This window comes from Cupressus sempervirens, chromosome 9 (genome assembly GCF_028749045.1).
Source record: "Cupressus sempervirens isolate cs-2001-9-10 chromosome 9, ASM2874904v1, whole genome shotgun sequence".
NCBI classification, from domain to species: Eukaryota; Viridiplantae; Streptophyta; class Pinopsida; order Cupressales; family Cupressaceae; genus Cupressus; species Cupressus sempervirens.
Window position 1 is genome coordinate 295,319,697 of NC_143126.1, and position 144,179 is coordinate 295,463,875.

The following is a 144,179-nucleotide window of genomic DNA, read 5'->3' on the forward strand; positions in this document are numbered from 1 at the left end:
CATCTTTGATGAATCTTCCAAGACTCCTAGCCATGATGATAAATAGATAAGGAGATAGCAAATCCCCTTGATGAAGACCCTTAGAAGCCCTAAACACTGCCAAAGGATCTTCGTTGACTAGAACTAACAAGGAAGTGGAAGACACAACTCATGACCCAATCTACCTAGTTCCCATTGGATCCAAAGACCCAAAGAATGTTTGTAAGGAGGAACATTTAACTTTATCATAAGCTTTTGCCATGTCTAGGTTGATAAAAAATGTCTTTTCTTTGGACGACATCATAGAGTGAATTTTTTCAACCACAAACACTATCCCATCAAGAATGTGTCTCTCATAACAAAACCGCTTGCTCATTAGAAATCACATCTTTGAGTCACAACTTGAGTCTCCCAATAATAAGTTTAGTAACGATCTTATAAGCCAAATTACATAGTGCAATGAATTTAAATTGATCAAGTCTCATGTTTGCATTCTCTTTTTTAGGAATAAAAACAATAAATGTAGTAGTCACAACTCTTAATATTTTTTTGTTCCTACACAACTCCTAATCAATTGTTAAAATGCCAATTTTAATAATTTCTCATTTTTTTTGAAAAATATTAACTAGGAAGTCATTAGGGCATGTAGCTTTACCTTTTATATATGGAACACAACGTCTTTCACTTCTTACAATGAGATAGGATGAGTTGAAGCTATATTCATTTCATTGGAAATCATTGAAGGAACACAATTGAGAATAAAGGATTCACCCTTCCTAGCTCAAAGGAATCATTTGTAGACATAGAAGATGGATTTTGAAAAGCTTTTCATCCAATGAAGAAAGCCAAGTCTCTTTTGAAGAAATCAAAGAAGTAATGAATTTGTCATTTCTTCCAACTTTGATCGAATTATAAAAGAAAATAAAGTTCTTATCTCCTTCCTCTAGTCAATCAATTTTAGACTTTGACATTATTTAACTATATCATTAATATTAATTTCATTATTACAATTAACTTTTTTTTAAAAACATAATGATTGACCACCATGTCCTCTTGTTGTATGAATGACAAAAGTTTAACAACATTATGATTGGCCACCATGTCCTCTTATTGTATGAATGACAATCTAGTTGAAATAGATAGAAACATAAGACAAAGGGACATTTGTATGAACACTCCATAGTTTTCAAGAACATGTGACGCATTTACATTTTAGTAAATTTTTTCCAAAAGATTTTTTTAATTATGAAAATTTCACCTTAGAAGATGAAAATCCATTGGAATTTTTTTTTCAAGCTAAAAACAAACTAAACGCAAAGCATACTTAGCCTTTTCAGACGGTCATGTAGGATAAATTTTCTGTTGGAGGGTGGAGGAGTCTGACAATGAAAGGCGCGGTAGCAGAATCTAGCTGGAAGACCAATTTGAATCGCCAACTAGCAGAGGTTCTTCAAATCAACAAATCTTAATTTTTACTCGTTCATTTATATATGGCATTATTTTATGGCAGAAAGCTATAATTCGAAACTAAACAGAACAGGGATGGATAACATAATGCAAATAGAATTAGTACTATCCGAATTTGTGTCATAAATTTCGCTTTGTACAAATTGAAACATTATCGAAACTAAACAGAACAGGCATGGATAACATAATGCAAATAGAATTAGTACTATCCGAATTTGTGTCATAAATTTCGCTTTGTACAAATTGAAACATTATCAATTTAACAGTGTCCAAAAGTATCGGGTGGTTATATGTTATTGCAGATGAATTCCCTTTGATACCCTTATCACTCAGAGATCGGTACAAGCTGATCCCATTCGGTAGGGCAATCCTTTTGTCCAGTTGAAAAAATGCGCGACTGTTGGAATTTTACGTTTTTTAGGTTTAGGGCGGTTTCTCTTGCAGATAAGGGGAATCGCCTGGCATATAGAAGTTACCTTTGTCTTCTGGCGTAGTTTTCGTAGGATGGAGCTTTGGAGTTGGCATCCTAATAAATATGGGTTGAGCGTTAAGCTTTACACCTCACCGGCTCAATATTAAATAATCTCCTTATAGCGAACTACAGGCTTAGCAGACTTTAATAAAATTTTAACTTCTTAAGAGCACTTAATGATGAATTACAGAATATTATTGGTTTGACTTTTTGTTAGTATAATACATTGTCTTGCTAAATGTTTGTGTACGCTAATAAATATTTTAAACTTTTGGTCTGGCATTGAACAGCGTAGTGCTTTTGTGGCATACAAACGTCTTATGGTTTCTATGAATGAAACCAGAACAAAACAAGTTGTTTGAAAATTCTTAAAATTGAATTTCTACACTGCACACTTTATCTCAAACAGTAATTTTATTTTGTTCTAATTCTTTTAAAGAAAGTGCAAACTTAATAGGATATTTACTTGTCCAAATCTTAAATATTTTATGCGAAAGGCTAGATGGATTTTGATTTTTAATGCTTTGTAATCCCATTACCAATAATAACTAATATTTGAACTTCAAATCAGATCTACAATAGAATAAAAGAAACACATAAATATTAGTACATGGAAGGACACCAGATTTACGTTGAACTTCCAGCAAGAGAAAAACCATGGTGAGCAACCTGCTTGGAGCTATTGTCCAAATCCAGTCCAGCCTCACAAATGAAACAAGAGTACATTACATTGTAAGGGCTACAACCCAAAGGAAGCTGCAGTTCCCTTAAGATAAAATGTCTTACAAAGATTCTCAATTGATTTTTACAAAAGCAGTATCTACTACATGCCGATGCTTCAGTCTTCTTTTTACACTTATATTTATATTCTTTGCAACCTTTTAATGCATCAACTAGTTTAGCTCCAAGATAATATATAAGTAAACGCATGTGATGCTTTACCAGTCAGCCACAAATACACATACTGAAACAAACGACATGTTGCGACTCCACCCAAGCTTATGTTGATCTAAAGATGTATTGTACGAATCCTCCAAAGCTGGTGCAAGCACTCAGGTTTGTCGCAAAATGAAGAGAACATGCTTTGTTGGTCTAATAACAACAAATCACCGAAACTAACAATTTCTATCACCTTTTGGTACTGGAAAGAGGCAAATTTCGTCATGCAGATCAAGATGTGTACATTGTTACCCTTGCCAGGTGTCCATGTAAATCTCTTTTATAATACCTAGTTATTACATCATGGCACACCCATAAGAACACTGTTACCGGTCAGTCCATCCAGTTCCTGGACTCCAGAAAGCAAACAGTTACCGGTAGGATCACTAACAATGAATTAGATTACACAGAACTGATATCTAAACGAGTGTAGATCCACAACTGTAAAGGAAAATGATGTGATGTGGAGGAATGCAAAGACATATTATCCTTTCTTTGGCTCCCATTCACAGAGACTTAACTCGTTCTTTTGTTGTCAACACTGGATGGTTCTGTAGTAGCCTTGAAGCTTTGAAACTTGGAACATACATTGTTTAGTAACCAAAGTCCACACCTCACAACTGGGGGGTGGGTGGGGGGAAATTAGTTGTGAGCAATAACTATGAAATTCAAACTTCTTAAACTGATCACCAATCAACAATATAACAATGCAGAATAACAGGAAAGCCAACACCATAACATAATGATTTTTGTTCTCGAGGAAAACCCTAGTTAAGGGAAAAACCCCGGTGCAGATGGTACCCACAATATCATGTACTAATATATAAATATCGCTTTTAGAGGATATGGCCCTGTTAGGAGCCGCCGATACAAAGCACTTAGTACATCTGTCCCTGTTAAAGAACAAGTCCCTGTTAAAGGATTGAACCCTGTTAAAAGGTTCCCAATCCTGGTAGGAGTTGATGAGAACAGAAGGCTCACTGCCTGAGCACACTGCCTGAATAGAGAAGGTTAAAGCCACCTTCAAGGGACTCACCGTCTGGTAGAGTAAACATTAAAGCCACCTTTATTGAATTGACTGATCAACAACTCAATTGCCTTTACAGTTCAATTGAAGTATACGAGGCATGATAATAGATTCCACTCATATCTCTTCTCAAAGTATGTGACAATTCTTCAACTCTTCTATGATATCTAGCATGAAGGCTCACACAAATGCAAATGCAAATCATTCCACACATTCCATACATAACAAATGATGAAATTGCTTTCCTTTATACAAGTTTTATACAACCAAGCAATTAGGTCAGCCTGTTAGGACTTCCCCGATGCACAAATAAATGAATAAACACATGCTTGTTAGTGTTTTGGTCCAGAAATATAGATAAACAGCAATAAAAGAGCATAAACAATACACAAAAGACACAAACATTTATCCTGGGAAAACACTTCCATTTGAAGGGAAAAACCCAGCCACACCAGCAAAATATCTCTTTTATTGATCAAGAAATGTTTGTAGTACAAGGCTTTTCACTTGATATTTTTACAATATACCAAGCATTCACATAAATAGATTGCATAAGACTCTTCATCGTACACACCAAGGTCTCATATTTCCACATATTCAACATTTCACATTTATATATGCATGCCTCATTGCATGACGTATGACACATGCCTTTCTGCATAATATTAACTTAAATTTAATCACAAATATCTCTTTCTGCTGAAGGTGACCATAATGGTCATAACAAATATGTTTTTGATTAGGAAAACAGGTTTTACAAGGATCCTGAAACTCAAAGTTTTACAGCAGAAAACAACTTAAAACTGAAAAGACAGAAAAAAAGCTGCCTCAAAAGGCCAGAAACAAAAAGGCCCGAAGCCTGAGAAAGGTCATAACAAACATGTTTCCAGTACATAAGAGCAGAGATTAAGATCTCTATGCAGCTACAAACTTCAACATTACCTCTTTGCAATGGAGAGATCTCTAATGAGGCAGGCACACATAGCTGCAACCAAAGATGTCAATGATATAGTCTCATCCTATAACATAATTCGCCATAATTAGTTATAAGCACCTAAAATTAGAGTCATGGAATCACATGTATGACTTTCACCAGGCATACTCGCGGAGGGTGTTCCATCATATCTACTTGTAGAGGTTAGAACAAGGGCTTTTATCTCAAAACTTCTCCTAGAAAAGGATACATTTCCACCATACCTACTCGCAGAGGGTGGAATGAGGGGGCCTGCAACCCAGACTTCTCCCAGAGAAGAATGGATTTCCACCATGCCTACTCGCAGAGGGTGGTCCACTATACCTACTCAGAGAGGGTAGAACGAGGGCTTGCACCTTAGACTTCTCCCGTAGAAGAATGCATTGATAACTGGGATTTTTATTCAACAGAGACTCCCTCTCAGCAGGGACAACTTTTAATTATTGTGATTTTTTCTCTTAATAGAGACTCCCTCTCTATAATGACAACTTTAATAACATAAACTCTCTCTCAACAGGGACAACTTTAATCACTACAATAAGATCGCTGACTATTGCATAAACTTGCAAAGGTTTGGACATCTCCCTCTGCCACGTAATCTCCCTTTGAAGCTGGATGGTCTCCCTATGAATATGTATCATCAAAGCAACATTCATCAATGCTTATTTGTTGCTCCTTGCAACCATACGCGATATTAAAAAAGTCATAATTATCAATGCTAAAAGCAATCACTATTATAAATACTGATCTCTTTGTAATCTAATCTCAACATTCACACAAATATAATCTCAACATTTACACAAGTATACAAACAAAAGAGATTCTGTCTTGTGCTCCTGAAGGAACACCACAGGCCACTAATGCTGTGGTTAATCTCTGTAACACCAAGGTATGATTAGAAACACATTGTTCTTCAAAACAGAGTTTGTAACTTCTGTGTGTGCTAGCACCTCCGACCATTTCCAAACACTTGCACAAATCTAGACCTTGGCTACTTCTCTTTCACAGTTTAGAGTCTTTAGACAATAATCAACCATAACAACAAAACATTGACATCATAAATAAGAATGGTAGGGATATTATAATGACTCCCTCTTAATCAAAGTCACCATGAAACCTCCTTCTGAAGCTCAACATCCCTCTAAGTATATAATCCTTATCTTATGGCTTTGTTGTATTCTTTATCCAGGGGAGATTAATAAAATCAATCTATCATAGAAGTAAATACTGAAAAAACATTATTGCCAATAAAAATTCATGGTTGATACATGGAATATTTATCTCTATGCAGACTAATCTTCTTCAAGAAGAATCTCAGCACACACAGATACATAGTTATCACTTTTAACAATGCAAACCAACACCTAATATCCAAGCAAAGGGTTTCTTAGTTACTTACCATTGTCACAAAGTTCAATTCACCTCTGATTAGCAATGACTGTATTCACAGAAATATAACCCAGCAGAATCAATTAACATTGACAACTTTCCCTCAACAATAGTCTCAGAATTAACAACTTTAGATGATACTATATTCTGCAACCAAAGAATAATTAATATCTAATGAAGGACATGACATAAGCTCATCAGAGTCTAGAGACCCAAAATATTAGCACCCACAAGTGATATCTACTAATCACACACAATTCTCAACAGTATATCATCAGCCAAATCTCTTCTGTAAAATTAAAAAAATATAATCTCTACTCACATGGTAAGATAAGAATGTCACACAGACTCAAAACAGTTAGATGAAAACTCAATATTAAGACAACTTACCTACTGCAGAGCCGACCTTTGTGTGTGCAAAGCAACTTCTTCCTGAACTTTCTTTGCTGCATGATCCTCCTCAACCTTTTCCTTGTCTTCCTAAGATCATCCATTATTTTCAATGAGCTTCACAATATTTCAATGAGCTTCACGCACAAGAATACTGCATGGGCTCATTCTAGTAGCGACTCAGGGGACATCCAGGCACAATTCATTTCTAGAAAATTTGGACAAAAGATTGAATTTCCCCACCTCAGAATCTCCAATCAGGACCACTTTAAACAAATAATCATAGTTGACATCTGTTATGTCCCTTCCTCTGATTTTATATGATATTTCAAGCCTCTAATCAGATTTTTAAAATCAAACAACCAATATTTCAAAGATCCACCAATTTCTTAATAAACCCCAAATCGGGTATGCCCGAAATAGTGCCAAAAACTTCACAGCTTCACATATTATTAATAGATCTGAAAGTGGACATTTTTACAGAAATTTCAGCAGCATAACAGCCTACAAAATGACATTTCCAAATTTGTATAACATTTACACAACAGCTCCCAAATGGAGGGCAAAAACAATGCTCATCGGGCTCTCGAAAATAACACAAAATAGCCCAGAAACACCACAAAACACTAATAATGTATCACAGAAGTTTAACCACGACCCAATACATATATTCAGCTCTATTTTAACATCTAAAAGTCTGAAATATAGCAACAACCCAAACTGATATGAAATACTCAACCAGAAACACCAAACTCTTACAAAAAACACACCCGAAAACCCACAAATTTGCACTGTTCAGCACAAGGGCAAACTCTGCATGAGCTTGCACATGGAATGGCTTCAAACTCCCGTCCTTAGCCTTCCTGGAAACCTGCAAACTCCCGTCCTTGGGTCTCCTTCTCCACGGGTTTGGCTGCCTCTGAAGAACAATAAAGCAATAAGCGAAAATCAAGTTCTGGAATAAGCCCAAAATGCCTCCAAATCCCTTAAAAGAGGGCATAACCCTAACTCACGTCCAAGAGGGGTTAATAAAACATATTTTAATAATGATTTTCATTTATTAGTCCATTGGTTTCCAAAGATTAGCCCCTTTTGCCGAAACTTCACCTTTTTGAGCCTGCCTGCTTTAGCAAAGATTATTATTTTTAATTATTTGAAAAGGGGACATGACAACATCTGCCTTATAGGCCATCTTCTGACCACAGAAACATTTTGGGTGTCAAAAGTCCAGGACCTAGATATCTCACCAAACAATTATAGCATTGGTTGGAAGGATACACTGCGAATATATCCAGCACATGGGACACATAGATTTAGAAGATGGGTGTTAGACAGTGCAAAAATTTTCAGAAGTGTGGTTGCCCCAGCATATAATCCCTAGGTCGCAGTAATCATTCTCTAGCAGAGGTAGCGACAAGAGGCTTCCAACAAACACTCTGTCAGGGAATCTAGTCTTGGGACTTAGGATTCTCATAAAAAATGATAGGAATTTTCAATAACTCTCATGCTCCTTTTGACATTCTAGATCTTGTCTTATGTCAACAATCATGCTCTGTACAGTGGCCCGACAAAAAAAACAAAAAACTTAAATACACCCAATAAGAATACAAAGAGGCCATACAACTCAACATGACTTCCACGATAAGAAACGGGTGATGCCATTTCATCAAAGATTCAGCAGTTAAAAAAGAAACCATGGTAGAGAATGAAGGATAGAACTCCACTCTTGAATTTATATGTAAAAACAGGGTAATGTGACAATGCCCAATTGTATGTTAAGTTCCCATGTTCCATGACTTCAACCCTATAAAATCATTAGTGGGTTGTGTTATTTCATGATGCCTTTATCAATGGAAGACTCTCTGCAAGTTCACACAGTGATGGATAAGAGGCTATTGGCTTCTTCTACTTCCAGACAACCTGCATAAGCTCCAAGACCAATCCTAGATTCATGTGAAAGCTGCTACATGCTCTACCCAGACTTCATCATAAAAATTGATCAAGTAATAAGGAGATAAACGATGGCCGACTGATTGTTGGCTTCAAACTTTGGGAAATCAATAAGGTAGTTCAAATGAGCTAGTATACAACGACCACTGGAAAAATCCTTAGCAAAAATGAGCCAGTATACAGCCCAATCCAGATCTTGTGATTATATACAAGCTCTTCCCGCCCATGGATAACAAAATCATGATCCTTGTAGCTCTTGCAAGGGGGCTCAAAGACCATGTTAGTGAACATAGTATCATTGGCTATCCACCAGATGAACTCCACTTCGGGATGCAACAACATCAATATCTGTATCAGGGGCAACTTTGCCCAAAAAATTGACATTTCTGAGTCCAGATGCGTCATGTTGTAGAAAATCTCAATATCGAGAAGCCTGTAGTAATAGATGAGATGTTTCATAGATTTCGGCAAGATCTTGGCCTATTTCTCAAACTTCCCTACTCCAATGGTGCTCTTCAACATCATTACAAACAAGCACAATAACACCACTTTGGCATTATGAAATGCCTTCTGCAACTGGCTCACCCCTACGCCCTACAAAAACCTTGTGAAAAAAAAACTTCCTTATATGCGGTTATCTAAACCTGACTCTGATACGATGTTAATGTTTTGACCCATAAATGTAGACAAACAACAATAAAAGAGCATAAACAATACACAAAATACACAAACATTTATCTTGGGAAAACCCTTCCACTTGAAGGGAAAAACCCAGCCGCACTAGCAAAATATCTCTTTTATTGATTAAAAAAATGTTCATAGTACAAGGCTTTTCACTTGATATTTTTACAATATACCAAGCAATCATATAAGTAGATTGCATAAGACTCTTCATCTTACACACGAAGGTCTCTTTGAGTCCCAAAAGTAAGAACCTTCATATTTCCACATATTCAACATTTCACATTTCTATATGCATGCCTCTTCGCGTGATGTATGACACATGTCTTTCTGCATAATATTAACTTAAATTTAATCATAATATCTCTTTCAACTGAAGTTGACCATAACGGTCATAACAAACATATTTCCATTTTATAAGAGTAGAGATAAAGATCTCTGTCGCATCTACAAACTTCAATAATGCTAAGGCATATATGCCTTTCTTAGCAAATATACAACAATTACAATACATAAGATACATGCGACGATCCATAATTAATGCTTGCCAAATTGATTAATATGCTACACCATCTTATTGACTACTAGAATGATATTCCACATGGCACACACTGGCAATTAATCCAGCATGAACCAAATGACCAACAAATTCAAAGATGTGCAGCCAATCGAAGTCTTCTACCATCCTCTATTCTCATAAACCTTAAGTCCAACTTGCAATCAAGTTATACCCAAAATAATTTAACTGCCTTTGACATGGTTCCCTGACACTGGCTTACAACCAGTCTTCACCAAATCAACTGTAACTCACTCAAATTAACACCTACAAAGCTGCGACTGTAGACATAAGGTCTACACTAATCCTGCAACACAAATACATGCTTGCATACACAGGATTGCTGTACACTGTTTGTACTGTATTTATCAATAGCCTGCAACATACAAAATCTGAGTCTGTCTTACTGCTACAGAACATCTGTTGACACGAATGACAAAACCTGTGATCAAACCACCATGTCAACAACAGTTCCAACTAAACAACCATCAACAATCTCCCCCATACTTAACAATCTCCTAATATCCAACGTACACATCATAGAATGGGAGTGACTTATCCCTCCAACCACAAGACAATATTTGTATAAGTGGACAAATGCAGAGCAATCTATTCGTCCTCTATAATGCTAAACATTTTGCCTTTGTTATTCAGAGGACTCATGCATTTTCGTTAATGATACAATGAAGATTGGGACATAAATACTTGAATTCTTCTAACTCCTTGCAACATTCAAGAGCCAAACTATATGGTTGCATGACTCAAGACACTCATAGCATATTGACGAACTTAAGAAGATAAGGTGCAACACGGAACATATTATACTTTTGGATTTCTTTACTGTCTTTAACATCAATGATAACCATATTTGTACCAATCCCCATTTGTCATACACGTGTATTGTGGCTTGACTTCAATGACAACATATTGTTCCCATATCTGTAACAATCTCCTCCTTTGTCATTGATTACAACACTATTTACAAGTAACTTTCTCTTCCCCATTGACATCAAGGGAAAAAGGCTGGTGGAAGTGTAATTATTGCAACACAGTAGGTCCCCCTATCTGTTCAAACTTTGAAAATTCACTCCCCTTAAGAAAGTAATATTGATCACCTCAAACCGATGCAGCAAAAGTGTTCTTCAAATGCCTTAAGATATACATTGGTAACATGTACATAGTGCTTTGACAATTCAAAAAGTACTACTTAATATCTTCTTATTCTCCACATATTGCATTCAGCTGGGTAAGAGTAGTCTCCCAGTGCTTCTTTTGAGAACACAAGATATGTACTTGATGTTAAACCTGAACATGCAAATGCAAGTCTTTTAACCTCTTCCACTGTATTTGGCACCTTAGTATTTTGATTTTCTTTGCTTCAAACAAAATACTTGTCGAAGATACAAGTCTCAAGTTCACCACTTCCTTTAGTTGACCAATTTGCCTTTTGATTTGTTTGCTTTGATCTTGAAGCAAAGATACTTGAGAGTGAAGGCTCTCTATTTGTGCTCTGGTAGCACCATCTTTGTCTATCACCGGATCATAAGAGCTGGCCATTTGAACAATTTGTGACTCAATAGAGTCAGTATGATCCTTTATGGCCTTTGTGGTTATTGGCTATTTCAAACAGAACTAGTATAATACAGTGACCACCTCTAAACATTTCTGAATGATCTTCGGTTGACTGATAGCCTTCTACTATGCTTGCATCTCTAGATGTGATGAATGGTTTTTGAAAGACTGCATATAAGCTTTATTTGCTTTGTGGGAATCAGAATGGGATCTCTATTTGTCTCAGGCAATTATCTATATTGCTTCATTCAATAGTCCAGAACTTTCAACATGTTGTTGGAGAATGTCCTCTTTGTCAGAAGAATGATGAATATCTCCCAGTTGTATTTGTGATAGGGAAATATGCTAGATAAACTAACATGTCCATTAAATGTAGGCAGTTGTAACAGTTTTGGAGTAACCACCGGTTGAGCTTGCATTTTCTGTGCCAAGATATCTTTGATTGAATCAACAAACGAGGAAGAGGTTTCCCAGACTTTTCTCAGAGCATTCTTTAGTGTTATTGTTCACTTGCTTCTCAACTGATATCTTCGTAGTTTCCTGACCTTTCACATGGTTCTTCTTGGTGCTACCATCCACTTGCTTGTCATGGTCAACTGGTCACTCTGTATTTACCAGAGGAACATTATTCTCTTCTTGTTGTGCTTCATTTACTGGTGGGGTAACATTGTTTTGTGCATTGTGATTACTGTAATTTATGGAGGAGGAATATTAAGAGATGTAATCTCTGTGTGTTTTGAACATCATAAGGGATCTGCTGATCAAAGACATCTGGAAGAGACATTTGTGATTGCTCCTCATCCTCTATATTTTTCACCACTTTTAAGAATTTTATAAGTTATCTCTATTGTTTCCTGTGAATCTTATCCCTATAATCTTTCTCCATGCTCATAAGGATATTCACTCTATGCTTTGTCCAGATTTCCAGAGTATGTCTTTCAGATATTTTCTCTTTCCTTTCGAGTGACATAGAGGATCTGGCTTCTCAAGAGCTTGCTATCTTAGCTCTTCATCCATTTCTATGGCATTTTCTTTCTTCATTTGAGGGCATCAGCAAGACTACCAAAATTGTTATATAATGTCACTTAAAGTCACATTGTATTTCATCATATATAAAAACCATTGCATTCTAAATAGTTTTTTGATCCACATGAGGCACCTTTATATGAATTCCTGTTGTTTATTTTAGGAGCCAGTAATGCACAATGCCATTAAAAATTGCATCTAGTTGAAGAGGCTCACATGGGGGTGTCATTGGAGGAGTTTGCTCTGACTTCTTTTCTCTCCTTTTCTGTTTTATGAGAACTTCCTCTTCTTCATCATTGACATTTACTAGTTTAACCTTTTCCTTTCGTGTAAACTGTTTGGGTCTTGGATGTTTCTTCTCTGCACTATTGTCTGAGATGGAGCTTCAGAAGCAACCCAGCTTTTGATAAGTAGGAGATGATTTCCACAGCTAGTCAAATTGTGATGTGAATATCAGGATTTAACTGTGTGATTTTTGAGTCAAACTCGATGACCCATGTTTCATGAGTAGTGATTCAACATGAATCCATCTCTCATGATAATAAATGGTACACTTAGCACTCATTGGATCTAGGTGATGCTCACAGGGGTGAAGCACCGGGACTTCCCGGGAGGTCACCCATCCCAGTACTACTCCAGCCTGAGCGCGCTTAACTACGGAGTTTCCTCCACAGTTAAACCCAAAGCTTGCAACCCCATTTGCAAAACCTTCACCAAGTGTTGTACCTTATGAACCATTCATTAGAAAGCCCCTTAAGCTCATCAATTGATAAGTAGGAGATGATTTCCACAGCTAGTCAAATTGTGATGTGAATATCAGGATTTAACTGTGTGATTTTTGAGTCAAACTCGATGACCCATGTTTCATGAGTAGTGATTCAACATGAATCCATCTCTCATGATAATAAATGGTACACTTAGCACTCATTGGATCTAGGTGATGCTCACAGGGGTGAAGCACCGGGACTTCCCGGGAGGTCACCCATCCCAGTACTACTCCAGCCTGAGCGCGCTTAACTACGGAGTTTCCTCCACAGTTAAACCCAAAGCTTGCAACCCCATTTGCAAAACCTTCACCAAGTGTTGTACCTTATGAACCATTCATTAGAAAGCCCCTTAAGCTCATCAATTGATAAGTAGGAGATGATTTCCACAGCTAGTCAAATTGTGATGTGAATATCAGGATTTAACTGTGTGATTTTTGAGTCAAACTCGATGACCCATGTTTCATGAGTAGTGATTCAACATGAATCCATCTCTCATGATAATAAATGGTACACTTAGCACTCATTGGATCTAGGTGATGCTCACAGGGGTGAAGCACCGGGACTTCCCGGGAGGTCACCCATCCCAGTACTACTCCAGCCTGAGCACGCTTAACTACGGAGTTTCCTCCACAGTTAAACCCAAAGCTTGCAACCCCATTTGCAAAACCTTCACCAAGTGTTGTACCTTATGAACCATTCATTAGAAAGCCCCTTAAGCTCATCAATTGATAAGTAGGAGATGATTTCCACAGCTAGTCAAATTGTGATGTGAATATCAGGATTTAACTGTGTGATTTTTGAGTCAAACTCGATGACCCATGTTTCATGAGTAGTGATTCAACATGAATCCATCTCTCATGATAATAAATGGTACACTTAGCACTCATTGGATCTAGGTGATGCTCACAGGGGTGAAGCACCGGGACTTCCCGGGAGGTCACCCATCCCAGTACTACTCCAGCTTGATATTCACACACAACCCAGTTAAATCACACATCACACAGTTAAATCACACAGTTAAATCCTGATATTCACATCACAACCCAGCTTTTGGTAAAAGGAGCTTGATTGGATCCGGAGGGTTGTGTAGCAGTAGTGCTGGAAAATGTGGACCTGCTAGTTGTTGTGACCTAATCAGACATCGCTCATCAAAGATGGGACCTCTATCTTTTTGGTTCATTTGGCCCTTTTTAAGTTGCTTTGTCTCAGTAGCTTTAGTTTCAATCTCCTTTGTCTTTCCTAATCTTAAGTTTTCTTCCCTATCCCTTGAGGTTCCTATTTTGAAATATTGCTTGTCTTAAGTTGTAAGGTTGCATAGAATTTCAAATTTTGCCCTTTGAAAGTTAGGGTTTTGAGCCAACTAGATAAACACTTTTAGAAGACACTCTTGACAAAGCATCCAATTCCATTTCTCCTCACCAGAATACACATTGAAGGGCTAAGCATTGGCAACAGTATCAGATTCATCTATGTGAGAGATGTAAATTTTGTGAAGGTGTGGAATTATGTTGAGAATTTGACATTTTCCAACAAACTACAAAGAAATTGTAACTTAGCAACCTGAGGCACAAGTTGAATTTGAAAATGGGACCCTTACATATACTCCTAAGCAACAATAGAAAAATGAGTAAAAATGACTAAATGACGGGAGGTCTGCTTGCTTGAACATAGGGTATATCTGTTAGAGAATTCATCCAAGCATTCAAAGTTCTCCCCTGTGCTAGATGTGCATCTGGGATATTGAATCACCATTTACAAAAGAATATTCCACAAGATTGGAATTAGCAAAATTTTGAGAATTTGACACTAAGTTTGATCAGTGCCGTTGAAAGGAATTTGACAAATGTTGATGAGCAATTCCTCTAAAGCTTCCATGTGCACTTGGGGTATGAGGAAAAACACGAAGGATTCAGTTGCACATAGATCTTTGTAGCAACAACGTGAAATATTTATGGCATCAAAGGCCACTACTGAGTGTTATTTGTAGTCAAAATTAAGGATTTTAATGGATTGTATACAGAAGAAAATCCTCTGAAGTGTCATAGGCCTCAACAATACTACCTAGAAGCTTTGGGCATGGTTCTAAATATGTGACCAATGCAAGGAAAAGGAGGAAAATCATCTGCAGAGGCTTGCCCCATAAAAACTCCCCCCAACCTTTAGATACGTGCTATGAGCATTAAATTCATGGGTGTAGAGGAGTCTTGTCCCAAGCAAGAAGATCCATGGAAGATATCAAACTGCATCTTGCGAGGGAGGAAATGAAAGAAATAATCTAACAATGTTTTCTAGGGAAGGAGAGTGTATATTTGTAATGTTCCTTGCATATTGTGAAGGAGAAAAGTTCCACTCAAAGCCACATATGCACTTAATACATTTTACACCATGTTGGGGAAAATACCAAGTTGAAGGATGTCCACAGAGGAAGAGAAATCATGTCCAACAATGTCGTCAATTGAGGGTCATGAAATTTGTAGGACACAAGATTCCTCTCTTGAAAAGGTCTTCTCCTCCATTGCTATTTTTAAAAAAACATCTTCCTTGAAGCTCTAAATATGCCTAGGGTGCATTTCAGAATTTTCCGAAAACATCCAAGCCCATTGTAGAAGCATATGAAGGATATCTTGATGAAGTCAATGTGAGAATTGTTCTAGAAATTGAAAGATCCGTCGTTTTGCCCTAAACGTGTTGAGTACGATTACCGGGCAGTTTGGAAACATGAGCTTCACTATCCTTTTGTCACAGGCCTCAAAGTGCACACTACGAAGTATAAAGAAATTGGGAATAAGAAAGGGACGTCTAGACCCATTCACGGTGAGCTTTTGTGACAACTCTTCATCTGGAAAGCGTAGGTTGTACGTTGGACATCAGCAATGAATAATCTTGATTGTATCCACTACAACACATGTGCAGCCTAGTAAGTGCTCGATTCATAGAGCCAAAATGTTTGTTTGAAATGGTGGAGATCCTATGATATTAAGGAATGCATCTCATACCAAAGCATGATGTTTGAAGGTGTGCTTGTAGAAGAATCCAAGCCAAGAATCCAATCCGCAGGAGGTCTTGATAGGAAAGAGTCCCTTTAGGATTCAAAGTACTCTCAGAGCACCAAAAGCCACTTCTTGGAGAAATAAATTACGGAGACTGACAAATAAGCCCAATGGAAAACTGTGTGGATGAGGGATTACAAATAGGGTGGTCCTCCGTAGACCCAAGAAAGTGCCCTTAGCACAGCTTAAACATAAGTGAAAGATTATTTCCAAATTAAAAGAATCAACCAAAAGGCCTAAATCTTGTTGCATGCATGAATGACTACAATGCTAACTTAAATACAAGTAGAGTACGAAACATAGTTAATGGAGGAGCTCTGTAAAGGAAAAGGGTCTGCAGAGGATAACAAAGATGCACTTGACACATTTTAATGCAAATCAAATAACATTTCAAAAATACTTATCTGTGAGACCTAGAAATGTGCTCTGATGTGATTTTAGTAAGATGGGGGAAAGTTGAATAGAGAAAGGAAGTACGCATGCAAGTCTAAAATGCACTTGAGCACAAAAGACATAAAGTGAAGGAAACTTTGCATTTAAGAAAATTCTGCCATGGACCCAAAATTGGGCTGCAACGTGTTTTCCCCTTGGTCTTGGAATGACGAGTTGTCCGCCTTCAAGTTGAGAAGGTGCCCCTACGCTAAATGCACTAATTGATGGAATTCTCTAGGTTTTAAGAAGGTCAGCTTTGATGGAGCCTAAATTTTTGCAAATTAGGGCCTTCATTTGTGAGATAATATTGGATACTTGATGATATTATTTGCTGACAAACAGGTCTGAGGTGTCACACTTTATACATAAGCAGATCTGCAAAGCAAAACAAAATAATCGATTACTAAAAAAGCTTTGGGTAACCTCATTGTTCCAATGAATCATTGCAAAACCTGTGGGTCAAGATTATTGCTCTAAATGCTGAGATGCATAAAATATCCACTAATCTTTCTTGGTTTACCAACACGGAGGTTTATGGATCAATCAACCTTGACTTAACCAGAAAATGTTGGTATACTAGTCCAACTTTGTGATCGGCATTAGCTTCGTCTAAGAAGAGGCTTCTCAACATATGTACCAGAAACATTCAGCATAGGTTTGAAAATGCTTGCAAAAATAGTTGTACTTACAAATGTTTGGGAATATGATAGTGACAAGTTCCATTGGATATCTAATGAGAGGATGTGTTGGAAGGCAAGGACTTGATAAACATGGCATTTGCATTTTTATGATTGATAAGAAACTGGAAGCATTTACAGCAAAATTGGTGGTTAAAAGTAGTGTTGATCCTTTGAATAATTCGTTACATTTGAGCTACAACCTGCCTTTGAATCCAATACGTTGTGAAGACAGTGATCCAGAGGTTTTATTAAGACAGTCATTCTATTAGTTATTAATCTGATCGTGCACTTCCTAATCTCCAGAAATGCATAAAAGATCTGGAATAAGAAAGAAACTCTATTGTGATTGAGGAAGAAGATAAATTAAAAGATTATTACTCTCTTCTGGAATAGTTCAGGAAGAAACAGGGGTTTATATTAAATTTGTACAAGTGGTCAGGTTCTATACATTATGCTCTTCATGTCTTTGTTTTACAAGATACTGAAAGTCTCAGCAGTGAGAAAGCCACATGAAATCATATGTCAGAATATCAGGATTATCATGGTTGTGTCAACATCAATACTTTTTACATGGATGCTGTTAGGGCTTGAACAAAGATCCACGAAATTCATATAGAAGTCACGATAAGAATCATTGATCAAGGAAATATACACCGAGAGCATATTAAGACTGTGTGGCAACTATCAAACTAGGCACGAGAATAATTGAAAGAGTCATTCCCCAAATTCGGTCAGGAAACATATTTGTGACTCCTTGATAAGTTTATATCTGACGTTGCTTTGTATTTGTTGTAGAGGTGACAGATTGTTGTCTTCAGGCACCCGAGCGAAGGAGGAAGAATGTGAACATACCATTGTGCAAGATACATCGACACAAAATTTGTAGTGCAAGTGATAGGACATGTGTGAGTGCAAATTTTTGAGGCCCGAGTGAGTGACGGGATGTGTGAGGAGTTTCAGTAGGGAGTCTTTGTTGGGGAATCATCATTGAAAAATAGGAGGAAACAATCTTAGTGAATGAGGAAGACATATAACGGAATTGAGCATATGACTGGATATCTGCCATGACAGACATGGAGATAATGGAGAATCACCGTGGAAGCAGTTGAGAGCAGATATTCTTCAAGACACACATAGCCTCTAGGAGATCACCTGCCATGAAGAAATACAAGAGTAAACCGATATTTGCATGCTTGATGCCGTATGGAGGCTTGCTCAATCCAGGAGCGTTTGTTCAAGCTTATTTCATGTATTTAGCAAGGCTGAATGAATTATTTCGGGCTCTTTAGAATAATCCAATAAGATAGTCAAAACTCACAACTTTATTAGCAAGTAGTTGAGATTAGGTGCCATGAAGGGATGTATCCATTCCTTACGCACCTTTTCGTATTTTATAAATATATGATACAAATCATGCATAGGGACAGACATTGCATATTTATATAAAAATTTCTAAAAACTTTCATATATTTGACATAAATGCACTTTGATATATTACATTCTTTCATTGGCAAATGAATGAATTCTTGAACTAAGCCCGTGGATTGTGGATTACTGAATAAATTTTTATGTGATTCTGGAGTCAAGCTGCATTGGATGGATCATCTGTAAGGAGTGTCTCTAGTGCAATTTTTATTTCTGGCACAATCTATAAGTGTATCTATTTTATGTATTTGCCTTAGAGTTTAAAATATTATTAAGTTGTGTCCTTTATAATTATTTTTAATTTCTATAAATATTTTAATATTCGGGTAAGTGGATTGGATTGTTATTGTGTTTTAAACTTGATAAACATATATATTGTGAAATATTCAATTGTTTCCATATCTGTGTCTAGTTTGTCTCTCCACGAGTTAAAGTGCATTCTAGACTAATTTAAAATTGCATTTATATAATTGATCTGTCGTGTCTGGATTATTAATCTGTTTATAGTTTAAGTATTTTGAACTTTATAAAGTTGCATGTATTATATTGACTTTGTTTGCCAAATTAATTAAGCACTGGTCTTTACATTACTCTTGATTCATAATCCATATGTTGGCAATTGTTTCATTTCTTTCCTTTGAAGAATTAATATATTCATTTGTTGCATTAATCTATATTCATTTTTATTTTAAAAACATTCATACATTCATTTATTATTATGAATTCATAATTTGCAAGTTAAAAGCTTTCTATAATTCTTGCCATTTTGGAAGCTTTCATTACATTCATATCCTAACAAATCTGCTATAAAGTTCTTGGATCTAAGTTGTCCAGGGTTAGGTGCACTCGCCTTGGCCTTGCAGAGTCAGAAGCGCAAGAGATTTGGATCGCATCGATCAATCGTGTCATGTTGGCCATAACTGGTTGGATATCCCAACATTGAGTTGTCAAGACTCGTAGGATTGCAATCTGCAGTTTTGGGAACCAACATGCTCTTTGATGAAAGTGCGCCCATGGGACAAGATTCTAGTAAGACAAATCCACTTCTAGTTTTAAACATATTTCCAATTGTTAAATGAGGAGGATTGCTGCCAATGTAATAGCATTGCCAGTTTAGTATATGATTTTCAAAGGCAGCAATCTCTCTAATAGTTATATTGAGAATGAGGCATGGAGAGACATGTCCCTACACGAGACAAGTCTCTTCATTAGCCCATACTCATTTGATATAGATATATATTTGTGTGTGTATTCTCATAGGTTTATTCGACTCAAGCTACCAAACATCAACACTCTCTCTTCGCTAGGGAGGATAAACATGATATGATATTACCTCAATGGAAAATTAGGAATGACAAATTTTTAAGGATATCTTTGATTATAAGATATCCACCATTTAGATATCATTTCATAATATCAAGAGTAATGGCCTCAGAATATCAAGTCACATGATATTCACCAAGTACTCAAAAAAGTCCATAGATAATGTATTCTCAATAATACTTACCATAGAAACATTCATAGTTTGTTTAAGAAACATAATCCACCATGCAAGATATAATATATCATGATTTGTCTCAGATATCATAAGATGTCCATCACAATAGAAAGCCATGGTCTATTTAAGGAACTTAATCCACCATGCAAGTTATCATCTATCATGATCTGCTTAGATGTCCATCACAATAGAAGGTTATGGTCTGTTCAAGGAACTTAATCCACCGTGCAAGTTATCATCTATCATGATTTTCTTAGACATCATAATAGAAGGTTAAGTTATTGAAAGATCGTCACCTTTCATTAACTTCTATAGATACAAGTGATAATCATTTGGAATCATCCCTTTCTCATGATGTACATGAGGGATAGGTCCATCAAAACCATGCAGTCACACACATGGATTTTGAGACTCCCTCTAAACATCAATCTTTTGAGTTCCTCATCCAATGTTGCCTCTGATGAAATTTCAGATTCCTTTGATTTTGATATCAGTCTTCCTTTTCTTGCAAAAACACACTCGAGAGTGTAATGTTCCCACTATAAAATAAATCATTTATCAAACTATTGTTATTGGGCCGATTGATTTAATTTATCTCGGACGCATTTTTATTTTTGCTTCTATAGTTTGTGTTGCCGTCGGCTATCTTTGTATACCCTCGGAAAGTTTCCCGACGGCTATCTTTGTATACCCTTAGAAAGTATCCCGACGGCTATTTAAGCATGACTTGTAGGTAGTCTTTAGATATACAATTTGGATTATTTCTTGGTACTGCGAATTCTAGTTGGGATTCTTTGTCGTTTTCCATTTCAGAAGTGAAAGATCTTCCCTACTTGGCTATTCTGGTTTCGGTGGGATTCAACCCTCACCCTATTCCGTCTGTGTATTGTTTGGCTCGGATTTGGCAAATCGGAGCAACATTTGTATGTGGAATATTATTATCATCTGGCACAAGTGTGTATCTATTTGGCCTCTGATTATCTGCAAGTTGTTGTATTCAATGTATTACATTGTATCTTGAATAGCATTGCCGAACAGCTTTGCATCTGTCCTCGCCATATACCTTCCTATCCATACCATATGGCCACCTCTTACCACTGTACTGCTTGGCTGCTCTTTTGTACAACCACCATATTGCCGTCTATTCCATCGTACAACCTTCTCAAGACCACCGTACGACCTTCCCAAGACACACCATACGACCCTTTGTATTGACCATACGGCCTCCTTGCATACACTGTACGACCTTCCTGTATACATCGTACGACTGTTCTCCCATCACCGTACATACAACCTTGAGGCCCTCAGCTAGTCGTACTTTCCCTGTGCCTATTGTACGGCCTACCAGGGCTAGTATACGCATTATTTTGGTTGTCTGGCGTCCATCAAATTCAAATACGAGCAATCTAATTGGTAAATTCAAACCTTGGAACATTATAGTGGTATCAGAGCTTTGATCCTGCTAACTTGTGGCTAGTGAATGAGAGTTTATAGCCGGAAAAGAAAAAGAACACATTCCGTTGATAAAATGGTTGCCGAACTAGAACCCACAGCTGCCAAATTTGTGGCACTTTTGAGAGAACTTGCCAGGAATTAGGCACAGATCAATGATACTTAGCGACTCATGGAAGAGACTCTCAAGAAGTTGGCAGACAATAAAATATCCGGATAACAAAATGGTCACAGCATAGACTCGGTGTCGGGTAAAACAAACCCTCATCCAGCATGCTCTCGACCTTCCATGTCGTCTTTTGCCCCTCAGACGGAGGTACCACAGGGAGGGAAACAACCAACCTTTGAAGAGATGCAAGAACAATTGAGAGAAGACTGGAAGAATGCGAATTTTGAGGAAGATATATCCTACAAAGATTACACAGATCTGAGAATGAGATATTGAGGAGGCGAAAACCGAGGATAGTTTAGTGATGATTTAGAAGAAAGTTGAGTAAAGTAAATCTATCTCTATTTGATGGATCTGGCTCCATATCTGTGCAAGCGTGGGTAATGAAGTTTGATACTTACTTCCAACTAAATCCTATGTCAAAAGAAGAAGCAATTAAATTCACAGCATTACACTTGGAAGAAGTTGTGCATGAATGGTGGCATCACGACACCATTACACTGGGTCAAGATCAAATAAATACTTACGCAAAATTCACTGAGAGATTGATAGATCGATTTGATGGTAAAGATCTGAAACTCAATTTCAAAGATTTGGCACAGTTGAGGCAAACTGGATCGGTTGACCAGTACATTGCGAAATTTCAAAAACTCTTTGTTTTGGTCACGGACATTTCTGAAAGAAGATGGATAGTGCTCTTCATGGATGGACTGATAGAACTACTGAAAGGTTGGGTAAAGGGGTTCAATCCTGCCACCCTGTCAGAAGCTATTAAGAAGGCACAGAGCATAGCATCATCATCGATGGCATCCTCTCAAAGTTACTCAAACCACAAACTGCCAACGTTTCTGAGGGACAAAGATAATAAACCTTCGCCTAGGAAGCCATCATTGGACGAAGTTACCAGACAGGAACTCCGAAGGAAGAAATTATGTTTCAATTGCAAGGGACCTTGGGAACTTGGCTACAGATGCCTCGGAAAAGGGAAAGTACACTAGATTGAGGTCATGTCCGATGATGAGGATGAACCAGAGGAAATACTTGCCGAAGACAACCAACATCACGATGACACCAACATGGTTAGTTTGAACCGTACAGAAAGAATTGCAGCGTTGGCATGATGCGGAGGAACTATCACCCTAGTCAGTAGCCCGAGGTGCACAGTGTTTCGTGTACGGGGAACCCTTCAAGGACAAAAGGTTATGGTGATGCTCGATAGTGGAGCTACGCTAAACTTCATAAACTCCTCTCTGGTGAAACGAAGAGGTCTACTTACAGATATACACACAGGATTTCAGGTTAAGGTTGCCGAGGAACTCTCCTACCCTGCACACACCTCGTTCCTTGGCTAAGTATCACAATGGCGAATCACACAGTGACTAAAGATTTCTTCATAGTGGATCTTGATGATATGGAAGTTATCCTAGGCATATAGTGGATGGAGACACTTGATAAATACACTCAGAGTTTCAAACGAATGGACTTCACTTTTGTTGTCAATGGAAAGAAGGTTGTTTTTTGCAGAATGGCAAATGAAGGTCCGAAGGAAGTTTCTGCACATTGGATGGTGGCAATTTTTCAGCTTGATGACGTTGTGTAGGCTCCACAATTTTTTGTCTCAGCGAAACCTATAAAAGGGCAACAGACACCTCCCCAGAATGATGATCTCCAGAATATTTTGAATAAATATGATAAAATTTTCATTGACATTCCTCTTGGCATACTGCCTCATCGAGGGTTTGAGCATACTATCGAGTTGGAAGATGGAGCCAAGCCGGTCATAACCACACGCTATCGTTATCCCAAGAAATTCAAAGATGAGATTGAAAAGATTATTCAGGAATTGTTGGAGAAAGGATGGATCCGTCCCAGTTCTAGCCCCTTTGTGTCATCAGTAGTATTGGTCAAGGAGGATGGGACGATGTGCATGTGTGTGGACTACTATGCGTTGAACAAAAAAACAATAAAGAATAGGTATCCCATTCCAATGATAGATGGTTTGCTGGATGAATTACATGGCGCAATCTATTTTTCAAAAATAGATCTCCATTTTGGTACCATCAGATCCGCATGAGGGAGGAAGACTTAGAAAAGATGGCCTTTCGTTGTCACTACGGGCATTAAGAGTTTTTGGTCATGCCTTTCAGATTGACAAATGCACCTGCTACATTTCAATCATGCATGAATCACATCTTCAACAAACAATTGCCTAAGTATTTATTGGTATTTTTTGATCTTATTTATAGCAGAACATGGGAGGAGCACTTGAAGCATCTAGATGAAGTCCTAAGGATCATGGAGGGGCATTGTTCGCCAAGCAATCCCAATGTGAATTCGGTATGATAGAAATATTGCACCTGGGACATGTCTAGTAAATATGGAGTTCAAGTTCATTAGGAGAAGATTTAGGCTATCCTTGATTGGCCTCTTTTAAAATCACTCAAGGATATGTGAGGGTTTTTCAGACTGTGTAGTTATTATCGGAGGTTTGTTAAAGGATTCTCTCAGCTCATCAAACCCTTAATGGATCTGACAAAGAAAGGGTCTTTCTAGTCGAATGAAGAGGCACAACTCACTTTTGATAAGCGGAAAGAGGCAATGAGCACTTGTCCTCTACTTGCATTACCTGATTTCACTTGACCGTTCATTTTGGAGTGCGACGTATCCGGAGAGGGCTTGGCGTGGTACTGATGCAAGATAGACACCCCATAGTTTATGAGAGTAGGAAGCTTACACAAATGAAACACTTATATTCCATCTACGACAAAGAAATGTTGGCCATCGTACATGCATTGACCAAGTTTCGGTAGTATTTGGTGGGCGCCAAGTTTGTCGTCCGTACGGATCACAATAGTTTGAGATATTTTCTGGAGCAACAGGACTTGAACGAAAGGCAACAAAAATGGGTAAGTAAGGTTCAGACTTTTGATTTTGACATTGAATATGTGAAAGGAAATAACAATGTGGTTGTAGATGCCTTGTCCAGGAAACTCGCCATCTGCTCACTAAATCAGATTTCAGCTGACTAGAAGGCACATTTGTTGGTAGAATATTTCAAAAACACATTTTCCTATGAGCTAATAGATGGCAACACCCAGGACGATTGGTACAAAGTTATCTACTATAAGAAATGGATATTTTTAGTGCCGGAATCCAAATTGAAGCAGAAAATCTTGAAGGAAGTACACAACTCACACTTGGCAGGACACTCGGGTTTCCTCAAAACTTACAGAAGTCTTCGGGATAGGTTTTCGTGGAAAGGACTTAAAGGAGACATGTTGCAATATGTAAGAAAGTGTGCGGTCTGCCAGCAGAACAAATCCGAACATACTCTACCTGCCAGGTTACTACAACCTCTGCCAATTCCAGAATATAAGTGGGAAAGTATCTCGATGGATTTTGTAACGGGGCTTCCCAAGGTGAACGAAAAAGATTGTATTTTCATGGTGGTTGATAGATTGGCAAAGTACGCACATTTCTTTGTCATCCCCTCAAATTTTTAGGCCGCACAAGTTGACGACCTTTTTTTTAGAGAAGCCTTTCATCTGCATGGGTTACCCTGAAACATTATCAGTGATCAGGATGGGTGATTCATCATTATCTTCTGGACAAAACTGTTTCGATTGGTAGGGACAGAATTGTCACCAAGTACTAGTTACCATTCTCATATAAACGGACAAACGGAGATTGTGAACAAGTGGCTTGAAGGTTACCTTCGAAACTATGTTTTGGCACAACAACGGGTGTGGGTCAAGTGGATACACATAGGAGAATAATGTTACAATACCATGTATCACATGTCCATCGGAATGGCACCATTCAAAGCTCTGTAGGGGTACAAACCCCTCTCCTTTATCGACATAGTGCTGGGAGATAGTTGCGCACCAAGGGCGAGGGACTGGCTTCAGGAGGGACAGGAGATCCTACGATACTTGAAGGAAAACTTACAATGGGCACAAAATTAACAAAAGATGTACGTTGATAGACACCAAATGGAAAGAAGTTTCGAAGTAGGGGTTTTGGTTTATCTCAGATTCCTGCCATATCAACAATCCTCATTGAAGAGAAAGGGAAAAGAAAAATTGAAGCCGCGATTTTATGGCCCCTATCGCATAGTCCGTCGCATTGGTGAATTTGCTTACGAGCTGGGACTTTCGGAGGGAAGTTGTATTCATAATGTCTTTCATATTTCATGCTTGAAGAATGCCGTGGGGCAGAACGTCATGGTAGCCACAGACCTTACACCACTCAATGAAGAAGGAAAGCTCATATTGAAACCAGTCAAGATCATCGAAGTACGTGAGAAGACCTTGTAGAACTGCATGGTGAAGGAATATTTGGTGTATTAGAAACACTTAACATTGGACGATGTGACATGGGAGGACGAGCACATTCTCTAGCACCCGACACTGCATTTTCTTGAGGACAAGCAAAATTTGGGACTTGAGGACTATAATATTCCCATTATAAATTAAATCATTTATCAAACTATTGTTATTGGGCCAATTGATTTAATATATCTCGGACCCATTTTTATTTTTGTTTTTGTAGTTTGTCGCTGTCGGCTATCTTTGTACACCCTCGAAAAGTTTCTCGATGGGTATTTAAGCACGACTTGTAGGTAGTCTTTAGATATGCAATTTGGATTATTTCTTGGTACTGTGAGTTCTAGTTGGGATTCTTCGTTATTTGCCATTTTGAAAGTGAAAGATATTCCCTACTTGGCTATTCCGATTTCGGTGGGATTCAACCCTCACCCTATTCCGTCTGTGTATCATTTGTATGTGGAATATTATTATCATCTGGCACAAGTGTGTATCTATTTGGCCTCTGATTATCTGCAAGTTGTCGTATTCAATGCATTACATTGTATCTTGAATAGCATTGCTGAACATCTTTGCATCCGTCCTTGCCATACACCTTCCTATCCATATTGTACGGCCACCTCTTACCACCGCACTACTTGGCTAATCTTCCGTACGACCACCATATTACCAACTATTCCACCGTACAACCTGCTCAAGACCACCGTACGACCTTCCCAAGACACACCGTACGACCCTTTGCATTGACCGTACGAGCTCCCTGCATACACCATACGACCTTCCTATATACACTGTAGGGCTGCTCTTCCACCACCGTACATACAACTTTCAGGCCCTCAGCTAGCCGTACTTCCCTTGTGCCTACTGTACGACCTACCATGGCTAGTATACACATTATTCTGGTTGTTTGGCATCCATCAGGTTCAAACACGAGCAATCTAATTGGTAAAATCAGACCTTGGAACATTACAGAGAGAAAGGAAAAGATCAAGGCAAAAAGCTCGTATAATACATATACAAATAAGAGATTAGCTACAAAAATATAAATAAAGGTAGTTCTCAAGATATAATAATCAAAAAATACTTATGTCTTTTTGATGGATCTCATTCCTTTGTTTGTTCATGCCTCCATCTATTGCGTAATGCTGCAATGGATCTTCATATTTCATATAATGGCAGGACCTTCAAGACCATATACTCTTTTAATTCTATGACCAACAAATTATTGAATGTGGATGTCTTTCTCTATGTGAAAAACTCAATTTGTCTCTCATTTGTAATCATTTGTTTTTCATATCTCAGTTTTGTTATCTGCAATATTCTCCAACTTCATGTCTGACACTTCCTCAATTTTCTAAGTAGGTTTTTTATTCACGATTCTGTATACTTTGTCATTAACAGTGTTGGACAAGTTTTATGAAGCCTTTTATTAGTTCAATGATATGTTGATGTTTCTATCCACATGTTTGAACACCCACATGTTTGAAATGGTGGTGGCAATGTTTATTTTAAACTTATTGTTCAACCATTAAGAACTTGTTGGCATTTAAAAAAAAAATAAAATTATGGAATGATTGTAAATAATGTAGATAGTCCTCAATGTTGACTGTAGCCGACTGAATGTGTAACAGACCATTTTTACTAAGCTGAAAGTAAAGAATGCATTCTAGGATTATAATTGAATATCATAACAGAATGACATGACGTAATTTAGAAACAATACATCATGCAAAAATGAAAAATAGCAAGTCAAATTGTGATATTGCTATCAATATTTAACTGTGTGATTTTAAGTCAAACTCATTGACCCATGTTTCATGAGTAGTGATTCAATATGAATCCATCTCTCATGAGATTAAATGGAACACTCAGCACTCATTGGATCTAGGTGATGCTCACAAGGGTGAAGCACCGGGACTTCTCGGGAGGTCACCCATCCCAGTACTACTCCAGCCTAAGCACGCTTAACTACGAAGTTTCCTCCATGGTTAAACCCAAAGCTTGCAACCCCATTTGCAAAACCTTCACCAACTGTTGTGCCTTATGAACCATTCATTAGAAAGCCCCTTAAGCTCATCAATTAATAAGTAGGAGATAATTTCCACAACAAGTCAAATTGTGATATTGCTATCAGAATTTAACTGTGTGATTTTGAGTCAAACTCATTGACCCATGTTTGATGATTAGTGATTCAACATGAATCTATCTCTCATGAGAATAAATGGAACACTTAGCACTCATTGGATCTAGGTGATGCTCACAGGGGTGAAGCATTGGGACTTCCTAGGAGGTCACCAATACTTATCAATTGATGAGCTTAAGGGGCTTTCTAATGAATGGTTCATAAGGCACAACACTTGGTGAAGGTTTTGCAAATGGGGTTGCAAGCTTTGGGTTTAACCATGGAGGAAACTTTGTAGTTAAGCGTGCTCAGGCTGGAGTAGTACTGGGATGGGTGACCTCCCGAGAAGTCCCAGTGCTTCACCCCTTTGAACATCACCTAGATCCAATGAGTGATAAGTGTTCCATTTATTCTCATGAGAGATGGATTCATGTAGAATCACTACTCATGAAACATGTGTCATGAGCCATGATTAATGTATTCTTTCTTTATAAAACATATGCTTATATTTGTTTTATTATTTTAGTAATATCTTAAAAACATCATTGTAATAACACTATTGTTAAATTATATCAATCAATAGCATAAAAATTATAATTAATAGTATTAATGTTAAACTAATAGTTACCGAGCAAAAGGTGTTAATCATTCATCTCTCATAATTATATTACAAGTATATTACTAATCTAAAATACACTAACCAATTAAATACTATCACTCTTATATATTATATAACAAATATCCTTTACCATAAACTATAAATACTTTCAAATAAATATAATATAACTTTTAAACTATACTAAAAACAATAAAAGAACATGAATCTACTTAACAACATGACTTCGATAAACAATGATAAACATCATATATTGGGGCACGATTGCTCACTCACATCCGCTCCAAGCGATATTTATTAGGGTTAGGTTAATTGCGAAAGAAAAGGAATGTACAGAGAGAGCAAGAAACAAAGGTTATAAAAAATTTCTATGTATACGTGAAAGTCCCGTGCTAAAGTATTGATAATCTCCGTGCCAAAGTACAGACAGCTCTGCGCCAAAATTTAGTCAGCCTCTGCGTCAAAAAGTGCAGTCGGGTTCGTGCAATCAGGTACTCACGTTCCCCTGCGCAAAGGACTGACGTCAGGTACAGAACACAGGCTAATACATTTTAGGTATGAATAAATACTCACCCAATTTAATACTCGAGAATATAGATATAGTTAAATTAAACGCGATTAATGAAATTAAATTAAAGCGATTGATATTAATTTCTTACATAGAGGAATAATCATTGAATTATGTATATATATATATATATATATATACAAGTATAGATGGAATATATGGAATATAAATAAATATGGAATTAAGGAATACGCGTATTATAGATTAAGATAAATTCTTAAGGAATTATGATAACATTAAGAACACATTTCAATTATAGTACATAGGGATCTGTTTCTCGTCCACATTATGATATCTTAAGGTAGGGAGTTTGTGGAGGGAGAGGCGGAGTAATTTCAGGCACATGACGAATGTCCTCCAGGGAACCGCTTGTAGTCTGTTTTATGCGCCCTTTGGCACTGTAAGTCTTCCATCTTATGATGACAATAATAAGGAGAGAGCAAGATTCTTGTATCCTATATGAAGAAATCTTCCAAATAATCATGTTCATTAGATTAAACACTCATCTCCTCAAACACCTTAATAATAATGATGGTCATAGGTTTGCTAAATTTTGGATGATTCCCTAACTTAATGCCTACATTTTGAATTTTAGGTCAAGGGGTTAAAAAGGGATCATCACAAGTGGTATCAGAGCATGATCTTGGCATCCTGAAAAAAAAAAATAGTAAATGAGAAAGGGAGCAAAAATGAGCGAACAATTATCTAATGAACTTAGAAATATTATGGAACAAACAAACCAAACTCTAGTAGAGCAAAGAGAGATCAAACCAAGCACTTCTCCAAGCATTGCAAAACATGGGAAATTCCATAAACAATCTAAAAAACAATAATTCTGGTGGGAGAGACATAAGTTCAAATCACTCAAAAAATAATGGAGCTTCATCATCTCGGGTGCCCAAACCCCCCTTCTTACCTAGCGAGGACTTGCTGGAAGGGGAAGGAAGGACAAGCAACCAATAATGCTATTGAAAACGCAAGAGCTTATGCCAGCCTTGAACCAGAAATCAGAGAGATAGTAACATTAGAGAATTTTGTGAAGCCAATAGACAAGAAACTTCTAGGAGGGGAAGAAGACCCCAAAATCAAGATTTTAAAAGCAAAGTAAATAAAGTAACACTTCCAAATTTTGATGGATCAGAAAAATTCACAGCACATGCTTGGCTACAAAAATTGAACACTTATTTTACCCTTAGCCTATGACGGAAGAAGACGCACTTCAATTCGTGATTCTTCACTTGGAGGGAACGACACACGATTGGTGGCACCATGGCCTTGTTACTCAAGGGCACCAAAATATCACTTCTTACGAAAAATTCTCTCAAAAACTCATTAAGAGATTTGATAGAAGGCATCCCCAAGAGAATTTTACGAAATTGACTCAAATAAGGCAGCAAGGAACAGTGGAGGATTATATTAAAGAATTCCAAAAGATTTCAGTCCAAGTCACGGGAGTAGATGACGACCACTCCACCTACTTGTTCATAGAAGGATTAAAAGACTCATTAAAGGTTCTAGTAAGTGCCCTAAAGGCTTCATCCTTAGACGATGCTTTTGAAATAGCACTAAGACTGGAGGTCTCAACCACGAATAATAAGTCATGGAATAAGCCCAATACAAAATCTCACAAAAAAGATAAGTTATACAAAAAGTTTGTGCCTACAAAAGAACGAGAGGAGTTAAAGAAAAAGAATTTATGCTTCAAATGCCAAGAATCATGGGGGCCAGGCCATAGTTGCAACCAGAAGAAAAACCCTTGTCGCAATTGCAGTGAAGATTGGGTACCAGGACATAAATGTAAAAAGAGGGGCCGCCTCCAAAGAATGGAAGAAGATCTTTAGGAAGAAAATACCCAAAAGAAGGAAAAATATGAAAAAAACGATGAAGAAGAAGGAGAAGAATATGGAGTGATAGCCACTATTACTCAACCTTCTAAGCATTGAGTCTTAAGAATTAGGAGCACTCTTAATGGATAGAAAGTCATGGCACTAGTTGATAGTGGAGCATCCCATTACTACATTGATGAAAAACTAGTTAATAAAATGAAGTTAAAAACTGAAAAGTTCAAGGGATTTACCGCTGTTCAAGCCACAAGATCATTGGTACGATGTACAAAGGTGATTCCACAACAAGAAATCACATTGAGAAGAAAACACACCATTAGAGAGGGACTTGCATGTGGTTCCACTAGATTTAGATATAATTTTGGGGGCTCCATGGATATTTTCTTTGGGATGTTTTAAGTTTGACCTTCCAAATTTGAAGATCCATTTTGAGCACAAAGGGGAAGAAATAACATTGGAAGGAATACTTGATAGTTCGGCGAAACTAGTTTCATGCAAAAGAATAGAAAGAATATTACGGCATGGTCAAGGAGAGTGGGTTGCACAATGCTTAGTACTAAACAAATCTACTCCACAAGAATCAGCCATCCATATAGATATTGAACCCATTATTAAGAAACATCGAAGGGTGTTTGAAGAAATTCCACCAGGATTACCTCCCAAAAGAGGATTTGAACACATTATAGAATTGGAAAAAGATGCTAAACCAATGATTACCACCCCTTATCGACATCCTCAAAATATAAAGATGAAATTGAAAAAGCCATTCAAGAACTCCTAGCAATGGGACATATTCAACCTAGTTCAAGTCCTTTTGCATCACCGGTGGTACTTGTGAAAAAGAAGGATGGGACAATGAGGATGTGTATAGATTATCGAGCACTAAATAAGAAAACTATTAAAAATCGCTATCCCATTACTAGGGTGGATGAACTCATAGACGAACTTCATGGAGCAATGTATTTTTCTAAGATTGATTTACGATCGGGATACCACCAAATCATAATGAGGAAAGAGGATGTTCCCAAGACGGCATTTAGATGTCATTATGGACATTTCGAGTTTCTAGTTCTACCCTTTGGCCTCACTAATGCTCCGACCACTTTCCAATCATGCATGAATCGTATCTTTCGGAAACAACTCAGGAAATTTCTACTTATTTTCTTTGACGACCTTCTTATCTATAGTAGGTCATGGTTGGAGCACCTCCAACACATTGAAGAAGTCCTAAACATATTAGAATCTAAATCCTTATTTGCAAAAGCATCAAAGTGTGAATTTGGGTTAGAAGAAATTCTCTACCTGGGTCATAAAATCAGTGCCAAGGGTGTAAGCATGAATGAAGAAAAAGTTAAAGCAATAAGGGAATGGCCAAAACCCAAGACCCTAACTCAACTTAGGGGATTTTTGGGCTTGTGTAGCTACTATAGCCGATTTGTGAAGAATTTTTCCAAGATAGCATCCCCTTTGACAAACTTAACAAAAAGGGGAAATTTTGGATGGAATGGGGCAGCACAGGACGCTTTTGAAGAGTTAAAGGAAAAAATGAGCTCTTGCCCAGTCTTAGCTATTCTAGATTTTACACTACCTTTTGAATTACAGTGTGATGCTTCTGGTGAAGGAATTGGGGCAGTGCTAATGCAAAGCAAACACCCTATTGCTTTCGAGAGCCAGAAACTTTCAAAGACAGAAAGGCACTACTCAATCTATGATATGGAAATGTTGGCTATCATGCACGCATTGGCAAAATTTAGACAATACCTAGTATGTGGAAGGTTCAATATTAAGATAGACCATAACAGCTTAAGGTTATTCATGAATTAGAAAGACCTTAATGATCGCCAATAGAAATGGGTAAGCAAGATCCAAGCCTATAATTTTGATATTGAGTACGTCAAAGGAACCAATAATGTGGTAGTAGATGCTTTATCTCAGCAAGGCCAATTGAACACTCTTACTAGTATCACAGGTGATTGGAAAAATGATATTGTTGCAGAATATGCTAAGGACCCAAGAACTAATGAGATCATGGAGGGAAATATACCCAATGATGAATTCAAAATAATTGAAGAACTCATACTATACAGGGGAAGAATACTGCTTGCAGCAAATTCCAAGGTTAAAGGAAAAATTATGAAGGAATACCACGACAACCCTCTATCTAGACACATTGGGTTCTACAAGACTTACAAGAAGATAAGAGAGAGGTACTCTTGGAAAGGCCAAAAGAAGGACATTATGAAATATGTCCAAGAATTTATCACATGCCAAAAGAATAAGTCTGAACAGAACCACCGAGCTAGTTTATTACAATCATTACCCATTCCAAACCAAAAGTGGGAAAGCGTTTCCATGGATTTCATAACAGGGTTACCAAAAGTGCAAGAAAGAGATTCCATCTTTGTAGTGGTAGATAGGTTGACCAAATATGCACATTTATTTCCAATATCGATACATTATAAGGCACCACAGATAGCAGAGTTATTCTTCAAAGAAATTTTTAGGCTACACAAGTTACAAAAGAATATTATTAGTGACAAGGATAGCAAGTTTCTCAACCTATTTTGGAAAGAACTTTTCCGGTTAGCAGGAACTGAGTTGACTCCCAACACTAGTTATCATCACCAGATGGACGGACAAACCGAAATTATTAATAAATGGATAAAAGGTTATCTCAGAAACTATGTGACAGGATTGCAAAATGCATGGATCAAATGGTTATACTTAGGAGAATACCGCTATAATAACACCCATCACATGTCAATTGGGATGAGTCTGTTTAAAGCATTATATGGATATGAGGCCACTACATTCGGAGATCTGATTATTCATGAAAGCAAGGTACTAGGAGCCAAGGATTTCATCCAACAAAATATTGATATTATGAAAACTCTAAAGGATAATCTTCACCATGCTCAAGCCAACAAAAGATATATGTTGATCGAAAGCGAGTGGAAAGGACGTTTGAAGTTGCAGATTTGGTATTCTTAAGACTACAACCCTACAAACAATCTTCACTCAAAGTCAGTGGAGCAGAGAAATTAAAGCCACGTTTCTACGGACCATATCGGATCTTAAGAAGGGTAGGTGAAGTAGCCTACGAGATAGAATTACCCGAGAACAGTAGGATTCACAATGTCTTTCACGTATCCAGACTAAAGAAAGTCCTCAGGAAACATATAAGCCCTTGTGTTGATTTGCCGCCACTAGATAATGAAGGAAAACTCATCATAGACTCTGAGGTTATTCTTGAAAGGCGTGACAGGAAACTGAGGAACAAGACTATTTTAGAATACTTAGTGAAATGGAAAAATCTTACCCACTGAAGATGCTACATGGGTGGGAGAAGAAGTCATTTCTCACTCAACATTGCTTGAGGAGAAGCAAATTCAGGAAGGGCGGACTGTCATGAGCCATGATTAATGTATTCTTTCTTTATAAAACGTATGCTTATATTTGTTTTATTATTTGAGTAATATCTTAAAAACATCATTGTAATAATAGTATTGTTAAATTATATCAATCAATAGCATAAAAATTATAATTAATGGTATTTATGTTAAACTAATAGTCACCGAGCAAAAGGTGTTAATCATTCATCTCTCATAATTATATTACAAGTATATTACTAATCTAAAATACACTAACCAATTAAATACTATCACTCTTATATATTATATAACAAATATCCTTTACCATAAACTATAAATACTTTCAAATAAATATAATATAACTTTTAAACTATACTAAAAACAAGAAAAGAACAGGAATTTACTTAACAACATGACATTCGATAAACAATGATAAACATCATATATTGGGGCATGATTGCTCACTCACGTCTGCTCCAAGCGATATTTATTAGGGTTAGGTTAATTGCAAAAGAAAAGGAATGTACAGAGAGAAAGTAGGAAACAAAGGTTATAAAAATATTCCACGTATACGTGAAAGTCCCGTGCCAAAGTACCGATAATCTCCGTGCCAAAGTATAGACAGCTCTGTGCCAAAATTCAATCAGCCTCTGTGTCAAAAAGTGCAGTTGGGTTCGTGCAGTCAGGTACTCACGTTCCCCTACGCAAAGGACTAACGTCGGGTATAGAACACAGGCTAATACATTTTAGGTATGAATAAATACTCGCCCAATTCAATACTTGAGAATATAAATATAGTTAAATTAAATGTGATTAATGAAATTAAATTAAAGCAATTGATATTAATTTCTTACATAGAGGAATAATCATTGAATTATATTGGAAATTTCATTAAGAGTAGATACATGATACAAGTCATCTAATATATATATATATATATATATATATATATATATATATATATATATATATATATATATATATATATATATACAAGTATAAATGGAATATAAATAAATATGGAATTAAGGAATACATGTATAATATATTAAGATATATTCTTAAGGAATTATGATAGCATTAGAAACACATTTCAATTATAGTACATAGGGATCTGTTTCTCGTCCACATTATGATATCTTAAGTTAGGGAGTTTGTGGAGGGAGAGGCAGAGTAATTTCGGGCACATGACGGATGTCCTCTAGGGAATCGCTTGTAGTCTTTTTCACGTGCACTTTGGCACTGTAAGTCTTCCATCTTATGATGATCATAATAAGGAGAGAGGAAGATTCCTGTGTCCTATATGAAGAAATCTTCCAAATAATCATGTTCATTAGATTAAACGCTCATCTCCTCAAACACCTTAATAATAATGATGGTCATAGGTTTGCTAAATTTTGGATGATTCCCTAACTTATGCCTAAATTTTGAATACTAGGTCAAGGGGTTAAAAAGGGATTATCACAACATGGGTCAATGAGTTTGACTCAAAATCACACAGTTAAATTTTGATAGCAATATGACAAAAATGAAAGTACTTCTGAATTATACAACTATAAATCCAAAATTAAATAACGACTATATCCATTTCATATGAAAGATAATTAAATTAACTTGCATAATTGACTTATACAATTAAATTTAAAAAGAAACAAATCAGTTTAACCATATCTACTACTATACATTTCAAAGTGATATAAAGGTAGGTACAAGTAAAAGCTCAGTTACCGGATTCTTCTATTTAGGCCTAGGTCCTGGTACTAGTACAATTTTAGTACTAGTCCTTCCGGAGTACTTCACGGGTTCTCTATGGGTCCTTCTGTGAAAGACCTATAGTGAACCAGGGCATCTAGGAAGTACCCTAGGGCGGTAGGTCAGTTTATGTATGTATTTCTGATTTGTTCATCAAAATGTTTTTTCTATCAACATTAGATATTGTCTTGCAGCAACTTGGTAATATTATTCAAGTTAAAACTGTTCCATGTAATGCCCTTGGTTTATGATAGTAGTGAAGAGAAATCTACTTCGATTCATTTGAAGATCAGGGATTGATTTTTTTTATTTGTAGATCTAAGGACATGACTATTGATAGATTTGTAAAAGCGAGCCAATAGTTATGTTTGTTGATCATGTTCATGTTGATGTTAATTGCCAATGCATGTAATCTGAAACTATATCATTAATACAATTAATTAATTTATAACTTTATTGGCCATTATGAATTTATGAGTATCACTCTTCTTTTATATTTGTAACTTCGATGTTTTAACATAGGTACATGCATACATATATGGATGGACCCAAACCAGCAAGGAAGGAAAAATTGTCGTACCCATGTACCGGAACCCCGTATCCGTACCCGAATCGGAACCCAAATCGTCAACTTAAAGTAAAAGGTTTAGGATTTCATACATGAATTGAAATAAGTGACAGTGTGTTGTGCAAGCCTCGACATATGGCAAAGAGGAGAAGCATTGACATAGGCTTAACCCCCCAACCACAAACCTTAACATATCCCCACACAATCTCTTACGAGAAAGACCCTCCCTACCCTGGGTTAGGCTTGGGACACCATAGTCCTACCATCTTGAGCATACCAGTGTTAAGAGTGTCGGCTAAGCAACAGACAAAGATGAGGAATTCCTTCGTCAACCTTCTCTTTGTCAGCTAGCACTCCCACCCTCTGGTGATCATTCATGGCAAGCATGCCTCTATTCTACCTTGGCCAAGGATTTAGGTGGGCATTAAACAACCTGATCACCACCGCTCGACTTGACAACCGATTATATCTTGGACAACCATGAGCTGACTTGGACTTAGGCAATTTCTTTCTTTAAATGATCATAAAATTTAGACATTGAATAATAGTTCATTTTTCTTGTAGGAATACCTCTCCTCTTCACCCATTTACACTTGACTCTTCCAGCCTTGGGTGCATCCTAGGAGACTGCTGATAATCATGGGATTCTTATTAATCAGATTTGTTTGTGCGAGCCATTCTGAATTTAACCACAGCTGGTAAATGTCAAGTACCAGAGAAATCAGAAGATACTTCAAGTCAAAGATACAACAGATCTTACACAACATAAAAGTGCTATGCGTTAACATTGGTTGAGCATTCCCTTTCAAAGGAATTATAGCAGTTTTGTCCCTACGGGCATACACTCGATGTATATAGATAGGGACTTGTTATACATAAAGAAGAAGAGACAAGCCGTTGCTTCTTAGATACGAAATTGAGATACGAAATTGAGCTTGTGCTACTACTGCATTTTGGAAAATGATGATTATAAAAAGTTCTTACATTGTAAAGGCATAGCATAAAATGTGGATAACTTGTGAAAAGATACACGGCCTGAGAATAAAAATGAAATAATGCAAATCGCTGATGTGGTAGCAATCACCCTGCACGTTATGGCTTCACCTGTGCAGCCTAGTATTGCAGAAGTAGTATGTTATTATACTCCAGATTTCAGATGTAAAAGTGAGAGAATATTTGGTTCATAGAGGAAATCATATACTGAAATGAGAGAGCACGAGAATGCTCCTTCAGCCGCGGGGAAGGAAAGATATAGCCTCTCGCTTCCGGTTGCAAGAAGGAGCTCAATTATCGGTTACAAGCACTCCATAAAATTCAAATTTAAAACTGATGCCGGTAAAAGGTGGTAACACTCATTGTTTGGAGTCATAACAAAGTATATAGCTTATATTTTCTCCATGGTTCTAAACAATATATATATTTAAATATATACATATAAATATTATGTCATCATGCTATTGAATTCTATCTATAATTGCACCTACATATACATATATCCATACGTGTGTGTAATTTTGATAGTATGTATGATTTCTTTTTATCATTATATTCTCTCGTATTTATATGTACATATAAGTGCAATTCATAGACATTATCAGAGTATCATGGTGGCATCATATACATATATATATATATGTAAAGTTTTTAATGTTGAGCACATCCACAGTCTCAAAATTGAAAGAGGTAATAGTTCATTTTATGATATTAAAGGTTTAATATTTCTCTTATTATAAAAATTGACCAAGTAGCTTATGACTATCCAAAGTATACTCTGTTGTCTAGTTGTTAAATCCTTCGTCAAGGTAGTTAGAGCCCATACTTGATAGTCTGACAATGGACTAAATTGGTGCCCCATTCCTTGAATCCCGTTTAGCAATGCTTTCCCCCCTTCGTCTGCTTCTGCAAATAAAAAATGCGTATTCCACAATAATAACATATTCCTCCAATTTAAATTGAAATATCAAGAAAACAAAATAACTGATAATTGTCACAACGACTAACCACAACTAACCTTTATCATAAAATATAAGCATTCATTTTTGTCAAAATAATAGTAATCAACTAACAAGTCATTTTCACATGAATCAATTCAGATATTCATAACTTCCATTTCATAAGATCATGATATCTGAGACTTTCTAACTAACCATTACATCGGCTATAATATTGTTTTTAAAGATAAACAATTTGGGATGTAACAGAATGGGCCTAGTTTTTGATGTTGATTTAGGGAAGTGATACATGGGGTCTTGTCCAAGCAAGGCCAAGCCTCAATTGTAAATGTAGCCCCTCTTGATGTAATCGCAGCCCCACAAAGTAGTCATGCTGCCAAGTAGTATGTCTTCTTAGATATGCGTGGATGCTTGGAAGGAATTGTGGCACCTATGTGAACAAAACAAGCCCTTCAAAATTATCACAGACACTAGAAAAAAGGAAACACAACCCTCACCAGTGTATATACGCTGCCTCAAAACTTCCTCAACCATGGCAATCACTAGATGTCTAAAACACAAAATTAAGGTAAGGCTGTGATGAATCCTCAAGCCGTCTAACTCCTTACAAAGTTGAAGATAGTTAATGATGTTACCTGGCACAATATATCTCACCATGTGGTTCAAGCATTATGTCAGATTGAAGCCAAATTGATGCACAATTTGTTGGCCAACTGAACACCAACTCAAAGTGTGAGCACGATTCACAACTCTTTCAGCAGATGAATTCCCAATTCTTTGTATTACTTCACACCACCATTTGCAAATCATAAACTTGCAGGAGATGAATGCCATCCAAACCCCGGCCTCTGTGTATAATGGTTCGTTTCCTTTTAAATTTAAGCATTGAGCTTTAGAATGACTCCATCATCTTTTAACAAGAAAGTCCTGATTTTCAAATTAAGAATCAACATAAATTGATTCTATCTCATTGACTGCTAAACACTATTAATGTTGCCTTGAGACATTAAATAAATCGATATCCTTAACGAGTCATCCATTGATACATGAATCAAGCTTTTCTTCACATCATTACTGCTGTGTTAGAAAACCTTTCCATTGTAATGTCTGAGTGTAACTTGTGTTGTAGACATATTGTCAAGATCCCTAGATTTTGTATGAATAACAGATATTGGTTGTACTGTAATATATATGCATTGAACATTTCAAAATTATACAAGTCGCTACTTTGTTCAGATATGGATAAAATGCCCACTATTTCAATAGCATGTTGATCAATGCCTCTATCCATCTTTTGATCTATTGTTATCTAAACCACAAGGCTCCCCAAGATCGGACTGCACTGATACCATGTTAAAGGAGGAGGATTGCTGCCAATGTAATAGAACTGCCTGTTCGGTCTGTGTTTTTCAAAGGCAGCAATCTCTCTAATATTTATATTGAGGATGAGGTTGGGTGAAAGAAATTTCTGTTCTAATATTTAAGTCCACTGAATTGAAAGAATGAATATGAGCAACTAAAATCTTGACTGAATAATTTGTTGTTTTCGAGTAGAGTTAAGAAGTCAGGTCAAAAAATTCAAGGAACATTGAAGAAATTATGATGAATTTGTGGAGATTTAGAATCCAAAAGAAAATTGAGTTGAGGTTGGAATAAAAAATGGTTTTGAGGATTGATTAAATATTGAATTTAATATTTAGTATTTAATTAATTAAATTGAAAAAGTGACAAATTGCAAGATGAATCAATGTTTGATATTCAAAGTAATGATTTTATTTTTTCGCTCAATAATTTTTTTAATTATCAATCAGTATAATGATTATTGAAGTATTTAATGCAGTATGTCCTGTTTGTTGAAGATTGCAGCTGTGATAGAGATCTTTATCTTTGTTTTTTAGAAATATGATTGTTATTACTGTTATTGTCATCTTCAGCTGAAGAAGACATTTGTGATAATAATTGAAATAATATTAAATATAGAGACGTGTCATCCGTCATGTGTAGAGGCATGCATTTGGAATATGAAGTGACATTTTTTGGGAAATTGAAGAGACCTTCAGTTGTAATGAGAAGAGTCTCTCTATTTGTTATATATTGTATCAAGTGAAAAGCATTGTAGACTTGAACATTTTGTTTATCAATAAAAGCGATATATTGTTGTTTGGCTAGGGTTTTCACTTTAAGTGGAAGGGGTTTCCCAGGATAATCTTGTGTCTCTTGTATCTATTTTTTCTCTTATTGCTGTTTATGTTTATTTCTGGGCTAAATTTAACACTGTCTTCATTGCACCATTCCAAATCCTTCTTCTTATTGATATTGGTAACAACTAGAGTTGGTGGAATTCTGAAAATTCGATCTATGGTCTCAGGATCAAGGCTTATGATGATGTTTTGGTCTTGATCCCTGATAGTTCTGGATGTTTGATCAAAGTTTCTAGAACATGCTAACACAAACTCCGGCTCATGAGCTGCCACTGGAGAAGTAGAGACCAAGTGTATTTGACTTTGCTTGATGTATATCATGTTCTCCGCTGGTACAACATCGAATCTTCTGAAAAGGCTGTCCATATTCATATGAGCAATATCAGTATCTCTAATCTCATCACAATATGAGGTAACCTGTGAAGGTGGGTTTGAGTTATGGTATTGATCATATTGAAACTTCATCTACTTTTTCTCTATTCCCTTGGCTGGTATAGCTTCTCCTGACATTGCAATCTGGTGCATGTGAGTAACTACTTTTGTGAAAAAACAAGAGAAGAGGTCTTCTTAAAATCTCTAAGCAAAATCTGGAATTGATTGAAGAGATGCTTATATGCAATAGTAACAAAAAATGACACCTATGAGGTTAAATACAACTTGTGAATGATAAAAACAAGCTGAAATCACCATTTTTAACCCAAGATGACCTCCTTGATCCAAACTGTAAGTATTGGATGAATTCTTTTTCCTTCTATGAGCCGGTTTTGGCTAAAAAATGCCCTAGACGGGCTGCTTTTTGCAAAAGACAGCTTCTAAGAGCATGCAAATGCTGTGGAAATTGCCACCTATGGATTCTTGAAGCCAAATGCTTCATATAAAGGGAAAGAACATGGTTTTGAATGCAGTTGCAAGTGCAAAAGATGTGCGAATGAGCTCAAAATTACTTTGCCTTTAGCCTCTTGAAGGGAAAATGCTGTATGTAATTGTTAGTACCCTTATAGGCCCCCATTTTAAAATTTCAAAATCAGGAGTTCTATCTCTGATTTTCATGTTTATCTTTGATTTTCATGTCAAATATCGGTAAGTTCAAGAACATGCCTTGAACCATTTTGAACCAGTTCAAATGGTTCAATTGGAACAAGCAGGTTCATCAAGTACAATGATTTCGAGGTTTAGTACATAATTTCAGAGTGGTTCAAAAGGTTCACAGAGGTTTAGTGATTCAGAGTTCAAGCCCGAAGGCCACGTTCAGTGGGTCAAATTGTACAATTGGTGCAGGCAACTTCATAGGTTCAAAACAGTTCATATCATCCTTAGCTCAATTCAGATTGGAATTGCAATAGTCCGGTGTTCATGTTCAGGTACAGGTTCAACACCACACACATAGATTCAAGTTCTAGAATACATTTCAGAGGTTTAACTCAATTTAAGGCACAGTTCACTGATTCAGCAGAGCAGATGCAAGTGAGAGGTTCAAGTTGCTTTAAAGTTCAACATCAAGGTTCAGTTCAAGATTCAAGTCCAAAATGAAGATTCTCAAAGTTCAGTTTCAAATTCGACCTGAGATCTCCAAATTATAAACCCATTGAAGGTACAGGTCCATTAGTTTGAGAATATAGAATTCAAGTTCAATGATACAATTCACATGGTCATACTGAAAGCCAGGATGTAAAACTAAGAGGATGTTTTGCCAAATGTTAAGTAATCATGATAGAATCCAATATATTTTGAATTGATCTACATAGATGTTTGAAGCATCAACGCAGTCTTTGTAACCTCCAAGGGCCTTTAAGACTCAAAATATGAGCAGTGATGAATGATGATGTTGATATCGGAATGTCATAGTAAATACCTCACTTTATACTCAACATATCCAAACTCAATCTGGCACTTGTAGTAGACCTTCACCAAATAATCTTATTTATATCAATGATGTTTTGATGTTAATAAATGTTTACAAAGGGTTCAATAGACAAGCAAGTTTGAGGGTCAATTCTGAAGATCGTGAAAATAGAGGATTGTGTTGGCAAAGTAGCAGTGTTGAGACCACTGACATTAATTAGATCCTATCAAGAGGAAAGCATAAGTAAATTCACACCCTTCGAGTGACACAATGGTTTGCACACTTCATCAATCCAAAGGCCAGTCTATGGATGTTATGTTCAACGATTGATATGCTCCATTGACAACAAATAAATTTATGCAGATATGAGAATGGGACCCGATAGCTATGGATGCTCATCAGATTTGCATTCAAATTTGCAAGCTTCATCATGGAATATGAGATCTTGCATATGCAAGACTCAATTATAGTGACAAAAAATGCCCTCTATGTGGCCGACAACCGTATCATCTAATTTGGACTCATCGAAATATTTGCAAAGAACAACTGCAAAGTGCTTGATATAATGTTTATGACCAAGACCAAGGATATGCAAGTCGTGGTGGCAACATGGAAGATCTGTACAAGCTATGATTACCGAATATCATTTATAGGGGTGACATGGTAGGTGTGTTGGCTTAGACATGGGCACTAAAGATGACTCCAAATTGGGCACATTACAGGTGCCATGGTCCGACCAAGACATCCACCTAACCTATCGATAGGCACTTGGAGCCCTCTCCCAATGACTCGTCCTTCATGTTTGCGGTGTCTTGAGGTATGGGAAGTTATTTTGGGGAAATCGCTAACCATAAAAGAGCATCCATGAGTGTGAACTGTCCGACAAAATGATTGGAGAATAAAAAGCTCGAATCATCAGGTGAAAGGAGGTATCCATTTGCTACAATGTGTAAGAGGCCATCCATTCTCTAATTGTGTGAGTCAAACCAAGCGCCAACCATTTGACAGAATACCTAAGCTCGGAAAGCTTAAGGAGAGGTGACTTTTAAGCCTATTTGGTGGAGAAGACATAATATCGTCCAAGTCGATGAAGAGAATTTTATTGTGAAGGAGTTCGAAAATGTCATTCTCTGCCAATGACAACAAAATTAAGGAGCGGCTTGACTTTAGACAGGGAGCCCCTGCATTCAGACCAAAGATGAAGAGAATAGCAAAGTAATCGACAAAATGTCGATGTAGTTACAAGGTGTTGTCATCACAAGATTCAAGATTCAAATTGAGTGACCTCCCAAATAACTGACAGAGACTTTGATGTACTTATAGGGTCCCAATTATTGTGAAGCTGACTTCATTGTCTTTGCGAAGCATGAAGACTGTGCGCCCACAATTCGTTGGGTTGTATATGGTTGAGCATAATGGAGGCAATTGATAGAGCATCTTGACTGTACATTGTCAAAGTGAATAGGTGCTCGGGCCAATGAAATCAAGTGAAGTTGTCATGTTTGCTATGCTATACAAATGATATATCAGATGTGTAATGGACTCCCATCCACATATCTAAATGATCAAGCCATTAGTTGCAACCCAAATCCCAAGCAAAAAATGCACATTATGAACTATTTGACATAATGTTAGTCTTATGGGCCCGATTTTAGTCTTAGGGGCGATATAAAGGGTTGCTTGACTAATCAGAAACACAGAAAATGAGGTGAGATAGCGGAAGAAAATGCAATTTTGTTAATAAAGATTGATATCGAAATGTTCAAATGGTATACCTTTGGAGATATGCAGTCAATCTTCACAGCTAAAAGACTCCCGAGATTCTTTCCACAATCTCAATGTTTGAGAACGGATGGAATAGAATGGTGGATACAACAAGACATTCAAAAAATGCAACCAAATTGTTTGACAGAATGCCAGACTTCCTCTTTGTTCATTCCCACAAAGCCAATACAAGAAAATGGACACGCAAATGTTGCAGAATGTGTTGATAGACCCGAAGGGAGTAAGATCTGTTTTCGACTCCGACATGTTCTCCATGATATGAAGTCGTCTCCATCACATTAGAAGACCGGGATAATCCCATAAAAATTAGTTTTGAGAATAGAGTGCATACAAAAATAAACCACTAACATCTTGACACATTCATATAAAAACACTTTGTCATCTTTCCCTCAAATCCAGGCGTTGTTTTCAAGAAGAAACTTTGCTTCATGTCTACGTCAATATCATAACTAATGGCATCTGCATGTAATAAGGTTATGGGTAAGGAGTAATAACTTATCTTGAGGCATTTGGAAATTCCCCAAAATGATACCTAGCATCCACTCTTTAGTGGATTGGTTTTATTTCCAATCGGTCTTATAACACTAAGGGAGGAATATAAGATGGAATTATGGTTTTATCGGCCTGATGAAAGGGAAAGAATTAAGTGGGGATGTCAAGAGTCAGTTATTGGAACTGACAAGTATTATCTGGAGAAGAAGATGATAAATATGCGTTTGACAGATGAAGAATGGGTTGGACTTCTTTTCCCTATAGACTTTGGGCTATAGAAAAAAAGGGAGTTTTCATTTGGTTTTTCTTGTAATGGGAGGATATATATTTCTTTTTCAAAGCCATTGGTAAGGGATATTTTGAGCCTGTGAGCTCTTCCTTTGATATTGAATAAACAGAGAAATGTTCTCGAGTCTGTGAATTTTTGGATTGCTTCTTTGGATTACGTTGAGTTGTGCCTCATTGTAATCATCTTTAATATCATTGTCAATGTAGATAGATGGCTGATTCTAGCGTTTTGTTTCCAGGTTTAATCATTCCTTGAAAAGAGATATAAACTCTTCATTCCTTCTTATTTAGTCTTCTTTCATGAATGTAAAGGAGATGATCTGTGTGTCTATTTCCTATGTTCATTTCTTTTATAATCTAGATTCCCCCACATCTACTCCGTGGTTATGGGTAGGTATTAGTGCCTTTCAATGCTTTTTGGTTAAAAGCATATTTAATTGTTCTTCCATTGTTTGCCAATTTGATCGGGGAGCTGTACCTTGTGAAATCTAGAGGAAGGTTATCAATTCAATGATAACCTATCCAACTATTAGCAACAATTACACTTCAATCTAGGCATCGGGAGTTGTTTTGTGTTAATTCTTTCAAAGTGTGAATCTGTTCACTAATAATAATAAATACGGGCCTTTTTGTGAGGATTTCATGCATTTTAAGTCATGCATTTGCATCCAAAATTGCTACCAAGAGAAAACAAATCTATGAGGAGAATAAAGACTTTCTTTATAAAAGCTTTTACGTATGCATTTTGATGTTTAAAACAAATGAAAACTTCCTTAAAGTCACCACCCAAGAGCTTTAAGTATAAAAGCTTTTAATGACACATTTTTCAATTACCCAATGCATATACAATTGAGCTTAAAATTGCCACTTTTATTCATATAGGTTTTAAAAGTAGTAATGACCTCTTTTTAGAAACAATTTACATGTATTTGAACTCAAAACATATGTAAAGTGATTCAATATCATCACCTTGCTCTTAGAGTCACTTAAGATGCTCTTTTCAAATGCATTTGCATGTGTTTCATAAAATAATTATGTAATGGAAATCAAAGTGTTTTTAACGTCCCCATTTTTGGTGAGCTTTCACAGATGATTGAGTTAGCTCATTATAGTGACCTTCATAAGCTGACAAGGTGATTTGGGGGTCTTAGTGGTGGACTTAATATTTTTAGTAAATCTTATTCAAGGCGGTTGCCATATTTGGAAGTGCTGATGGTGGTGTTGGCAGTTGGTCATTGTGTGCAGTGGATTGGGCTATTATTTGTTTGAGCTCATATTTCTTAATAATTTTAAAAAAGTTTCATTGTTATAATAGCACTTTATTATATTTATGTTATAAAACATGTTGTGTTGGTGAAGCTTCTTAAGTGAAATCGCATTTGGGAAACTTTGTGCCAACAAGGGGCTATAAATATGAGCTCATTTTGATGGAAAAACTTTGGATTGGATATTATTTTCTTTTGTTGCTTTGTGGTTTTTTGAATATATTGATTTTCAAATCCTTGTTGAAGTATAAGGGTTTGGTTTGAGATTCTGAGTAGTGCATTCACCCACTGCTGAGGTAAAGGGGAGTTGAATTTGTCTACAGTCTGATTTTAGTAAGCTTCTGTAGGTAGTAGTTACTGTGATCAGAAGTCTTCATTATTGTGGAAGATTCATAGTTTCATATGCAAATTTGAGGTAGTTGATCTTCCCATCTGGAAGTTATTGTGTCTTTCCCTACTATCATTAACTGTTGTTGGGAGACACCAATTGTGGAGATTCATCTGCATACTGGACGGTTTGACTGGAATTTTAAGAGTTTTCTTTGCGGGCTTTGATATTGGCGGGCTTCCAGATGATGATTTTGCTTGATATGGTGTCCCTCTCTTTCAGTGGGCTCCAGCTCGGTTCCATTTGAAGACAACATTATGTGCCTCCAATAGGCGGACAGGCAGATCCCAGGTACGCCTTTTTCCCTTTTTCTTGCATCTGATTTTGCACCCGTTCAGGCTTCCTTTGTTACTTCTCCTGGCATTGGTAAATTTACAACGGTAAAACACCATTAAAAACATATAAACAAGGCACCAGTGGGAATGATATGGTCCTCATGGACAGAACAAACGGGGAAATCACAGATACATCTGCAAAGAGGATACTTGTAAAAGTATCATTGACTGATCAACCTAAGATAAGAGAGGAACAGTCAGAACTTGATGGGTCCACCTTGCATAACACAGGATCTGATAGTAACAGGGTGGCAGAGAATCAGATAGTCAGGGCACCCGTAACAGCAGAACAACAAACTAGTTTGGAAGAAGCTACGAAACACAATGACATCTTTGGCAATAGTGGCTCGGTCCTGACATACGGGGATAGTTTAATGCACAACAACATCATCAAGTGGAATCAAGGGAGCTTCCTCATTCTTCCAGGACCCTCAGCCGGACACACGAGTTCATTCAATCTTGGAGGGACAAATGGTAATTTACCCACAAACACTCTGAGCTTATCACAAGCCAGCGGACCACTCATAGGAGGAAACTACATCTATGTGAATGCCAACCAATATAAAAGAATAATTAGGTGGAGAAAGATACGAAAGTTTAAAAATGCAAAAAGAGGGAAGTTAGCAGCTTTACTTCCGAAACCGATTCCACAAACCCCAGACAGCGCAAGGGAGGGAGAACAAAGTCTGAGGCCGACTGAAATCTCTAAAACAATTAAGCAGTTTGATAATATCAGAGATATTAACGGTAAAGGGAAGCCAGATAATTCTCAGGTGATAGACACAGTGGAGGATGGGCTACCGAATAATTACAGCCCCACAAGGACACCTATGACGTGGTATCCAGACATCTTTGTGAACGATTTAGTAGCTATGAAGGAAAGGGTGTGGGCACTTGAAGAGAGGAGCCAAATAGAAAGTATCACAATGAGAAGAGTTACTGAGGATAACTGGAAGCTGGCAGCGGAGGTCAAGTCACTTAGAGAACAAATTCAAAAATTGCAATTTAATATGGAAAAAGGAGAGTATGAATTAATATTGTTAAAGAAAGAAGTAGGGGAAAAGAGGACAGCAGCAAGTACTACGGGAGAAGGAGAGGCTACGGAAGCAGACAAAAACCCGCAAATGAAAAATATACAAGATGCCATGGCCAATATGGAAATAAAAGAGAATCAACTCAGAGAACAGATCGAAGAAGTTAGATCATGGGCTAACATAGTAAGGGGCCAGCAAACACTCCTATTGACAACATAGAAAAACAAGTTCGGAGACAGATTAGAGAGGAAAAAGAAAGAAATGAGAAAGCAACAAATATCGTTCTCAAAGGGCTACGAGACTATGGAGAACAGGAGAAAACAACGGATTTAGTTAAAGACTTCTTTAAAGACCAATTAGACTGGCATGGAACAACCATACAAGCTCAAAGAATCGGAAAATGGATTAGAGGAGGCAAAGATAGACATGTTAGAGTGACAATGAGGAATATAGGAGATAAAAATAACATTTTCAGCAAGAGGAAGTTTCTTAGAGGCACACACATATATCTTGATGATGACCTCACCGTAGCTCAGCAAGAAGAAAGGAGGAAGGAATGGGAAAAAGTGAAAACAGCAAGAGGAAAAGGCAAGTGGGCGTGGCTACAAAATGGCAAAGCCCAAATCAGCGACAAAATCACACGCAATAAATAGGAACTCGAGCCCACCTAGGAACATTTAACTATAGTTAGCTGGAACTGTAGAGGTTATCCTTGGAGAAGAGGACCTGGGTTAGGGCCGATAGCTAAAGATAATGACATCATTATGCTTACCGAGACTCATGAACATGATGGATGTAGGGTTCCAGATTTTGAAGGGTATAAGAAGGTATCACTGTGGAATGAGAAGATAGATAATGGTAAGGGGCATCGAGGCATCACAGTTCTAATAAAAGAAACTTGGAGCAGATTTGTAAACTTAGAGAAAGAAGATGTAAACAAGCAGTATATTTGGATAAAAATAACAGAGAATCAGATTTCTACAAGGGTGGCTATATGTTACTTCGCTCCAAAAGGCTCAAAAATATATAAAAAACATAGATTGGATCGAGAAGACCCGTTCGTTGCACTAAAAAAGACATAGCAGCCTTTAGCTCTTTAGGGGAAATAATGTTAATAGGGGATTTCAATGCTAGAACAGCAAACAACCAAACTCTCAATCTTAAGGAGAGTTACAATGAAAGCAGAGATCCAGTTTGGCTCGAAGAAGAAGGGACACAAAAATGGGAAAGATCTTCACAAGATAGCATGGGAAAGATTAATCATTTTGGTGTTGAATTACTAGGCTTATGCTGCCTATACAACATGGTTATATGCAATGGTATGGAAAAGTGGCCTAAATTAGGAGGAATCACATGCAAAAGACACAATGGACAAAGTGTTGTTGATTATGTTATATGCTCGCAAGACTATGTCGCAAAGATAATTAACTTTGAGATAGAAGATTGCCCCATAGAGTTAAAATCTGATCATAACCCCATCTTGATAAGGGTGGCCACTCACTTTAACGATCAACATATTGTCCCAAAACCTTTACAGAAGAGGAAGATGATTCCGACTGGCAAAGTTTTAATGACACAAGAAAACCATGATACTTTTCAAGACTCTCTTTTGCGGCTGTCTAGGGTTCCGGGAAACCATCTTGAGTCTGAAAAACAGCATTTCATGGACAAGGATAATCTTGTTTTTACTATCATTAAAGCATTGGAGGAGTGTAAAAGATCTAGGGCCACAAAAGAAGCCAAGAACACTTTTCTGGCCAATCCTTGGTTTGATGAGGAGTGCAAAATGGCAAAAAGGAATTGGAAAAAGAACATGAACAAAGAAAGTAGAAAAGAGTATGATCAACTGATTAAAAAGAAGAAAGAAGAGTATGTGAACAAGAGAAGAATAGAGTTGATTAATCTTGGTAAAAACAACCTCAAAAAATTTTGGAAAGAGCTTCAGCAGAGAAAAATTCAGATAGAGAATAACATAACAGGAACCAAATGGCTGGAATATGCCAAGACTCTCTATGAATGTGATCTAAGAGAGCGTAGTACCATGGAAACAGAGACTATAGGGGAGTTATTTAGCGAAAATGATATTATTCAAGGCATAAGGAGGTTAGCTGCTGATAAAGCGCAAGATATAGATGGGCTACAAGCGGAATACTTAAAATGGGGTGCTGAAATCCTCACACCACACATCACTAAGATTTTCAACAGTGTCAATAGAGAAGGTTTCCTTGTAAAATGGACTACAAGTGTGGTGATCCCACTCCACAAAAGTGGAGATATAAACAATCCTTCTAATTACTGAACCATCATGATCAATCTACTATTTGGCAAGTTATTTGGTAGTTTGGTAGAACAAAAAATTAGCAACTGGGCTGAAACAGAAGGCAAACGTGCAAAAGGGCAAGCATGCTTTAGACCGAAGCACTCTACTATAGATCACGGCATCACTCTCAGGCATTTGATAGAGAAAGTTTGGGACACTCCGAGGAACGAGGCTTTTTGTTGTTTCGTGGACTTTAAAAAAGCTTTCGACACAGTGCCACGTAATAAACTATGGGATAGAATGGTAGAGCTGGAAGTCCCTAAAGAACTTAGGTCAGCGGTTTACAGATTATATGAGCAGGTCAAAGCTAAAATCAGAACGACAGAAGGGATATCAGAAGATTTTGATAGCAACATCGGGGTTAAGCAAGGGTGTCCGCTTTCTCCAACATTATTCGGGCTCTATATTGACAAGTTAGAAGAGTGGATAAACAAGACCAATGGTGAGGGGGTGCAGCTGGCCCACTTCGTGATAAGATTGCTCTTATATGCAGATGATCTCATAATTCTTGCTAGAACAGCTAAAGGTTTGAAAGAGCACTTGAAAGCACTAGAATTTTTTTGTCATGATGTAGGAATGCAAGTTAACACTAGCAAAACCAAAATTATGATCTTCTCACTAAAGAAGAATAGGGGCATACAAGACAAGTTTCTGTTTGAAAATAGCCCCCTTGAGATTGTGGAAGAGTACAAATACTTGGGCATCGATTTTCATAACAAACTCAACTGGGATACCTGCAGATCGAAAAGGATCCAAGGGGGCTGGAAGGCGTTATACTCTTTACAAAACAAGTGCAGGAACGCAGAATTATGGGATTGGACGACCATGAAAACTTTGTTTGGTTTGCTGGTCACTCCGGTTATTCTATACGGATGTGAAGTGTGGGGCAGTAGTATGTCCAAACAGAAATGGCGGCAAGTAGAAAGAATTCAAAAACACTTCATCACATGTAATCTTAAAGTCAAGACCACAGTTCCGTATGAAATCCTTTTGGCGGAGGTGGGTTCCTTTCCATTAGAAGCCGTCACATTGACCCGAATGCTAAGCTATTTAAAGAAAACCCAAGGTCTGCAAACACATCGTTGGCCCAAGTTGGTAATAGAGGAAAAACTTGTGAGGCGGAAAAGCACATGGATGAAATAAAATGACAAATGGATGCAAAAATGGGATATCAACATCCAAACTTGCCCGGATAACATTAAAGAAATAAAGAAGTTTGTCAATGAAAAATTTCGCAATATTCTGTGGACAAGACACATAGGGCGGAAAAAATCTTATTACATTAAAGAATTTAATCCCACTTCTAGTCATGATGAAAAGGCTTATATAAGGGCACCTATTAATTGGAAAGCAAAAATGTTGATGGCACAAATTAGAACTAGTTCACATCAGCTGCGATGTGAAACTGGTAGATGGCAAGTTCCAAAGGAAGAGTGGGTAGACAGAACATGTTTATTCTGCAATATGGGAACAGTTGAGACAGAGCAACACTTTGTCAAGGAATGCCTGGCTTACAACGACATCAGATCTGATTATACAAAAATTCTGCAGAACAAGGACTTCAACTATTTATTCGAGGAAGATCAAGTGAAGAGTACAGCGGATTTGATTATCAAAATTCAGAGAAGAAGAGACAAGTTAACCAAAACTTTGCAACTGACTAGTTTGGCTCCTGACTCGGGAGGGTGATTGCATGGGTCCCATAGACTACTTTAGTCTCGTGGACGTCATTAAAATCTATCATATCATATCATTTGCTGCAAATAAAATCCATTACCTGCATTTGTGATTGAGGAAAATTACTGTGCAATTTTGGCTAACGTCAACCTTCCTATAGCAGTGTTCAGTCATCATTCGCAATCAGACGACATTTCTTAAGGGTGATCCTTCAATTAAGGTCCGTGATCACCTTGAAGGTCCTGTGACATCATTATTAGGGCATGCAAAATTAGTAACAGATCCGTGATCTTCCATTAAGCCTGTTGCTGGGAGCTTGCATTACCATCCAGAGGCCGGGCATTGTTTAGCAGTGAACTGCAAAGTGTGTTGGGGAATTGTGTAGAGGTGCGAATCATCTAAGCAACCCCTGCAATCAGTTTGGGAGAAGAATTCCAGCCTGTGATATAATTCTGGAATCACATGCCAGAGCAGATGCAACTGGAAATCCATATTGTTCAAAGCTACAGGTACTTGTAAGTCTTTTGAAATTTCAAAAATAGTTTATTACAATTATTATCTGGTTTCAATCAATTCAATTTGCCAAAAATTGGAGTTACTCAATTTAGCTTATTTTGCAACTGCTTTATTTGCATATTTATATATCTCCAAAAGACAAAAAAACATATATCTCAAAAAGCACAAAAATTCAGAAAAACATCAAAATACAAAAAAATAATTTCCATTTCATCCAGTGGTAAAGACAGGGTATTTAGAGTGTTTATAGTATGTGCAATCATGTTTAAAAGGCCCACAACAATAATGATGAGCTATTTAAACCCTTTTTGCATGTATTTACAACTTCGATTTTAATACATGCATTTGCATTTAAAAAATCCCCTTTATGACGAGCTCAAAATATTGGTAGTGGAAACAAAGTGATGAGTTCCATGTATGATGACATGCAATGTTAGATAAAAACTCCACTATATTGCATAAAAAGTCTCTCATTTTTTCAATTTACATGCAGTTATAGTTTAAATGAAGAGATAGGTAATCGGATTGGAAAAGTCCACTATTAAATCAAAAAATCATTAAAAAGTTAAAAACTATGTCTAAATCTCATTAGAATGATGTGAAATTTTAAAATGGGGTTCTAAACCTATCTTAACTATAAATGACATTTTTAATATATGCAATTATCAATAAAAAACCCACTTTTGAGAGATTTTTAATTAAAGAATAAGGATATGCAGACAAGCTGAAAACCACCACCTGTAACACGCTTAATTCCTTAATAACTTTAGCTAGAAAACTCTATTTGAGACCTAAGGTAGCTCAAAATGAGTGGAATTCTAAAAGGTACAATCCTAGGGTTAAAAAGGACAAAAAATAAAACACAACTAAGAAAACAAAGAAAAAGGCTTGAAGTTTACCAAAACTCAAGTGCTTCCAGTTAGACAAGCAAAACTCATTCTGACAAGAAATAAGGTGATTAATCTTGATGGAAACTCTAAAAAAAGATGTATGAAAAGTACAAAATAAAGGACAATTCAAGGGTGGTAAATTGCCTTTACAACACATCATTCAAAGCATAGAAAATGTAGAGGATACACCTATGAATCCATGAAAAATTGCCTAGGGTTGTTGACAACAAGTTTTATTTACATGTTTATGACTAAACTTACTAAAGATAACTAGAGTTCAGAAAACAGGATCCTAAGATTCATCAGATTGGCTGTTGCATGTAGGTACGTGTTCCGAACGTCAAGGGGTAACAGATTGGTCACCTTCGCAAATTTTGATTGGGTTGGTTTTGTTGATGAAAATTCCAGCCCAGATTGTGAATTTTATCTTGTTCCATTGGTTCTTGCTTGTTGTTTCTAAAGAGATCTATAATCTCTCTGTGTACCACAGAGGCTTAGTATATTGCAGCAACTTCAGCTGGTTGTGAGGTAGTATGATTTCACAAGATACCTTGGCAATTTGCAGCGGCGGCAGGATGTACCTGTATAGGTCTTGGATGTACCTGTATAGGTCTTGAATGATAACAGGAGCATCATTTATATGACCAGGAACTCACTGCTTTGGAGCAGGACAAAGCATATAAAGATTCATAATCACATCATTCTAGTTTTTGTCGAGCATGACAGATTGAGCTTGTGAATCACCATATAGAGAAGTTACCAAATATTTTCACAAAGCCATTAGCTCATGATTATTTCTTCATATCTTGTTGGAGTCTCTTGGAAGGTTGTTATTGGGAATGTCCTTTTCGGCATGTTATATATTTTGATCACATACATACAAGGAGATAACTATCAGTTATCTATATTTTTGTTTCAGATAGAAGACATAATTAGTTTCTTATTTTAGCGATTGGGATTATGTATCCTTCTTCACTGTAAGGTTATGCATTAGTTTCATAGTTTACTGCTGAGGATCTTGTCTTGTATGCACATGCCTATGCAAATAATTAGTTCTGATAGTTTCATAGCTTAGTTGAGTGTAGTAGTTACATAAGTTCTGTAGAGTTTGTATGGGTATCTTTTCAATTATTAAATATGCATTAATTTTATGAATTCATCCATCTTACCTTTTCTTCTAAAAACAAAAGTTTTTGCTCTTGTTTATTGTGAATATCTCTTTAAAGAGGCCCCTTTCAGGAACCTTTGAAGTATGGTGGCGAATTTTGCTAATCTATAACTTTTTTGAGCTTTAAGTGTAGATCTTTCCTGGGCATGTTCATATTGAGAACTAAATAACATCAAGCAATCATAGACAATAAATATATCTGCCCTGTACATTGCCAAATTTAACAATTTTTATGGTATAAACTTTACTTACATTTACCTGGAAACTAAAAATGTATTTTATTTGATTTTCTATAAGAGCCATTGCATGTTAACTAAATAAATGTTTTGTAGGTAGAGGTTATAAGGTCAATATATGGAGGAGAAGGGGAATTTCAAATGAACAGCTTAGAAGAAGCTTTTCTAGAAGCTCTATCTAGCTTGGTAAGTGGATGTTGTTACAAAGGGTATGCACTTTAAATTTTTATGTACTTGAAAATAATACTTTTAGTTAGTAAAATATGAGTTTTTGAGTATATTTGAATTATGTATACAAGAGCCACTATACTAATATATAATATGGTATTTCTGTGGGTAGATATTTAATATGCCATCTTCAGTTACGATTTTGTTGAATATTTTATCTTTAACAAGAACAAGATTATCTAAATTGTTTTCAACGTTAACTCTGATAGATATCTGCTTTGTTCAAACTTTGCCCAAGATACTTGCAATACTAACAAGGAATACCATGTTCACTGTAGGTAACTCAAGTGAAGGTTTCTTAGGAGCAAGATCAATCCAAGTTTATGTAGTCATAGACACAAGGAATTTGTGACTTACTGCAACTACTACAACTATAAACCCCTATTTGGAGCACAATATTGGTGCATGAATTTTGCAAAATCTAACATAATAGCACATAAAAGTAATATATGAAACAGAAAATGCGATCTCCAAGAAGCATAGTTCCACAAATTTTCTTGATAGGGGGTTATAGGGATAGTTTTCGGGGATGGGGGGATCAAGGGCCCAATTTTGGGGATGGTAGTAGAGTAGTGGATGTGGGACGGGGAACAGTGATATACAAAATGTGGTGAATTGAAATCTTGAAGTCAAAATCTGCAATATAACATCTCCGTGAGTGCCCTATAAAAGGAAAACTAACTTTTTGAAGTTAAAGGTTGCAATTTGTAATTGCATATATCATATAGCAACCAACTTGGCGGCTTTCCCGGTTGCAGTGGTGGTTTTGTGGGTGGATGTTCCCTCAAGTCCCCAATTCTTAAAAACATCCCCTCTACAGGGAATGTGGGATTTCTTTGGGGGTGAGGGACGTGTTTTTGTGCAACATAGTGACAAGTAACTTCAAACTAATCTTTGTGATATGGAAAGTAGTTGCAATGATAACCCTTTTTTGGGGAGGCAATGTACTGTGCAAATTATAGTACCGAGTCTCTACTAAGGCAATCAAGAGTACTGTGCCACATAAAGACTTGTGTAATGAGCAAGTTTCTATTTATAACTCATATTCTTTGATGTATAGTATGGAGCTTGGCCACACATAAAAGGTGAGTGGCATATGAATTATTATTGAAGAATCATGTATCTTCATGGGTTATTTTGAGCCTCAAATTGCATATACTTGGGCTTCACTTAGAATTGGCAACTAAAAATTTCTTAACGTTGAAAAAGATGGGAAACTCTAAATATTGCTTAAATATCTTGAAAAACATAAATTTAATGTAAAATATAGTCATAAAATGAGTTTGTTAAATGTTGAAGAAAATTTTCTATTCTATTTGAATACAAATAGAGATAAATGTCACATCGTTATGTGAATACAAGAGCTAGCTTATGATTCTTGTGAATTTATGATGGTTGTATTTGAAATCATCATTGTAAATTACATATATAGGCAAGTTACGAATTACAGAAGTGAAAAATTGGGAGGAGGTTTAATTCTCACACTTTTTTGTATCTTACAATTCTTTGCTTGGACGAGAAGGTTTCTCTAGTGATTCCATTGTGGTACTAGATATAAGTGAGTTGTGACTATCTATGTTGAGCATCATAAATATTGACGCCATCCGATTTAATCCCTCTTTTTGTTGTATCTCACTATCCATAACTTGCCTTTGTTGGAAACAATGGAATCCGTCACACACTAATGCCATGTTGAATGAGCACTTTGATTTGCAACACTAAGTAACCTCTGTTGTCCTACATTTTGTCACCACAAAATGGAGGCAACACTATGGAACTTTTCCAATAAAGTTTCATAATTCTCTAAGATAACTCACTATGCGATTGGCAAAAATTGATCAATTGATCTTCTGCAATCCATATACCGAGTCTTTTTACTGAAGGTTCTCATCAAGTCATTTTTGTTTTTCAGTTTGACAATCTATACTTGAATTTTGAGGCCTTCAAAGTCCTTTTTTGCATTTAAGCATGTTTGTTTGGATTGCTTTTGTCTTTTTGTTTCCTTCAATCCTTCGAGTGCAATATGTAATGTTTAAAAGGACTAGAAAAATCTGATTCTTCCTCTTTGGCATTAACACTACATTTTAAAAATATGTAAATGCACTTAGAAGGATAAAATGAAATGCGTAGATGATCATGAAATGTGCGATTTGCATGGAAAGACAAAATATGTAATATGCATTATGTTTTGAAAGCCCCGATTTGCATAAAGTCATCCATATCCAACATGGAAATAGGCTGGAAAAGCTCGATTTAAACTAGGAACATTCATCGCAACATAGAAAGTTCACTCCATTTAGGCGTTTAAGTTTATATGTGCTTCCTCATTGCATATACACTATATTTTAAATATGCATTGTGGCTTGCAAACTCTGATTCGCTTGTGCGTTTTAACTTCATGCTTTTGCCATTACATTTAACACATATAAATGCTCATTTAAAACCTGATTTTGGGTGTTTGAAGGTAAAATGTTATATGGTAAGAGGCTGGAAAAGCCCGATTTATGCCAAGGCTCTCATCTCAAACATGAAAAGCACTTGGAAAAGTGTGATTTTCTTAGGCATTTGGAGATAAAAGCTTTTGGTGTTTGCATTTGTCACATTTTTAACACATGTAAATGCCTCCAAAAACCACGATCTGCATTTGAGAAGGCATTTCCAATATGTAAAAAATCCCAAGAAGTGCGATTGGCACATTTAAGACACATTTGCATCATTTCCAATGTGCATTTGCACTTGAAAAGTATGATTAGGGCTGGAGTTTGAGCTTTTCAAAGGCATTTGATCATCATATGCAAACACATTTCTAAAACCAGATTTTGGAGAAGAGAGTTTCCTTCCAATTTCTTTTTGCTCCAAGTTTTGCACTTTGGTCTCCAAGTAAGTGTAAAATTTGGGTTTTGTTTGCATTTCTTGATATTTCGCTTATTCGATGCATTTTTTGCTCTTTTCTTTCCATTTATTTAGTTGCAGCCTGAGTTTTTTGTTCTAAGTTAATAAATAAGTTCAAAACTTTCATTCTTTGTGATGCAAAAAAGGGTTCTTCCAAAAATGAATTTGCATACAAGAGTAAAGTATTGAAAGTTATCAAAGTTGAGCCAAAGCAAGAGGTGTGTTCTTCATTTTCATTTCTTAGTTTTGTATATACTTTGTGTGCTTGTTTTAGTTAGTTTGTGAAGAGGAAATTTAGAATTTTCCCCAAAGAATGCATGTGTCTTTCCATATTTCCATCTTTCATATGCAACTCATTTCTAAATTTGCCCAACTCCACATTTTCCAAATGTGTAACCGGATTCATAAAACCCAATTGTAGATTTAGACAAGTAAAAAATAGTGAGTTTTTCACCGCATGTAAATAGATCTTAAAACCCCGATTTTGGGAAAAGCTCATATTTTAAAAAACACAAAACTCTTCTCCACATACATCCATATGCTCCCAACTTGCATTCTTAGCCATTCAAAGCAAAGCCATATTTTTGCCTACTTGTAGTCCACTCTCAAAAATCCAATTTTGGCCATGCTTGCCTAAAGGCTAAAATACAAGCTGTTCGAACCTTTTCCAGCCCTCCAAAGTTTTCAAGTATCTAAATTATACTTTGAACACTTGTCCCTCATAGATCAGTCATTGTGAGTCAAATCCCAAAGACCTTCGTGGATCCAATCCTATTAGATGATGTTTTCACCCTTGTTGCAGCTCATGACATGTCCGAAGAATCCACACATTCAAAAGGAAAAGGAAAGACGAAATACCAATAAGAACTGGTGCTTAGTGTGCCATCTTAGGTTTCATCCTCATTTGATGGTTTCACAGACATAGAAATTGGTCATGTTGACATGACATATTTCTTGCAAAGGATTTAGACATCTTGCCAAGAAGACATACTACAAATCAAGATAAGTAATATCCACTTGGTCTCTACTTTCCCTATGGCAGACCTAGAGCCTGAATTTGTATGGAAATGTGCATATCATTTTGATGCCAAAACAACGTCAGTCAAAGATGCAGATGAGAAAGTAGTCATCAGCCTACACCTAGATGTGATAGAAAAGGTTTTCAAAATTCCAGATAGTTTGGAGTGTGTGGATCTAACCAAGGAGAAGTCTTTGCAGCCATGGAACGAAAAAGAACATGATTACAGCAAGTACTCTAACAAGAAGTGGTTAATCAACAAGAGGGTAAACTTCTCTAAATGGCCAAAGGTAATGCACAAGACTTATTTCTCTCAAGAAGTCAATGACTTGATAACTCTTCTCAACCGAGTTTGTGGCCTTAAAGAATCCAATTATTATACAAGTTTATTTACCAAATCCTTGTGAGAAGAGAGCACATCTATTGGGGGTAAATCATAAGTACCACCATATGTGAGCAATTGGTTCATGTAAAGAGCTTCTTTTTCCACATGAATTCCTATCTTGTTTACATTGTTGCAACCATGGGGACATTCTCAGGACTCTCTACTAAGCGAGATAGGGCCTCAGTTCCAATTTGGAACTACTACGAACAACTCACTCACACAAAACTAATTTTATGGGACTTGGACTCGCCTTTGACTCAGAAAGTCAAAATTGGGCTCGGACTCAGACTCGGCAACTAGACTTGGCCAGGATTTAGAAAATAAAAAAAACCTATGAAACTTAAAGATATTTAAGGATTTAAAATTTTTTTATGCATCTTTTGTCAATTAACATCAAGCACACAATAATTGAGATAAATAGAAGCTACTTAAAACATGCACAATTTTGCATAGATCAAACAAGAATAAAAGCAAATTTCTCAAGGGAAAAAGCTGGATAACATAATATAAAGTCAAACATAGTGTCATTGTCATTGTCTACAATATTCATGGATTATGAAATCCATGGAATCAAAAGTTCAAAACTTATATCAAAATAACAACTAGAGTGTAGAAGACTAAGGTTCATAGTAGCCTATGTCCTCCTACGAATACACCTAAGATAAGTCATGGAAGACTCTAGAGCCATCCTCCCTCCCTATGTTTGAGGTTGAACCTTAAGGGCATGCTCATCCTCATCCTCACCCACATAATCTTCATCATTAGACTCGGATCTGTCACTCCTAGACTCAGGTTCTTGCAGTCTTTCTCCTCGCGCTATAGCCTCCTCAATTGCCATCGCTACTGCCTCTGACTCCCAATCCACCTAATCAACCCACTCCACGTCTTCATCATTGAAGGAAGGATCAACAATCTCTGTGCTCCACTCTACATGTGGATCAACAGTCTCTAATACAATTGGTGATATATTAGTGTTTTGGATTTGTCTACGGCAAAGGCAAAGCCTGTAGTAAACAAAGACAAGGTCATTCAATCTTTGCACAAACAATGGAAATGCAAGTAAGTTTGTAGAAGCCTCCTCCAAATGCTTCCTTTAGTTCCTCTCAATGCTGAAGTGCAAGCTACAAAGTTGCTCAAACAATCAACAATTGATATGGGAGAGTCACCTGGTTTGCTAATTTCTCTCTCAAAACCCCAATACTCTTCTCTAACTCTTTTCTCTCTATCAAAAGCATTAGCAAAGGATGAAATGATCTTTTTAGGTCAAATAGATGTTATACAAAGCACAAACAATTCACTTAACCCTTCTATTTTATTATTTTTTGCACTTTATGAGTCTTGCTGCTAGAGAGAGTCTAGAGCTCGAGACTTTGTGAATTAGGAGAGTTGACGAAGGGCCACACCACCCTTACAGATTCACAACCAAGAACACAACAATATGGAGACAGAGAAGATAAAATGTTTCGCAAAGCATGCTTTTATTATATACCTGAAAATCCTTACAATATTCTCCAAATGAGAGAACTCCAAACTCTTACAATATAAGAGAGCTTCCACACTAAGTGTTTCCAACTAGCTTGCACACCAAGGGCTTCTACAAAAAGAGATCACACCTTGAAAACTTCACTACAAGAGCTTGCACTTGAAGAGCTTATACTTGAACAACTTATACTTGAAGAGCTTGATTACAAATGATCAAAAGCCTTGCTTAAATAGGCACTTCCAATCCAAGATATTACAAACACAACCAATGTGGGATAAAAGGTAAATACATTACCTTAAAACAAATATTAAATTCTCACCCAAATACAACTAAGCACCACCATATGGCCCAGTTAGAAAATTACATTTCCTTTGTGGATCACAACAAATATTAAATGCATGATTTAAGGAACTTTCCACAAACTTCTAAGATGCCACCTACACACCTCAATAAATGGAATGACAAGTATTTTTTTTTTTCCTATTTACACCACCTATGCACCTTGAAAATAGAAATTTCTCTTTTCTCCTTTTTTTTTATGTTTTATTTATTATTTATTTTTCCTTTAATTTTCGTCACTCTCTCCAATTTTTTTTTTTTAAATTTATAATTTTGATCACACCTTTTTCATGATGCAAGATGCTCTTGCATCAAGAGTCCTTGGACTCGATGAGTTTGCCAGGACGTTGTCGAGTTTGAGGCTAGAGGTAATGTGCCTCATTTTGATGACTTTGGTTCGGACTTAGCGAGTCCTACTCTAATTCGCAGAGTCCTGAAACTCGCACAAAACAAGTACCACTACAAAAGGGTATAAGATGCCTTCTATGGGCATTTTGAGTGCTTCTTTGACAAAGAATTGGCAAAGAAGAGAGTGTTTTTGGAGGCATGGAAGAAAGTAAACTAGTATGGGTGCTTGTTCCTACAATTTCCGACTTTGACATACATGAGAGTTGTCTGCTTTGAAGGAGAACCCTATACTCTATCGAGGTATCCTACTGACAGGATTATCCTCATGGAATTGGCAAGGCAGCTAATTGCCATACATGCATATTAAACCACCCAACACAGACAAGGATTCAAGATCTCTTCATAGAACCCTCTATAGGTTGGCAATTATGCATTGACCACTGTGCGCAAGGCCAAGTCTATGGAATTTGAGCCTCAATTAATCACATTGAAAAAATTCAAATCAAGGGCAAATTTTGACTGAGGGATGAACTCTAAAATGAAGAGAACATTTACCCATATTCACCGCATGGAGGATGTTTGGATAGATCTTTGGAGTGAAATAGATGTGACCAGAATGGACTATTGTCGGCTTACATTATAGGAGATCATTGATCTTAACTTAGTCCCTTCTCCATAAGGGGTTGAGGATGATGACATGATCTTGGACCTAATGGAAACGTTGTCATTGATGTCAAAGGTATGAAAATATAAGAAATTCAAGCTATGCCCACAAGAGACAAAGGGTCAAAGGTCAGTTGAATATCATTAAACAACTATAAAATAGATAATATAGAAGATCACATTGAAATATCCCCATTAGATATTTACCCGGTTGCTTCCTCAAAATAATATTCAGAACTCAAACATACGAAGTTGCATTATAAGCCAATAATACTAAACCGGTAGATTCTCATAGAATTTCTTGAAACATGTTATTGCATCACATAACAACAATACAATAATACATAGTCCAAATTGCATACCAACGACTACCTACAAGCCATGCTTAAATTCCCGTCGGGGAAACCTTTCCAGGGGTGTACAAAGATAGTTGACGGCTACACTTACCTATAGAAACTAAAACAAAAATGGGTCCAAGATATATTAAATCAATTGACCCATTGACAAAAGTTTAATTAATAATATATTTTATGATGGGAACATTATAGTCCCTCTGTCCCAAATTTTGCTTGTCCTCAAGCAAATGAAATGCCGGATGTTGTAGAGTGTGCTTGCCTTCCCACGTCGTGTCATCCAATAACAAGTGTCTCTAGCATACCAAATATTCCTTCACTGTGCGGTTCCGCAGGGTCTTCTTTTGCTTGTCCTCAAGCAAATGAAATGCCGGATCTTGTAGAGTGTGCTTGCCTTCCCACGTCGTGTCGTCCAATAACAAGTGTCTCTAGCATACCAAATATTCCTTCACTGTGCAGTTCCGCAGGGTCTTCTTGTGAATTTTAATGCTCTCGGCTAGTTTTGATATGAGCTTCCCTTCTTCATTGAGCGACAAAAGGTTTGCAGCTACCTTGATGCTCTGTCCCATAGCTTTCTTAAAGCGTGGGGTCATGAAAAACGTTATGAACGCGGCTCCCCTCTAGAAGTTCTAGCGCATAAGCAACTTCACCGATGCGGCGAACTACACGATAAGGACTATAAAATCGTGATTTCAGTTTTTCTTTCCTTGTTACCTTCAATGAGGATTGCCTGTATGGCTGAAGTCTGAGATAGACCAAATCTCCCACTTTGAAACTTCTCTTGATTCGGTGTCTGTTGGCGTACATCTTTTGTTAATTCTATGCCCCTTGTAAGTTTTCCTTCAAGCATTTCAGAATGTCCTGTCCCTCCTGCAGTCAATCCTTCGCCCATGGTGCGCGATTTTCACCCAGTACAATATTGATGAATGAAAGGGGTTCATACTTGTATAGTGCTTTGAAGGGTGCCATTGAGATGGACATGTGGTAGGTGGTATTGTAACAATATTCACCGAGGTGCATCCATTTGACCCATGCCCATTGTTGTGTTGAAACATAGTTTCGAAGGTAGCCTTCTAATCACTTGTTCACAATGTTCGTATGTCCGTTTGTTTGAGGGTGGTAATTAGTACTTGGCGACAAATTTGTTCCTGCCAACCGAAATAGTTGTCTAGAAGATACTAATAAATCATCCATCTCGATCATTAACAATGTTTTGGGGTAACTTGTCTAGACGAAAGACTTCTCTGAAAAATAGATTGGCTACTTGTGTGGCCTGAAAATCTAAGGGGATGGCGAAGAAATGTGCATACTTTGTGAGTCTATCAACTACCACGAAGATACAATCCTTCCCATTCACCTTAGGGAGTCCAGTAATGAAGTCCATTGAGATACTTTCCACTTTTGTTCTGGTATAGGCAAAGGTTGCAGTAACTGGACGGGTAGAGTATGTTTGGATTTGTTTTGCCGACAGACTGCACACTCTCTTACATACTGTAATACGTCTCCTTTAAGACCTTTCTATGAAAACTTCTCCCTGAGTTGTTTGTAAGTTTTGAGGAAGCCTGGGTGCCCAGCCAAGGGTGAGTTGTGTACAACCTTCAAGATTTTTTGCTTCAGTTTGGATTCAAGCACTAAGTATATCCAATCCTTATAGTAAATGATGTCATTCACCAATTTGTTCTAGTCATCTTGAGTGTTGCCATCCATTAGCTCACAAGCAAATGTGTTTTTGGAATATTCCACCAACAAATGTACTTTCCAGTCAGTTGAAATCTGAGCGAGTAAGTAGATAGCGGGTTTCTTGGATAAAGCATCTGCAATCACATTGTTCTTTCCCTTCACATATTCAATGTCAAAATTAAAAGCCTGGACCTTGCTTACCCATTTTTGTTTCCTTTCCTTCAAGTCTCGTTGCTCTAGAAAATATCTCAAGCTATTATGACTAGTACGAACGACAAACTTTGCACCCACCAGATACTGTTGGAACTTGGTTAGTGCATGAACGATGGCCAACATCTCTCTGTCATAAATGGAAGGCGCTCTACTTGTGTAAGTTTTCGACTCTCATAGGCTATGGGGTGTCGATCTTGCATCAATACTATTAGTTCCCAAAATTGCATATTGGAATCCTAAGAGTTTTGCCAACTCAATGTTGGGATATCCAACTGGTTATTGCCAATTTGACGAGATTGATCGTTGCGATCCAAATCCCCTGCGCTTCTGGCTTCGCAAAACCAAGGCAGGTGTACCTAATCCTGGACAACAACCTTAAATCCAAGATGCTTAAAGCAGATTGGTTAGAACATGAATACAACGAAAGTTTTTCAAATGGCAAGAATTATAGAAAACTTCAAACTTGCGATTTACGAATTAATAATAAAAGTAAATGATTGTATGAATGTTTAAAAAAAAAGAATAAGTATAGATTAATGCAACAAATGAATATATTAACTCTTCAAAGGAAAGATATGAAATAATTACCAGCATATGGATTACAAATTATGAAAAATATAAAGACCAGTGCTGAAGGGTGATAGAGTTAGTATTATAAGTTTAAAACGTACAACTTTATAAAATTCTACACACATCAATTATAAACAGTTTACTAATCAAGATGCGACAGATCAAATATATGGACGCAATTTTAAAATAGTCTAGAATGTATTTTAATTCCTATGGTTTGGAGACAAACTAGACATAGATTCAGAAACAATTAAATATTTCTCATTATCTATGATGTTCAATTTTAAAATGCTATAATTGATCCTGCCCACTTATCTATCATATAAATTATTTATAAAATTAAAATAATAATTATAAAGGATGAAACTATATAATATTTTAACTCTAAAGCTTCATGTAAATAAAATAAAATAAATATTTCTTACTGATCACTCCTGAAATAAAATTGCACTAGAGACACTCCTTACAGATGATCCATCCAATATTGTTTGACTCCAGAATCGCATAAGAATATATTCAATAATCCACAATCCACGGACTTAGTTCAAAACTTCATTTTTTTACCAATGAAAGAATAAAATATATCATAGAGCACATGCATAATATGAAATTTGGGAAAGTATATATGAATATGTATATCCAATGTAAGATTTTACATCTTATATTTATAGAGGATCAAAAGGCATCGGTTGCCTTCCAAACTTTTCACCTCTTAATAAAAAACTAACCAATATTCAATACTTAATATGATTTTAATTATATTCAAATGTAATTGGCGGCCTAATGATTCCTATGCCTTATATCCTTCATTAGCATTAACCCATTACCTTTGCGTCCACCACTTGAATATGTATCCATCGGTTCATGAAATGTATGTTCTAATTTCCTTGGTGCTTGCAGAATCGAATGTGATCTTTTGGAGAAAATAGAAACTCCACGCTCATGCACACATCTCCAACTATGATGGAAATAGTGATGATGCATCTCCCATTCTAGAAATCACCTTGATTCAAAATATGAATGTACTTCGAGTCTCCATGTTCCAAATGTGTGCAAGCTTTCTCCTTCATCGCACATCACATAGACCTGCAACCAAAACAAAATAACATTAGAGATGTAAAATATTAATCAAAGCTCCTTAACTATTGATGCAAATCTCCTTGCTCAAGTGAGTGGTTGTTCAAGCGGCTTTGTTCCTGCTGAGCGGCAAACAACCACCCCCTTGTCTTCATTGTTCCTCAGACTGCCAAACATCCTCAACGGTATAACTCCCTTCATAGCCTCCAAACATCTGCAATTTTTATAGCAATTGAACATTGTCTGGCTTTATCGTGAATATCTATGCAAGTTACTAATGATTATAATCCAAATACATTTACGTCCCTTCTGAATTTGGAGCCTCATGACAAAGATAAGGATAGGTAGATAATTTTTGAATGCACTATCTTATTGGGCATCAGTTATATAGTGATTTCCACAAATATTATACTGTTGCCTTAATAAATCTTTTCCCGTGGATGAACATATTGTTGTCTTGTTACATACATGTGTATTTCAATGGAGATGTTGAATGTTAAGATAATAGTCTTTCTATTTGACTCTGCCGTATACATTCATGCAGATTTGGAATCGTGGGTGAGTCTCATGGAGGATATCGCTGAAATCTTATCACCATGAAAACATTATCTAGGTCTTTGCAAAGAAAACATCTTGTCATACTGAATGATGACAATCATTCCTGTCTTCAAAGTCTGATGTTTCTTCCATTTTATGTGCAACAAAATCGTTGAGTTCAACAAGATATGCTTGTTCTTGTTCCACATGGTTAAGCATTCTCTGTAGCACTTATACGTGAGTATATTATTCTGATATGTGGCTTTTGCCTTCTTTTCATCTGCTTTGCTGTAGTATAAAATAGTGTGTGGCTTGGCCTCTAGAACGCTGGTTCTAGTGTAATTAGAGATTTACCCATCTTTTGCAAATACAGTAACATATCTTTTGTCAAATAGCTTGCATATTTTCTCACAACTATGTTTTAAAATATTCTAGTTATTTCTAGATTTTACATGTTGGGCGAAGCTTCCTCAACTTTGATCAAAAGGCCTCTTATTTGCTCAAACACTCTTCAGAATTCTGCCTTGAAAGCTTTGATAAATCTGGGAATCAGTACCTCATTATTTGGCTTATATCCGCTATATTAGAATGCTCACATTTTTCATATGAGTCTTATCAAAGTCTGCAATCAAATTGATGAGATGAATGCTTTTTTATGATTGTTCCAAATTCTGACTCAAACCTGCCCTGCATCCAACATAATGTCTGCTGTAAATTTGCAATGAATTCTTCAAAAGTATTTGCACGCTTGGATGCCTTTAGTCCAGTATCCTTTATTCCATGATTGGATCTTATAATTTCCTGATTATCATTTTTTTTTACAAAAAAAATTTTCCAACATAATTTCACACATGGAGATACAAATTGAGCTCCATCAGTACTGTGCCAATGCCTTCTCCGGATGCGTCACACTCCAGAATGAATGGTTGAGTGAAGTCAGGTAAGGTGAGTATTGAACAAGTGCTCATTACTTCTTTCAACTTATCAAAAGTGCATTGCGCCTTTTCATTCCATTGGAAGGAACCCTTTTTTGTTAGATCTATTAATGGTGCGTTGAGCTGAGAGAATGCTTTTACAAACCTCTGATAATAACTGCATAGTCCAAAAAAACTTCGCAACTCAGAAAGTGATTTTGGGGGGGGGGGGGGCAATCAAGGATAGCCTAAATCTTCTTCTGATGAGCTTGTACTCCATATTTACTGACAACATGCCCCAAGTACAATATTTTTATCATACCAAATTCCCACTTGGATCGCTTGGCAAACAAGGACTGATCCTTCATGATCCTTACGACTTCATCCGGATGCTTTAGGTGCTCTTCCCATGTCTTGCTATAAATAAGGATATCATCAAAGAATACTAGTAAGTACTTACGCAATTGTTTGTTGAAGATGCAATTCATGCATGACTAGAATGTAGTGGGTGCATTTTTTAATCCAAATGGCATGACCAGGAACTCATAATTCCTGTAGTGACAACGAAAGGCCGTCTTCTCCACGTCTTCTTCCCTCATGCGGATCTGATGGTATCCAGAATGAAGATCTAATTTTGAAATATAAATCGTGCCATGTAATTCATTCGGGAACTCATTTATCCTCGGAATAGGATATCTATTTTTTATTGTCTTTTTGTTCAACGCACGGTAGTCCACACACATGTGCATCTTCCCATCCTTTTTAACCAATACCACTGATGATGCAAAAGGGCTAGAATTGGGACGGATCCATCCTTTCTCAAGCAGTTTTTGAATCAGTAGGGTGTGGTTATGACTGGCTTGGCGCCTGCTTCCAACTCGATAGTATGTTCAAACTCATGATGGGGAGGTATGCCTGGAGGAATGTTCATAAAAACTTCATCATGAGCATTGAAGATATTCTGAAGATCGTCATCTCGGGGAGGTGTCCGTTGTCCTTTAACGAGTTCTGCCGAAACAAAACAGTGTGCAGCCCAAGCAATGTCATCATGCTGAAAGATTGCCTCCAATCGATGTGCTGAAACTTCCTTCGGTTCCTTATTGGCCATTCCGTGGAGAACAACCTTCTTCCCATCGACAATAAAAGTGAAGTCCATTCGTTTCAAGCTCTAAGTGTATTCATCAAGTGTCTCCATCCACTGTATGCCCAAAATAATCTCCATATCATCTAGGTCCACTATGAAGAAATCCTCTGTCATCGTTTGGTTAGCTATGGTGATACTTAGTTCGGGAACAAGGTGTGTACAAGGAAAAAGGGTACCTCTAGCGACCTTGAAATGGAATCTTGCGTGTGTCTCAATAGGTAGACCTCTTCGTCACACCAAAGATGAGTTTATGAAGTTTAGATGGCTCCACTATCGAGCATCAACATGACCCTTTGTCCTTGAAGGGTTCCCCGTACACGAAACACCGTGCACCTCATGCTCCTGGCTAAGTCGATAGTTCCTCCGTGCCATACCAATGCTACAATTCTCTCCATATGGTTCAAATTAACCATTTTGGTGTCCTTGTGGTGTTGGTTGTCTTCAGAGGGTATATCTTCTTGTTCGTCCTCATCATCGGCCATGACTTCAATGTAGTGAATTTTTCTTTTCCTAAGGCATCTGTACCCAGGTTCCCATGGTCCTTTGCAGTTGTAACATAGTTTCTTCCTTTGGAGCTCCTGTCTAGTAGCTTTGTCCAATGATGACTTCTTCGGCAGAGGTTTATTATTTTTGTCCCTCGAAAACACCGGCTATTTGGAATGTGAGTACCCTCGAGAGGATGACCTCGATGAGGATGCCATACTTCGAGCTTTCTTGATGGCCTCCGACAATGTGGCAGGATCATAGTTCCAAGAATCACGGCGATTCATGCGATTCACGCGATTCGGCGATTCGATTCAAGCCAAACGATTTTTTGTGAATCGGTGAATCGAATCAGCGATAAAGGGTTTATGAAATAAGTTACTCACTAAATTTCAAGAGTTTTTTAAATTTTCCGATTCATGGCCGATTCGATTCCGATTCATGGCCGATTCACGATTTGATTCGGCCTTGCCGATTTCGATCCGATTCCGATTCTTGTTACTTTGGGCAGGATTGAACCCTTTTACCCAACCCTTAAGTGGTTCTATCAATCCATCCATGAAAAGCACTATCCGTCTTCTTTTGGAAATGTCCGTGACCAAAACAAAGAGTTTTTGAAATTCCGCAATGTACTATTCAACTAATCTAGTTTCCTTCAATTGTGCCAATTCTTTGAAATTAAGTTTCAAGTCTTTACCATCAAATCGATCTATCAATTTCTCAATGAAACAAGACTTACTTTACCAGAAGTGGCAAATTTGGTTCCTACTGATCAACAGATTCGTACTAAGGTGATCGATCTCAGATGTCAGAAAAAGTGTGGGCACAAGGTGAGGCTGCAAACACTGTAGGCAGGGTATGGAAGTGGTCCACCCTATTGCTTTGGTGGTGCAACCTATAGGAAAAATGGATGTATAAAAGGAGAAGCCGATGGAAGAAACCAGAATTGGAGAGGACATATTGATTGAGGACACAATATTAGAGGAGGCCGATAAACTACTTGAAGAAGAGGGGATGGTATCTCCACCTTCCCCTAGAGGTAGAAGAAGACAAAATAGAAATACATAGTGAGAGTGGGGTCCTTTGGAGGTGTTCTTGTTAGAGGACAAGGCAAAAAAATTTCTCAAAGAATTACAAGATATGGAACATACCACCAAGGAAATTATAAATAAGGCTAAAAATTAGAATCTAAGGGTCATAGTGAGAGCAACCGAATCCTTGGTAGCATTCATGAAGAAGGACTGCGATATAGATTGAAGGTTACTTCAGCAGGGTGGGTACAAGTAGGAGGAAATAGAGCCATAGTGGACGACCCGATACATCATACCTTTGGCCAAGGAACAACCACCTCTCCTACATGCACTTGCAGAAATGGAAGTAGCATTTAGAAGGACATACTTGGAACTTCAGCAAGAAAAGGAATTGGCAGGATGATTGGCAAGGGAATAGGATGTTGAAAAAGATGCTCTAGAACAAAAGTGGAAGGTAGAGAAAGCTGCCCTAGAAGAGAAATGCACAACAATAGAGGCAAAAAAGATGGATGTATTACGTGTTCTGTAAGGAGTTCGTGTGAAACAGAAGGCGGTTGAACGTGATCTTCTACGCCTCTGTAGAGCCCTGAGTCCAGGGATGTCTTTACAACCTTCTTAAAATCTGATTTTCTTTTTGTTCTAATGGGTAGATGTCTGGAAGATGACTTCTTTTTTTTGGGGGGGGGGGATATATGTAGTACGTAATAAGGTAATATTGTAGTTAGAACTAGTTAAGATTTGTCGAGTTGGGTAGTTAGGAAGCAAGGGGATGCGTCCGTTGGTTTTTCCAACCAACTGACCATTACATAAGAACTTTGGAATATGTAGGATGTACTTATGTTTTTGGTAATCAACAAAGTAATAATAGTTCCTTGCCATTTTGGTATTTTGGTATGAGTAATGAATGTTCTGTTGGTACTATTGAATCTTTGTCACATTGCTCTTTGTAACTTGTGTTAATAACCTTTCTACACAAGGTCCTTACAAAAAATCCTACTTAAAAGCATACCATAGCTTGGTGGTATATCTGCAGTTAGAATATTGAGTTCTAATTTCTTCCTGAGGTGTGTTGCTAGAGAAACTTGAGCATCCTTCAACTGGCCCACAAGAGGGACTTGCTTTGCTTCCAAAGAATAAACTCTTCCCAAGGGCTTGTTTAGAGATAGAACCTGTTGGTTCCCAAAACCGTAGATTGGAATCCTATGAGTCTTACCAACTAGATGTTGGGATATCCAACCGGTTATGACCAACTTAACAAGATCAATTAGTTTGATCTTTTGCACTTTTGGCTTTCCAAGGCCAAGGCGGGTACACTTGATCCTGAACAAATCACTAAAGTCCAAGATACTTACAAAAAATTGGTTAGAATGCGAATGCAACGAAAGTTTTCCAAATGGCAAGAATTATAGAAAACTTTTAAACTTGAAAATTATGAATTGAGAATAATAAATGAATGTATAAATGTGAAGGTGTTTTTTAACAAAAGACAATTATTATGGATGATTGCAACAAATGAATATATTATCTCTTTAAAGGAAAGATATGAAATAATTGCTAGTGTATGGATTATGAGTTCTGAATAAGATAAAGACTAGTGCTAGAATTGAAAGGGCAATAGAGTCAATACAATAAGTTATTACGTACAACTTTATAGAGTTCTATGCACCTTAACCATTAATAATTTAGCAATCAAGATGTGAGAGATCCAATATATAGATGCAATTTTAAACTAGTCTAGAATGCGCTTTAACTCCTATAACAGGGAGACAAACCAGACACAGATTTAGAAACAATCAAATATTTCACAAATATCTGCGACGATCAAGTTTAAAATGCTATAATTGACCCTATCCATTTATCTATCATAAAAATTATTTATAGAATTTAAAAATAATTATAAAGGACACAACTTAATAATATTTCAACTCTAAAAATTAAAATAAATAATTATGCTTACTAACTATGCCGGAAATAAAAATTACAATAAAGACACTCCTTCCGGATGATCCATCCACTTCAAATTTATCCCAAAATCGCATAAAATTTTATCCACTAATCCAAATCCATGAGCTTTGCTCAATCATTCAATCCTCACCAATAGAAGAGCGTAGTATATTAAATGTGCATGTATAACTTGAGTATGTAAACTTTTTAGGAAATTGTATATAAAATAGGAATTGTCTTTCCTTTAATTTTGTGTCTCATATTTATAGAGCAGCAAGGGGTATCAGTTGCCTTTTCAAGCACCACATCTCTTCCTAATTCATAACCGACCATTATTTACATAGACTTTTGACATAATTTTGCTTTTATATGACCAACAGTTTTATAATATTCGTATCATATAATGAGCAAGATTTGGAGTAAAAGCATGGTCTGAATCTTTACAGCTCTTCCTACTTGCTTTGCAACAACATGACTCCATCTGATTCATTGCCAGTGCTGTAGTTTGTGCCGTCCTATCATCCATACTCAAGCTGAGATTGTGGGAGTGATGCAGACGTGATCATCCACTCCTTTTGCCAGAACATCCAAGATGGGACTTCATGAATTGATTGAAATCATGAGACAATCTTTCCAGTTGTTTCTATAACTTTTTGAATAATGCTTGATCAATCTTTTTCATTCAAGTTTATATATTGATGTATTTGAAAAACCAAAAAAGACAAATTCTTTAGCATAGTTTTGGAGTGAGCCAGCATGGCTTTTTACAACTCTGAACTGCTGGTTAAAAAATAAATAAATTACAATCTATTAAATTTGTAAGAGCAGAAACATAATTGTCAGTAATTAGTTATATTTCATTGTTCTTGCTATTTGCTTCATTTGTATAACTTTCACATTACAAAAACTTAACATTTCAACCCAGACTCAATAAAATTCAAAGCATGCAACTTCATACATGTCAAAAGTCCATCTTTTGGTGTTTAGAAGTGCCAATTTGAGTTACGAGTCATTGGGGTTCATTACACCAAACTAGTATTCTCATTTGGATAGAAAATTGTGTAAGGTTCACTAGGGAAGAATGTAGCAAATTATCCTTTATAGGTTCAGGTGGTTGTAGCTTATGATGCAAAATCTTACACGTGTTTGATACAAGCAAATCTAAATCACATGCATCAATGGTTGTTCCACGATAAGAATCAAATCTAGCAAATTCTAAAACATGGAAATTTCACCTATTTGTATGTCATCATGAAGCATAAGTGATGAATTTGTGATATCCTCTTTAGGTACGCCTTCATAGTCACCAATTTCAATTATTGCAGTAGTTCTTTGTTCTTCAATTCACAAATCCACATAGTAGTTATCTTTTACATGAATCATGGTTTTCTGAATTGAATCTTTGGCTGGGACAATTGGTGAAACTTCTTCTTGTTGTATGGCTAGTTATTGATATGCACCTTCTTTTGTCATTTCTTCTCCTCCAACTTTTTGATTAAGTTCATTAACAAGGTCAATTCCAACCTGAAGCTCTTGGATGGAAACAATATCCATCTTTATCTTATCTGAGCATTTATCTTTGTTTTCACGCCCTTTCTTCTTCAAAAGCATTCTCATTTATGCCAATGCTTTTGTGCTGAATTCTTTCTTTAGTGTGCTGTTCTGAAGAATAATTACCCAATCTTCATCATTGTCCCAGTGGCCGCAAATGATTTTCAACTTGATTAATCACATCCTGGCATAGTAAATAAGTGAATTCAGAATGTGCAGTGTTTTGTACTCTGCATCAAATAGGAAACAATACATCTTCTAAGTGTACTTCATCTTCCTGGCCTAACTTATTTCTGTCAAATCCCTAGATTCAATGAAGGCTTCATTCATAGGGTAAGATTTAGCAAGTAATTCTTTGTATACTTCAACAAAATCAATAGGCTTATTTACTTCCCAAAAGATGAAATTTCACTATTAAGGCTAAATCCATTGTAGATAAGAAGGTTAGGCTACTCAGCTCACTATGAATAGTGGTATCAGCTCACTATGATGTAATGTACCACCTAAGGCCGATGGGGAACTTGCCTGGTGTATGATGTATGCACTTCAAACCTTCTTAATGACACGAAACAGATGCTCCACAGTTCCTTAATGTTGTTTGACAAGCAATGCTACCCACCAAACTATGGTGCTTAGCACATGAAGTTCCCATACTAGATGTACAGCTTCTGCATTGTTCCTATCTTGTCGTATGTTTGGAGTTTTTTGTGTGTATGGTACTGGTCTTGGCATATGGTCAAAACTAGGTTGACCCTCTATCTTGGCCGCATGATTTGAAGTTTGTACGATTGTCCACAAGCCCACTTGGCTCTTTGTCTTGGGCCTATGGTCTAGTGTCTGTACGAGCTATTTTCCAGTCGTTCAGTGCACCGAGAATATGAGCATGCGATGATACTATTGGGACCATACAATGCCTGTGGCTTTTTTACTATTGTACGAAAAAATGCTTTATGGTGTTTGGCCAACTTGTTTTCCTTCCTCTCGAAATTTTTCTTGCAATGGAGTAGAGTCCCTACGGTGCAGGTGTCTACCAAGTGAAGAGGCATAAGCTATTTGTAAGCCTCTCGATGGCCCTCCTCCCTTTGAGCACAACTTAGCATATTGGCAATGAAGTCTAAATGGCATCTTAGAGATCTCGCTTGCACATATGTATATATTGCATTTGATGATGATAGGTATGAATTGTTAATTATTGTTACTGATGATAAACCACAATAATAACAATAGCATCACAGGTAGCAATCTAATAATGGAAGCACTAGAATGGACCAAATAAATGGTTCCCATGAATGCTAGTGATGCCAAATTAATTCAAATTTAAGGAAAACACTTCAGATTACAAAGGCTTCGGACAAGATCCAAGCAAATATAGATCTATCTCCAAATGAAGATGATTAACATATTTTGCGCACATATCAGAGTGATATTTCCAATGGAATACTAGGATAGCGGTGTACAACCGAACTGTGAATGTAGACTAGCGAGGATCTTTCACCACCGAAATTATGCACAAACTCCTTCAACCTCCAGCTTCCAAAAATACAAAGAGGAGTCAAATCCAATCCATAATCATTTACAATGCCCAATCACTCCGTATATAGGCCACAAGTATCTCGAAAGTTACAATACAACACAAGTCAACAATATTTTATTAATTGGGGACCCCATTATTTATTAACTAAAACAATTAATTGAAGGTCCTTTATTGTATTATTTATATTTTGGGACCACTTAATTAATTAACTTAATTAAGTTATCACATTAAAAATCTAGGGACATCACTTATAATAGTGGTAGTTTACATTGTACATCTATTGTGATATGCATAATGGGACAAATTTTGAGGGGAAAAACGCTTGTTCAATATTTCATGAAGTTGAGAGATATCAATGAAATGACTTGCTTCATAGCATGGCATGCGAAATGAAATTATTGTTCTTCCTCGACTCTGTTTTTTGGATTTTTTGGTTTTCTTTTTTCAGATTTTCTAATATATGGAGAGATCATTAGTTCCAAGAATGATTAAAGAACTTCCCTCATAGTGCCAATTCTATTGATGAAGGTGTTTGCATGCCACTAACACTGAATATAATACATTCTTGAATAAGGAAATCTCAAGTGTTGTTGGATATGAACAAATGAGATCCAAATGTTAGGTCTTGACTTGACTTGGAGAGACTCAATTGTTTGGTGTGTTTTCTGGTTTCAGAAGGGAACTTATGTAAGTGTTCTTGGACTACAAATGTAACTTTTTCACTATAGATGATTAGGGTTTCCTAAAGATATTTCGATTTTTGAAGGTCAAATAATGATAGGATTCCAGATTATCCAACTATCCAAGCGCTTCCAGATTCTCAAAGTCTTTACAACACGTCATCATTTATCTACCAAATATTCTTCAAAATTTAGTGCAAAAGGGAAAGGGTTTAGAAGGCTGACTAAAAGTAGTAAATCTAGGCTGAACTAATGAACAAGTATCTTCCTTGATTGCCGAAATTCACAAAATCAGATTATGCTTCACTAGGTCAACAAAACCTGACGTAACTGTTGCTATATTTAGTGATAACACAAATAATTTTCCGATTGTCAAGCATCTACCAAAGCTATAAAACATGCAATTATGATAGAGAAAATCAACAATTGAACTAGATCATATAAACAAAGTTCAAACTAATGGTGTATTGCAATACGCATCAACATGTTGCAAATGCACATGGTTTCAACTTGGAATTCCAAAACATCAAATCAAATAACTTTCATAAACTAAAATCTAACTGATATGAAATGTGTATGCCTTTGGGAAGGTAGAATTGTCCACACTCACAAAGTAAACACAAGACTTTCACTAAATCAGTGTCAATTTTGCATTCATCTCATCAACATCATAATAACAATACATCAAAACCTTCTTACAAAATGTTTTATAGTTTTACAATTTGAATCAATGGCTAGGATTGAATCCTCTCAAGGGCCAAGATTTAGCTTCTAGAAGCTTCAAGGATTTCCTAGCTATTCCCACTAGAAGACGAAATAGTTGTACCTAACATCATGTAATGTTCTTAATTGGGTCACCTGCGTGCTCTACCTCAAACCCCCTATGGGTAGTCTGTACAATGACAGTAGTAATTCATACATAGAGGAAGGGAGGGTACAGAGGGAAAGAAAATATGGTTTTATCAACACTCCAATTGCATGGAGGGAGTTTTGTATCCATATGGATGTGGGTGTATGAAGGTGGCAAGAAGAGCTGTTGTATGATGGTGTTTTCTATACGGTAGGAATGTCATAACAAGGGATGGTAGATGGCAAATGACAATGGGTAGGTGGCAGGATGACAAGTGGCAAATGGAAGATGGCATATGACAGGTGGAAGATGGCAGATGACAGATGACGGATGTCAGATGGAAGATGGCAGATGGTAGATGGTAGATGATAGAAGGAAGATGGCCGGATGCCGAATGGTAGGTGGTAGATGGCGGGTGGAAAATGGCGGATGGAAGATGATAGTTGGAGGATGGAGGATGGCAGATGGCAGATGTCAGGATGGTGGGTGGTGGACGACACCTGGCAGGATGGAGGATGACAAATAATAGATGGCAGATGGAGGGAAATCGATCGTATAGAGATAGCTCACAAGTCATACAAATAACAGCTCAAGGCACAACTATGCCAAGGATTGCATAATGAAATATGTGATGTTGAAACTTAGTGCCAAATCATGTAAATAGGTTTTACTGAAACCACAAATAAAGACCAACAAGAAAGTCCAATCATAGATATATGCAATATGTCATTGAATACATAATTGTAGGCAATGATTTTCCTCCAGATGTGCCAGATCTGAAACGAAGTAATATAGGGATGGAATAGGGTGAGGGTTGAATCCCACCAAAGATGGAATAACCAAATAGGGAAGATCTTTCACTTCCAAAAAGGCAAACAGTCTAGAACTCCAATAGGAATTCTTATTACAAAGAAATAATTTGAATCACATACCTACAACAACTACTCCCATAACATATATATCCCGTCAAAGGGAGAAATTAAGTGTTGACAGGAGGCACGACAAAACACTTGCCCAAACAATTAAATAAAAATGGGTCTGAGATATACTAAATCAATTGACCCATAAACAAAGGTTTTAATAATTTGATTATTTTAATCGTGGACATCACAGTCCTCGCGTCCCGAAATTTTCTTGCCCTCAAGCAAACTTGGTGTTGGATGCTAAAGGATACTTTCATCTTCCCATGTGGCATCATCCAACAGTAGGTACTTCCAGCATACCAGATATTCCTTAATGGTGCAATTCCATAGTTTCTTCTCCTGCACGTCAAAGATCTTAGTTGGTTCCAATATCAATTTTCCTTGATTGTTCAAAGGTGGCATGATGTGGATACAGGAATGTTCTGACCCATGACCTTCTTCAGGCAAGATATGTGGAAGACATTGTAGATTCGACTTCCCTCTAGTAGCTCAAGTTCATAGGTCACTTGACCTATGTGCTGAGTTATGCAATACAATCTGTAGAATCATGACCTTAGTTTCTCTTTGCCACTTATCTTCAGAGATAACTATTTGTGTGGTTGGAGATGGAGGTACACCAAATCATCCACTTCAAAACTTCTTTCAATTTGATGTTTGTCGACGTAGATTTTCTATTGATTCTGTGCTTGTTGGAGGTTGTTCTTTAGAACTCTTAAGATGTTCTATTCTTCTTACAACCAATCTTTTGCCTTCTATGCGAGATTTTCATCGGGACCATATCTACAAATGGGGGTGGCTTGTATCTATATAGTGCTTTGAAAGGCGCCATCCTGATTGACTTGTGGCAAGTGTTGTTATAATAGTATCTCTCTGAGATGTAACCATTTAATCCATGCCTTACATTGTGCTGAGAAATAGTTGCAAAGGTATCCTTTCAACCACTTGTTTACAATTTCTGTCTGCCTGTCAGTCAAGGGATGGTAGCTAGTATGGGTAAAGGTTGTAGCAAGCCCATCGGAAGGGTGTGTTTGGATTTGTTCTGTTGGCAAGTTGTGCATTCCCATACTTATTCCAAGACGTCATTCTTGAGACCTTTCTGTGAAAACCTCTCTCTAATCTATCTATAAGTTTTGAGGAATCCCAGATGCCTAGCTAATGGTGAGGAGTGCATTTCCTTCAAAACTTTATGCTTCATGGTAGATTTAGGTACCAAATATATCTTGTCCTTGTAGTAGATGATATCATCGACCACCTTGTATTGGTCATCCTGGATGTCGCCATTCATTAGTTTGCATGCAATGGTGTTCTTGGAGTACTCCACCAATAAGTACGCCTTCCAATTGGCTGAAATATGAGACAACAAACAAATCGAGGGTTTTCTCGACAAAGCATTTGCAATGACATTATATCTCCCATTCACATATTCAATTTCAAAATCATAGGCCTGAATCTTGCTTACCCATTTTTGTTGCCTTTCATTCAGATCCCTTTGCTCTAGAAAATATTGCAAACTATTATGATTGGTATGGACAATGAACTCGGCACCCACCAGGTTTTGCCAAAACTTGGTAAGTGCATGCTCGATAGCAAGCATTTCTTTTTCATAGATGGAATATAAGCACTCAACTTGTGTAAGTTTAAGGCTCTCACGGGCTATTAGGTGTTTATCTTGCATCAGTACGACACCAGTGCCTTCTTTAGAAGCATCACACTCCAAAATGGAAGGTCAAGTGAATTCAGGTAAAGGAAGGATTGGACAAGTACTCATTGCTTCCTCTAATCTCTTAAAAGTATGTTTTACCTTTTCGTTCCACTGGAAGGATCCCTTATTAGTCAAGTTTGTCAAGAGTGTGCTGAGTTGAGAGAAGACCTTCACAAATCTTTTGTAGCAACTGCATAACCCCAAGAATCCCCTTAACTCTAAGATTGACTTTGGTGAGGACTAGTCAAGGATAACCCAAATCTTTTCTTGGTGATTGTGAACTCTGTATTTATTGACAACATGCTTGAGGTACAATATTTGCGTCATCCCAAACTCACACTTTGACTACTTGGCAAACGATGACTGTGCTTCCATGATTTCAAGAACTTCGTCTAAGTGCTTCAGATGTTCTTCCCATGTTTTACTGTAAATGAGAATGTCATAAAAGAAAACCAGCAAAAACTTACACAACCATTTCTTGAAGATACGGTTAATGCTTGACTAGAAAGTAGCTAGTGCATTCGTTAATCCAAAGGGCATGACCAGGAATTCATAATGCCCATAGTGATAATGGAAAGCTGTCTTTTCCACATCTTCGCTCATGCGGATCTGATGGTATTTGGAACAAATATCTATTTTAGAGAAATAAACTTTGCCATGCAACTCATCCAACAATTAATCAATCCTAGGAATAGAGTATCTACTTTTTTATTGTTTTGTTGTTTAACACATGGTAGTCCACACACATGCGTAGCGTCTCGTCCTTTTTCACCAACACCACTGATGATGCAAAAAGGCTAGAGCTAAGACGAATCCATCTCTTCTCGACTAGCTCCTGGATTGTTTTCTCAATTTCATCTTTGAATTTTTTGGAGTGGCGGTACTATGTAGTGATAAATAGTTTGGCATTGGCTTCCAATTCTATGGTGTTCTCAAATCCACGATGGGGAGGTATGCCAGGAGGAATGTCTGCAAAAACTTTATCATGTGTATTCAAGATGGCCTATAGCTCATTATCTTGATACACCTATTGTCCTTTTATTGGTTCTTCTGAAACAAAGCAATGTGCAGCCCACACAATGTCATCATGCTGGAAAATGGCCTCCATCCGTTGAGTGTCCACTTCCTTCTGTCCTTCGTTAGCCATCCCCCTAAGAACAACTTTTTTTCCATCTACAACAGAGGTGAAGTCCATACGATTGAAACTTTGTGTGTATTCATCCAATAACTCCATCCATTGTATGCCTAGAATGACTTCCATATCATCTTGGTCTACTAGAAAAAAAATCCTCTGTCACTATGTGATTAGCCATTGTGATACTCAGTTGGGGAACAAGGTGCAAGTAGGGTAAAAGTGTTCCTCCGACGACCTTGACTTGGGGTCCAGTGTGAGCCTCTATAGGTAGATCTCTATGTTTCACCAAAGATGAGTTTATAAAGTTTAGAGTGGCTTCGCTATCTAGCATCATAATGACCCTTTGTCCCTAAAGGGATCCTTGTACTCAGAATACCTTACGCCTCAGGCTCTCGGCTAGGGAAATGGTCCCTCTACGTCGTACCAATATGGTGATCTCCGTACTGGTCAAGCTAACCATTTTGGAGTACTCTTGTGGGTGACTGTCCTCTATGGGTAGATTCTTGTGATCATTATCATCATCAGACACAAACTCGATGTAGTGTATTTTCTCCTTATTGAGGCACCTATGCCCAAGTTCCCATGGTTTCTTACAATTGAAACATAATTTCTTCCTTCAGAGTTTTTGTCTGGTAACTTTGTTCAATGATGGCTTCCTCATGGAGGTTTTTATCTTTGTCCTTAGGAACCAATGGTGGTTTGGTGTGGGAGTAACCTCAAGAGGATGATGTTTGATGACGATGGCATACTTCGTGCCTTTTTGATAGCCTCCAAAAGGGTAGCCGGATTGAAGCTCTTAACCCAACCCCTCAGTGGTTTTGTCAGTTCATCCATGAAGAGTACTATCTACTTCCTTTCAGAAATATCCACAACCATAGTAGAGAGATTTTGAAACTTCGTGATGTAATGGTTGACCAAACCTGTTTTCCTTAAATGTGCCAACTCTTTAAAATTAAGTTTTGGATCTTTACCATCAAACTGGTCTATCAGTCTTTCAGTGAATTCCACATAAGTTTTTACTTGGTCATATCCTTATGTAATTATGCCATGATGCCATCATTCATGCACCACTCCAATGCTGCAAATTGAATTGCTTCTTCTAGCATTGGATTGAGCTAGAAGTAGTTATTGGCCTTCATTACCCCATGTCTGGGCAGATATGGTTCCGGATCCATCAAATGGTGATAGATTTTCCTTACTTAACTTCCTTTTGAGATCATCATTAAAACATTCTCGGTTTCCACCGCTGGAATATCGCATTCTTAATTTTGCGTAATCTTTGTAAGATATATCCTCTTCCAAGTTTGCATTCTTCTTGTCTTCTTTCAATTGTTCTTGAACTTCCTCAAACATTGGTTGCCTTCCTCAATATAGTACCTCCGTCCGTGGAGGGAAAGTTGGCATGGAAGATTGAGAGCGTGTTGGATGAGGATTTGTCTTTCCTGAAACCGAATTGACACTATGACCATTTTGTAAGCTAGATATCTTATTGTCTGCCATTTTTCAGAGAGTTTCTTCCATAAGTTGCTGAGTGTCATTGATTTGTGTCTGATTCCTTAAAAGATCTCTCAATAGTACCATGACTTTAGTAGGAGTGGATTCTTGATCTGCCATTCTATCAACCGAGTGAGATCTCCTTCGTTTTCAGCTTTAGACTTTCATTCATTGTCCATAGGCTGGCAAGATCACTAGCTCTGATACCACTATAATGATCCTAATGGGTCAACTGCGTGCTCTGCCTCAAATCCCCTATGCGCAGTCTGTACAGTGATAGTAGTAATCCGTACGTAGAGCAAGGGAGGATACGGAGGGAAAGACAATATGATTGAATAACACTCCAATTGCATGAGGGAGGGACTTTTGTATTTGTACGAATGTGGGTGTATAATGGTGGCAAGAAGCGGTGTTGTTTGTACAGTAGGAATGTTGTACCAAGGGGTGGCGTACTGCAGGATGATAGATGGTGGATGACAGATGATAGTGGGTAGCTACTAGACGACTGATGATAGGATGGCAGGTGGCGAATGGTAGATGGCGAATAGTGGATGGTGAATGTCAGATTGAAGATGGTGGATGGCAGATGGAAGATGGTAGATGGAAAATGGTAGATGGGCGAATGATAGATGGTAGGTGGTGGATGGCAGAGGGTCAGATGGCAGATGGTAGGTGGCGGATGGTAGATGGCAGGATGGTGGGTGGCAGATAAAAGAATGATGGTAGATGGTGGGTGATAGTTGGCAGATGGCGGATGACAGATGGCAGATAGCATATGGCAGACGACAGTTGACAACTAGTAGATGGCAGATAGCAGGATGGCGAGTGACGAATGGTAGATGGCGGATGGTGGATGACGGTGGATGGCAGTGGAGGGAAATTGATCTTACAGAGATAGCTTGCAAGTCATACAAATAATAGCTAAAGACACACCTACGCCAAGGATTGCATAAAAAAAAATGTGATGTTGAAACTTAGTGCCAAATCATGTAAATAGGATATTTACTGAAACCACAAATAAATACCAACAAGAAAGTCCAATCATAGATATATGCGATATATCGCTGAATTTATAATTGTAGACAAAGATGGTGCTCCAGATGTGTTAGACTCGAAGTGAAGTAATATGAAGATGGAATAGGATGAGGGTTGAATCCCACTAAAAACCAGAATAGCCAAATAAGGAAGATCTTTCACTTCTGAAATGGTGAACAATCTAGAACTCCAATAGGAATTTGTAGTACAAAGAAATAATCCAAATCGGATACCTACAACAACTAATCCAATGGACATATATACCCCATTGGAGGGAGAAATTAAGTACCAACAGGAGGCACGACAAAACACTTGCCGAAATAATTAAATAAAAATGGGTTCAAGATATACTAAATCAATTGGCTCATAAACAAAGGTTTCAATAATTTATTTATTTTAATTGAGGAAATCACACATCACCACAAGATTGAAATAACAATCTTCTCAAGGTGTGGCAAGAGAATAAGATAGAAGAGTAGGTAGAAGAAATGTAATTTTGACTTTTCAATATTGAATCTAGTTTGACATTGAAAACTTCCCATTTCTTTTACAATAAAGCACATTTTGAATGCTTTCCTTGAAATATTTCAATCTTCCATGTGATTCTTCAAGTGTATCCTTTGTTTTCATGTGTTCCTTGAGCTTGTTCCATGGTTATGTATGAGGTTCTTCTGTGAGTAGGAATGTTGAGATGCCCTTGTAGTTCTGCTTCATTTTAACAATCTTGTAACCTTTGTGAATTTTGTGTCTTTGATGAATCAGCACTGTCTAATCTATGTAGAGGCATCTATTGTACAATAAAGACATATTCCATTACCCCATTACTACGTTAAACTCATCAATATTAACTGCAATGCTCACATCCTATTGAAACAAGTCATAATCCCATGATTGTATCAAAATAATCATAAAGAAAATTTGTTTTCCACATAATCAAGGACATTAGTACTCAATCTCTTTGTAATTAATCATCATCATAACATTGAATCTTCTTAATAATCATGGAACATGGACATCAAGACTACACATGGATTGGCATCAATCAATCAATAGCTTAGCATTGCACAAGAAGATTAATATCATTTTCGACGTTAGAATTGGATTTAAGTCACTACAATGGAATGTTGGATTGGATGAGGATAGATGTGGATTAGGATTTCACCATATCTTGGATTGGCATTTATCATGCTCATGGATTGGGAATTCGGAAAAGTAGAGGATTGGATTTCTGGTCTTCTAAGGGAATGTGGACTTTTCCTCATACCTTGGATTGACAATTTGATCTCAACATGGAATGGCATTTTCACCTCAAATTGGATAAGCATTTGTTTATTCTCCTGGGCTGGGATTTTTGTTGAAATGGAATATCAGATTTATGTTTGTAGAGTGGAATGCACACATCTCATCATGCTTTGAGTTGTTGTCTTAACATGGAGAAGATCAAACTGCATAACTTGGAAAGGAATGTTGGATTTTCCTTTGTGAGCTGGATTGTGATTTTGATCTTGAAGAGGAATCAAATTTCCTAACTTAGAGAGGAATGGATTTTATATCTTGGGATGGAATGATGGACGTATTCCCATGCCTCGGATTGGCATTCTCATCATGGAAAGGAATGGGGTTTCTAAAAGCAAGTCTGGGATTTGGATATGGATCAGAGAATTGGATCTTGCAACAAATGGAGAACTTCATCCTTGTTTGGAGGATCAAAATGATTAGTAGGTTGGGGATATTGATATCTCTTGGATTTTCCTTGCCATGGCATAATCCCCGCCACTCATTCTTCTGCCTTGGGACTTACATGCATGCATCAAAATTTGTAACATGTCAGGGATTTTAGTTAGGTTTGGATTGGAGTTCAAAGAAAGGCGGACTTATCAGCAAGCCGGAGATTTGAATGAGGATTGGATTCTCCATTTTATGATGCAATTCCTGCGATATTCTTAATGCAATTTTGAGTCACTGTGGTATCTTTTGGGGGCACTCTTGGATTGGCGGGCTTTCTATCATGTCGGGGGTTTCATCACCTTTTGGATTTTTCCGTTCCATGGCATTATCCCCACCACCTTGATATGGCTAAACTTCCTCCTCACTTAACTTTTCTTTCCTCGAGTTTTTGGGCAGCTAGGGATAACATTATTGGATTTTCGGAGAAGAAAATCCAGCCAAAGGATAATAAAATTCCCACCATTTCTATATTGAATTATCTTTGTTCATGTCCCTAGGCGGGTTTAAAGGTGCCTTGTGGATTGAAAGATTTAGAGGTGTTCATTGGAGATCAAAATGCCTCCATTTCATCCCTTTACTTATGTTTTTGTCTCATTTCCTCCATATCCTAGGCAGACTTTCAGTTGCAACTAGCATAATATCTGTAATGCAAGATGCAATCCAATTTCCTTAAATGCAGAGATGAAGTGCAGAATCTTGGAAAAACACTTCAAATGGGAAGAGATAGAAAACACAAACCTAAACTGACCTAAAGGTGCAAAAAGAGAGAAAGTGGGCCTTGTTTATGACAGGACGTGTGTCTCTTTCTTCTCTTGTGCAAGGATTTGGACTCTTCAATATATGTTCATTTAAAGTGCATGAAATATGGTAGTTATAATGGAAATATTTAACCTACTAGAATTGTTGTCTTCTACTTATAGTATGAGAAGAATTGATATCGGGATTTTCTGAACGTGCTTTGATATTATTTTCTTTTTATTGTAATGTCTAAACTAACATAGCATGTCAAATAAATAAAGCTATATGATGATCACCTTTGATGGTCACTTCCCAACCTTGGTAACTTGAATTAATTCAACATACTTTCTGCCTAGTTTTTAAAGATCGTTTTTCTCTTTGTACATTATCACTGTTTGCAAGACCAAGCTTGATGGTCACTTCCCAGCCTCAGTAACTTGAATTAATTCAACCTAATTTCTGCCTAGTTTACAAGATTGTTTTTTTCTTCTTACATTATCACTTTTTGGAAGACCAAGCTTGACTGATATCTTGTTATCCTTTGGCATTGTTTAACAATAATCAATTTGAACAGAAGTGTCTTTATCTCATTGAATGGCTACTAGCATATATTGCAGTTTGAAGGCTAATAGCGAGGTTTCTGTTGAAAAGTACATATGCAGTTTTGCTATATACAAAAGACCTATAGATGTTTGGCATGATAAAAAAATCAAATGGGATGGACCATAGAATATATTTCACAACACAATTGCTTGTCAATAGTTTCCTGTTTTCATATTCCATATGTCATTACATATATTGAGAAGAAAAATTCTTTTCTTTCTACGAAACTCAGTCTCACTTGTCTGTTCAGGCTGATGATGATGCCATTCCGGAATCGTTTTATATATCTTTCACCATACATTTATTATCATCAGAGATGGGTGGTCATCATGTGAGTGTTGGTTTTTCTATGCCACCTGGTTATCCCGAAGAACAGCCTGTCAATGTCACTGTTAACTGTTCGGGTGACATTTCAAGGTCTGAGCACGAGGCCATCAATGTTGGCACTAGAGAAGTAGCCCATGAACTCTTTGGTCAGGAGGCAGTTTTGCAAGTCCTTCAAAGAGTGCAGGTGCCAGAATATTTATTTTAGTTCAAAGAATAAATTCTTTGTGCTCTTTGAACTTCTAGCTACAGCACTTACTATTTAGTATCCCTATTGCTTGACACTCTTTTCATTTTGAGAATGGTTCAGTAGATCACGTCAGCTTCAAAGACTCGTCTAAATATCTCTCTAGTATTATTAAAAAAAATCACTTACCCAAGATAGAAATTCATGTCCTCGTGATGAATTGCAACTTCTTTAGTTCTATCAAATTGTTTATCATTCTGTTTACCATACATATGTTGTATTTCACTGAGACACATTCCAGGATCTAGGTTAAGATTTTTATAATATTTCTATGTTTAAAGTTAAGTAGTCATCTCACATGGTCTCATGAACATTGCAGAGTAAGTTTTTTTAGAAGCTGAAACATGGCACACATTGATGAAACATTTTACAGTTATTTTCTCTGGGTCAAACCCTCTATTGTGTAATGCCATTTGATGAAACATATGCTTGTTTATTTGTCAGCTGTTGGATTCCTTGAAGGTATCTGATGCTGTTGCTTGCTTTCAATTTATCATTAAATGAGTGTACCTTGGAGGTAACAGAAAGCATGAAACATAATATTTTTCCTTTTTTTTTGGTACAAAATGGTTGAATATGATCATTAATATTGTGTTTTAATAGTTTATTCAATGCATTTTTTTCTCTTTTTAAAATCTAAAATTTTCTTCCATTTTCTGGAATAACATATAGTATACAACAAAAATGAATGGCATAGCATGCCTCATCTTCAGATGCTAGTTGACACCCATAATAAGAGGATATTTCATGGTTCGTATTTCATGCATAAAGGACAATATTCAAAATCTAATAAGTGCACAACAACCATTAAAACTATTTGTATATAAAAATGTAAGGAATAACAGGCCACAAGTGATTTGAAGAAGTCTTCAAAATTATGAGTGACCATTAATGAAGGATTAAAATTCTTAAAAATGACTAAAGGTAGTCACATGGATTCCCCTTTTATTAGTCACAATGTAAGGACACTTGATAATTGCAGAAAGGCATTCAGTGTACTAACATTGAAAAGAGAAAATGATGAGCCTAGTGAATAATTGACACTGCTGTTTGGATGAAAAAGGATGCACGAGCTAATTGATTATTGATTGTGGTGGTAATATTATCCCCCATGTGGGTAATTGCTACTCATAATTCTACATCTTTTTTGTAACTTTTCCTTTGGTGGCAACCTTTGGCTTAGATGGTATGGCTGAGGTTTGTATCTGTTGAATATTTTTGTAGAAATAAATGATATACAACAATAAGGAATAGCCAAAATAGATACTAGAGACACGCAAAATTACCCAAGGAAAAACCCTTCCAAAATTGAAGGGAAAAACCCAGCTACACAACAAAATATCACTTTATTGATTGTAAATTTTTCAAGTGTACAAGGTTCTTCGCTTGATGCAATATTTATAACTAGAGAGACTTTTCTTATTACAATTGAAGGCCTCTTGAACTTTTCAAAATATGACTTTATTTTCAAATACACAACTCTTCGTATTTTCATGCCTCAACACATATCATATGACATGTCTTTATATTTAATATTACAATTATTATCATACATGTCCTCCTTAGAGGAAGGTGACTATAGTGGTAATAATGTTTTTATTTATAAAGATAAAGATCTCTATTGTAGCTACAATCTTCAACACTCCCTCTTAGTAAGAGAGATCTTTAGCAAAACAGTCACACAAGGCTGTAACCAAAAAATGTCAATGATAAATTCTAATCACATAAATTCTCCAAAACATAATTCATGGAATCACTCAACATGAGAAAACATTGTAAGAATCAGAACCAACTCTCAATGAGATGTTGTCATGGAATCTTTCAACATGACACTTTCGCAAGACCCTTACATCACAGACTCTCTCTATGCGATGCTGTCATGGAATCTCTCAACATGACAAGTCTATGAGGATCACAACCGACTTTCATTGTGGACTCTCTCAATGTGATGTTATCATGGAATCTCTCAACATGACAAGTTCGTAAGGTTTACAACCAGCATTTTATCACAGATTCTCTCAATGTGAGACAGTCATGGGCTCTCACAATGTGACTTTTAACTCTCATCATGAAACTTCTCAATGTGATGACATCATGGACTCTCCCTACATGATGCTCACTATGAATCTCTCATAAGTGAAAGAGTTATCAAGTTGTCCTTGCAATTTTAATAATTTCACATAAATAAGAACTCATAATCAGCAAGAAAAGAAATCACAGCTGAGACTCATTTGCAACAAGAGTCTCAAATTCTATAATACCAAATTATTAGCAGTATGTATTGTTATTGAAATTTTGCACGTGTAAAATTTGGGTATGAAGACAGAGGAAGTGCATGAATGCTATTCATTTCACACAAGAATGTCCTTGTATTATTCATCATATAGATACAATGAATATTTACAAAACTGAAAAAAAATGAATGTTGAAAGCTAATCCTCTCACACAATTGACTGTGAGAGTAGCCTCTAAATTTGCTAATACATATCTCTATTCCATGTAAGTGCATAACATGAAAGAAAATAATATAGAATGAGAGAGGGTCATAGGGCACCAATCATTGCCTCTAATGATTGGTCGTATTGAATATCTCCAAAAAGAATGCAATAAATAAATAATGTTATGAAGTTATTATTTGAAGTTGATAAGCTTTGGGATTTTAGGAGACTAAAGAAGATGATATCATAATGAATCTAAATTTTGTACGACATCAAATACCTTTGAATCACACCAAACACTTATAATGTGCTGTCACTATTTTCTAGAGTGAACCAAATTTCAGCCATAGACTGTCATGATAATGCACAAGGCGAATATATGTTCAGAAAAAATGATTGTTTCAGATGATTTCCCTATGCATTTTTCATTAGTTGAGATTAGTTTTATGTAATAGTAAGGTTCGGAGTTATATTGGGTACCTTGCTGCACACCTCTCTTCAGGAATGGGTTGATTAAGAGAAGCTAGGTGAGGGCTTCAAATGGTCATAGTTTGGATTCCTGCTTCATCACACTTGGTATATTTGCATGTGCATTGAAATACTCTTGGTTACTGCAGAGGGTTGGTTGGAAACGTGTGCTATCTTTAATTATCTTTGGTGCCATGAATATCAATAAATATTTACAAATATGGAACCTCACCTGTTTTGGAAAAATATTGTGATGATTATTTTAAGGCAACCTAATTTGTAATGTCCCCATTTTTAGCAAGTTCCTGTAGTTGGCTAGGTTAGTTCACCATTGTGACCTTCGTGAACTGACAGTGGGATTTGAGGATCTCAATTGTGTGGTTATAGCCTTTCCAGCAACCTATGGTGTGTTTTGGCTCTATTTAAGGGACTTACTATTTATAGTAAGTCAGTCTATTGGTTTCGATGAGCTCAATTGAGTTAGAGAAGTTGGGTGATGCTCTCAGCTTTTATTTTGGGCTTCCTATTTGAGCTCCAAGAATTTTGGAGGGACTGTCTATTTATAGTAAGTGACCTCGTCAGGTTCATTTATCATCTTTCATCATCAGGGTCACTTTGGTGTTGTCAGATTTCAATTCTAATGCTTCTTCAACTATTTTCGCTAGATGGTTGAATTAATATTATTATTCATTTAAATATGTTGAGGTTGCTATTCTTGTTGGTCATCTTAGTATCATGGCTTGTTGGAACCGGGACAAAAAGTTTGAAATCGTGGGAATAAGAAACAGTGGCCTTGCATGTCAGAATATTAAGTTATGGTGGATAAGGTCATTTTTGGAGCCAAAAGCAATTAATAAATTATATTAATGACACTTTTTATTATATTTTAATATTGTGTAGAGAAAATGTCTTAAGTGGAGTTCTTTTGGGAAACTGGTGCCATTTGGAGATTATAAATATGAGGACATTTGATGAGGAAAGCATCCAATTATTTTGCTTTGTTGTCTTTGTGACATTTCTGAAGTTCTAATTTTTCTGTGCTCTTGTTGAAGTATAAGGGTTTGAGATCTACAGCTGAAGTATTGTAAATTCAATTCTGAGAATTATTCTGAGATTTTTTAGCAAATTGTGTTGACGTATACAATTTGTCATTTCTCCTACTATATTAACTATTGCTAAGGAGAAGCTTAATTTTTCTTGTTGTTGGAGGTTGGTCTTGAATTTGTGAAGGGATTCGCTAGAATTGTTATATCAAATTGTTTGCTGGTTAATTTGGAGTTAGTGGAGTGCCATTTATATTTGTTCTTGGGCATTATTTTGAATATGCACTTTGAGAGCAGCGTATCTGCAGTTGCATTTATTTGTTAGAGAATTCTTTTGCTGTTGTTAGTCTTCATTTCAGAGGGTTTTCAAGGCATGTCTACATGTAAGTTTATGGATTGTAACTTCTAATTTTTCTGCGTATTGTTGATTTAGATAATAGGGGTTATTTTATCAAGTGGGTTGTTGATATTTTGTGAAAATATTCAGTATCTAAATTGATATTAAAATCTGGAATTTTCAGTTGTATATTCTCTATGTAATTTCCAAATATTTGATTTCAAATTATTATTTTGCTGCTATCTTGTTGTATCAAAAATTGCAAAACATCAAAAACAAAGAAATCAAATCTTCATCACAAATTGTTTGAGATCCAGTAGGGCTCATTATAGTGATATCAGAGCTTGCTTGCAAAGTGTTTGATGAAATGTCAAACAACTGAATTATAAAAGAATTTGGTGTTTGTTGAAGCTATAACTAGTTGGGGTTAGTACAATGGTATTAGAGCGGTTTCCTGCCATCCTGTGAGGTAGAAAATTTATTTTATTTTCAAATTCGTTGTTGCATGCGGAGTGACCAGCACTCTAGTTTTTTCAACTATGGACAGATACCGGAGGCCTAGTAGTTTCGGGAGTTGGCGGGGTAGTGAGGAAGATAGTAGGAAATTAAATGCCTTGAGGGAGAGTATGGAGAAACTTAAGCTTCATCAATAGAGGTTGGCAGAGAGTTTGTCAAATCCAGAGATGGTTGAGAGAGCCATGAGGCACATGGTTTCCACCTTTAGAAGGTCAGTAAGGAGGCTTGAGTTTTTTCTGACAGGTGTCCATGATGCAGATGTACCTATATTTAGTAAGACACCTGTTAGTCCTATCCACAGTGTTGATGATAGACTTATTTCACAAGGACATGTGGTTGTGTCAGTAGCAGTGGAGGATAGTGACATGAAGCTTTAGTAGGTTGAGGCTTCTAGAGCTATTGCTATAGTTGGTTCAGAGATAGCTGATGCAGTTGTTGCTAACTTACTATAGATACTTCATGCTCTCTCGAGGAGGGAATTATTATTGGAGATTTGTATGTGAGCTATCATAGTATTGCTCCAATGCAGGAGGCAATTGCTTCCTGAGGTGGGACTGATGATTTGGGTGTTACAGCGGAGTCAATAGATGTGGGTTCATGCTCTACTGTTATTGATTCAAAGCTTGACATAGAGTCATGTGTGCAGAGTTAGGTGATGACAATTGAGGCTCTGTTAGGTGGTGGGGATTCAGATAGTGTGGACATATCTGATGATACATTTGATGATGCCATGAGTTGCACCGAGTATGATATCCCTTGCCAAGTATTAGCCGATGACTCCGAGGAGGTTTTGGATTTGTCCTAGAATCAGTGTTTACAGGATCTATCTTTTAAAGTGGAAGTTGAGACATGTGGGGATATTGATATTGCGAGGGCTTTTATTTCTTCAAATGAGGAGTTGATTGAGGTACATAGTAGTTGTATCTCGGGTGCAGAGTTGTGCGAGGTCAATAGCACACATGTAGTGAGTGATCTTGTGGTGGGTAGTTCTGGTCCGGTTTCCTATCATAGTGCAATTAGTGAGACAGAGAGCTTATGTAGAAGGCAGGGGTTATAGAGGCATCATGTGACTAGTTAGTTGAAGGTGAGTGAAAGTGACATCTCTTCAGCTTTTGAGCATTATGATGTGATCCGTCAGATGTTGGCTACATCTGGTTGGGGTGCTCCTATGTCTGATGAGCATAGTGATAGTACTCTTTCTCTAGAAGAGGTTCATACGTGTCAAGAGGCAGTCAAGATCTTGAAGTATAACTATTCGCAACCAGTTGTTGGTAGGGATTACCTTCTACAATGGAGTGGCACCTGTTATGAGACACTATTAGAGAAAGAGGAGGTGATTAAGCTCACCCAGGAGCTTGAGGTGACTGAGGACTCTCTTCACTATATTCACTTGGCTCTTCAACAGTCACAGTCACAGTCACAGTTGGATGAGGTTACCATGGAGATAGAGCAAGTATAGTCGACACTAGCCCCAGACCTTGTTCACTTACATATTATGGTTGGTGGTGAGTTTTCTTCCATGGTTGGAGATGAGGGATGTGATGATGTGGCAGACACACCTGTCCAGGATGTGGGTGCAGTAGGTAGTATTAGTGGAGTTGAGCTCTCATGTTGATTTGCTTCCTACTGCTAGAAGCAAATCTATTGCTTCATCTCATGCAGCTGATAGCATTGGACAGGTGGCAATGCCACATTTTCAGAGGGATCAGCTGTGGGTCGTAGGGGAGTTGGTTGATGCTTCCACATATAATTTCTACTGCACAGAGTCCTTCATGGAGTATCTATTGGAGAGTTTAGATGTGAGGGAGGATTCATACAATGTTTGAGGGTACTCTTATTCGAGGCTCTCGCATCATTCGGAGGTTGGTGGGAAAGATTGTAGAGACTCTGTCTACTATGTTTCGCCACAGGGATTTCAAGGTTGGGTTTGCTGAGAGGATTACCCAGGATCCTGCTCGACTAGTAGTTCAGAGTCAGAGATTGGAGCCATCTTCTGATTCCTAGACTAATACTAATGAGCCCTTGATAGAGATTGGGAGTTTTTATCGACATTACACTAAGGAGTGCTCATCACTTTTATTTTGACCCATAGGTAGAGGATTTGGTTTCACGTCAGTGTGGGTTGGCTCTAGTTTCATACCATCCATTATGGGATGGGTTAGCACCGTCTTTTGAAAATAGGATTGATAGTTGCAAATTAGACCCCTTGCAGTATCTACACACCTAGGATAGTTTGGCATAGGTTGGAGTTGGTGGTAGTGTTTCAAGTACCTATGGTTGTTACCATCACCACAATGCAGTTGGGTGTGCGTATCAGTTTGATGGGGACTTAGGATTGGACAGAGTTGGTATTTTAGTTGGATTGAGTTTTGATGAGTTGTAACCTTCATCAACCCCTCGGGTCAATTTTGACATGATTTTGATGTTGGTGTCTGTTATTTGGGTGTTCGTGTTATAGGTACGACTTGTGCATAGCAAGGATAGTACACAATTCTACCTATGGGATCCAGGTGGATTGTGATGTTCATTTTGCTCTGGGGATTGCTTGGGGACAAGCAATCTTAGGGAGGGAGAACTATAATGCTCCCATTTTTAGCAGGTTCGTGCAGTTGACCAGGTTAGTTCACCATTGTGACCCTCGTGAGCTGACAATGGGATTTGAGGGTCTCAGTTGTGTGGTTATAGGCTTTCCAGCAGCCTATGGTGTGTTTTGGCTCTGTTTGAGTGAAACGAGTTAGGTGACTCTCTCAGTTTTTATTTTAGGCTTTCGGTTTGAGCTCCAAGAATCTTGGAGGGAGCGTCTATTTATATTACGTCACCCGGTCAGGTTCATTCATCATCTTTTATCATCAGGGTCACTTTGGTGTTGTCAAATTTCAATTCTGATGCTTCTTTAGCTGTTTTCGCAAGACGGGTGAATTATAATTATTATTCATCTAAATATGTCGAGGTTGCTATTTTTGTTGGTTTTGTTTGTTGGTCACCTCAGTACCATAGCTCGTTGGAACCGAGACAAAAAGTTTTAAATCGTGAGAATAAGAAACAGTGGCCTTGTGTGTTAGAATATTAAGTTATGGTGGAAAAAGTCATTTTTTGAGCCAAAAGCAATTAATAAATAATATTAATGGCACTTTATTATATTTTAATGTTGTGTAGAGAAAGCTTCTTAAGTGGAGTTATTTTAGAAAACTAGTGTCATTTGGAGATTAAAAATATGAGGACATTTGATGAGGAAAGCATCCAATTATTTGATAATCTTATTTTGCTTTGTTGTCTGTAACAACCCCGACCTGGTTATAGCTTAAATAACACTGATTTTCTTCACTAACCCTAAGTTTGGCATTTTATAAAACACTTGGCAAGCAATCCAATCACCACTGAATATATGATGCTCTAAATTTTCAAACTGAAAAATTTGCAATGAAATCTACTCACAACTAACTAAGCCACCAGCAAATGCACAGAGGGAGAGTAAATGGAAATGTTCAAAGTAAATACCAACTCACAATATTCTGGAGAGTATTGTTAATACAGTTTACCCCAAGCATGTTACATTGCCAGTTATCTGAAATTACTGCGCACTTGCAATAGAATTAAAGAACCTGCTCATGGAAGACTTTGTCTGATCTGCCAAAGCCCTGGCATCACTTACAGTCTGCTCAGAAAGTCACTAACTGCTCCCAAGAATAGATACCAATATTGGCTGACAATATGCTCAAGACACACCTCCAGATGGCTCTGCTATCGACAGCCTGATCGGGAAAATTCCCTCTTGTAAATGTGCAGCCTGACCCTGTAGAAGCACATTCAGATTAGGGAGATGACTCAGTTTCAGTTGAGCACTCCACACAAATAATTCCTCAATGCCGGATATCAGATAATTCTAGGTGTTTTGAACAGGTTATTACTACAGATGAAAATGGCAGATATCTAGCGCTCATTAGAAAATAAACTGGCTGCCCATAAATGTCAAACAGCAGCTCCAACATATACACCCGATGGGAGAGAAATACAGGCGTTAGATACACAGAGTCCTAGAAAGCGATCTGCCCTCCCACTATACAATTCGACCCCTCTTAAAAATTGCCCAGGTTTGCAGCAGCTAACATCCCTTATGCCATTGCATTCCAAAAATTCTGGTGCCTAGAATCATAGAGGAAAGATGTCCAATGCGGTCTTGGTCTCAACACCCATGGCCTTCCTAGACAACAAAATTAACAAGGATAAAACCACTCGCAGCAATCCACACAAATGCTGATTGAACTCTTCAAACTTTATAGATGGGAAAGCAATTAAAATTCCAAAAGGAAATATTTCCAGCTTCAAGTAAAAAATAACCCAAATATGCTGATAGAATTAAACCCCAAAACCTCAAAACAATTATCTTCCAAGGAACAGAAATAACAGTAATGGAAGACACCACATTTATTCACCGGACTCCAATTTCCAAACTACTATACCTCAGCAGCAGGTTGGGCAATACTCAGCTTCAGACACCTCTAATCAAACCCAGATCGACCTCCTGCAGGTCTCAATATTAACATCAATTCCTTCACCAACTCAGTCATTGATCACCAGCAGTCAATTCTCCTTAGGCACAGTATGAAATAGTAGGAGAGATGTTGGCTAATTGTATACTTCAGCACAATCGCCAAGAACTTCTTAGACGAGACCCTTATACTTCAGCAAGGCCTCACAAGTCAGAACATAGGAAAAACCACAAAGGCAACAAAAAACAAATATATATTCAAGCGTGTTTTTCCCAATGAAATGAGCTCTTATTTATAACTTTTCGTTGGCCGAAGTTTCCCAAAAGAACTCAACACTAGAAACTTTCCAACATGCTTTTTTAGAAATATCTTTAAAGTCATTATTGTAATAATATAAACATTATTGGAATAATGCAACTCAATGAAAATAACTAAATAAGAGCTCATGTAATTATTAATCCGATCAATTGCAGGTGACGACCAACTGCTAGAGCCACCCACTGCACTGTCAAAAATAAACTTGCTAAAAATAGTAAGTAATCAACTGAGACCCCCAAAACACGTTGTCAGCTCATGAGGGTCACTATGATGAGCTAACTCAATCAACTACATAGATTGGCCAAAAACGGGAACATTACATTGTCTTTGTGACGTTTCTGAAGTTTTGATTTTTTTGTGCCCTTGCTAAAGTATAAGGGTTTGAGATCTATAACTGAAGTATTGTAGATTCAATTATGAGAATTATTTTGAGATTTTTTAGCAAATTGTGTTGAGGTATACAATTTGTCATTTCTCCTACTATATTAACTGTTGCTAAGGAGAAGCTTAATTTTTCTTGCTGCTAGATGTTGGTCTCGAATTTGTGAAAGGATTCACTGGAATTGTTATAGCAAATTGTTTGCTGGTTAATTTGGCGTTGGTGGATTGCCATTTATATCTGTTGTTGGGCATTATTTTCTATATGCACTTTGGGAGCAACGTATCTGTAGTTGCATTTATTTGTTAGAGAATTCTTTTACCGCCGTTAGTCTTGATTTCAGAGGGTTTTCAAGACATGTCTACATGTAAGTTCATGGACTGTAACTTTTAATTTTTCTAGATATTGTTGATTTAGATAATAGGGATTATTTTATTAATTGGGTTGTTGATATTTTGTGAAAATATTCAGTGTCTAAATTGATATTAAAATCTGAAATTTTCAGCTGTATATTTCCTATGTAATTTCCAAATATTTGAGTTCAATTTATTATTGCAATATCGTCTGTTTTGCTGCTATATTGTTGTATCAAAAATTGCAAAACATTAGAAACAAAGAAATCAATTCTTCATCACAAATTGTTTGAGAGCCAACAGGGCTTACTACAGTGATATTAGAGCTTGCTTGCAAAGTGTTTGATGAGATGTCAAACAACTGAATTATGAAAGAACTTGGTGTTTGTTGAAGTTATAATTGGTTGGGGTTAGTACATAATTCACATGGTCACATATGTGATACGAAGACTGCCTATTGACTATGATTTGATTGTCATTACTCTTAAGTTGATGGTTGCATCCCTTGGTTATTTTATCACATCCAAGTTGACGGAACTCTAAAATTTTGGCAAATTTTAGATTCCTCAGCACCGTGGCAAATAGAGGATTTTTAGATCTTACACACTACTTATATTCAATCAATATGCTTCATAACACTGAAAGGTCATGATCAAAAGAATATGGAAAAGGAAGTTTTATATAAGCACACATTTCGCATTTCAACACTATTCAAGCGCCTTGATATCAGACACATCATGATGAACCTTCTGATGATGTTGTGCCTAGGGTTATCCATTTTCTCTCCAACATTTTGGTTCCAAGATGCACAGATGTTTCAGAGCCTTATATTGATACAAGCCTCATGTAGCAAATAGGTCTATTACTAATTGTGTGAAAGGTGTGTATCCATCACATTGAAGGAACAAATAGCATGATGTTGGGTTGACAGCAGACAATTATGCTTGTGGTGGTGAAATGACAGAACATTCTACTCAGCACAAAGATTCAGAGACATATCAATTCTCTACAGACTGATATACTCTTAAATAGAAGGAAGCCTCAGTGAGTTTAATAAGCTTGGGCAGCAAAATTCTGGAATTGATGTTTCTGTTGATCAAGAACATATGAATTCTCAGGACTTGGATAGCCCTGATACGACAAATCCATGATATTGTTGCAAATGTGGACTGTTGTTTAGGCACCTCTGATCGGTTTGGTAAGCAAACTCTTTGCTCTGCATAATGGGCTAGAGACTTCTAATTCAGAAGAATTAAGTAGCAGTGGTATCAGTATTTACTTAACATCCATAGCTGACAGAAATATGGCAACACACATTTCAGCTACCTACAGGATGTTACTCTTAATTCAGAAACAAATATCTGACACACAATAGGTGGTAAATGATGCACATATAGAGGTTACCAAATACAAATCTATATTGAAGCAAAAGGAGGAAGATTGTCCCAAGTATAGACTCTTGTATGCATCCCTCATTTTATAAGGAGATATTGCTCAATCTGAGACCTTTATGAGTAAGCTCCACAGTGAAATAATATTCAGACATCTTATCAGACAGGCTGGACGCAATTATCAATGTAGTCATCTTTGCATATTTGTAATTGGTACACAACCAAACTGGCTGAGAATTTTTAACTTCAGAGAAAAAATATTAATTACTATGAAGACGTCTGGTGTGATTATAGTGGTTATAGTGTTTCTGAGTATGGAATCATGCTTGAATTAGGATCGATTATTACCACCATAGTTATAAAGGATAAGTGCTTTGATCAGGATGATAAAGATATACATATCCCACTCACAGTACCAAGTGTGGAAGAATTTTTAAGTGCACGGGTGCCATTGGAAGATACCGACGTGGGATCTTCAGTGTCCCATGTCATGTTACAGGCAGAATCGGAAGTCCTGAATTATTTAGAGACAATCTGTGATTATTTCAAAGCTTGGAGTCATCCCAATACCGCAAGGAATTAATTCATTTGTTTTCAACAATGCTTACTGCTCTTTTATGTTTGTTGCAGGCTCGCAAGTGGAAGAAAAAGCAACTGGAGAAAAGCACGTGATTCGAAAATTAGCAAACGAGAAATGTTTCAAATATATTCATGAGGGATTTAGAAGCCCGTTGAATACTGGACATACCTAGAGCATCGAATTCTGATCTGTACAATGAATTAGAGACGGTTCTGTATGAATTATTCGTCCCTAACAGCAGTCGCTTCTGAAGGAAAAATTTCTTTCATTCCAGCACTTAAAGTGATCTTCTCATGTCATGGTCATGGGATCTTTGTGCACGAACGATGACTATATTATGTTCAGTAAATATAAGCATGAAGTGGATTATCTACCTATGGCAGGGGATGATGAGTGAAGCGTGTTCGGACGCTCTGAAAGTATTTAGATTATACGGGTTTGGAGATCTCTTATTCCTCCAAACATTAGACAACTCACCATCCTCATATGCATTAAGGATATCCCGTGCTAGTGAAGATATTTTATTGTAAATAAATCACTTAGGTATCAACCTTCAGGTGAAACAAAATAGCTATATTCGATAATTAATTTCCTTCATGTCAAATTTATGATTTGCGGATGGATTAGACAATCAGTTATTTGTTAAGAAGAGGTGTGATGGATAGGATGCATTCTTTCATCCTCTATAAATATATATGAGCCATAATTGGCAAGGGGACGTTTCATATTCATATTAAATTCATACATATCTTATGCACTTTGATATATTATATTCCTTCATTGGTAAAAGAATGAATTTTTTGAACTAAGCTTGTGAATTCCGGATTATTGAATAAATATATTTATATGCGATTCTGGAGTCAAACTGCATTGGATTGATCATCCATAAGGAGTCTCTCCAGTGCAATTTTATTTCCGGTATGATCAGTAAGAAACTTTTATTTTATTTGCATGAGGCCTTAGAGTTAAAATATTTTTATAATTATTATTTTTAATTTATAAATAATTTATATGATAGATAAGTGGACAGGATCAATTATAGCATTTTAAAATCAAACATCATAGATATTGAGAAATATTTAATTGTTTCTGAATCTGTGTCTGGTTTGTCTTCGAACTGAAGGAGTTAAAATGCATTCTAGACTATTTTAAAATTGCATCCATATATTTGATCTATTGCATCTTGATTACTAAATTGTTTATAATTTATGTGCATAGAATTTTAGAAAGTTGTATGTTTTAAACTTATAATATTGACTCTATCTCCCTTTGGCACTGGTCTTTATATTTTTCATAATTCGCAATCCATATGCTAGCAATTATTTCATATCTTTCCTTGAAAAATTAATATATTCATTTGTTGCATTAATCCATACTTATCCTTATTTCAAAAACATTCATATATTCATTCATTATTCTTAATTTGTAATTTGCAAATTTGAAGTTTTCTATAATTCTTTCCATTTGGAAAACTTTCGTTGTATTCATGTTCTAACCTTTCCATTTGTATTTTCTTTAAGCATCTTGGATTTAAGGTTGTTGTCTAGGATCAGGTACACTCGCCTTGGTTTTGCAAAGTCAGAAGCACAGGGGATTTGGATCGCATTGATCAATCTGTCAAGTTGGCCATGACCTGTTGGATATCCCAGCATTGAGTTGGCAAGACTTGTAGGATTCCAATCTGCGGTTTTGGGAACCAACACAAGTGATGGTGTACTCACTGACATTGAGCTTGTTTTAGCATCATGGTGCTTTGAGATATCATCAGTTTAATATGACCATTATATGCATATTATTAGGCAATGGTCATTTGAATTTCGTTTTAAGAAAATCTGTTTAAATAAGACATACTTTTGTGGTATTGGACTTGTGTGTGTCCTATTAAGACATCTCAATATGACATCCATGAGTGGTCATTAAACTAATGGCATTTTCCCACATGCATATTATGATTTCAGGGCCAGTGGACTCACTTAGTAGACAAATAACTATAAGCATTTATTAGAAGGGGAGACATAAGGTGAATATCAAATTATTCCTGTTAGAAGAAAGCAAATCCATAAAATATAGTGTTCACAATGCATACTGAATATTAAAATCCTCGTACTAAGTCAAGGTATGCAACGACATATAGCATCCATTATCAGATGGGGCTGAGAGGGAGCTCTCACAAAGTCTATGCTATAGACAGTATGATAGTCTATTGAACTTTCTTGAGCTCTAGTGTAAGCTATGCTACAACAAGCCTGCTATTCAATGAAACTTTCTTGAGATGTATGGAGGCTCAAATTGTATGGAGGACAGATATTCTATAGAATTCTTTTTAGCTCTTGTGGAGGCTATGTTAGAGCTGGCGCACTGTAAGAGCTCTCCCGAGTTCTCATGGAGGCTATGGTACATGTTGTACCCATACAAATTTTTTCATGTCATCTTTAATTTAATGCCAAGTGTTTGTTTTTCACTCAAGCAAAAATCATGTTTCAGACTTAATCTCACTTATCTATGTTCTTCTTTTCTTCTTTGTTCTATGGTTTTGCTGTGACAATGAAAGGAAATCCTCAAACACATTTGTTACATTGAAGAATGACATTCGTATAGCTATGTGCTCAACATAAGGGGGTGTTTTCATTTAAGAATCAGTGAATGTATTCAGTGATGCACCTATATACAGAACTATGCATTTGAATTGTCAAAGTTGGATTTACATTATAGAGTGCACACCTTTGTAAGAAATCAACTAGAGTTTTATCAATAGCTGTGATCTAAATGTAGAAAAGGCATCCACTTTCCAAAAATAGAAAATCCACTGGTAATAGAAGTTCAATCAAATCAAAATATTGACAGTTTTGAGTATGCGAATTCAAAAGGTAAAATTGATCTTTGTATGGATGGTCAATGGCAGAATAAGAGATATTTTGTGGCCTTCATATTGTGTCACAGAAGCTGTGGCATTCATTTGCCTAATGGGATTAAACTCTTTCCAAAGGTCCTGATTCCTACAGAATAATTACACACATGTTCAGACATACCAACAGATTATCTAAACATAGTATTCAAAGCTGCGAGTTTCAGTAAAAGGTTTGATTCTGAGTAAGGTATGTAACTAGCAGAGATGTGATTTCGTTCTGACATCAGCAGGGTCTTAGCAACCAACAAGAGGTGAATTTTCTGTCATGCCATCATCAGTTAAAGAACAGCAACAGAGGCCTATTTCAGATTTGGAGACGGAAGTAATTAATATGTCAAACACCTAACTTCAATGTTTTTTGTTGAATTTAAGAATTTCTTTTCAGGCATCTACAGTGGGAGCATTTAACACATCAAAAATCACTATATTATCACTAAAATGTCCTTGATTTCAGAAGGTCATCTTCAATTTCTCGACCATAAAATGTTTGTTATGTCAGGCTTTCACATTCAACAAAGATTTAATGTAGAACATTAACACTTTCAGACAAGGCAGTGCCTTGGGGTCATAGTTGACTTTCAATGCCTATTTTTTTAACAGCCAGCTAATTTATCAGTTCAAATTATTCACAAATAGTCCTGTTAAAAGGGCATGTCCGCTCAATTTAAACTTCTCTATTCTTATAGACAGATTGAAGATATGCTCAACCAAAAAATGAGTTTGAGTGGTTCAGTAGATTTCCTCCACAAAGAATAGGATAATGATATCTTCTTGATGCTTGTGGGAAGCCTCCCATGCTATAGTAGTTTAATGTTGACTTTACCTTCGTTTTGAACAAGGCTCTTAGGTAGCATTCAAATAAGCCTTTGAGCAACAGTAAACTGAGATTACAAAATTTCTTTCAATTTAATAGTTCTTACAGTTTTCATTAATGGCTACATCATTTAAAAATTAATCGTTGCTTATAACCAATGATGCCTGCTTGTCTACTTCCTGCCATGCATAGAAAAATGGATGCCAAAGACTTGTTTGCTTGAAATGTTACTTTAAAACGTAGATCCTTTATTTTTCTCCTATCTGGGATGCTATACCATTCCTGAGATGGTCAATGGATGTGAAGCCATATTTTTTCTTGTCTTAGGGATGGTAAACTATCCTTAATTGCTACCCCAAAAAGTGAAACATCCTTGGGGATGGTCCCATATCAGAGTCTGGATATTGGGGATAGCGAGGGTACATTTCGACACTGTTTTTATGTATAGGGTACATTTTATTACATATTATTCCACATGAATGAATATTTATTAGTATTGCAGAAATATGCGAGCAATTTTGCCACAGTGCTCTGTGTAGAGAATGTTTCAACCTGATGCATATTGATTCTATTTTTGTGTGAGATTTCAGGAACTGTCCCTGAAGAAAAGCAACGAAAACATCAGAAAATCCTCTGGAAATTCTAGTGTCCATAGGATCTTACATATAAAACGAGCAGTGATATGGTATACTGATTATTATCTCATCTTATATCATTGATTGATGAAAGTATTCTTTTCCATTTTATTATGAACTGATGCAATGAAACTTGGGTTTTGATAGGTTTCACCACATAAAATCATTGCAAAAGAGAAAATCCATATTGGAATGGGGTAAGGAGCTCAGTCTGGGAGGATACTGCAAACCTGGGTTCCCAGGGATTATTATTGTTGAGGTTTGTATAAAAGTTAAAAACCTTGTTTTATATTTCAGTTTGGCAAACTTTTGCGTAACTTTCTTCTATGGATCAGTTCCTCTCTCTTTTTTTACCTTTCTTAAATTAAATTCATGCTAGTTAAAAAAACCCAATGCCATGAAATACATGACTTGCGAAAAGGACTTGGCACTCTCTGCTCCTGCAAAGACACTGATATATTAGGATGCATTTCTAACTAGGTATAGGCAGGGTCAACAGAAGTTTGAAGGACTTAATAAATTATCTATGATGAACCACATGTTTACATGGGATTTATTGACACTTTATTCAAATATTACATATTCTCCTGATTGAAAGTGCTTGTAAAGTTCCCCAAAAGATATGACCATAAGAAAATACAATTTATTTTCTACATTACCTTATTCTAATAAGAATATCTAAGTTGCTGAATTGGGAACAGGAATGGAGACAGGTAGGTGGGTATGAAATGCTGGTAGGACAGAATTTTTTGCAGAGGGTTGGGTATGTTTTTGGTATATTCATACAAATATATATATGTATGATGTATGCATATGTGTATAAGTATGTATGCAGCTTAAAAATACAATTAAGCTTACAATATCATATATCTATGCGCAGGCTAAACAAAACCATTAGAGATTTCAAATTTTGAAACATATCATTCTAATTTAAATTCAAGTTTCTGTATCAAAAAGATCAAGCCAGAATCTCATGGTAGATAAGTTCAGGGTTCGCTAATCAGCAGTCTAGGTCTTAAAAATATCTAAAAGATCAAACTGGAACACTAAACATTTCAGCATTTAAAAACACAAATCCCAGATGTGTGCCCACAAGAAATTCGTTTCAGAATCAGATTCTGATACGTCTCATACCTGGAAATGCCCAGAAAAGTCACATGATTCAGCAACTCATACCTACCATTCTGATGCAGAAGGCAGGCCTGGCTGAATGTTATCTATGTTTAAGCTTGCCACGCAGTTGAACTTCAATTTATATTGGCCCTTGCTTTGAATCTCTAATTATATTAAGACTTCCATTTTTATGACTCTACTTTCAAATATTAATCTTATCAATTTTATGTAGTGCCCAATAGTGAAGCTATGGTTCCTGCAGGAGAAAATTTGGTGACTACCAGTGTCGATCTTTCCTAGGATTTCTTATTACCATAATATATTGTTCCCTTTCTTTCTTCTTTGTTTTTGCTACTAATTGTTTGTTTCTTTTGGAGGGTGAAAAATATGATGTGGATACATATGTCAAGCAACTCCAAAATCTACGGTGGCAAGCTATTTCTATTAGAGGAGAGGAACAAGAGGAAGTGAAATGCAGAGAGGAAATTGACAATGCAAGGCACTTCTTAAAGGGTATGCTTTATATTCATATGTACTAAGTCTCACGCTGACGTTTTCTGTGTGTCATTAACTACTTGATTATGATTGGGTGATACTCAAGTAGCAAACAAATGACCTGGTCATTTATAAATGATTGTAGGAGTTACAGAGCTGGATGAGCATGGCATGTCAGAACTTGGAAGCCTTTGTCGAGAAGCAAATGTAGAGCATCTTTTTCTGAGTGCTTTAAAAATAAATCGATGATTGAATTGCTTCAAAAGTCTTGGAGTATCTCAGTTAATCTGTGAACTTGAAGGAATGGACACTGACAGCTCTCATGGATTAATAACAAATCAAGGTTGATGCTTATGGGATGATCAAATCTTAAGCTATTGTTAAAAATTCCCTATTTAGGGTCAATATCATGACTGTGATTTCAAGTAGGATGCCATTGCATGATTGATCATGATCTTACTGTCTTCAGTTTCTACTTTAGTCTCTCTGATAATTTGAAATTCTGCTTCTGATTATAGCATGACAAAGAGAGAAACCATTCTCATTGTTAATATCTAATGAATGCAACACAGACGACACCTGATTCTATTACTTTTGTTTGCTTGTCGTGAAAATGAAAATATATCTGCAGAATTATCTTTGTTGGATTGTCACTACGCACAACTTTATAAGGATTTCTACCATTTTTTAATATCTTGACTACTATGAAATATTTTCCATGACATATGGAAAATATAGAAAAGCATTATACCTGGCAGCATATTTTGTACTACAAATAACCAGCTCTTATTCTCTTCTGATCGACTTCCCATGGATATCATTTCATTCCAGGTTTGGATCATTTAATCTTGCCAATCCATTAGTTAAACAAAGTGCTAGGATATTAATCTTAGACATTGAAAAACTTGGACTGAGAAGAACTCAAGGAAGGATTTCACCTTAAATGGTCTCTGTCTTTGTGTTTCTCTATGATTAATGAGTATTCTCCAAGAATCCAATAAATGATTGATGCAAAACTATCCTCTTGTCTATTAGATTAATATAAGCCCTGTAATAATAATGTATTATTATAGAGCTTGGCATTTAAGTTTATTTATTTAGTATGTTACAATGAGCACATTATTATAAACACTTTAACCTAGGTTATAGATTGTTAGGAGTCTCTTTCAAAACTAAAAAATGATTTGTTTAATTCTTTGGGTTATAATAAACCATTGTAGAAATGTACCATACAGGGTTTAACGACATTATTATTTTATCATGATCAACTTTCCAACTTAGGTGAGCATTTGGAATACCATTGAATCATAAATATTATTAGGACATTGTTTCAAAGTACTATTATTAGGGCTGATTTTAATTGCATGAAAGTTGTCAATTTATCCTTTTAATTCAAGGTCACAGATATTGTTTCAAAGGACTGCATTAAGGCTGATTTAATTAAGTAAAAGTCATCAATTTATCTAATTTATTTATTTTATTTAGGTTTACATTTTTAAAAGATAAGTCTCCTATTTGGAGCATCATTAGATCTCAAAAGTTATGACACTGTTTGAAAGGACTGTAGTAAGGATGATTTTAATTGTTCATAAAGCAATTGGTGTTTCTATTTCATATAAAATTAGGTAAAAATTGTCTGGCAAAGTGCCATTGCTATTGCCATTCACAAGTTGATGCAACTAAGACACCTTGATTGTTGAATAAAATTTGAGTTGCTGAAATTGGCAGGTCAAGGTTGATGTTTATTGTGAGACCATACCACGACCCCGTCATATCATTTGATACATTCTTATTTTAGTTTCAATATTTGATACTCTATGTTTTATGCTCAGATTATATTGTCATGATTTGATAGCATATGATGTGATGTTTTAACATTATGATAGACTATTTCACTCAACATGACATTATTATCCATGTATGTTGATTTGCTAGACACATTGATGTTATGGTTACTCACCTACCTTTTGATGTTTATCTCGTGATGATAATGTCAGGGAATTTCATTGTGATTAAATGTGTTGAGATGGATATGATTTGTGGTGAACATGAGGGTTATATGAGATTTATGAATATGGTGATCTTATTTTACGTGATACAATTATCTTTTCTATCTGGATCATTTATGATTTTGTTAATTGAAAAATTAAATTGAGTTGATTAGTTGAATGGTGTTTTAGAAATAATATGATGTTATGAACTTTGCATATGGATATGTTTATATACGTGAGACAGATGGGGCTACTGATATTTGCAGTGAGATGTGTAGGAAAGTCTGGAATTATTTTTTAGAACTAGAACCAAACTTACATGAAACAGTCAGCCAAGGTTGGGTCTATTGAGAGACAATACCTCATTTGTAGTGGTGTTTTATTGGTAAATGTGTTGTTGCATGAGTGTGATTGTTATGTGTTGTGTTATTTGTTATTTGTAAATGTGTAAATTCTAGGTGGACAATGCCATGTGAGATGTTATGTGTAATTGTGGTGTCACTTGATGCATGCGATGTGTGTGTATGACATGCCCACCTAGAGAACGTATGAACCCTGCCTTGACCATAGAAACCTATTATACTTCTCATGTGACCCACTTGGGTAGAGAGCCCTGAGATGGGTCAAATCTATTGGAATTCGTACGTTAACTTTAGGTGGGTTCTTGAAGGGTCATATGAGCACGTAAGGTGAAGTTATGCCTCTTTTAGCAAGTCCACTTGGTATACCTATGGGTGAGGGTCAATTTTAGCCCTAGAATAACCCTTAGTTGACTTTAGAGGCCTTCCAAAAAGTTGATTTTCCAAGGTGGACGAAAATCAAATTTTGGAAGCATGACCTTGGTTAGGCAACCTTCCATTCTACTGCAAAAGACCTCTCCCTTTCTTGAGCCACATTTTTAGCTTCTAAACATAGGCCTTGTAAGAGCTTGGGAAGAGGGTCAACCAATGAGAGCTTACACTTTCACCAAGAGGATTGTGAGAAAGGTGTATAGCCCTTTGTTGGGCTCCTCCACAACTTGGCTAACTCATTGCCCACTCTCCCACTTTGGAGACAAGCTTAGGAGTTAGAGACTTGGAAGGTTTGGGAAGGAGCTCTTCATCAAGTATCTTGCCATAGCTTGGACGAAGGTTGGTCATGTTCTTGTTTCAAATGGAGTAGTTGTAGTTTTGTGTATTGATGTTTGTGAAGATGTTGTATGAAGTGCATGGTGTTAGTATCCTTGTTACAAAGATTTAATTTCTTGTGTATTTGTGTTCTTTATGGGTGTATCAAGGCACACCTCTTCCTTGTGAGGAAGAGATGGCCTTGGTGGTGAAGGGAGGTGACTCCTTTAGTGTAGAGTCTCTCCTTAGAAAGGAGAGGGATGTGACAAAGATGAATGGGCTTCTTGTGCCACTTTGCATGTGTGTCGTAAGGGGAGTTGTAAGGCAAGAAATCCTTGTTTGGGGGGTCATAGGAATTTAGGGGTTGTTATCATTTATTTCGCCTTGTAATGATAAGTGGTTCTTATTATATGTGGCTTCTCCTCATTGAGATGTCCATCTTCACCCCCTTATTGACCAAAGAAGGTCATTATAAAGTTTGGGAAGTGAGTTTTTTTGTGTAAATGAAATTGTGGGTGGAAGTTATTGTTGTGTTGTGACATGCTGGTGATACCCTAGTTTGGTCTCTAGTTCTCCTAGCTTGGGGCTGGCCTTGTAAATGCCTAGGTTAGGAGGTGATCCTTCTATGACATTGTAATTCTTGTTGTGGACAGGTTTTATGTGAAGCATTGGAGAAAATTGGAGTATGGAGTTGTTGCTGATATCAATTTCCTTTATTTGGAATATAGATGCTTGTTGAATATGAAATGTAATAAGGGAGAGTCTCCCATTTGAAATAAACTTTTATTGGCAATTACTTTGTAGGGAAAAAAGTTTAGATTTTATGTTGTTATGGTTCAATTATTTACTATGATCAAAGTTCTGTTAATTTGTTGTTATAGTCTTAATATTTTAACCAAGATTAAACAAAAGGGAGAAAATATGTTTATTATTGTAATGAGTTTTAATTATTATTACTCCTATTTTCACAATTAGAATAATTTGGCATGGAAGAAAATGAGGCACCATTTCTTCTATTTTCTTTTTTTAAAAAGAGTTGTTCTAGTCTCAAAATTTCTTTATTAGATAAAGAAAAAAAATGAAGGGGAAGTGATTATCATCTTCTACTTATAGTCCATCATTGAAAATTATCAATAGAGACAAAAAAAAACTAGATGTGAAATGAGCATTGAATACACATTTCTATAAACCTTGGTAAGCAGTAAAACAAACTCCCATCGTCATTTTAGCTTCAATTGTCAATTGCAAGCTTTGACTCATGTAAAGAAAATAAAAATATAATAATATAACTGTAATACCCCAAAATTGGCTCATTGCCATGATACCAATTTTGGTCTATTTTTGATCAATCCTAAGACCTATTCTAATAGGCAATTCTCATTCTGCTATTCGCTACTTGACTTAACTGTCAAATGCAGAAAACCTAAATTTGCATTCATCATGCTTATTATTTAATTCCTATAGTACGTACTCATATTAGTCACATTAAACCTACTTGATTTAATTATAATTTAATTATTAAGTATTTATACTTTAATTAAATTAAATTATATCCTAAGGCTAATGTACTATGGAATTAAATTTATTTAATTTAATAAATACGCCTATCTTGATTAATTAAATGTAATTATTTAATTAAATGGGAAAGGTATTTCTAATTAATTAAACGAAATTATTTAATTAAATGGAGTACTTACTTCTAATTAATTAAACAAAGTTATTTAATTAAATAGGAAGCCATTCTTAATTAATTAAATGAAGTTATTTAATTAAATAAAAAAAGTGTCTCTAATTAATTAAAGGTTATTTAATTAAATAGAAAAAGTAAGAGCATATCTCATTTTATTAAATTAAATATCTCAACAAAATCTCTCTTCAGTTCAAAAAGGAAAATTTCCAGTTCACTATTGATAAAAAATGAGTTAAATCAGTTAACTCCTTTTTCTACTCAAATTAAAACAGTTAACTCTTTATTTTACTCAAATTAAATTTGTTAACTCCCTTTAATTTGGGAATCTCCTTTTATGACGGAACCTCATCTTCAATCTTGACCGTTGATCCGAATCGATCTCAACCGTTGATGGATTCGAGGAAAGTCTATTTAAGAGACCCTCATCTCTTCATTTTGAGAAGGATGAATTGATTTGCTATCGAATTGCTGTTGAAATTCATGCTCACATTTACTTACATTTCTTGCATACATTCTCATTCTTAGTTTAATCTCATTTTAGTTTAATCATGCATATGTTTAATCTAGTTTGCTTTATTTGTTCTTAGATTACATTGCATCTTTCATTCTAGATTAATTTGCATACTCATTCCTAGCTTAATTTCATTCTCAAATCCTTCGTTCTTAGAGGGTCTGGTTGCTTAAACACCTCGGATCTGAGGATATCTGATAAGCAATTCCCTCTAAATAGAAGGTAACAGGTCGCTTTGCAGGCTGATTTTCGGATGAACAATCCAATGTTCATTTCGGGATGAATCCACATACAATGACCGTGTTGAAGTGTGTGTTAGCAGAGGCCGCATATTCACGCATACATTTCTGGCGCCCACCGTGGGGCTCGAAAATCATTTTTTCTGGCCTCTTTCTGTGTTTTTTAAAATCATTTTTTTGTTCTCTGTCCGTACTATTTCGTACAGATTCGGAAATCTTTGCGCGAGACTGTTCATTTTCGCGCAAGGATCTAGAATCTTCACGCGAAGATTCTTTCCGCATCGCGCTAGAAAGTTCTTTGGTGCGCGAAACTTCGTGCGAAACCTGTTTCTTCGCACGAGCCGAATACAATTCCGCGCGAGTCAAATTTAATTTCGCGCGGGCCGTAAAACTTCTTCGCGCAGACTGTCAGGAATTTCGCGCGAAACTCTGCTGACAGAAGAAATTTTTTGCATTGATTTTCGTGTTTTTTTGGGTTTTTCTGCTAACTGTTCGTGGTTTCTAGTGTTTCTGTGTTTTTTGATTGTTTTTGGAACAGCATAACAGCGGTTTGCGAGACAATGGGAAAAGCGTGATAAAGTCACTAAAAACAGGTAAAATCTACTAAGCGCGTTGCGAGGATTACCAGGTAATTCTCTTTGACTGATAACACTTCATTTGGAGCTAAAAAAAACATCTCTCATGTTCAGCTTGTGTGTGTTTCCTTCTGTATTTTCATTTTACAACACATGCATAAATTGATACTAGGGTGTGATCTCTGTTAGTATTAATTTAGCAGGCTTAGGAACTTGGTTAGATTTAGATAGCTATTTTGGGTTATTGGACTCGCTAATCCGCCGGCCCCTCGTTCCACCCTGTTGTTGCAAGATCAACATCACGTTAAAAGGGAGGGGTCTACAAGACATAAGTGTTAAATGCTCCATAAGGCAACCCTTCTGTGCTTTCTAGAACTCACTGGTTTTTGAGTTGTGGACTCGTGTTAGCTTGTGTGAGGGGTTAAATGTTCCACATCTTTGGACTCACCTCACATTAGTTAAAGCGTTAAGTGTACCACCTTGTGCTCTTTGATTGCTTTTGGATAGATTTGCTTTTAGAAATTAACATCTGTACACACATAGTAATTAAGCCCCCATGAACACTATTCGTGGATCTTGAGGGAGTGGGTTCCTAGTGAAACTCCTCTCTAAGACGGATTTCTTGTAGGTGGGGAGGATACTTTGAGCATCTCGTAGATAGATGAATCTTCAACTTGATTAAGGCATCCTTTCTCCGAAGAGGTTGATAGATCACTGTGAGATGATGTCATAGATCTTTAAGAGATAATCTTAGTTTAGCGTGTCAGATTAATCTGTCTACTTTGATTGGGCTAAAGGTGAAAAGGTGTCAAAACCTTGAATCTGGAAGCTAAGTCCCCTTGTGGTATACTATTGTGAGTCGGTCACCTTTAGAGAGGGTTAACCGTAGCAGACAATCCCTCTACAGGGAAAATTGCGTTGACGGAACCTCAAGCGGTAATAGCCATTTTTGCCATGGTAGTGACAACCGCTATATAAATGTCCTTGTGGAAGAAATCTCCACGGTATTGGTTCATTGTGGGTTGTTAGATCTCCCTAGCAGCTCTTGAAGATTAAGTTCTCGGACTGTGTCAAAACCTCGGTGCACCGAGATTGGAGGTCACCTCTGTGAGTCATAAAAGTTGTAGAGTTAAACCATTACTAAATACCTTAGAGAGGCCAACTTTTATTTTCTAGAGATGTATGCGTGATTGCAAAACTTTTTGAAAATGTACACAAATAGCTCTCTTGGGGATTAGCACAAACTAAGTCACTTGATTGTTCATGCGCAAGGTTGCTTTTGCCCTTGCTCATTATTTTTAGACGTGCTTGAAATCACTTGCTTGCTGTTCTATGTTCCTGTTTATCTGCCTGGTTCTTGGAACGATAATTTTTTTTGTCAAAATTAGTCGCTATTGTGAAATTGTTTTGTCCTTTTGCGCGAAATCATTTGGGTCTCGCGCAAAATCATCTGGCTCCCACGCGAAGCCATTTTGTCCTCACGCGAAATTAAACTTCTGTTGTGCATCTTCGCGCAAAATTAAATTTCTGTTGTTCATCTTCGCGCGATCTGGTAAACATTCTCGCACGAAATAAAAAACTGTTACTGACCTTCGCGCGAGACAGAAACATCTTCGCACGGCCTGTAAAACTTCTTCGCGCGACCCGTAAAGGTTTTTCGCGTGAGACTTTGTATCAGCATTAATAATCTGGGTCTGCTCTAGCTATCTGCAGCCTGCACGTTGTCCTTTTCTGCGTCTGTTTATCGCTCTCTGTTTGCAAATGGTCTTGAAACAGCGACACTTCGCTTAGCCGAAGAATTGTGTCTTATACCTTGACTAGTCTCGTCTCATAAGTAATTTTGGTCCTCGTCTTAATGCTTGTCATACTTTGTGTCGCAGTGGTCATAATCTCTGGCTATTCTAGCCTTTAAATTAGACCATTTGTGCCTTAGTCAACAACATTCTTGCTATTATCTTGTCCTTTTTGAGACTCAGTCTTAATGTAGTCCTTGTCCAGGTTCTAGCTTCTTGTCCTTGCCTATGACTGTCACAACCAGAAGCGGCAACGTGTTTTATCCTGATAACATTAGATGTGGTCGTGCTAGGGGTCGTAATCGCGACAGAGGTAGCTTACCTTTCGCTACGCAATCTGTATCCAGTTTGGCTAGTGAGGTGTCTTCACGATCTTCCTCACCTGCAAGGTCATCTCAAGTTCAACGAACATTTTCCAATTTGCAACAAATTAGAAATCCTTTTTACCAAGAGGATACTGAGACAGGTAGAAGTCCTGCATTCCCAAACACAATGTATGATCCTTTCTCCACGGACCCTTTTGAAACACAACATATGAAAACTGAACAAGTTCCTATAATGACTAATCGTGAACTTGAATGGGGTAGTCATAGTCGGTATCAAGAACAACCTAGGGATGACAAGGAGAAAGAGAAAGAATATGACACTAATGAGGAACAGGAAGAGGTGGAGATCCTTCCTAAACACATAGCAAAATGTTGAAGAGACCAGAACTTTCAGAAGGTCATGGGAATCCTACTCAACGAAGAGAAAGAAAAGTACTTTCTCAAACTCACCCAAGAGGGAGCTAAACTGCCCACACATTTCAATGTGGAGACTATTATCACACGTGAAGAAGAAACTGAGACCACTAAACTCCAAAAACAACTGAAAATTATGCAAGACCAATTGGCTCAGATGATGCATGAGAAAGAGAAACCCAAAAAGACATACACATTAGACGCTCTTTGTTCATTCCCACTTGACAAAAGTATAAACATGCCGCCTTTCCCACGAGGCGTAGAACTACCCAGATATGACAAGTACTTTGGTACTACTGATCCCCAAGATCACTTGCGAGAATTTGGTGCTTTGTCTATGGAGTTTATACATAATCAAACGTACCTCATGCGTTTATTCCCTAGAAGCCTAGGTGGTCAGGCTCTGGAGTGGTTCTCACATTTACCTCCTGGTATCAAGACGTTTGACGAAATTGCTAATTCATTTGTTCAGCAATATTCTCATAACATTCAACATCTTGTAAATATTCGAGATCTATGCAACCTTAAACAAAAGGTTGGTGAGCCTTTTCTCACTTTCCTCCAACGGTGGAGACAACTTTACACTAAGTATTCCCGTAAAATCCTAGAAACAGAGAAGCTCGACATTTTCACTGATAACCTCTTACCTGATTTTGGGTATAGAGTCCAACTACAAGGTCCACGTACCTTTGAAGACATGATTACACAGGCTATCTGTATCGAAGAATTTATGGTCAAGAAAGGTGAGCTCACTCTTCAGAAAGACTCAAAACAAGGTTCCACTTCCAACAGGGATAAAACCAAACATGTCAACAAGAACCGAGAGATTGTACATGATGGGGTTGTTGATAATGTCACACCAAAACCTGCTAAAGCAGCATTTAATCTCACAGACTACCTCAAAGTGGCCAAAAATGCTGAGAAGCCTCCTCCTGACAATAAGGCGTCTGGGAACAAATCGAGAAACTCATGGGCAACACGACCCAAGCGAGAGTATACGCCTTTAGGAGAACCTTTGGATGTGGTTTACAAAACATTGCTACAACACAAGCTTATCTCACCAATGGATAACCCTCGTCCCTATGATCCACAACCACGTCCACCATGGTGGAATGAGACCTCATTTTGTGAGTATCACCAAAACAAGGGACACAAAACCAGCAACTATATAAACTTGTGTCATAAAGTCCAGGACATGATTGATGCTGGTGAACTTGTGGTAGATGGACATAAAAAAAACTCGGATCACAAGGCGTTCAAAAAGCCTTTCCCAGCTTATGAAAAAGGAGAGACTTCAAAACCAGAACCCTATAATAAGGTCAACTATACGTATTCCAATGATGACAATGTCATTCACATGGTTGAACCTGTAGATTCTGAATACTGCGACATTATTACTATAAAGGGGAAGCAAGATAACGATAAACCCAAGACACCATTTGTCTTGAGAGGCCCTACTTCCAATAACATGGCTAATGCGTCTTCGCAACACTGTGCTAACGCTGTTACTTGCTCTCATGCGAAATTGGTGCTCAAAGGCCCTACACCTCCTACTTCAAATCTTGAACAACACAAGGACAAAACCCTTGCTAGTCCATCCAGTAAAGGTACAAAACACACAACGAACTTGACTGCAATTAGTTATAGTGTTCTAGATCAATTGAAATGAACCAATGCTCACATTTCCATATTTGAGCTGCTTAAAATCTCGCCTGCTCACAGGAAAATTCTGGACAAAGCCCTCACTGAGGCAAACGTTCCTCAAGATCTTGATCTTGAGCAATTTCAATCCATGGTAGGTCACCTGACTTGACCTCATCTTATGACCTTCTCCGAGGAGGATGACAACTCATTGGATCACCCACATAATCAGCTTCTACACATTGAGGTTATGATCCATCAGACACATGTTTTTCGGGTACTCATTGACAATGGCGCTGGCCTAAACATTGTTTCTGCTGCTCTGCTTAGACAATTGGATTATTCTGAGCACTCTGTTGATCCTCAACGAAAGATCACTATTAAAGCATACAATGAAGTAGAACGAAAGTCACTAGGTCTTGTGACTTTACCAATTCGTGTCGGTCTTGTTGAAAGGGATGTCACCTGTCAGGTGCTTGACATTCCCTTAGCCTACAACATTCTGTTGGGACGGCCATGGATACATGAGATGCACGCCGTGCCATCCACATACCACCAATGCATTAAATTTCCATTTCATGGCTTCGAAGTTACTATTCCTACCACTACTAGCTACACTTGCAATATGCTCAAAGTTGCTGATTCTTTCGTCCCTGCTAACCGTGAGTCTACTGATTATCACAACAATAAGCTAAAACAAATTGAGCAGTCATTTAAATTGAAAGAAACTGGTATGGGAGAGTACCACATGGAACCAGTGCTGTCATTAACATCTATTCCAGAGTCCCCTCAACATTTTGGGAGACCCTCAGAAGCAAAGAAGCCGTTCATGTTGACACCTCAGACCAAGTTTAATGGCTCTTTTGTCAAAGCTACAGTTCCCTTACAAGATGAAAGCGAAAACAAAGCCATTACTGCATGGTTTTATAAAGAAGAGGCTCCAATAGACCTAATAGAACAAGCTCAAGAAATCACTCCTAAGAAGTATGGGCCTAGTCTTAAGCTTATGAAGCATTTTGGTTACAAGGGAACCGGCCCTATTGGGTGCAATAACAATGGTTTAATAGATCCTATCAAAGCAACAACTCGAAGCAATAATGACACGACTGGCCTAGGGTTTAAGAAGGTCCCTTTCCATTTGGGATCCAATAAATTCATACCCATACTTGAGAGTTCATTTGAAAATGAGTCACAATCTGAGTCAGGTACTCAAGAGGAAGAATCTGATGATGAGGATTCTTACCCTCATCCTATTCCTTATGATCTTGCTAAATTCTTTGCTGAACCAGATGACTTTGTGCCACGTGTTAGCACTGTGGATGATACTAGTGATTCTTCTGAGGACAATGCTGAGCAACTCAAATATCATTCAAAAAAGGGAGAATCTAGTCAGTCATGCCATATTGAGTATTTGTGTAAGAATCCAGAGGCTGAAGGAGAGTATGTCCCTATCACTGTTGGGGAGTTCTATAGTCTCTCACCATGTAGCACCGATTCTCATGAATATGAATTTGACAATCTTTCAGAAACGACTACTGATAAAGACATTGACCAAGTGCATGTCTATGAAAATCAAATGAAAGTGAGTGAAACGTCTAGGGATAGGTCACAGGGGTCTGATCTAACTAGTGTCCTAGAGTCATCAATTACTAACGTTCATACTTTGAGGCATTTGAATACACTTGTGGATGAGGTCGTCGTAGGTCTCGAATTACTAGTCCACGCATTTAATGACTATACTATGAACGCAATTGAACCAACCACTATTCTCTCAATCGCACATCTCGAGCTTATAGACTGGAATACCAATGCATCTAACGAAGTCCTCACATTCCATAATGACTATGCTCTTGCTTGTTACCTAAACGCTATCAAACCTGTAACGTCTTCCACCAATGAGCAGAGCGTCAACATGACTGAGGCCGACATCAAATATCTCAGTCACATAATTAAAAAGAAAAAATGCAAGAGGTTCGATGGTGAAAACCACATTGTGGCAGTGTCGAATCCCAAAAAAGTAAAAACAAAAGACGTATCCAAGGGTGAAAACCTCTCTGAGGCGCCCACGGATGAGATATTTGATGTCCTTCCCAGTCACTTTCAGGAGAGATCATCAGTGTTAATAGAGCCAACACAGCCAATTAATCTAGGCACAGAAGAACATCCTCATGTGATACATTTGGCTCAGTCATTGTCAACTGAAGAAAAGGAACAATTCATTGCCTTTTTCAAGGAGAAGAAAATAAATTTTTCTTGGACATATTCTGACATGCCAGGATTGGATCCTGATCTTATCATGCATCACTTGTCCATAGCACCAGGCATCAAACCAGTTAAATAGAAGCTTCAAAAAATGCATCCTCATGTTGCATTGCTAGTCAAAGCCGAATTGGAGAAACTTATGAAGGCTGGTTTCATTCATGCAATTGATTATGCTGAATGGATATCCAATATTGTCCCTGTGTCCAAGCACGATAAGTCTATCAGAGTTTGTACAGACTTCCGTGATCTTAACTTGGCATGTCCTAAAGATGACTTTCTGCTCCCTAATATTGATATGATCGTGGACATGACGGCTGGCTATGAGATGTACTCATGGATTATTTTTCTGGATACAATCAGATAAAAATTGTGCCAGAAGATCAAGAGAAAACAGCTTTCACATGTGCATGGGGAACCTTTTGTTGGAATGTGATGCCATTTGGTTTAAACAATGCTGGAGCTACATATCAACGGGCTGTTACTACAATTTTCCATGACATGATGCATAAAACCATGGAGGACTATGTTAATGATACCTTGGTCAAAAGCGCTAAACACAATACTCATTTGCACGATTTGGGACCAATCTTAGATCGTATGGAAAAGTTTAGTCTTCGACTCAATCCTAAGAAATGCGCATTTGGTGTCATATCAGGAAAACTGTTAGGATATATTATTTCTACAAAGGGAATTGAAGTAGATCCAGAAAAAGTACAAGCAATAATGGACATGCCACCACCTCGAAACATCAGTTAGATGAGAGGACTACAAGGAAGGCTTCAATCTATTCGCAGGTTTATTTCACAATTGGCCGATAAATCACAACCCTTCACAAAGACCTTACATAAGGGTGTGAAATTCAATTGGAGCCAGGATTGTGAGCAAAGCTTAACACAGATTAAACAATATCTTGTCAATCCACCAATCCTGATGCCTCCTATGCATGGGAAGCCTTTGCTTTTATACATTTCAGCCACTGAAACATCTTTGGGAATCCTGTTGGCTCAGGAAGACAATGACAACAAAGAAAGGGCTATTTATTACTTGAGCCGAACATTGGTCTCTTATGAGAAAAACTACAACATTATTGAGAAAGCTTGCTTGGCAGTTGTCTTTGCTTCCCAAAAGTTGAGACACTACATGCTTGCCCACACTACATGGCTTGTGGCTAAAATAGATCCATTAAAGTACTTGCTCAGTAAGGCAACTCTCATAGGAAGATTGGCTAAATGGGTCATGATACTAAGTGAGTTTGACATCCAATATGTTGAACGCAAAGCTATAAAGGGACAGGAAATTGCAGACCAGTTGGCTGAGGCACCCATACAGAGTCTTCTACCCATAAACATTGATTTTCTAGATGAGTCATTTCTAACACTCACTCACCATACATGGGTTATGTTCTTCGATGGGTCCTTCACACAACAAGGATCAGGTGCTGGATTACTTTTCATTACACCACAGAGATACTCATTTCCCAAAGCATACAAGATTTTGTTTCCTTGTACAAATAACATTGCTGAATATGAAGCTTTGATCAATGGTATGGAAATTGTAGCTAAATGGAGAGTAGATCAGTTTGATATCTTCAGTGACTCTCAGCTTGTCATCAACCAAGTAAATGATGTGTATCAAACAAAGGATGAAAAACTAATTCCTTACAAACGCATGGTTGATGACTTGACGAAATATTTTGCACACATCACCTTCCAACGAGTTCCATGCACAGATAATAAAGCGGCTGACGCCATGGCCACTCTGGTCTCCCTTCTACAAATGCCGGAAAATGATTTCCGACATGAGTTCTTGGTGGAAGCATTACACTACCCAGCCTATGACACACCTAATTCCAGGATGATCTGTTCTATTATAGGGCAAGAATTGTCCCGCTACCATCACATCTATTCCTACCTTCGTAATCAAACCATTCCGAAAGGTTTGACCCGGAATGAGAAACGTTAGCTAATCTATAATGCTTCACATTATGTCATTATTGCTGACAATCTATATAGGAGAGGTTTCGACGAAACACTCCTTAGGTGTTTAGAACCCGATGAGTCCAAACGTGCACTAATTGACGTTCACGAAGGCATTTGTGGATCTCATTCCAATGGCCTAACACTAGCTCACAAAATCCTTCGTGCTAGTTACTACTGGCCTAAAATGGAGCAAGAAGTTGTTAAATATGCTAGGTCCTGCAAGCAGTGTCAGCTACATGGGAATCTCATTCACGCTCTAGCTAAAGAGCTGATTCCCTCTACTACAACATGGCCATTTCAACAATGGGCCTTTGACTTGGTGGGGCAGATTCACCCAACCTCTTCCAATGGACATAAGTTCATTATCACTGCTACAGATTATTTCACAAAATGGGTAGAGGAAGTCCCTCTCACAATTGCTGATGGCAAAACTATAGTACTTTTTATTACAAACTACATCATCTGTAGATATGGTATACCGTCCTCAATCATTACTGACAATGGAGGACAATTCAAAAATAAAGACCTCAAGGAACTGTGCAAGAAATTCAAGATTACACAACATTGGTCTTCCATTTATTACCCTCAGGGTAATGGCCAAGTTGAGGCATCCAATAAGGCGATCCTCAAAATTCTTCATCGCATAGTCAATAAGTCAGGGAGAGACTGGCATCTCCAAATCAATCCAGCCCTGTGGGCATATAGAACAAGCATTAGAACTCCAACGGGCACGAATCCTTTTGCGTTGGTGTATGGGGCGGATGCTGTGCTTTCAATAGAGGTCGAGATTCCTACCTTGAGAATCTTTATGAAAGGCCTTATCACAGATGATGACTATAGGATAGCTCGGCTTCAAGAGCTTGTGTTGCTAGATGAACGACGACAAGTGGCATGTGATCATCTACAAACATATCAACAAAGAATGGCACGAAGCTACAATAGGAGAATTAGGCCACGTGACTTCCAGCTGGGTAATCTCGTCTTGAGAGAGAATCCTAAGAATCAACAACAACGAATGCAAAAGGGAAAGTTTGAACCAAACTGGCTAGGTCCGTACATCATTATTGTAGTATATGGATCTAGCGCCTATCAGCTTTCCACAATCGAAGGAGAAGTGCTTAAAGAGCCTATGAACACTCTCCACCTGAAGCGGTTTTACAGTTGATTCAATCTCAGCAAGCTCTCTGTACATATCTAAATGTCCTGAAAAAAATCTAAAAATTAGAAAAAGTCCTGAAAAAAATTGTTACCCTAGTGAAAACCTAGCAATAGGTGCCTTGGTAACACAAAAAAAAAAAATACAAAAAAAAATTGAAAAACAGAAAAGTGCCATTGGTGAAAACCTGGAAACAGGCATCATGGTAGCAAAAAAAAAAGAAGAAGAAGAGAAAACTTGCCAAGAAGGTGAAAACCTGATAAACAGGTGCCTCTTGTTCCCAATGCTCCATCTTGCAGCGCATCTTCTGGCTATTCTGTACAGTCGCTTTCATGCTTTTGCTTTCTTGTTTCCTGCTCATGTATCCATGGATTGAGTCTTGTCACAGCTTGGGGGCATTCCCCCTTAGTGTCACTATTTTTGAGATTCTCCTGATAGAATCTTCTACGTGATAGTCACCAATCGTTCTAACTGTGTTTGCCTACTGGCGCCAGTGTCACTCTTTTCGAGATTCTTCTCATAGAATCTTCATCGTGACAGTCACCAGTTGTTCTGATTGTGTCTGCCTACTGTCACTAGTGTCACTCTTTTTGAGATTCTCCTCATAGAATCTCCTATGCGACAATCACCAGTCATTCTGACTGCGTCTGCCTACTGTCGCCAGTATCACTCTTTTCGAGATTCTTCTCATAGAATCTCTTCTGCAATGGTCACCAGTTGTTTCAGCTGTGTCTGCCTACCGTCGCTCGGGTCATGTCTCAAGATTCCTTTATGGAAGATCTCTTTTGCGATGGTCACCAGTCGTCCTGGCTGTGTCTATCTATTGTCGTGTAGTCCTTCTTAGGTTCTTCATCGTGAAGATTCCTCTTTGACCTCAGTTACCAGTCGTTCTGACTGCGTCTACCTATTGTTGTCACCCTACTGAAGAGATTTATTTCTTACATGTTCTGGACATTAGCACTTGACATCACTCCTGAAAACATTGAACTCAAAAAAAAATAAAAAAATAAAAAAAAATAAAAAAAAATAAAAAATAAAAAATAAAAAATAAAAAATGATATACTTGTTTGGATATGCTGAGCATTTTCTTTGTTTGCTTTGTTTTGCTTTATCATATCTCCTCGAGCAACTCGATGATGTCATTTTCGACTAGAGAGGTAATGACTGGGGGCATGATTTTTTTCTTTGCTTTTTGTTTGTGGTTTAGTTCCAATAAGTTGATCTATTCCTATAAGAGGGGTGTCCACTATAAGAGCCTCCATCTCGTATTGGATGGCCATGTGTACCTCGACTCCTTTTTATACAGATACGTCAATGAAATTGGTTCTTCTCCTTGTTTGTTGGAGTGAACTCTTCATTGCTATAGTACATACTGATACTCGTCCTATTAAGTGAATGTACGGGTCACTGCGAGTATATCTAGCACACTTCTGTCTCAGGTTACGAACACAAGGGTCATTGCGGATAGAATGAATACTGAATACTTAGCATAAGAGGAATCTCCCGTGTGTTTGGTGTGCCTGTCATGCAAGCAACATACAGGTCATCCTAGCATTTATGCTTTGATGCTTATGTTAACTTGGTACATTAAAAGAGACAAATGTTCTGGTCATTCTGACTTCTTGTGCCTTGAATGCTTACATTTAATCCTGACATCCCAATAACGTATGTTATATTCATATTTTCATGATTGCAATGTCAGTGGGAGTTGTATAACATACGAGCTTTATTTTATATCCAGTGATGATAAATCGTCGAGGCTTGGTAACCAGACCTAGGGTTGCATTTAACATATTCTTGCATTACATACTTTATTTGCATTAGCACACAATTCGATGGTAATTCTGTTCATACTCCACATGCATTAGATTCCTCCATGGCTGCACAAGCGTTTGGTTCATTGATTCTCGCTCCTCAATGAAATACCTGTGACTGTCAAACAAAAACACACAACACTACGTCAGATGTCAGTTCATACGTATGCGTTCTATCCAAGTACAACATAAATCTCATGTACATTAAAGCAAAAAAAAATAGACAATGACATGTACACAGGAATACTCGGCTCAACATCTCGTATATATATATATATATATCAAAGAATGGGTCAGTACAAAAAAAAAAGGGCGCGCTACTCGAGCGCAATCGATCAAAAATGATACATGTGGTGCTGGTACACTAATCAATACATAGCCAGGGATCAAAATCAAACTCATCAGACACAGAGCATCTAACTCTGTCTCGAACTCTCACCTCCAGGAGGAGCAGGGGCAGCAGGTGGCGGAGGCAGTGGTGGCATATCCGGCCTGATAGGAGGTCGTGCACCTCCAGACTCTCGGGCATACTGAGAAAATCGCTGCACCTGCAGTGTCTCATCTGGCACGGTGCTGGTGTATGCAGCATAATAATATGTAGCTTGAGCAGATTGGAAGCGAATCTCATCCTGTGCCAGCTCCAGCCTCCGCTCTGTAGTCTTCGCGTGCTCTCTTTGACGATCTATCTCTCACTATCTCTCTGCCAGCTGCGCATCCCTGACTGCCAATGCAATCTGTAACTCTCCCAACTGTTAAGAGGCCTCACGAACCCGCTCATGGTACCGCCATACTGCATCCTGTACCCCACCTGCCAGCTGATCCGACATATCCTCATCAACCATCTCAAGTGCCTGCTGCGATGGAGGTACCTGTGGCTGAGGCACCTGCTGCTGTGGGACCTCCTACTGAGGGGCCTGCTCCTCTGTCCTCTGCCTCCTTCGTCGACTGTGTCCTACCCCACTGCCCCCAGCACCTGGGTGTGATCCCATCTGATGTGGGGGAATAGGCATCTGTTGTACTCGGTGCTGGACCTGTGGCTGTGCTTGCTGCTGCTGGGGCACCTGTCCCTGTCCCTATCCTTGTACCTGCCCTGCCATCCCCACTAGATCTGTAAAATGTGGGTATGGATGATTGATCAAAAATGCCTGATATGCAAGCGTCATCTCAGCATCTGCTATCGCTGGCAGGTAGTCCCACTGAACTGCAGCTAGGCTGCGAATGTCTATCATGGATCGCCCTGGATCCATCCGTGGAGGCCATCCCCGCTCAATATCCCTCTACAGCCTAGCATAGGCACAATACTCAACTGAAATGTCCTGTGGTCGGCCATACTGCTGCCACACTCATGAGATCACGAATCTCTCTATGACTGATGTTGTCCTGCTTGCCAGCGGTCAAGAACTAAACATCCAGGACAGCTCTCTGGGGGCATCATCCCAGTCCTCTGTCTCTCTCCAGGGTCACCATATAACAGACACCAGGTCATCGAGATGTGTCTACCAGTGCTCAATCTTACCCAAGTGGGCCTGGGTAATATGCCCTCGATATCTGCAGATATAGGGCTCCATAGGCTCCCGGGCGTCCTCAAAAATCAGTCTACATATAGGGAGATGCTCCTAGGCCCAGATCTGTAGAACATAAACACCTGCTACCATGGTCTTCTTCTCGTGAAAGACGACCTCATGCATCTCATGAAAAAGATGGGCCAACATGCACTGACCCCACCCAAAGATCTCGAGTGCCTCAACCATCCTACGGAGCATGACACCCCATCCACACTCCAACCCATGCTGTCCCTTGTCAGGACATAGGAAGCAGCTCAAGAAAATACCCAGCACAGATGCCAACCTGTGTGTGGGTCCATAGGTATGCATCAGCTCATCCCAGCTGATGGCCCTGCCTCTCGGTAGCTCTCTCTCAAAAACAATGGAAAGTGCCTCTGTCCCTAATCGAGGCACTGTATCATAGACGATCCAGGCGTCGTGAAATGGGATCTTCAGTATCCTCCATATATCCTCTGGGGTAATCATCATCTCACCCATCGATAAATGAAATGTGTTCGTCTCTGAATGGAAACGCTCTACCAAAGCAGTCAGTAAACCATGATTCACCATCATGGCTGGAATCCAACATAGTGAAGACAAACCCAATCGGGCAATGTGTGCCCGATCTACGTCATCCAAACTCCACAATAACTCTCCAGACAACAGATAATGAGATCTAAATGACACGTCTCCAAAAACCTCCTGCATGCACAACAAAAAATGACAAACAAACGATCAGTATCGAATCAAATCGAAGCATCAAAATGAAATAAAGTGAAATTTCTAAGTGCGAAATCACAAAACTGTGACGTTAAGACATTCAATTTCGCGCGAAGACATCTTGTTTCACGCAAAATAATTCTTTCTTCACGTGAAGAATCTAGCCTTCGCGTGAAAAAAGATCTCTTCGCGCAAAGATAGAGTTGCCCGCGCGAGAAAATAGATTCTCGTACGAAACACGAATCGCTACGCGCGAAGAATCCTCATCCTCATGCAAAACCAAAATCGCTCTGCGCGAAGATCTTTCGGTCGCGCATGAAGAAACAACGCATCCTGTTTCTTCACGCGAAGAAAGAAGATCTTCACGCGAGAAGAGATCGATCTCGCGTGAAGAAAGAATTGACAATCCTAAAACATGCTAGAAACGTGCATAAATGAACTTGAAATGTGTGAAAAAAAAGTACGAAGATGGGAATTCAATGACTCACTGGTGGTCTGTAGTCTGCTGGTCGGCTGTGTCATCTGGAGCGCTCAAAATGATGATATCTCACATTCACTGCCATGTCTCTATTAGAGCTGAAAATCACTACAAGACAAAAGCACAAATGAATTGAAAATGACCCTTCGAGCCCTTATATAGGTGTTGTCCAAATTTTTCAAAGTGCTCAGATTTGCGCAAAAATCACACCCCTAGCTAATTGGACCGTTCTAGATCCATTTTTGGGATCAAATTCGAAATCTGACACACCTAAGAGCCTCAAAAATGCATTTTAAAATTTTGGAAACTGACGCGATCGAACGCTTGTGCAGCCCAAATCTTTCTGATACTTTGTGATTCTTGAAATCCTTTCAACTTTACGTTCTCCATATTTTCAAAATAATCAACTTAAGTCAACTGTGGCTAAATCTAGTCAACTTTTGGTCAAACTCGGTCTTTGCAACTTTGAAATCATTTCAAATCAACCCTAAATATTCTTTAGATCATTCTGATCTCTTCTAGATTCTGCTGAATCTCAGATTTCTTCTATATCTCATGATATACTACTTCAATCACATTTCTGGTATGTCATCTTTCGATTTCGCTCCCAAGGGGACAGGATGACTACATCATTGAATAACTATTGCTTGGGGCATCTGGTTCCTATCTTATGTCCTAGTCACTTGGGGCATCTCATCACTTAGGGCATTTTGTTCCCTTCTATCTGGCATCTTTGCCATCTATCTTATCTTTTCATCAATTGATCGACCTTATAACAACTCTTCTTAGAGTTCAATAGACAGGTATTGGGACAGTCTAAACCCCGACTCCTGAGGATCAAGCCTTGTTCTGGGGATGATTCTATGACTCATGATTGGACCTTGTTATCTTTTATCAATCTTACCTATCTAGATGTTCTATCTAGATCCTTGAAGGTTAAGCTCCGTTCTGGAGATAGTCTTCTAAATGCTATTATTCTCGGGTATCTAGGTGTTCTATCTGGATCCTTGAAGGTTAAGCTCCATTCTAGAGATAATCTTCTAAATGCTATCAATTTCGGGTATTTAGGTGTTCTATTTGGATCCTTGAAGGTTAAGCTCCGTTCTGAAGATAATCTTCTAAATGCTATCAATTTTAGGTATCTAGATGTTCTGTCTGGATCCTTAAAGATTACGTTTCGTTCTGAAGATAATCTTTTAAATGCTACCAATCTTAGGTATCTAGGTGCTCTACTTGGATTCCTTGGGATTAAGATCTGTTCTAGAGATAGACCTTAAAAGCTTATCAATTGGTCTCTGTGTCATCAACTTCAGAACCAATCTCATCTTTGCATCATGCTTTCTGATTTTCTTTGAATTGAACATGCTGCTCGCACATTCATTCAAAGAGGGGCAAAATGTAATACCCCAAAATTGGCTCATTTCCATGATACCAATTCTGGTCTATTTTTGATCAATCCTAAGACCTATTCTAATATTCAATTATCATTCTACTATTCGCTACTTGACTTAATTGTCAAATGCAGAAAACCTAAATCTGCATTCATCATGCTTATTATTTAATTCCTATAGTACGTACTCATATTAGTCGCATTAAACCTACTTGATTTAATTATAATTTAATTATTAAGTATTTATACTTTAATTAAATTAAATTATATCCTAAGGCTAATGTACTATGGAATTAAATTTATTTAATTTAATAAATACGCCTATCTTGATTAATTAAATGTAATTATTTAATTAAATGGGAAAGGTATTTCTAATTAATTAAACAAAATTATTTAATTAAATGGAGTACTTACTTCTAATTAATTAAACAAAGTTATTTAATTAAATAGGAAGCCATTCCTAATTAATTAAATGAAGTTATTTAATTAAATAAGAAAAGTGTCTCTAATTAATTAAAGGTTATTTAATTAAATAGAAAAAGTAATTATGAGAGCATATCTCATTTTATTAAATTAAATATCTCAACAAAATCTCTCTTCAATTCAAAAAGGGAAATTTCCAGTTCACTATTGATCAAAAATGAGTTAAATGAGTTAACTCTTTTTTCTACTCAAATTAAAATAGTTAACTCCTTATTTTACTCAAATTAAATCTGTTAACTCCCTTTAATTTGGGAATCTCCCTTTATGACAGAACCTCATCTTCAATCCTAACCGTTGATCCGAATCGATCTCAACCGTTGATGGATTCTAGGAAAGTCTATTTAAGAGACCCTCATCTCTTCATTTTGAGGAGGATGAATTGATTTGCTATCAAATTTTTGTTGAAATTCATGCTCACATTTACTTACATTTCTTACATACATTCTCATTCTTAGTTTAATCTCATTTTAGTTTAATCATGCATATGTTTAATCTAGTTTGCTTTATTTGTTCTTAGATTACATTGCATCTTTCATTCTAGATTAATCTGCATACTCATTCTTAGCTTAATTTCATTGTCAAATCCTTCGTTCTTAGAGGGTCTAGTTGCTTAAACACCTCGGATCTGAGGATATCTGATAAGCAATTCCCTCTAGATAGAAGGCAACAGGTCGCTTTGTAGGTTGATTTTCGGATGAACAATCCAATGTTCATTTCGGGATGAATCCGCATACAATAACCGTGTTGAAGTGTGTGTGTTAGCAGAGGCCGCATATTCACGTATACAATAACTAGTAGAGGATTGACCAAAGAAAATCACAAACCCAACAAAGTTAAACTTCAAAATAAATAATAGAGACCCTCAATAATTGATCCAACATAATATTTCACCCTTGAGTAGGTTGTCAACCTCAACATTGAGCACCCTACAGATGTGCATAAAGATATAAAGGAAAAACCTCTAGATCACTTAGTAGCAAAGCCCTAATTAGGGCAAGGTTGATGGGGGCACAAACTTTGAGAAGAAAATAATTTAATAAGTACCGCGTTGAGGTAGGGGTCCTTAGCAATTATCCATACCAAATTTACCTTCAGTATTATATTTGTTTGAGATGTTAAATTCAAAAAATAGATTCTAGTGATAATAGGGTGGGAAAATGATAGGTAGGTAAGTGACCCTAAATCCTTGTTTTTTAAAATGTACTTAATGTTTAATCTTAAAAGGGCTAATATTGTATATCTTAGCTATAAGAAGTTACTAAGTAATAAAGTATTCACTAGGATCATGTTTTAATTATTTTGGCCTTTAATTAGCCATTCAAAATATTTAATTAAATTTTAGAATAGTTTTGTGGACAATCAAGTAGGAAAATTATAAGTAATTATTAGGCTATGGTTTTATTTAATTAGACCCTAACTATGGTCAGGTAGAACAAATCAATATTTAATCTACAATATGGTTATATATTCATTTGAATTATGGAACTTTTTTTGAAATTATTAAGTGAGGATTATTAAACATTAAATATTAGTATAATTACCTTCTAGGGGCATTAATGGTGTTAATTAATTAATTTAAATCTAGGTAATTTTTTTATTTTGATTAGTAAATGATCGAAGGCTTGTATTATAATTTAATAAATAAAATTACATGGATTCTCTGTTCAATAGAGCACTGGTAGGAAAGAATGGTGTAAGAAAACCTCCAGTCTTCCCTGGGACCAAAGTCCTATACTATGCAGAATAAAGGGGCATACCCCAATTTACATCATCTAGTTTAATTTACATAAAAGTGTTTTAATCAAAATATTTCCTTGAGAAGATCAGAAAAAATGAAACTCTAGCCCACCACTATGACTTCCTTTCTAGATTTCATTATTTGGTTGGAAATTGCATCAAAAACACTACTCACTTCCAAATAAGGTTAGTGATATAAGATGAAACCTAGTGTCTTGCAATGATGAGAAGTTCATGGTAATAAAAAACATATTTGAAGTAACAAAATAAAATTTCAAAACTGCAGCAGCGCAAAAGATATAAATTAATAGGGATCAATAATATGTACCCACATAAACTTACTAATATCCTAATTCTTACATTGTTTTACTTTCATATCTGGAGTTAGCGTTTCTAATTGTTTTTGTTTTCAAATTAAAAATCTTTATTATTATTTTTAAAATTACATTTTTGCATCTTATAGAATCATAATTAATTATTATAAATTCTTCTCCAACTGCCCCTTTGTTTGCTACAGGGGCTTATGCTCCAAAGTTTATACATGTCGATAGTCACATAAATACATAAATTTTTGTGTATATATATACATGTACAATATTGTATACATAAATATACCTAGATATCTAAAAGTTATTAAGATGTTATATTGGTTAGTATTCTTATTTTTTGACTTATTTGTCTGAACTAATTTCACTTAAAAGAATGAGAGTTACATAGTCCAGTTTTGATCAAGATGACTATTCAATTTATGGTGTCTGAGTCTCTTTGAAGTGATCCAAGAGATTTAGAGCTTCTTCTAGTTTAGAATTTAAAATCCAATTTGGTGTCTCCCTTTTTCTAATAGCATTTAGGACAATTTGTGAATCTCTTTCAATCATAAGTTTAGAGATACCTAGTTTTAGACAATTTTGGAGACCTTCTTGAAGGGCTTCTAATTCAACAAAGTTGTTAGTGGTAGACCCTATAGAATTAGCCCTTTTTGCAATCCAATTGCCAGAATCATTATTAATGATGCATCCTATTCCAACAATACCAGGATTGCCTCTTGAGACTCCATCAAAATTTAATTTGGTCCAAACCCTAAATGGTGGTAACCATCTACATTTTCCCCTTGCTTCTTTTTCCTTTTTTCTTTTTATACATGAGCAGGGGATTAATTAGTTTTTTCCATCTCTTTTTCACTCCCATTCTAAAAATGATCCTTCCTCTTTTTGGCTTTTCCTAAGGTGAGAGTTTAAGGTTTCAACAATACATGCCTCAATTTTATTAGTAATCTCACTTGCAGTCATATCCTAGTCATGAAATATTCTTCTATTCCTTTCTTTCCATACTTCCCAAACAAGGATAGATAGAAAAATATTCCATAGTTTTCTATATATACCACTATTACTATTAGTTGGCCATCCCTTAAGAATATCCTCTAGAGATTTTGGGAAAGGAGCGGTCAAACCCAACATATGTTTGAGCCACTCCCAACAGTATCATGTATATGGACATTTATATAAGAGATGATTAGTATTTTCACTATCTTTCTTACATAATACACATCTTGATGGTCCCTCAATGCCCATTTTTCTGAGTCTGTTAGTAGTTAAAATGCTATTTTTGGAGGCAATCCACATAAAGAAACCTACCTTTGGCAGATAGGAAGAGTCCCAACAAAGTTTAAGGGGACTATTCACTTCTTCCCACCTTTGGGAATGAGTGATTACTTTATATCCATTTTTAACACTATATGTGCCATCTTTGATGCTGCACATATGAGTTTGTCATTTCTCCCTAACTGCTTTAATTTCCTCTTATGAATGATTTTTTCATAAACCTTTTTTACTATCAATTCAAAGTCAATATTATCCAAAGATTTCCATTCCTTTCTTATACTGCCATTAATATCTTTTTTAGTTTTATAATTACTGACCTTATACCCCCAGAGTTTAACTAATTGCTCTTTAAGGATAGTTGGGATGCCCATGCCATCTACTGGTGGATGACCATCCCACGAATCCTCCCAGAAGAGAGCTTCATCTCCATTACCAACATCCCATGTAAGATATTTACTAATCAAGGCTTTGTTTTTTATTATAAAGTTCCAACTTTCAAATCCTTTAGGAAGGTTCCTCATTCTAAACAAGGAGTAGGGATTGGTTGCATTAAGGTATTTGTTATACAAAATTTTAGCCCATTTTTGGTTTCTTTTTGAAAAAAAGATGCCATGTCAGTTTAGCCCCTAATGCTTCATTTTTCCAACTTAAGTTTTTGATAACTAAGCCTCTTATTCCTTTGGTTTACATAAGTTTTCCCATTTTATAAGAGTTAGTTTTTTTGTTCATTAGTGTCATTCTAGAGGAAGCTTCTTAGTTTTGCCTCAAGCTTCTTATTAATACTTTTAGACAGAATTAAGTAGGACAGGGGGTATGTTGGTAGGGCAGATAAAACTGCTTTAATCTTAGTAACTTTCCCTACTTTTGTAAGCCATTTATCTTTCCAACCTCCTATTCTTTTATCCATTCTATCAAGTATACTATGCCATCTTTGGTTATTTTTATTGGCTTTTTCTGACTCTATTCTTAAGTATTTACATGGGAATGTACCTCTTTTGTATCCCATAATATTATAGATCTATCTTTCTATTTTAGGTTTGGTGTTAATGAATTTTTTTTTCTGATTTTTCAACATTCACTCTTTGACCTAAAGCTTCCATATATTGTTGTACGATTGTCTTGAGGTTTTGGGCCTCATTTATTATATTTTCTCCTGATAAAATGGTATCATTTGCATATTTCTGGTGGGTTATATTAGAAACATTTTCAGTTATGGTAATTCCCTTTATTTTTTCATCAGAGTGAGCTTTGGTAATTTCTTTACTGAAGGGTTATGCCATGATAATGTAAAGGAAAGATGATAGTAGATCTCCTTGTCTTATACCTCTTGATCTGTCAAAGAAGCCTTTGGGGGTCCCATTAATAAGAATTGAAGTTTTAGTTGTTGAAATACATTGATAGATAAGATTAATCCACTGGTGAGAGAATATGAATGCTTCTAAGGTTTTGCATTAAAAACCTCCAATCAGCCATATCATATGCTTTCTGAATATCCAATTTCATGAACATGCTTGCCATTTTATTTTTATTGGCAAAGTGTAATGTTTCTTGTATAATGAGTATCCCATCTATAATCGATCTTCCTGGTACAAAATCCATTTGTTCTTTTGATACAAGCTTATGAAGAAGCGTTTTCATTCGATTAGCTAACATTTTGGCTATAATTTTGTAGATGGTGCTGCAAAGAGCTATGGGTCTAAAATCCCTTGGTTTTTTAGGATCATCTCTTTTAGGTATTAAAATAAGAAATGTATTATTAATTTCTGATAGTAATGACCCACCATTTCATGATGCTTCAATGGCTTTCCAAAGGTCAATTCCAATAATATCCCAACATTTTTGGAAGAAGAAAGCCTAAAATCCATCTGGACTTGGAGAACTATCAGGGTTCATGTTGAATAACATAGATTTGACTTCTTCCAAAGATATGGGTGAATTTAATGCTTTATTATCCTCTATAGAAACCACTTTTGGTATATCTTCAAGCATTTTTGCTTGAGCTGTCATATTTGAACTTTCAATTTTTTTTAATAAATTATAGAAATGACCTACAAAAATCTTTGATATATTGTCAGGGTTTTCAAGGATAGAGCCTGACGACTCTTTAATTTTAATAATTTTTTTAGCTATGTTCTATAAAATACTATTATGAAAAAAAAATTGTATTACGGTCTCCCTCTTCTAACCATTTTTCTCTTGATTTTTGCCTCCAGAAGACTTCTTCCTTTCTAGAATGTTTTCTTGTCTAGCGAGAAGTTCTTTTTTTAGGAAGAATTTCTCATTATTCATACCTTCTTTATTTATTTTTGTATTTAATTTTTTTAAGCTTTCTTGATGTCTATTTTTTCTTTAAATATATTGTTGAAATGTTCTTTATTCCACTTAAGTATATTTTCTTTGATTTTTTTGATCTTAGAGACAAATATATACATTTTGGAGCCTTTAAAATTGATTCCACCATTATCTAATGAGCTCCATCAAATTTTTGTCTAAAAACCACATTTTTTCACATTTAAAAGGATTTTTGATAGCTTTATTAGGTTCACAAAGTTCAATCCTAATAGGATAGTGGTCCAATCCTGTTATAGGTAGAATTGAAGCTTGAATATCAACATCTAGTTCGCTTAATTGTCCTTTGAGAAAGAACCTATCCAATTTCTTGGCGATAAAGGAAAAGTCTTTCCTTATATTATTCCATTTGAACTTACCATTATTAATAGGTATATCAAATAGGTTGTTAAGGTCTATCCATTTTAAAAATTCCATAGATGCTTGTGAAATTTGCTAGATGCCTCCAAATTTTTTTATCTATATTCATAATAGTATTAAAATCTCCACCTATAAGAATGAGTTCATTGCTGTGGTTTTTAATAAATAGACTTATTTCTTACCATAGCAATATATATCTGTGTTATGTCTCAGACCATAGATGTTTATTAACATTAGTTGTAAGTTAGCCTTTATGCTTTTAATTCTGCTACTCATCCATGATTTGTTTGATTTAGAATACTTAGGGTTACTTTCCTAGGATTCCAAATCATTCCTAATCCCCTCAAGGCTCCTCTAGATTCATTTAAGTTGACGTTCCAGCTTCCTAATTTCTTTACTAGCTTAATTCCTTCTTCCTTATTTGGTTTTATTTCTTGTAATGTAATAATTTCAGAATCAAAATGTTTTAAATTATGTTTTACTAATAATTTCTTGCTAGGTGCATTTAAGCCCCTAGCATTCCAAGTGGCGATCTTCATGCTGGTATAGGAAGGTTCTTCCCCTTCCCAGGATTAAGTAGTTGACTTATCTTTTGTTGTTCTTTTGCCTATCCATCTACTTTTTTGAGTTCTTTAAGAGACTTCCTTCCTCTCTTAGCTTTCCTATTTCCATATTTGGGAGTACTTACCCCTTCTTGATTCATCATAATACCTTATAGCCCTATGTTCTCCTAAGCATTAACTACACTTTCAAATTGCTTACCTTCTTCCACATCTTTTTCTTCATTTTCTAATTATTTCATTATCTGATCTGCAAGAGTTATCTGAGCACCTATATGTATATTATTTGCTAAGTCTGGTATACTCCATGTTCTACCTAAATCAAGAACATTTCTTTGTCCTGTAATTTTTTTTAATCTTTGATTGTCTGTACATTGTTACTTCTCTTATCTTCATCCTCAATGATTAACAAATCTCTTCTTAAATATTCCAAGGTATATTTATGTGCATCTAATTTTAGAACTCACTGCATTAGTTCCTCTTTTTGTTCATCACTACTTCTATCAATATTGTCTAGGTTAAAAACTTGGATCAACTCATCTATTTGTGGTTCCAAGTTCTCTTTTTCAGCCTCATCTAAAATTAACATTTCCATATCATCAATCTTTGATATATCATTATTCAAGAAGTCATGAAAACCTTGTGTTAGTATTCCTTTTGTCTTACTCTGGTCCTTCTCCCTTACAGTGTGCCCACTGACATTATTAATAGGATATTCTTGTTTTGTATTTGGTGTCTGCCAAAATTTGGACCATTTCTTAACTCCCTCTTTATTAGGATCTACGATCCCCTTCATAGAATCTTCTTTCTATTGCAATAGTGTCTCTATAATTTTTTTGTGCATCAATCCTTCTCTCTGGAGATGTATCAGAGAAAAGACCTTTTTTTTCAATTTCTTCAAGAATGCTATTAGAATTATCCAAGAATTTTTTTCCCTAAAACCTAGATTCTTTTCTTGATTTTTTTCTTTTCCATTGATTTCTTTTGTATCCTTGGATTTCACTGCTCTTTTTAGTTTCTTGTTTAACCTTCTGCCTCTGTTTTCTATCTTTTACATCTTAATATTAATTTGGTTCTATTTTTTCCCCTTCTTTTTTGTTGATATCTTTAGGACTTTGGTCTTTACATGTAGGATCAATTGCCACCTATGAGCTAGTGCCTTTAATTTCTTTCATATCTGACAATTCACTCATATCTTTACTGTTATATGATATTAGAGATTTTCCTTTCCCTTTGCTTTGAGATTCTTTTTCTTTTACTACTACTAGTATTTCTATAGCTTTCTTCTGATCTTTATATCTAATTTTTGATATTGGAGTTATGACTTTTGTCTTTCCTTTTCTTATTTCTCCATCTTCCAAATCTGAAACTTCTTTCCCTACTGTAACATGGCTGCTCTTCCTCTGGAATTTGTTTTTGTTCCTAGTATTCATCATAGGGAAGGTATCTTTAAGATCCGAGGTTGGTTGAAAAGTTTTAAATGTAATTTTCCTTTCATTATTTAGTCTAATTATTTCAAAAATTTTACCTTCAAATCTATAAAATTTTATGTTATAAATAGATTTGTTTGTTATTACCTTAATAGGTTGGAGTTTAGGAGTTTTTGTTTTTGTCTCTAAGTTGATAAAAAATTTAATATTATTACAATACTTATAAGAAGCATCTATTCCTATTAGATTACCAATTGATGAACCTATATTCCTAAGAATCTCTAAATGAATAAGTTCTAGAGGGAGAGATTAAATTGAGACCCAAGTTGGGATGACAAAATTTAACAGTTCTTCCTTACAATCTAGGATCCATTCCAAGAATTTGATAGCATGGCCTTTAAAATAACAAACAGAGATAAAGAGGAAATATTTTTTGATATATTCATCACTACAATGAATGTAAACTAATCTATTCAAATGATGAGATATACTTACTTGATTTTGACAAAAATCCTTTAACCAATTGATGAGATTGTATATTTCTTATTTGGGCCCATTCCAAAATGCAAATACACCAACATTCTGGCAATTTTGCCAACGATCTTCATTGTCCTGATTGTTGATAATTAGAATCTATTTATCAGTTTTAACATTGGTGTGAGGAGTCAATAAGAATAAAATGGGGGACTGAGAAGGAGCCTTGGGAAAAATAATCGTGCAGTGAGGGCGGATGTATGTTTTAGGTGGGTTATATGTAGGTTTAAAATTTGACTTATTGCAATGTTCTATGAGGGAATTCACATATGGATTAGCTAGAAAACCTATCTGCTAGGTATATAGGGGAAATCTCTTATGGGTAGCATATTTCATGTGATGAAAAAAAGAAAAATTGTTTATCAAGACTTTCAATGGAAAAAATGATATTATGTTTCAATCTTATCTAAGCAGTAGTGTTGACAAATTAATGGCAATCATCACTATTAAAGGTTTGGTGATAAAATTTACGCTTACTTGCCTTATTCAGAACTAGGGAATTTTGGGGCAAAATGATCTAATTTGATTTCCATTAAGCCTTGGACTAGATAATCTCATTTGGAATTACCATTGATTGATACCCTAATCTCTTTGAATATTTCTTTAGAAATTCTTGATTAGTAGTGCTAGATATTTTATTGATGATCTTATGATTGAGATTCTTTTGTTGAACATTTGCATTTTCTTAAACATTTGTCTCAGTTAGAGACAAAAAAGAATTTGAAGTCTTCACAGAATACCTTGGAGTTGTAGATGGAGAGCGAATGATGGGAGGGTTATCGATGCACAATTTCTTGGACTTATTTGTTTCCCCTTTAGTGCTTCACCTATTGCTTGCATATTAGTTTTGATCTAGGGTTTTGAGAATTCACCAAATACCCTGATTTCACATCATTGTAGTCTATTTTGCTTTCCATATTCAATTCGACTACCAATTTTTATTTGCAGATATTCGAGATGCATTTTGAAATTGTTATACAAAATTGATGTGCAAGGAACCACTCAATTGTTCTCTAGGAAACCAACAGTTTGAATGAACAAATAGTGTGATTTAAAACTTTCCCAAACAAGTCAATGATAGTGGTTCCTGAGTTAAACTTGGTTTCGGTGTCAAGATGGTCTTAATTTATTTACTATGCTCACTTGACTTCTGTCAAATTTTGAATAATAGTAATTTAGAAAAAGAGAAGGACTGAATGTCAAATAAAATTTTCTATGTGAATAATTAAGCACTTGAAAATTTTTGTTGCTGGCTCCAGGATAAATTGACAAGTGCATTGATAAGAGAAAGTTCAATAGCTAAAATGTTAATCCATCTTCCTAAGTGTAATCTAGGGGTTTTGGAATTAAGCTAATTACTAAAAGGAAAAATAAGGTAATATACTTAAACAACCAAATTTGAATCTGACTAAAGAAATGAATTTGCTAGTGCTAATAAAATCTAATGCTTAAAAAGATCTAGTTCATATTAATTAAGACAAGGTTAGATAAGTTATTTTCAAGTTAGTTCATATTGATATGTAGATGATCATGACACCCCTATAGTGATATCCAAGGTTTAGAGACCTATATCTTTTCACGTTATCTCTGCTATGTAGCTAAAACATGAAATACAAAGGAGATGTCAATAATTTGGCATCATTATTAGTGATAAAGGGAAAGAAGAGGAGGATAATGAAGCATCACTTGATGATCATCCTATTCTTTAGGAGTTTTTTGATGTGTTCCCTTTGGAGCTACCTGGTATGTCTCCTCCTAGAGTTGTGGATTTTTATATTGATATTGTTCTTGGACTCATATTAGTCTCCAAGGAACCTTATAGGATGACTACTAATGAGATCAATGAGCTTAAGAATCAACTAGAGGAGCTTCTTGAAAAGGGACATATTCATCCTAGAATCTCTCCTTGGGGTGCACTGGTCATCTTTGTAAAGAAGGAGAGATTTCTACATCTATGCATATATTAAAAATAATTGGACAAGTTAACTATAAAGAACAAATGTATGCTCCCTTAGATTGATGACCTCTTTGATCAGCTATAGGGTACCTATGTGTATTCCAAGATTGATTTGAAGTCCATGAACTACTAGTTGAGGATTGTGGAGAGTGATATCCACAGAATAATATTTTAGACAAGATATGGTCACTATGAGCTCACAGTGGAACCGTTTGGTCTCATGAATGACCCAACTATATTTATGAGTCTTCTAAATTGGGTATTCTGAAAATTCCTTGTTTGGTTTGTGATATTGTTCCTTGACAAAAACCTAATCTACTCACAACATGAGTAGGAGTGTGAAGAGAACCTAAGGAAGGATTTGCAATGCTTAAGGAAAAATTAGTTGTATGGAAGCTTGTCAAATTGTGCCTTCCACAAATTAGAGATAAGATATTTAGGCCATATCATTTTAGGTGATGGAATTTTAATAGACCCATCAAAGATCCAAGCTATTTAGATTAGCCAATAACAACAATAGTGACATAAGTTTGGAGTTTCATGGGACTAGTTGATGAAGGGTGCTCTCCTTAATACCATAACCATAACGAAAACAATGAAACAAAAAAAAATGCGAGAACAAAATATGGACTTCTAATTTGTGTTGCAAATGCAAAATTATAGAATTCACAAGTATAATATGCTAACCCACATGGGCACTTTCATTACAATAATCTGCAAGACTAAGCTGCAAACTACCACCCAGAATTGTTATAGACAATGTTCAAGCCTTTCTTAACTGGGCAATTTTATGCTGCCTGAGAAGGTTCTAGACATTGAAACTTAATGCCTAGGGCTGAAAGACCCCAACAAAACATATAGAGTCAGCCAAATACATCTTTGACAATTATTTTAGATATTTTGGGTAGGCCAACTTTAGAAGGCCATAACTCTTGAACCGTTGCTCCGATTGGCTATTATAGCCACTTTTTGAAAATGCCAACTCTTGATCTATAGGCTTGGATTGATGCAAGAACCCTTCTATTGAGTTTTCAGAACTCATACAAGAACTCTAATGCCTCCAATGGTGAGCTTGAAGAGTTTTCTGCAAATTTTTCCACCAAAAATCTGCAATAACTTCTTTGATACTTAAGCTGGAGCAATGAGATTTTTATGATAGGCTTACAACTCTAAAATGAACCTTCATGTAGAAAATGAGAATATTTTGAGCTCATATGAAAAATTTACTAAAAATAGCAAGTTCCCATAAATAGTAACTACCATGTCTACTAGTCCTCATTAAAATAGAAAAGACTAAAGAGAAAATATTATTGGGTGATGCAAGATTGCTCTTATAACTAGGATGCTTCTGCATCAGACACCTGAGGTAATTTGGGAAGTGACCCTATCCATCTTAGGTGTTCAAAGGAAAACCAAGATTGTTAACCTCCTCCCTTGCTAGCCATGATGAATCCTCTATTGGCCTCCCTTTCCATTTGACTAGATATTACTCATAAATTTTGTTCCTTGTGCTTTTTCCAACATGACTATCCAGTATCTCCTCAACCTCTTTTATAGCTGAACTAGCTGCTGGAATACTCCACTATGCTTCTGCAACTTCATCTCCATCTCCTCCTTCATAATAATCTTTCAAATCTAAAATATAAAATAATGGTGAAATATTCAATGCAGCAGGAAACTCCACTTCATAAGCATTTCCAAAATCATGCCTTTTCACTATCTTGCATGGTCCAAACTTTTTCATCTTCAACTTATTATATGTACCCATTAGAAAATGCTCCTTTCTCATATGAACTATGATTTCATTTCCAATCTAAATTTTCTTATACCTCCTTGTCACCTCTGCCTTAGCTTTATACTATATATTCATCTTTATGATGTTCTCCCTTACCTCCTCATGGGTGTTCTTCAAATGTTCAACAAATTATTTTGCTTCAACACTACTTATCTCTCCTTTACCCAACTACCTCAAGTCAGAAGCATTTCTAGGACTACTCCCATATACAATCTAGAATGGTGATTTACTAGTACTGCTATTGACAGAATTATGATAGGCAGCCTATGGTAAAATCATATCCCATCCTTTTGGTTTATCTCCAACCAAGCATCTCATCAAGTTTTCCAACTACGATTCACAACTTTTGTTTGTTCATCAATCTATGGATGATGTGATGAACTGAACTTCAAATCTATCTTCAACTTCTTCCATAATGTACACTAGAAATACCCAAAAAATTTGGTATCTCAATCTAAAACTATACTCTTTGGCAGACCATGTAGTCTCAACACTTCTCTAAAAAAGAACTCTACCACATGAACAACATCACTAGTCTTCTTGCAAGGAATAAAATGTGCCATCTTTGAAAACCTCCCAACCACCACAAAAATAGAATCATGCCCACACTGAGTTCTCAGTAATCCAAGAACAAAATCCATGCTAACATCCTCCCACGACTTTTTGGTACAGGTAATGGTTGATACAACCCTGTATTTTTCTTTACTCCTTTTGCCATTTGAAATACTCTGCAACTTTATACAAACTTCTTCACATCTTGCTGCAACTATGACTAGTAATAATTCTGAGCAACCAAACTATGGTTTTATCTCTGCCAAAATGTCTAGCCAATCCTCCACTATGCTTTTCCTTGATGAGATTCTCTCTCATTGAAATTCTAGGAATGCACAATTGGCTTCTTTTAAACAACATACTATCCTAGATCATGAAATCAAACCACTCTATCTTGCCAAGTGTAACAAGTTCTATACAAGCCTTCTACGCTTCACAAAAATTAGGATCATCTAGATACAAAGTATTGAGTTCCTTGAACCCAACCACCTTCTACTATAGCATAAAATTTGTGATCATAAATATAATATTTTCTTTTTGTATCATTCAACTTCTCACTAAAATAAGCAATGGGTCTACCTTCTTGGCTCAAAACAACTCCTATTGTAGTACCACTAGCATCATAGTCTACTTGAAACACCTTATTAAAATTAGGAAGTGCTAAAATAGGCTTCTCAGTAAATTTTTGTTTCAATAGAGTAAAACTCTTATATTCTCCTATAGTAGACTTAAATTCTTTCCTATCTCCTCTCATTGTTTCAATCAAGGGTCCACATATACTGCTAAAACTTCTTATGAACTTTCTATAAAAACTAGCTAGTCCATGAAAAGATCTTACCTTTGTCACACTCCTTGGAGTAGGCCATTCAAGGATAGCCTTCACTTTCTCTAGGTCCCTTTTCAGACCTTTTATTGAGACTACAAATCCTAGGTACATGAACTCCTTTACAAAACTTCACTTTGTCAATTTTATTAGTAGCTTTTCTTCCCTCAACTTATCAAACACCTTGTGAATATGGATCAAATGCTCCTCCAATATCTTACTAAAGATCAAATATCATATAGGTAAACAATGAAAAATGTACCTAGAAATTCCTTCAGTACCTCATTCATGAGCCTCATGAAAGTGCTCAATGAATTAGTTAGCCCAAAAGGCATGACTAACCACTCGTACAATCCTTCTTCGGTCTTGAAAGATTTTCCACTCATCACCTTCTTTGATATGAATATGATGGTATCAACTCTTTAGATAAATCTTTGTGAAATACTTAGCTCCACTTAAATAATCCATAATATCATCCATCCTTGGCAGTGGAAATCTGTACTTGATCATGATCTTGTTGATAGTGAAAGAATTTATGCACATCCTCTATTATCCATTCTTCCTTGGTGCTAATATGGCTAGTATATCACATGGAATTAGACTCTCTTGAAACAACCCCTTCTACAACAACTCCTAAACTTGCTAGTTCAACTTTTTAATTTCTACTAGTGTCATTATATGCACCCCCTTGTTTGAAAAACTGGCTCCTAGAACAAAATCCATCTGGTGACCAATTTTCCTCATTGGGGGCAATCCATCAAGTTCATTATCTGATACAATATTAGAAAACTCTCCCAACATATTTGCAACTTCTGCAGGTACCTCCTCTACTTCTTCTTTACTATCTTTTAGAATTATAGCAAAATATGTAAGCTCATGTTTCATACCTTTGAGAAACTCTTTTCCATTAAAAAAACATATTTTGGCAGTACTATATACCTTTTCTTTTTTATCCTTCAACAACTTCAACTTATGCTTCACTCCATCCTTGGTCAAAGTGTAGGTATTTGCTCGCCCATCGTGTATAACATGTCAATTAAATTGCCAAAACCTACCCAACAACATATGACATATGTCCATAAGTAAGATATCACATAGTATCTCATCATAGTAGCTTCCAAAAACTTCACTGAGCACTACTCATTGACCATGACCTTGTGATCATCTTGCAGTCAAGCAATATTGTATGGACATAGGTGTTTCTATCTCTTTAGCTTCAACTTGGTGACCATCATTTATAACACTAGATTGTCAGTACTTCCACCATCAATGATCACATCACAACACTTATCTTCACATTTGCACCTTGTGCAAAAAAAACTCCTTCTTTGATTAGGTTCATTCTCATCACTCAACAAGACTCTTTTGTTAACTAGGACTTCTTAATTTTAGCATCTTCAGAATGTGAGGATTTGGTATCTTCATCAGCATGTGCAACTCTAGCTTGGCCTTTTTCTCTTTGATTTGTCCTTCCTTGGCACTGGGTACATTCAAATGCTCTATGCCCTTCTTCTCCACAATGGAAACATTTCCCACAGAAGCCTCCTCTTTCAGATCCTTGTCATATGCCTCTTCCTCTTTGATCTCTATTGTTCTAATCATGTAAATGATTGGAATTGTTTCCCTTTTGGTTCTGACTACTACTTCTAGCCTTGTCCTTGTTCTTTTGGTCATCATTACAATCTCCATAAGCTCATCTGCAAGATCTTCCACTGCGACCTCTTCTGCTATTCTTGTTGTTAAATTTCTTGTTCAACTTCTCCTCAACTCCTAGGGAAAACTATTATGCCTCCTCAATATTGTTCATTTGAACTAGACTCAACCCATCTTGAATACTTGGCCTTAACCATTAAGATAATGAGAAACTTTCTCCTTATTAGCTTCTACAGGGCCTGTTCTAATGAGAACTCAGTAGAACTCTTCGGTACATTCTTGAATAGATTTTCCTGCTTGCTTCATCCCTTGCATCGTCTTCAACATATCAAGCTCATAATCCATGGGAATGAATTGTCTCTTTAGTTTAGATATCATTTGATTCCATTCGGTGAATTTGTCCTTTCCCTTTCTATTTCACTACAACTAAACCTCTTGCCTCCAAATCTTTGCATGTCCCTTCAATTTCGCCTTCGCAAACTTGACTGTATCAAGATCATCAATTTCTTCATACTCAAAGTAATCCTCTTGTTCATTGATCCAATCAATTAACTCCTCTGGGTTAAGATTTCCCAAAAATGTGGGAACTTCAAACTTAGGTTTTTTTCCAATCTCGGAGATGGCCCTAAAAAGCCTTTCTTCCTCTGGGTTTAGAACTGCGTTTGCTTCAACATTTTCTTCTACTTACTCCTCATCCTCACTTTCATCTCTTATAAGAAGATCTATTTCTCTATACATTTTTTCTTTTGATTCTTTCATTTGTCTTTGGAGGTCTTAGAAGCCCTAAGGTGTAACACCTATAGCTCTTCTACCATGCTCTCTTTTTTGAGGCATTTTTGCACTTTCGCTAAAACCCTAGTGCAAACTGCCTTACAATCGACAATCTATCTACATGCTAAGCTCAAACCATGATCTTGGTGTGAACTAGCTCACAGTCAGCGATTTGTCCACACACTCAAGAACCTAGCTCTGATACCAATTGATGAAAGGTGCTCCCCTTAATACCATAACCATAACATAAAAAAAGAAACAACAACAAATGTGAGAAAAAAATATGGACTTCTTATTTGCATTGCAAATGCAGAATGACAAAATTCACAAGTACAATATGCTAACCCACATGGGCACCTTCATTAGAATAA

The 144,179-nt window shown here is 36.7% G+C and overlaps 1 protein-coding gene across 2 annotated transcripts; it reads left to right on the forward strand.

Annotated features, from left to right (window-relative positions):
* Positions 1 to 1,150: 1,150 nt before the first annotated feature.
* Positions 1,151 to 106,214, forward strand: LOC149538568 (uncharacterized). 2 transcript variants are annotated; one of them, XM_089799874.1, is made up of 7 exons: positions 1,151 to 1,424; positions 55,547 to 55,636; positions 86,976 to 87,236; positions 103,922 to 104,016; positions 104,114 to 104,225; positions 105,457 to 105,592; positions 105,720 to 106,214. In XM_089799874.1, the coding sequence occupies exons 1-7, from the start codon at positions 1,365 to 1,367 to the stop codon at positions 105,821 to 105,823; spliced, it is 858 nt and encodes a 285-aa protein (XP_089656000.1). In that variant the 5' UTR covers positions 1,151 to 1,364; the 3' UTR covers positions 105,824 to 106,214. The 2 variants fall into 2 exon arrangements, with proteins under 2 accessions (XP_089656000.1, XP_089656001.1); XM_089799875.1 differs by having other exon boundaries at positions 1,264 to 1,424; positions 105,729 to 106,214.
* The last annotated feature ends 37,965 nt before the right edge of the window (positions 106,215 to 144,179 follow it).

Excerpts from the sequence above, each read along its gene's own strand:
- LOC149538568 (XM_089799874.1), top strand. The coding sequence starts at position 1,365 with ATGAAAGGCGCGGTAGCAGAATCTAGCTGGAAGACCAATTTGAATCGC. Across the intron at positions 55,637-86,975 it reads TAGAAGCTCTATCTAGCTTG|GCTGATGATGATGCCATTCC; the intron begins GTAAGTGGATGT and ends TTGTCTGTTCAG. Across the intron at positions 87,237-103,921 it reads AAGTCCTTCAAAGAGTGCAG|GAACTGTCCCTGAAGAAAAG; the intron begins GTGCCAGAATAT and ends GTGAGATTTCAG.